General features: G+C 43.7%; 4 protein-coding genes across 6 annotated transcripts; 1 reads left to right on the top strand and 3 right to left on the bottom strand.

Moving 5' to 3' along the window:
- Positions 1–8745: 8745 nt before the first annotated feature.
- GRN (granulin precursor) lies at positions 8746–15569 on the top strand. The gene is made up of 13 exons (XM_087826061.1): positions 8746–8821; positions 11293–11437; positions 11558–11683; positions 11798–11882; positions 12598–12710; positions 12809–12944; positions 13066–13160; positions 13391–13514; positions 13795–13892; positions 13983–14228; positions 14471–14704; positions 14793–15023; positions 15113–15569. Exons 2-13 carry the CDS (start codon positions 11300–11302, stop codon positions 15248–15250), a joined length of 1764 nt encoding a protein of 587 aa, XP_087682187.1. The 5' UTR covers positions 8746–8821; positions 11293–11299; the 3' UTR covers positions 15251–15569.
- A 127-nt stretch (positions 15570–15696) lies between these two features.
- Positions 15697–25842, bottom strand: FAM171A2 (family with sequence similarity 171 member A2). Its single transcript, XM_087826060.1, has 8 exons — positions 25699–25842; positions 22200–22427; positions 21896–21988; positions 18963–19121; positions 18704–18883; positions 18496–18612; positions 18249–18375; positions 15697–17666 (listed from the first exon to the last, which is right to left on the bottom strand). Exons 1-8 carry the CDS (start codon positions 25814–25816, stop codon positions 16202–16204), a joined length of 2487 nt encoding a protein of 828 aa, XP_087682186.1. The 5' UTR covers positions 25817–25842; the 3' UTR covers positions 15697–16201.
- Positions 25843–29055: 3213 nt separating this feature from the next.
- On the bottom strand, positions 29056–43466 carry ITGA2B (integrin subunit alpha 2b). The gene is made up of 30 exons (XM_016202027.2): positions 43215–43466; positions 41548–41669; positions 41360–41457; positions 41083–41248; positions 40348–40397; positions 40226–40271; positions 40014–40142; positions 39668–39715; positions 39468–39511; positions 39258–39314; positions 39064–39116; positions 38675–38886; positions 36097–36279; positions 35802–35847; positions 35625–35729; positions 35487–35542; positions 35242–35393; positions 34988–35113; positions 34547–34614; positions 34245–34392; positions 33114–33206; positions 32755–32834; positions 32380–32460; positions 32161–32257; positions 31906–32058; positions 31661–31786; positions 31077–31190; positions 30700–30801; positions 30374–30490; positions 29056–29401 (listed from the first exon to the last, which is right to left on the bottom strand). The coding sequence occupies exons 1-30, from the start codon at positions 43400–43402 to the stop codon at positions 29348–29350; spliced, it is 3114 nt and encodes a 1037-aa protein (XP_016057513.2). The 5' UTR covers positions 43403–43466; the 3' UTR covers positions 29056–29347.
- Positions 43467–48009: 4543 nt separating this feature from the next.
- GPATCH8 (G-patch domain containing 8) lies at positions 48010–117334 on the bottom strand. Of its 3 annotated transcripts, none has more exons than XM_016202083.2 (8): positions 117231–117334; positions 98085–98159; positions 89237–89309; positions 74259–74326; positions 73498–73584; positions 69726–69869; positions 56479–56609; positions 48010–54149 (listed from the first exon to the last, which is right to left on the bottom strand). In XM_016202083.2, the coding sequence occupies exons 1-8, from the start codon at positions 117273–117275 to the stop codon at positions 50267–50269; spliced, it is 4506 nt and encodes a 1501-aa protein (XP_016057569.2). In that variant the 5' UTR covers positions 117276–117334; the 3' UTR covers positions 48010–50266. The 3 variants fall into 3 exon arrangements, with proteins under 3 accessions (XP_016057569.2, XP_016057570.2, XP_016057572.2); XM_016202084.2 differs by lacking the exon at positions 117231–117334 and adding an exon at positions 97133–97167 and having other exon boundaries at positions 74259–76372; positions 98085–98165; XM_016202086.2 differs by lacking the exon at positions 117231–117334 and adding an exon at positions 92020–92037 and having other exon boundaries at positions 74259–76372; positions 98085–98165.
- Between the last annotated feature and the right edge of the window lie 6231 nt (positions 117335–123565).

Here is a 123565-nt window from a genome sequence, read left to right as displayed (position 1 = left end):
TTTGATGTCTTAAAAAGAATTCCTCCTGTTTTTAAATGCGCCAGTTTACAAGGTCTCTTCACATCTATCCTCCCACTTGAACACCCCATGGCTGGGCAGAGGGCATGTGGGAGTTACTGTATACCCATTTCACAGATGAGGAAACTATATCTCAGAGGAGTTAAGTGACTTGTCCAAGTGCCTTGGAGCAGACATCTCCTGACCCATAGGGGGCCTGCATGGAGAAAGGCCAGGGAAGCTCAAAGTGGGCTGGGAGAGAGGACGGGACCGAGCTGCTGTGAGCAGTCAATGGAGCCTGGGAGCCTGGTGTTGTCGGCAAAAGCTCTGGGGCCTGATTGATTTGGACTCAGTTACAACACCACTGCTTAGTAGCTGGGAGACAAGACCCTCAGCGTCTCCTGCATCTGGGAAATGGAGATAATACTCTGCAGCGTTATAGGACTCAGTGATGTGTACAGAGTAGGCACGCAAAACATCGTCCTGATTCAGCTCATTAACGTCCCAGCTCCAAGGATCAAGTAGTGCCCACTACCCAAGCTGTCCTTCCCTTTCCATGGCCCAACCTGTCTGCTGCTGCCCTTGACAAAAGCTGGGCTCCAACTTCTGTGGTCCACCAGCAATGTAGCAACTGCTTAGGGACATAGCTGCCCTCAGGATTCTCAAGTTCAGAAAAGGACCAGGAGGCATGACACTGGCCATGACACTGACCCACCCCTCCCAAGCCTTCCAGGACCAGTGGCCAACCCTTCCAGGGGAGGGACAGGGTGTCCTTACCTGTGGGCCCAGGGCCTGCACCCTGGAAGAGCTTGGGACGTATCTGTGAGACCTGAGCCCTTGTCATGGGTTTGGCTGAATTTTCTTTTTTACACTCTAGTGGGGTCAGATTTTATATAATCGATTTTGTAAATTTTAATAGAAAAATGAATCCCTTAGTTCTGAGTAAATGCAATTTGGTTGTCAAAATTCTTTCCAATATAGGAGTGATGGAGAAGGTGGTGACAGTTTATCGAGGAAAGATGGTGTCCCTGACGCTACATGGACACGTTAGCACAGCCAGCGTTCCTAAACACCCCGGTAGGTCATTACGGCCACTTCATTTCACAGATGAAGGCATTTAGGGTCAAAGAACAAGCCAAAGTCACCCAGCTGGTAAGAGGCAGAGCTGGAATTTGAGATGAGCAGGCAATGACAGGGTCCAGCTGCTCAGATCCCAGCCCATTGTCCAGGTTTCCAGGAAAGAGCTGACTCCCGTCCCCTGCCATCTGCCACCTGCCACCTGCCTGTCCCGGAGGCCACTCCGGCTTCCTGGAGACTCACTGGGAAGTTCTTCAGATCACCCACTGCTGTCACAATAGGAAACTGAAACTTTAACCCTGCAAAATGCTGTCTCTCTCCTGTAGGGGGCAGATGCTCCCACATCTGGATGGGAGAAATCAGCCAGACCCATCCTACCCCCGTCCCCCCGAACCTGACCCCGTCCCTGAGGGACCCATCCTCCTGCTGCCACCTCGGCCCTTGTCTGGCTAAGGGAGGGGCCTGGTGGTTCCAGTGTGAGGGAGTCTACGCAGGCGTCTGAAATGGACCAGCTGCCAATTGCCCCCGGTGGCCAGAATTCTGGACATCAGGCCAGCAGAGTGGGACCTAGTGCAGCCACATGGGGGACCCAGGTGGGTTTCTGGGAGGAGGGACATGTACGCCAGGGCTAGGGAGGAGAGGGCAAGGTGGGCCGAGGGGCAGGTGGGCAACATCCCAGGTTAAGGGGTGTGTGGGGGGCGTTGCTGGGAAGGCCCAAGGGAAGGAATCACCACAATGGTGGCAGATTTGTTTTTTTGAGCACTGTAGGGGAGCTCAGAGATGCAATATGTCTCCAGCAGCAAAGGCATCTGGGAAATGTTGGACTCTCTGTTTAACCTTCGGTGGCTGTTTAACTCTCTGTAGGTTCAGGTTTGGCTTAGGACGCAGAAAGCCAGAATGCCTCCCAAAGATAAAGGTCAGGCCCTGGGAAGGAGGTCAGTGATGTGTAGTGTGTGGAAAATTGCCTGAGGCTCTCTGTTAATTTAGACATGCATTGTTCTTTCTGGTGGTCTATGTGATTTCCCACCATATGCTTTTACTATTAACCTCCTATAAGAAAGAGCCCCTGGCCCTGGCTGGTGTGGGTCAGTGGTTAGAGCACTGGCCTGTGCCCTGAAGGGTCCCTGGTTCAATTCCTGGTCAAGGGCACATACCTGGGTTGCAGGTTTGATCCCTAGCTCAGTCAGGGCACGTGGGGGAGGCAACCAAATGATGTGTCTCTCTCACACATCGATGTTTCTCTCTCACTCCTGCTCCCACCCTCCTTCCACTCTCTCTAAAAAAAATTAAAATTCAATGGAAAAAATATCCTAGGGTGAAGATTAACAAAACAGAGAGAGAGAGAGGGAGGGAGAGGGAGAGAGAGAGAGGGAGAGAGAGAGAGAGAGACCCTGTCCTGGGGGGGGTGGATTCATTTCCAGCTGGCCACCACTGGGAGCAAGCAGTTGCTTTACCCAGGTATGTAAGTTCCTTCTATTAAAGCTCTTATGAATTTTTAATAAGGCTACATGTCAGTTCTTTGGAACTGGTCCTGAATTTAGACTTTTGGGGCTTTCCCCTAACAAGTGCGTACTTGTCTCAGGTCCTGTGCAAGGGGCTCCCAGGCATTACCTCATTCTGTGGAGGGGAGGGCCTCGCTGTCAGTGTCCCCCGTGTACAGGTCAGGACAGTGAGGCAGGGAGGTAAGTCAAGTCACACAGCTTGTAAGAGGAAGAGGGACCAAGAGGAGTTTCCTCACCAGCACCAGGTTCCTCGTTGCAAACGAAGGGGTTCAGCTAGACTAGGGGCCCTCAGACCTGCACGTCAGATCCCCTGCGCCTACAGATGCTCCCAGGTGGTTCCAGCCAGCACCTGAGGCTGAGAAGCCTGGGCCAGAGGATTCCCTGAAGGCCCCTCCAGCCAGGGCCTCAGCAGAGCCAGGCGAACCCTTCCCCTCCCAGGCTTCTCCAACCTGCCTTCCCCTTCCCCATATACCCTCCCCTTTCCCTCCACTCCCACCCCGCCTTCCAAACCCGCAGCTGGATTTAAAGATACCCGCATCCAGCCTTACTTGACCTGCAGAGGGCCGTGGCCCTGCCCCCAGGGGTAGGTGGAGTGGCCGCGGCTCTCTGTAGACTCTGAATCTCCCCGCTGGCGGGAGCAGGGCAGTGCTCGCTCAGCCTGGATGGACGCACTGAGGCCAAAGCCCAAAGAATTCTCATCCGCACAGAGGTTTAGAGATGCAAGGGGCGCTCACAGAAGAAACTGTTTAAAGGTTAGAAAGTGGATGTCTAGAGTAGGAAATGAGAGAGGACAGGAGTGCTACTTTATGTTATAATTTGCCTAAAATTTATTTGCATGTCATACTTTGGAAAAATAGTAATTGATTCAAAACAAAACAAAACAAAAACAATAACAAAGAAGGTGGCAAAAATAGTAATTGACTCAAAAACAATAACAAAGAAGGTGGCCTGACCAATGGCACTGGAAAATTTCAGTCTCTGCTGGGACAGGAACCCAGGTCTCCCGACTTTATCTACTATCTCTGTTGCCAAATATCCCTCCACAGCCTCAGGCCCAGACACTGGCCTGTTTCCAACTCCCCTCCCACCGGACAGACTGGAGGGCCTACCCAGCCCCACCGACAGCAGTCTGGTGACTGGTGATGAGGGCAGGCGCCTCAGGAACTGGGGCAACAGTTGCTCAGCCCAAGGTGACTCAGGCAGAAAGGGGAAGGAGTAGGTATATGGGAGGGAGAGGCTGTTTCCATGTCCCCGCTCCAACCTTAGTCTCAGGGCTACCAGATTTAGCAAATAAAAATACCAGATGTCCAGTTAAATTTGAATTTGAGATACACAATGAGTAATTTTTAAGTGTAAGTATGTCTCCAATATCGCATGAGGCATTCTTATACTAAAAAAATTTCTATTCTGAAATTCAAATTTAACTGGCCATCCTATGTTTTATCTGACAACTCATGATCTCAGGGGGAAAAGCCCCCATGCTGAGGCAGTTATAACTCATCTATGGGGGCAGAACAGTAACTCTGAATGAAGAAAACTCTGAAGGACGATTGGCAGAAACAGGGGGAGGCTGAGAGAAGTGGGGGGAGGAAGAGAGAGGGGAGCTCCCCAACCCTTTATCCAGACTACCACCTCTGAAAGCAATGCTGGGGCTTCTCTAGAGGAACCTCTTAGCCAGAGGGACACATCCAGGGGCCTCTCCATGCCAGGCTCCTGAGTGGGACCTCCTGTCACTTGTGGTGCCTCGACCAGCACAGGGCTGGCATCTGAGGTCCAGTCCAGCTGGGGCTGCAGCAAGAATAGAAATGGACCGGGAAGAACATATTTGTAAGTTCTTAAATAGGGGTGAGGGAAAGGCAGACGCCACAAAGGAAAATCTTGATTGCTAGATTTCAGATGACATAATAGTAACCCAGCCATTGACTACAAAAGTTGTCATAAACAAAGATAAAAGGCAAATGACATCTGCAACATATACAATATCCAGAATGCGTAATGAGCTCCCACAGTTCAACAAGAAAAAGACAAACTCTGTAGAAAAATGAACACAGGATGATGAGATCGTTTTCTCTGTCAACTTGGAGGATGCTTTTGGATGAGATTAATATCAACGAATTCTGTCTAAAGCAGATTGCCCACCATAATGTGGTGGGCCATCTCCAATTAGCGGAAGGCCAGGATAGAAAAAAAGGCTGGCCTTTCCAAGCAAGAGGGACGTCTTCAGCTACTGCTTTTGGCACTGGAAAAATCTCACAGCCTATGCTGGGACAGGAACCCAGTTCTCCTGACTTTTCTGCATTTATCTGAAATTTGGACTTTATCTGCACCATCTGCTCGCCTGAATCTCCAGCCTGCTGGTTTACCCTGCAGATTTTGGACTTGCTAACTTCCATAATCATGTGAGTCAATTCCTTTGAGTAAGTCTCTTTCTATGTACAGAGCAATTGATTCTGTTTCTCTGGAGAACCCTGACTAATACAGATAAGAACAGGCAATTCATAGAAGAAATACATAAGCAGAATAAATTACGCACAAATACTCAGCTTCCCTAGAGATCAAGGAGATGCAGATAAAACAACTGGGAAATATCTTCTGTCGTAAGACTGGCAAAAAAAAATTAAACTGGCATATCCAATGTTGGTGAGTATATGGGAAATAAGTTCACCCAAATACCATGACTGTAGTGTAAATTGGAAAAGTTTAAAGGCAATTTGTCATTAACATTTCAAATGTGCAGATCCTTTCCCCAGCAATGTTACATTTAAGAATTTAACCTCACAAATATGCATTGCATAATTATTTTTAACTTTTAAAAATTGGAAACACATAAAAGCTCATTGCATGAGACTGGTTAGTAAACCATGTGACATTTATAGCGTGAAATACTTGGCAACTAGTCAAAAGAAAACTAATAAAGAAACAAATAAATGGAAAGACATACTGTGTTCACAGATAGGGAGACTTAATATTGTTAAGATGGCAAAACATCCCAACTTGATCTACAGATTCAGTGCATTCCTATCAAAATCTCAGCTGTCTTCTTTGCAGAGACTGATCCTAAAATTCACATAGAAATGTGAGGGACTCAGAATAATAATAATAAAAAATCTTGAAAAAGAAGTTGGAGGACTCCCACTTCTCCCAATTTCAAAACTTGCTCCGAAGCTATAGTAATCAAGACAGTGTGGGACTGACACAAGGACAGACACATAGTTTAATGGAATAGAATCAAGAGTCAGAAATAAATCCTCACATTTGCAGTCAATTTATTTTGTCAAAATTAAAAATCACAAGGCCTGGTTAAAGGGGGCTGGAAGGGTTCAGGAATAGGGCAACTCTTTTTGTTACTCTGGAAATTTGGCTTTTTTTTGGCTTCCCTGATGGCAAAATGATTCTCCCTCCTTAAAAGCAAAAGGCAGAGGGAGAGAGATTCCTGAATTGGGGGGTGTAAGGACACTGGAGTGTTTCTTGAGGAACAGGGAGAGGTTCTGCAGTCTTTGGAGGACCTGCACTCTCTCCACAGAAGTGGAGGTTCACTGCATCTGTTTTCACAAGCTGTTAAGTAAGTATATTTTACATTTCTCTGCCATAGTAATCAGAGTGGCTGCCTATGATTCCAATTTTTCTGAATGCTCAGGCTCATACCCTGACTACTATTTACTATCCTTTAAGAGTTATGCCCATATGGCCCATCCAGTCATCCAGAACTGTTTGTCCTACATTCAATGTTCCCAGGATGTTGGGCTTCAGTTTGCTTTTTGCAATTATCCCTACCGAATGCTCTTAATCCTTGCTAAACTCAAAGTGACTGCTTCTAGAAACTCCAACACACACATCCCCTGATCTTTCTATAATCTACTGGTGCTGGGAAATCAGATGACATTTATGTAAAATATATGAAATAAGAGAAAAGAGGCCCTGTGTGAGGAAAACTTTGAGCTCTTTCATGGAAAAGTTTATGATCCTTTAGAGAGGGTTTCTCAGTCTCAGCACTACTGACATTTGGGGCAAAATAATCTTTGTTGGGGGGGGGGCTGTCCTGTGCTTTGTAGGATGTTAAGAGGCATCCCTGGCATCTGCCCACTAGATGCCAATGGCACTTCCCCCCATTTGTGACAACCCAGAATGTCTCTACACACTGCCAAATGTCCCTGGTGGGCAAATCACCCCTTTAAGAATTTTGAGGTACAGTCATCCCTCAGTACCAGCTGGGAAATTGGTTCCAGAATCCCCCACAGATACCAAAATCCATGGATGCTCAAGTCCCTTATATAAAAGGGTGTAGTGTTTGCATTTAGCCTATGCACATCCTCCTGTATACTTTATTATTATTATTTTTAAATATATCTTTATTGATTTCAGAGAGAGGAAAGAAGAGGGAGAGAGAGAGACAGAAACATCAATGATGAGAGAGTCATTGATCGAGCCCGCAACCCGGGCATGTGCCCTGACTGGGAATCGAACCCTGATCGCCTGGATCCTAGTTCGATGCTCAACCGCTGAGCCATGCCCGGCCCAGCCCTCCTGTATACTTTAAATCATCTCTGATTACTTCTCATACCTAATACAATGTAAATGCTATGTAAATAGTTGTTATACTGCGCTGTTTAGGGAATAATAAGAGAAAGAATCTGTACCTGTTCAGCACAGATGCCACCATCATAGGTATAACCACATAGTACATACCAGGAACATTTTTTCAAATATTTTTGATCTGCAGTTGGTTGGACCCATGAAATATGGAACCCATAGATACAGAGGGTAGACTTGTTCCAGTCACTCTAGTTTTTCTTTTTTCTTCTGGTTTTGTGTAGTTGTGATTAATAGGTTCATTTACTGATCTCCCTAATATTTTATTAAAATTATGTATGTGCGTGTGCATGCGCATGCTTTGTCAACAGAGGCATAAGCTGTACCCCCTTGCCTCAGGATACACGGGAAGGTAAATATGCACACATGTCACCAGCGTGCAGAACAGTCCCAGTTCTCAGTAGGAGACTTACCCACTGTCTGGACCCTCACGAGCCCCAGGCTGAGCACCACTGCCACGCAATCCCTCAACCCTGCCACTCCTTCCTTACCCAGGCTTGGATTTGCCCCTACCCCTGCCTCACCCTCAGCTCAAGCTCTTCACTTAGCCTACAGGGCTCTCCATCCCTTCTTCCAAGGCTCAGCAACAAGCTTTCCCTGGGCCTCTCTCTCCTGGTGAGTCTCCCATCACCCGTCTCTGTCCGGGCCAGGCCCTTTGGCACTGAGCAGTCTGGCTCCTATTTTTTGCTAATCTGTTTTGTGCAGTACATTTTCCTCTCCTCACCAGCCACGCCGATTCCTGGAAGGCAGTGCCATCTGAAAGGACAAAGCCATTTCCACTACGACCCCATCCCCTTGCCGGGCCTTGTACCAGGCACCCAGCAGCTCCTCAAGCCCCACTATTCTGAATTTGGCACTCAGTCCTTGCCCAAGTCTGCCCTTTCCATCCGGTTTCCTAATGCTCTTTCCAACCCACCCACCCCCAGTCCAGCCACTTCTCCCACCTGCGTTAAAATCTATTCAGCTCAAAAAAAGTGTCCCCAAGGTGGAATTAACTCTCGTCTTCCCGCCTAGAGCTAATCTACTACCTTTTCCCTACACACATCCGTGCACTTGGCACACGACCATGTACCTTACATTAGATAGAATCGGAGTCCGCCTCCCTCCGACACTCATCCCCGCTGTGAGCACCCTGAGGAGGGGCCTGAGGGCTGTTTATTCTTCCCCTCACAACTCCCTTTCCACCCAAAGTTTAATCAGAGTTTGTTGAATACACTGGAAACAGGATGCACAAGGGTCCCAGATCCAGAAGCGGACATCCTACAAACGCCCTTAAACGCTCACTCTAAGGGGCAACTCCTTCGGCTGTCAGGGTCCCCAGACGGGCGCCGCCCCACCTCGCGCAAACTACCGGACGCCCGCACGAGGCCGAGAGCAAGCCAGGACATCCGTCACGTGATTCTCCAGTCACATGATCCCTGGAAAAGGCGGGGGGAGGAGGAGAGAGGCGGGGAGGGAGGAGAGTGAATTGAGTAGAAAAGCAGCGCAGCATTCCAGGCTGGCCCCGCCTCTACGCCGAGGAGTAGCCAACGGGAGCTGGAGAGCCCGGACGCCTGGCCAATGGAAACCGAGGTGGGCGGGCCATCACGCTGCCAGGCCCGGGTCCCTGAGCCGCCCGGCCGCTGCTCCTCCAGCGAGCGCGGAGCGGGACGCAGGTAAGGAGGTCGGCCGCGCAGAGCTCTCGCTTCCCCTTTCCCAAGGCCCCGGCCACGGGGCCGTGGGGGCTTGAGGATCCTCCGGAGTTTCTTTCGGGAGGCAAGAGAAGACTCGCTTAGAGAATCTTCTTTGGGGGTTTGCGATGCACTTGGAGGGAGCTTTATGAAGGGTGGCAATCTAAGCAGAATGGCAGTGATCCTCATTGGAAGGGACGCTCTGCCTCTACCTTCTAGCGTCCCCGGAAGCTGCGGCCCCTTCCCCCAAGCAGGGACCACTCTGTTTTTGAGTCGGCTCCGCCCCCCGCGCCTGGTGGTGGTGGTGGTGGTGGTGGCGGTGGGTAGTCCCCGCGCGGCTGGGAACGGGAGAGGCGCCCGCCCTGGTCCCCGAGCTCAGAGGGCTGGAAGTGGGACTTGAGACCCTGGTCTCCTCAAAGGACTTGGGAGTGGTTGTGTCTGGCTCTCCCTCGCTTCCTTCCTTGCGCCTTGGGACAAGCTAACTTCCGCTTTTCCCGGCCACATTTTTCCCCCCGGCTTAGGCTCCTCGCAGTTGGGTTGGTTCAAATGCTGGGAATCTCTTGCTCCTGACACTCAGAGTTGGGGGGTGCCACCTAGTGGAAGATGACAGAGCTGGGGGCTTGAATAGGCTCCGGTTCTCCCTCTCTGTTTTGGCAGTGTGGATGGGATGGGGTGAGAGAGGCCGCCACTAAACCCTCCAGGGAGGAATTGGGCTCCCCGCTCTCCCATCCCTGGTCCTGAGGGTGTGTGTCTGCCTGTGTGTTCAGTAGACACATACGCTATACTTCCTAACCTCAGGATACCCAAGAAGGACAACAAACATAAATCAGTAGGGTGTTGAATAGTCTGGCATCTGTACAGTCAGGCCTAAGCCAAGAAGTGGGTGGGGCCAGCTGTAGATCTCTTGCCTGGGAGCTGTGGGTGTGGCGCAGAAAGTACAAGGGGCAGGGGTCCAGGACCACCTTCTTCATCCTAACCTGGCCAGGAGATGGCCTCCTGGGAATGGTCTTTGAGCTGGGGAAGGGGCACCGAAACAAGGAGCAACTTTTGAGGCTCTCGCAATCAGTGGTGGCAATTCTAGGACTAGGACCAGTGCTCTATCCTGGCAGCTTCTGCTCTCCCCATTTCTGTCCTGCCTGGGCCACCTGCCCAGGGGATGCTTTTGTCCCACTTCTCTGCTTGGACCCTAGGCCTCTTCCTTCCTAGGGTTTGTGATCCATTCCCAGGCACTGTCCATGGTGCCACATGTGAAATAAATCCAGGTCCAATAGGCTCTGGAGCCATCAAAGCCTGTCATCTCAATGACTTGATATATAACATGGGCATGTTACTTACCATCTCTGAGTCTGTCTCCTCCTTTGAAAAGTAAAGGTAATAATTACTACTTTGGATGGTGGTTGCAAAGAAGAAAGAAAATAATGGAGAGTGTTTAAACTGGCTCCCAAGAGGCTCAACAAACATTGCTCTTTTTACCCCTCTACCCCGTTAAACTAGTGGGGCTGGCTAAGCTTGGGGGAAAGTTGTTTAGGAAGTGAGAGGCTGCACCCCATCCCACAGACAGAGGCTGGTTCCTTCTGCTGACTCCGGAGCAGCAGCTGGGTGGGCTCTTGTGGTCTCTCTTCATGTGCAGCTGAGTTTCGGCTCCAGGATATTGGGAGAGGCCGGGGTAGGGGGGGTGGTATATTTGAGGAGTCTGAAAGGTCCTGGTGGTGTTGAGGGCCCTTAGAACATAGTGTCTCAAAGGCTGACCCAGTCTGTGCATCCCTTTCCCATGGTGAGGAGGGGACAGTCAGTGAGCAGGCGGTGGCTGGCCTCTGGGGAGGGCAGCCCAGCCTCCACTGGCCACTTCACTTCCCTTTTCTCAAGTTTCTCAACCCCGTGGTTTTCCATGTTGTCATGTGACATACCCTCCCCCACCACAGGCCTTAGCAGGGTGCAGGTGTGAACACAGTATCAGGCAAGGAGGCATCCAGAGGGGCTAGCTGGGGAAGTGAAAGCCTGGCTTTTCTTCAGAGGGGGGATCAGTCCTTGCACCCCAGCATGTCCTCCCGTTGGCTACTGATGCCTCCCCCACACCCCAGAGGGGCCCCTATTCCCACAGATCAGACCCACAAAAGCCACAAGTCTTCCTGACTTACATGACCACATCTCTACACATTTACCCACAGAGACTCAGATGTTAGGCCACATGTTGAAGACACAGATTCACACATACTCATGTCAGCCTTCATGCTCATGGGTGTACACGCACTAGTGCATGTGTGACACACACACAGGACACATGTAGGAAGCTGAATCTCAGGCCCCACATCTTGCTTCCTCCTTGGACAAGGAGTTGTGGGGGAGGCTTAGGTAGTCCCGGGCCTGGACCTGGGACTGGGCCTAGGGGAAGATTGCCCCAGAATCAAGTGGCATGGACTTAAGCTAGTTGCTAAATGTCTCTTGGTATTTTGCAGGTGGACCATGTGGACTCTGGTGAGCTTGGTGGCCTTAGTGACAGGACTGGTGTCTGGAACACTGTGCCCAGATGGTCAGCTCTGCCCTGTGGCTTGCTGCTTGGACCCAGGAGGAGCCAGCTACAGCTGCTGCAATCCTGTTCCGGTGAGTGCTTTCAGCCCAGGCAAGAGCTGGCAGGTGGGATTTCCCAAAAGGTCATCTTGGATGGGCCAGAGGAAGGGGCCAGACTCTGGTCCTTTGGTTTATCTTCTCCTCTCTTCCCAGAACAAACGGCCCACAGCACTTAGCAGGCATCTGGGCAGACCCTGCCGTATCGATGCCCATTGCTCTCCTGGCCACTCCTGCCTCCATAGTGTCTTGGGGACCTCCAGCTGCTGCCCATTCCCAGAGGTGAGGGTACCATTAGCTCAATGGAGGGGCTCAGGTCTGTGTTTACACGTTTCCTGAAGTCTTCCACCCCAGGTAAAAGGGCCTAGTCAATGCAGGTGTCTCTGTGTCCCACAGGCCGTGTCATGCGGGGATGGCCGCCACTGCTGCCCAAGGGGCTTCCACTGCAGTGCTGATGGGCAGTCCTGCTTCCGAAGATCAGGTGCAGTAGGGGTGGAGGTGGAGGGCAGGCAGATGGGTGGCATGTAGAGCTGGAGCACCCAGGAGCCCAGCTGGCTGGGTGACCCTGATTTCTGCTCTTCTGTCCTCATTCATTTGGCATCTGTACTAAGCAACCCTCCTGCTCTGGACAGAGGGGCAGCACTGGGGCTAGGAGGGGAAGGAGAGAATGCAAGACCCCAGGCCTGGGGCCAGACATTGCAGGGGTGGGGAAAGGCCAAATTGTGCTGGTTTAATGCCAACCCAGTCAATGGATGCCCCTGCCCTGTTCCATATTGCTGAGCCAAGGCCTGGCTTGTGGGAGAGTGGTTTAAGAGTGCCTGGGGCCCTTGGCTGGGTGGCTCAGTTGGTTGGAGCATTGTCCCAAACACCAAAAGGTTGCAGGTTTGATTCCAGGTCAGGGCACATACCTAGGTTGGGGGTTTGATACTCAGTGGGGCCATGTATGGGAGGCAACCGATCAATGTTTCTCTCTCACATCAGTGTTTCTCTCTCCCTCCTCTTCTTTCTAAAATCAGTAAAACATATCCTCCAGTGAGGATTAAAAAAGAGTACCTAGGAGAATACTGAGTTCTCATGCCAGCTCCCCAATCCCCTGTAGCTGGGTCTGCAGGCCCTGTGCCAGCAGCTTCTTGAGTGATGGGGGTAATGACCTTCACTGACTGGGTTGGTGGAATCCTGGGTCATCTTATCCACAGATATCAACCCCTTGGGTGCCGTCCAGTGCCCCAACAGCCAGTTCGAGTGCCCCAACTCCTCCACATGCTGCACTATGCTTGATGGCTCCTGGGGATGCTGCCCCATGCCCCAGGTACAGGTTTGGGAAGATAGGGGTGGGTGGGGGTGACAGCAGGGGTAGAGTGAGGGGCTGGAGGGGGCAAAGACAGAATCAGGACCATCTCCCCTCAGGCTTCTTGCTGCAAAGACAAGGTGCACTGCTGCCCCCATGGTACCTCCTGTGACCTGGCTCATTCCCGTTGCCTCACAGCCGTGGGCACCCACCCCCTGGCAAAGAAGATCCCCGCACAAAGGACTAATAGAACAGGTGAGGAGATGGGACAGCATCAGGTTGGGGGTTGGAAGTGAGGAGCGACCTTACCTGGCTTCTAGCTGGGGAAAAGTTCCCCTCTACCCTGGCTGCCCCTTACACCTTTTTCCCCTTCTAGGGATCATGTGCCCAGATGGACAGTCCCAGTGCCCTGATGGTTCTACCTGCTGTGAACTTCCTAATGGGAAGTATGGCTGCTGCCCAATGCCTAATGTGAGTGAGGGGCTATAACCAGTTGGCTTATGTGCCCACAGCCACCTAGCCTGGACACCTACCTTTCAGAGGCTCCTGGGGAGTGAGGCTGACAGGTTGCTGGGAGCCTGGCTGCTCAGGACTTATGCCACCCCCTAGTGGGGGATTGGGGCAGTGCCAACTGTCAGCCTGACTTCCTTGTGCTGGGTTAAGACTGGAAGTCACAAAGACCCACCCCTGCCTTCACCTAGGCCATCTGCTGCTCCGACCACCTGCACTGCTGTCCCCAGGACACTGTGTGCGACCTGGCCCGGCTTAAGTGCCTTTCCAAGGAGAACGCTACGCACCTCTTCACCAAGCTGCCAGCACACACAGGTACCAGAAGCAGGCCACAGCCTATTCCACCTCCTCCATGAGGAGGAGCTCTCCACCAGGCTGTTCCAGGAACAGATATGGGGGCAGGGGACTGATGGCTGCATGGAGGGGCCAGGGCAGGTACAGCCCCCTTTTCTCCACATTGGGCCTCACCGTAGGATCTCTGCCAGGGGTGGCCTTCCATGCTCAACATTTGGTTCCAACTATGGAGCCCGCAAAGGGTAGATACCCCAGAGGGTCCCCAGTGCCATTGCTCACCTGTCCTCCTTGCCCAACTCAGTGCAGGAGGTAAAGTGCGACATGGAAGTGAGCTGCCCAGATGACTATACCTGCTGCCGCCTACAATCAGGGGCCTGGGGCTGCTGCCCTTTTGTTCAGGTACCCAGGAGTGGTGGGTGGTCTGGGCTGAGCAGAGGGTGGCAGCCAGCTATGCCCCTGTGCCTACTGTACCCTCTCTATCCATCCTAGGCTGTGTGCTGTGAAGACCACATACACTGCTGCCCGGCTGGGTTTAAGTGTAACACAGAAAAGGGTACCTGTGAACAGGAAGGCCACCAGCTGTCCTGGATGGAGCAGGCCCCAGCCCGCTCCAGCCTACCAGACCCCCAAGCCATGAAGAGGGATGTCCCCTGTGATAATGTCACCAGCTGCCCCCCCTCCAATACCTGCTGTCGACTCATGTCTGGAGAGTGGGGCTGCTGTCCTGTCCCAGAGGTGCATGGCTAGTGGGGTAACATTGGGGGGACAGTGTCTTTGGCTGGGCAGGTGGCTCAACTCCTGTTACCTTGCTCCTCTGCTCTCTGCCTAGCCCACAGTGATACACCAGCTCTCAGATTTCATTCCTAGCTGGAGGAACTGAGCAGGAGAGGCAGAGTGGGGTAGGGGCTCAGTGTTTCATCCCATATAGTATAGATTCCTAGACCACTCTTTCTGCCCCCTCCTCCTGCACCCACCAGGCTGTCTGCTGCTTGGATCACCAGCACTGCTGCCCTCAGGGCTACACGTGCTTGGCTGAGGGGCAGTGTCAGAGGGGCAACAAGATTGTGGCTGGACTGGAGAAGATGCCTGCCCACCAGGCTTCCTTGTCCCAACCCAAAGACGTGGGCTGTGATCAGCACACCAGCTGCCCAGTGGGCCAGACCTGCTGCCCAAGCCTGAATAAGGGCTGGGCCTGTTGCCAGTTGCCCCACGTGAGTACCCACCTGCCTACCACTGGAGTGGGGAGCTGAGTCCTGGGAGTGAGAGGGACAAGAGCATAATGCCAGTCTGTCCCCCTAGGCCGTGTGCTGTGAGGACCACGAGCATTGCTGCCCCACTGGGTACTCCTGCAATGTGAAGGCCCGAACCTGTGAGAAGGAGGTGGATTCTGCCCACCCTGCTGCCCACCTGACCGTTGGCCCTAATGTGGGTGTGGGGGCTGTGGAATGTGGAGGGGGGCACTTCTGCCATGATAACCAGACCTGCTGCCGAGATAGCCGTGGGAACTGGGCCTGCTGTCCCTATCGCCAGGTCAGTGCCACCCCCCTTCCCCGGAGCTGGGTGTGTGCCTGGCTAGGTCCTCTTTTGTCTAACTCTCATACCCTCCTCTGACCGTCCAGGGCATCTGTTGTGCAGACCAGCGTCACTGCTGTCCTGCTGGCTTCCACTGTGGGGCCAAAGGCACCAAGTGTTTACGCCGGGAGACCCTGCGCTGGGACACTCCTTTGAGGGTCCCAGTCCCAAGACAGCTGCTGTGAGGAGGGATTGAGGACCAAAGACACATCATAGCCCTCAGTACCCTGCTCAGAGGGTGCCCACTGCTCAGGCCTCCCCATCACCTCTCCCCCACCAAATTCTCCTGGGTCCCCCATTCTGAGTCCCCCCCATCACTGAGGTGAGGTCTCAGTCTAAGGCCTTCCCTATTAGATGGGGAGCTGTGGCAAAAGCCATTTTACAAGCTGTCATCCCCTCCTCCAATTTCTGTGGACCCTGTGGCCAGGTGCTCTTCCCTATCCACAGGTGTGTGTATGTGTGTGTGTATGTATGTGTTTCAATAAAGTTTGTACACTTTCTTAATAGAGTCTGATTTGGCCACCCTGCCTGCCCTCCACAGCGGACCCTTGAGCAGACGCCCCCATCCAGCACCCACATTCCCTCAACCCCACAGACACACACAGTTAATCTCACCAGTTTTATATTTGCTGTTGCCCACAGTGATCCCATCACATTATCCCCTGTTCCCCAGAGACTCCCCAGCCACTAGCCCTGTGACTTAGTAGCCCAGAGGTGGGCTAGTCAGCAAGCAGCACCCCTCCCTTCCCAGGGGTCCACAGAGAATGCCCCTCCCTTCCCAGCCCTCATAGGAGCAGCTGAGGCCTGGTTGCCCCTCCTGCTTTCCCACAATAGAACTTTCTATATACAGCCACGTTTATACAGGCACTGCTTCCCCCCACCCAGCCCTCCTCCCCAGCACCTCCCAATAGGGGTCTGGACCCCTCCCGCCACCTTCTTGGAGACAGACATAGGGTCCCTCCCAAGACATTACCCAGCATATACTACTGGACAGCTCCGCAGGCCCCTGGGTACTTTTCAAAGCCCAGTGCTAAGAGCAAGTGCCCCTGCAACCCCTGGGGCGCGCACCCTGGGAACGGGCCCAGGCGGACAGGGTGGAGCCCGACCCGGAGGCTGCGCCAGGCCGGGAGGGGGTGCTATTTGACGTTGAACACCATCAGCGGCCGCTCCTCTCGCCGCTGCCAAGGGCTCTTCTTGTCGCCCGCCTCGTCGCCCACCTCCGCCCCCAGCTCGTCTTCCGGACTGGTGAGCGAGTCGCGCCGTAGCTCGCTGGCGCTGCTGCGGGAACTGTCCCCGCGGCTGCGGCCCCGACCCCGGGGTACCGTGGCCGCTCGGCCCTCCGGCGCTGCCACCTCGTCCAGCAGCGGTGTCAGCGAGTTGTCCTCCGGGGAGCAGAGGCCCGTGCGGCTCTCGCTACTGCTGGGCTCCGTGTCCTCGCTGAGCGCCAGGCGCGGGGGTGCGGGTGGGGGCGGTGGGGGTGGGACGGCCGTCGGGGCGCGCTCTCGCTCCTCGCGCAGGGGCCGCCGACGGGCAGGCCGCGCCTCGTGCACGTCGACGCCCGAGTCCAGGCTGGCATCGGTGCTCCGGCCGCCACCCGCCTGCAGGTCGATGTAGGAGTGGCGCACCTGCGAGTTGGAGCGCCCGTCGAGGGACACAAACCAGGCGCGTGGGTGCGGCTTCACGCCCAGTTCGAGGAGCTTCTTCTCGGTCAGCGCCTGCAGCTCCCCGTTGAGCTGTGCCATGGTTGACTCGTTGAACAGCACGGGGATGGTGACCGAGCCGCTGACCGGCGCCGAGCGCCCGCCCCCCCAGCCCTCGCTGCCGCCACCCCCGCTGCCCTCGGCTCCCGCGCCGGAGTGGCCCTGCATCAGCGGGCGCTGGGGGTCGGGCTGGGGAAAAGGGCGCGCTGGGCCGGGGGCCGTGCCCTCGGGAGGGATGGGCTCGTCGCCCGCCCCCGCGGCTCCGCCCTCGCCGCCCAGGCGCACGTAGTGCGCAGGGATCACCAGGGTGGGCATGACGTTGCGGTAGACACTGTCCTTAAGGTGGTCGATGGAGCCGCAGAAGATGAGCTGCCCAGCCTGGCTGAGCGACGGCGGCCGCGCCAGCTGGTCCACCGACTGCGACAGCAGGAAGTCGGGGGTCTTGCTCTCGGCCGCCCCCTTGTGGCCCAGGTAGTGCTCGAAGGGTGGCGGAGGCGAGGGCGGCTCTGGCAGGAAGGCCGTGGCCCCAGAGGGCCCCCGCCGGTACTCCTCTAGGCCTGGCTCCAGCCCGCCAGGACCCTCGATGGAACGGGCGCCCTTCAGCCCGGCGACCTCGGCCCCGCGGGCACCTGCAGGCTCGGCGGCCGGGCGGCAGGCAGAGCGCGGCTTGGCGCGGAAGAAGTCATCCCTGGCGGCCGCCAAGTCGCGGGAGCTGGAAAAGGCGGAGTGGAGGGGGCCTGGAGGTGGAGCCTCGGGGTCCCCCGACGGGGCAGGCTCTAGTGATCCTCCACAGATGAGGTGGAGCTGGGACATCGAGGTGGCCTGGTCTCGCTTGTTGCCGTCAGAGGGCCCGGAGAGCTGCAGCTTGCGGTGCTGTTGCCTAGGCTTCAGGCAGCGCCTCCTGGAGAGAAGGCAGAGGGGGACCCTTAGGAAAGAGTAAGGCCAGAGCAGCTCCCTAACGCCCACAGCTGCAAGATCAGGGGCTGATATAATTGAAGGGGTCGGGACAATGCCTGGGACTAAACAAAGAAACAAAAACTCCCGGGAGAAGTTTGTGGAAAGAGGGGAGAAGTTTGTGGAAAGAGCTTGCATGTCTGTGGGAGGTCCAGGTAGCAGCTGTGCCCATTTGGGTCCCTCCCGGGTAAGTTGCATTTCTGCTCATGAAGGAGGTGCAGTGAGAACCTAGGAGGAGCGCCTAAGCCGGAGGTCCCAGGGAAGTGAGAGCTGGGCTGGTAGGAGCAACGTCAGGTAGTCTCTAGAGGGTCCTGGCCTACAGGTCCTGCCTCCTCTCTCCCACTTCTCTCAAGCCACCAGCCTTTCAGCCTTTGCATATGCATATGCCCTGCTTTCCAGTCAGCGTCTTTGAAGATCAGACTGTGCTTTTATGCATTTGGGGGGCCTGAGCGCCCAACACAAGGGCAGGCCTAGAGCAGGCCTCCTTCTGCATGGGATGAGAGAAGAGGGGGGTCTGGGTGTCACTCACCGGCAATAGTAGATGAGCAGGCACAGCAGAATGAGCACCAGCAGGGCCAGGGCTGCCAGGATGGTGAGCAGGAAGATGGTATGGTAGGTGCCAATGTCCTGGATGCCTGATGTGATGGTGACCAGCCCTGTGCCAGGCAAGGGCTTAGCGTTCCAGGTGTGGATGCCCTTCCTGCCTTTTAAGAGGAGTCCACTCTCCCAGCCTCCCCTTCCCCCACTGCCCCCTGTCCTCCCCACCACACTCTCACCAGCTGTGGGGGAGGCCATGGCAGCGGCCCAGTACCCCAGCTGAGGGGAGACGAAGGTCCAGTAGAGCTGCCGGCCTTCCTTACGAATCACACCGGTGCCATTGCGTACCCACAACCCTGGGAGAGGCAGGGATTGCATCAGACTCAGTGTCCTCCCATCTAAGACTATTCCCAAACTCCAGCTCCGGCAACCCCCTGAAGCACTCACCGCTCTTGGGGTCAAACCTCCAGGCTGGAATGCTGGTGCCCACAGCAAGGGCTCGAGGCTCTGAGGGCACAGGCAGAGACAGGTGAATGGGGCCTGACAGCGGCACTTCTGTCCCATTGCCTGTCAGCAGGTGAACACTCACGGCGGCCAGGGGCAGCAGCTCCAGCCAGGAGCCATTGCCTGGGGGAAGGTAACACAGGGCTGAGGGCTAAACCCTTGAGGTGGGGGACCTCCCTTCCATGCCTGGCACCCAGCATACCTGAGCTGGAGGCCTCAGTGCCCAGGAAGGCAGGGAAAGCCCGCATTTCCTGCTGGGTGCTGGCAGGTGTGAGTGAGGCCCAGAGCTGGCTGTAAGTGGAGCTGACAGGCAGGCGGGCAGCCCGCCGCTGGAACTGCACCCAGGGCTGGGAGCGGGCACCTGGATGGAGAGAGGAGGGGCTGCAGTGGCATGGCCAGGGACAAGACTGCCTAGGGACCAGAGCAGAAAGCAAGTATCTAAGGAGAGGTGGGGCCAGTGGGTCAGGCCACTTGGGAGAGAACTGGGGAGCCATAGAATGTTAATTTGGAAGCCACATGGACCAGAAATCTAGTCCTGGCTGTGTGACCCTGAGCAAGTTACTTGCTCTCTGAAAGTTTCCTTATTAACCTATAAAGTGATGACATTCACCTGGCTGGAGTGGCTCAGTGGTTGAGCTTTGACCTATGATCCAGGAGATCACAGTTCGATTCCCGGTCAGGGCACATGCCTGGGTTGCAGGCTCAATCCCCAGCGGGGGGCGTGCAGGAGGCAGCCAATCAATGAGCCGATCTCTCATCACTGATATTTCTCTCTCTCTCTCTCTCTCTCTCTCTCCTTTGTCTCTCTGAAATCAATAAAAATATATTTTTTTTAAATAAAAAAAGTGATGAGGTTCATATCCTCAGTTAGTCTCCAGTGTGGCAGGCACTGTGTTAGATGCTGGGGATACAAAAATGAGTAAGACGCAAGTCACAGTTCCCTGCCTTCAAGTTCAGTCCAGTGTGGCGAGGTCTGTTAGGGAACCCATAGAACTTTCTGCTCTGATGGATGGAAATGTTCTGTATCTATGGTGCCCATTATAGCACCCACCAGACACACATGGCTAATAAGCACTTGAAAGATGGCTAGTGTACTGTGACTGAGAACTGGATTTATTTCTAATTTTTAAAATTTTAATTTTTTAAAAATTTGTTTAAATTTAAATCGCTACATGTGGCTAGTGGCTACTGCATTAGACAGCTCAGGCTTTGTGTGCACTTTGTGTGTTGTCTGCCTAGCTTGAGGTTGTGAGGATGAAAACAGAATTCTGATGCAACATTGAAATAGCTAACATTTGTTAAGCTTTGATATGCTGGGTAATTTTCTAGGTAGGTTACCTATATTAAAACCCCTGTAATCAGCCTTGACCAGCATGGTTCAGTGGTTAGAGTATTGGCTCATCCACTGAAGGGTCATTGGTTCAATTCCTGGTCAAGGGCACGTACCTGGGTTGCAAGTTCCCCTCCCCGACTGGGGTGCATGTGGGAGGCAACCAATTGGTGTGGCTCTCTCACACAGATGTTTCTCCCCCCTTTCCACTCTCTCTAGAATCAATGGGGAGAAATATCCTCAGGTAAGAATTAACAACAAAAATACCCTGTAATTAGCACAACAGCCCCTGACATAGGTACCTTTATCATCAACCCCATTTTGTAGGTGCAGAAATGGAGACGGGAGATCAATAACTTGCCCAAGATCACAATCCTGGAGCCCGGCTGAAGCCCATGCAGTCTGGGGACAGAACGTGTCCACCATTCCATCCTGCCTCACCATTACACTAGAGGGATGTAGGGTGCAAGGGGAGTTTGGCTCGCCCAGCTCGCGAGGCCCTGTGGCGCCTCGTAGGATAAAACAGCCAGGAAAGAAAGTGGAGAGGGACTTCCAGGAGGACTGCCAGGAGAAAGGCCCAGTGACACTAGGCAGCATGCTGGGCAGGGGCCTCCAGGTGACCAGAGCAGGTGTGTGCGGCAGTGGCAGGTCAGGTCCCAGAGGGCATATGAAGAAGTCTAGGTTTTATACTAAAGTAGTGGGAGCTGTGGAGGCTTTAAGCTAGGGGGCTATGAAGGGTTCCTTTGGCATTTTAGAAACCTCCAAAGAAATTTTAGAAGCTTTTGTTTCAGGATCAGAGACATGATGGTGAGCAAATGAATGATTTGGGATAAGGGCTCGAGCTAAGCATATAAATTGAGGGGGTTCTCCCGCTCCAAAACCCACTGTGGCTCCCTAGTACTAGCTAGATGGAGTTGCCCTTCTTCCAGGCTTCATCAACCAGGCTGTACCAGGCGCCCCTCCTGCATAGCCAGACCGGAGCATCCCGTTCTGCCCCTACCTCTGGAAGATTGCCCCAGGCCTTCCTCTCTAGTGAAGGGACCCTTGCCCCCTCCTCAACTCCCAAGTCCATGCAGTCCCACAGCTCCCTTCACCAAATTCTCTCATCCTGCAACACTCACAGGTTAGGGTTTCCTCAATATTGAATGCAGCTGCCCTCTACTCCACCGCCTCTCCTGCTCTGTAATTATTTCAAGGTTTGCGATGACCTGTTTGTGTGTCTTCCTACTCGCCTGTGAACTCTACAAGGCAGGGAGTGGGTCTGTTCTTCATCACGTTGTTCCCAGCACCAGACACAGTGCCCAGCACAGCCTAGGTGCCGCAGTCAGTCTTAGTTGATTTGAGACTGAAAGCTCGTGGTACCCCAAGGCCACTGCAGGATCGCTCCAGGCCTTGCACTCCATTGGTGTTCAATACCTTGGAATGATGCTCTCATGGTCTTCTAACATGGCCAAGCACCCAGTAGGTGTGCAAAAAGGATGTGGAGGCCCACTGACGATAAAGGGGGCAGGGAGTGGAATTCTAATGGTAGGAGTAGAGGGAGAATAGAAACCACGAGAAGCCCCAATAACAAAAAACATTTATTGACCACTTTCTGTGCTATTTTGCATGCTTGATAATATTTGATCCTTACCTCAATTTGATGACATAGATTCTATCATCATCACATCTTATAGATGAACAAACTGAGGCTCAGAGGGTTAAGTGACTTGCTCAGGTGCACCCAGCTAGTATGAAAGAGCAGAGCTCTCTATATCCAGGTCAGGGCAGGAAGAGGAGCTTGGGGTGGGCAGGGGGAGCCTTACCAGGAGAACCCAAGAGGATGTGCACCAGGTCCTCATAGAGGATGAGGGTGGCCGGCCTCTCGGGGAGCAGGTAGAGGCTGACTGACGCATACACTGCGGGAGGAGTGGCCTGTCAGTCCAGGGGAACCCCCAGGGGGGATTCCCTCTATCAGAATCCTAGTGACTCTACCCCAGCCCCCCAGCCCCCTCTGCATACCCCAGCCCAGGCAGCAGCTGCTGGAAAGCCTCCCCCCCCCAGGACTATTTTGGGAAGGGGTTGAGGGGGTCAGCTGCTGTCCCCCCCTCCACCTGCCCCTGCACTCACAGGGCAGCTTGTCAACACGCCAGGGCACGGAGTTGGTGAGGAAGCCAGGGCGGGCAGCAGTGACCAGCACCCAGGTGCCCAAGCGGTAACTGAGGGGCAGTGTGGCCACACCCTCTGAGTCCGTGGTGCCCGCGGCCAGCAGCATACGGTTCCCAAACACATCCACTGAGGCCTGGGCCAAAGGCACCAGCTCCCCGCTCACATACACCTGAACCTTGATCAGGATCTCTGTGGACAAGATGAGGTGAGGAGAGTAAGGAGGAGAGAGAGGAGGAAGAGAACGCTACGGGGAGGCCAAGATCAGAGGAGGGGGCTGTAGCTTTGGGGCCAAGACTAGACAAGATATAAAAGCCAGCATTTACAGAGCCCTCAATTAAACTTCACATCAGCCTGTGAGGTAGGGGGTACTGCTTCATCAAGTCTAACATGCGCACTTTTACACATTTTAACATTTCTGAACTCAGGCTATTGCCTATGGTTGGTGATGTCATAATTATAATCGGCAGCATTTTTTTCCTTCTCACTGGTACATGAAATAATGGTGTATCTTCCAGTCAATGATGTATTAGACCTGATAAAACATGCTCTTAGCCCATTTTACTGATACACTGAGGCTCAAAGAATTTATATACTTGTACTACAGTTAAGTGGGAGATCTAGGATCCAAACCTGGGAATTGACCTCTAGACCTAAATTCTTAACCACTGGACCCTATGGGGCTGGTGTCAGGGAGAGGAGAGGAAAGGGAGGGTTGAGAAAGAACGAATAAATGGAGAACCAGGGGCTGCAAGTAGAGAGGAGAGAGGCCAGGATTCAGCCATTTGGAAGAAGGATGGGGCGCTGGGTCAGAGTTTGGGTTCTCAGGAAGAAACTAAGAAGGGGACACTAGGGAATTGGTCATTCACATCATTCATCTTCCCAGAACTCTTTGCACAAACCTGTTTCTCTTCAGATTTAGGGACTCATCCCAACCCTGAAACCCAAACAAGTACCTCCTGACCCCTCCTCCTCAGTGTACTGCTGGGGGGACCCCTCCCAGCTGGTCAGCTAAAGTCAGTCACCACAGTAATGCCCTCATTCCTCCCAGAAGATGGGCAGGGAGCTGGGGCCCTGGCAAAGGGAAAGAGACTGGAGGAGGGGAGAGACCCAGGCCCAAGGGAAACTGGTGTGGAGGGGGCTGAGAAGGGGAGTCCAAGTCCTTTGCTTTCCAGCCAACTCTGCCCCTAGCCCATGGATGGTCTGTCTAGCAGGTATCCTGATCTCAAGAGGTGATGGGGGGGCATACCTAGAGTTTTTCTCACGGATTTCCCAGGCAGCCTCTCTGATTCAGAGCAGCATCTACCCCTTTCCACTCAGTGCAGCCACTCCCTCAAGAGCATGTCTCATTCCTACTTTGCTGCTAATAACGGGAGGAAGTGTCATGCTTGGAAAGGTACAGAGACCTAAGTGCAAGCCCCAGGAGGCAGGTGGGGGGTGGGCTGAGTGCAGGACACAAAACTAGGAGAGTCCAGGTACAGAGGGAAGAGCCAGGAGCTGAGGGAGCTGAGCTCTGCAGGGCACGGGAAGGTCAGGATGCCTCAACAGTGACAGGTGTCTTATCTCAGGCTTCCAACCCCAAGGCCAGTGCCACGCCTGCCCCTGGCATCTCATCCAGCTGCTCCTGAACCCACTACTCTGTCCCCTCCCAGGCCAAAGCCCAATTCTGCAGGGTGGGTGCACACACTCGACCCTTTCCTGCTTTTTGGTTCTCCTGGGAACTGGCAGCCTCCCCTCCACCCCGTAGTAGGAATTCTGAGAAGCTAGAGGGGCCTGGCTATTTCCTACCCCCACCCCAGGCTGGGAGCAGCTGGATGGAACAGCTGGGAAGAGGAAACCCAGGAGTATGGACTATGGTCATCTGACGGAATGCCTTGGGTTCAAAACAGGGGTTCCTCAGAAAAGGGGAGAGCTCAGGGAACAAAACACGGGTGTGCAGGTAAGGTCTGAAGGAGGCAAAAGCGCCAAACTAGGGGATGAGGGGGCAGGTGCCTAGTAGATTTCCTTCCCCCTTCCCCTCAACTGGGCTTCCAGCCAGCAGCCTGGGAGAGCCCTGATCCTGGCTCTATTCCAGCCAATTCCCTGGGCCCCCTCCCCTGGAGTGCAGGACTTGAGAAAGGCTTTCTGAGAAACTAGGGCCCATTCCTAGCCACCAAAGCTCCTCTGGTCCCCCCCAGAACGCAGGGAAGACTAAGGCCAGAGGAGAACCTTTCCCATTCCTCAAAGCCTGACGTTCCACACAGCATCCGCTTCTCCTGGCTTCAGCCCTGCCTCATTCCAGGAGGAAATCCGACCGCCTCCCTTCATCCGGACCCCACTTCCCTCATGGAGATTCCCCCACCCTGCTTTTCCTGCCAGCTCCTTAGTGGGGAGGTGAGGAGTGGAGAGCACCAGTTCAGGTTCAGGCAGGGATGGGGCCCAGAGGCAGGAGAGGGGAGAGCAGTAGCTGGGTGGTGGGGCGGGAGGCTAGGAGGGGGGTTCAGGGCTGGAGTGGGTGGAGTACCTTGAGAACCTAAGCTAGTGAGGGAGTCACGGTCTAGCTCTCCCACCAGCTCCCGCTGCAGGAGCCACCCCGCCCCCACCTCACACACCCACCTGGGCCGAGTGAGGCGCTGGGAGGGTCTCCTCCACTGCGATGGAGAGGTGAGATGAGGAGGGGGTGATCTGGGAGCAGACTGGGGACAGGAGTGGCCCGAGGTCTGCTGGACGGGACCCAGGCACCTGCCCTCCCAACTGGCACTGCCCATAGCTAGCCAGCTCAGCATGGCTCCGCCACCACAGCCCTGCCATGCGCTTTGAGCTAGAAATCACAACGTACCCCTTTTTTTCAGAGCCCTCCCAACTGCAGCCCCTTCTCCTTCACGGGATGAGCAGCGTCTCTTTGGTGCACCCCAAAATCTAAACCTGGGGGGGCGGTTGGGGGCTATCAGGCTCCAAGGCGGAGAACCCCATTCGAACAGTCAATCCGCTCGAAGCCTCCCCCACTCCCCTCTCTCCCCTCCCCCAGTCAAACCCGGCTCTAGGCGCCCAGCCCCCGTCCGGGCCCAGGCTGGCAGCAGACGCCTGAGCCCCCACCCAGCCGGGTCTGGAGCAAGGAGCCCGCAGGGGGCTGCGGAGCGGGCGCCCGCCCGAGCCCGCCCCTGGGCGGGTGTCTTCGGTAGACAATGGGTCAGGCAGCGGCGCCTCGCGGACCAGGAGGGAGAAAAACAAGGCAGGAGAGGGCGGCGGCACAGAGCCTGGGGACCCCAGCCCTCCCCATTGTGTCTCCCCGAGACCCCCTCCCCGGAGGTCCTCCTCTCCCCCATAAGCTCCGAACCCAGGTCGCCCATCTACCCCACCCAAATCCAGGGGATAGGATAGCCCCCAATTCACCAGCGCCGCCAAGAGGGGGCTGGCGGGCGGGGGCCCGATAGGGGTGGGGGGCGCAGGCTGGCGATCGCTGCCCCTCCGGGCCGAGACTCACCCTGCGGGCTGGGGGGCTCCGGCGGCGATTTGCCGGGAGCCCGGGAGGCGCCGCCGAGCAGCAGCCCCAGCAGCGGTAGCAGCCGCGCGAGGACGCTGGGGCCACTGGGCGGCGGCATCGCGGGGCTCGGCCCGGCCCTAGCGGCCCATGGCTCCCGCCCGGCCCCGCTCGGCCGGCCCCGCTCAGCCCCAGCTCTGCGCTGCTCGGGCTCCCGCTCTGGCTGCGGCGGCCGCTCAGCGCGATTGTCTCCGCCCGGAGCCGCCGCCAGCGCCCCCTGCAGGCGGCGCCCCATCCCGCGGGTACCGCCCCCTCACCCGCCAGCTCCGCCCGCCGCGCGCCGCAGGGGCCAGAGCTCAGCCCACCCGCAGCCAGCAGCCTGCGCTTCAGACCCAGAGCTGCAGGGGAGTGTAGCGAACGGGGCCCAATCGCCAGGGGGCTTGGAGTTCCAGAGTCCCCGAAATGGGGGGGGGGGATGGCTCTTGCTTGCAACACACTCAAATAGGTGAGTCGTCATGAGCGTCTTCAAAAAGTGTAAGAACTGCCCTGCTTTACCGCTCCCTTTTCTCCGCACAAACATTCGCTCAGCGCTGGGGAGGTAGGGCGCAGGCCCGGGAATCAGTCCCGGTTCTTATCTAGCCTCTCATTAAGCCTCGAGCAAGTTACTTAGCCTACCTTTAAAGTGAGAATAGTAATCTCTACCTCGTGGATGTGTTGTAAAGATTAAATGAGATGATGTAAAAGGTCTAGCACTTGCCTGACCAGGTGCTATTGTTGGCCCAGGTAATAAGATCTATTGATGGGCTATCTTAATGGTTAGGAAGTTCTAGAGGTGGAAACGGCCTGTCTCTCTCACTGAGAATCACGGGTTGGTCTTCCTGGTTCTGGTTCATGAATGACAATCTGAGTCTTTTCCTTCTTCCTCAGAGATTGAACCCCACCATTAAAGATAGCTACTGGACTGTCCTCTAGCCCCAGCCAAGCTCTTTCCTTTCAGTTTCTGGTTGTCATCCTCGCTCAGTTTCTGGGTGGCCAAATCCTCTTCTAATCTGGTATCCCCTTCCTGGTTCTCTCTGGCTTGTGACCTTTTCTTTCTCAAAATGTGGTGCCCTGGAGAGGATTGGATACCTAGGGCAAGGAACCCAGGAATGCAGGCTTCTCTTCTGGTGCTTCTCTGCTGGCTAGACCTTCTGATTAAGGGGACCTTGTTTTGAGATTGTGGACAAAGCCACCAAATTTTCTTTCCCTTCCCTTCCCTTCCCTTCCCTTCCCTTCCCTTCCCTTCCCTTCCCTTCCCTTCCCTTCCCTTCCCTTCCCTTCCCTTCCCTTCCCTTCCCTTCCCTTCCCTTCCCTTCCCTTCCCTTCCCTTCCCTTCCCTCCCCTCCCCTCCCCTCCCCTCCCCTCCCCTCCCCTCCCCTCCCCTCCCCTCCCCTCCCCTCCCCTCCCCTCCCCTCCCCTCCCCTCCCCTCCCCTCCCCTCCCCTCCCCTCCCTCCCCTTCTCCCTCATAAATTTCCATCTAACCAGATTTCCCAGTCCTGTTCTTATGTAACCAAATTTTTGGAAACTCAGCACATGATTTAGCACCCCTCCCTGGTGAATTTCATCTTTGGTTACAACCCAACTTTACAATCTGTCAAGGCTGCCTGAATCTGCTTCAGTCACCCGTTGTATTGGAGCTCCCTCTCAGCCAGCAGCCATCTGCATGGTGAAGGGACTTGTGGCAACACCAAGCAGCCCAGGGCTAGGATGGAGCTTTGGGACATCCCCATAGAGACATCCTTCAGCTTTATCAAAATAGTTTTCAATCCAAGTCTCTATCATCCACCTCACATTTCTGTCTTGTGTATAAGGACAAATGCCAAATGCTTTGTTGGATCAAGATAAATTGTCTGGGGCCATCCAATTGCAATGGCAGAGGGAGTGGAATTTGGCTGGTGTTCAAGGATCACGGCATAATCTTTCCCTGAATATTCACAGTCACCCAACTAGAAACCTGTTCTGGAACTTGCCATGCATGGACATCAGATTGTTCTGTTTTGTTCAGAATTTACCTTTTCCCCTTTGGGTAGCAGCTCTTGTGAGGTAAGCCTGTCCGTTAATGGCTTCCCCAAACACTAGCATCAAGTCCAAAGTTCTCCCCTTGGCCACAGGTGCTGCCTGCCTGCCCCCACTGTTGACCTCATCTCCTGGATTCCTCACTTGCCTCCAGCCCATGGGCCTCCTTGCTTTTACTTGAATACAAGCCTGCTCCCACTTCAGGGCCTTTTCACTGGCTGCTCTTCCTGCCCAGAACACTTTATTTCCCTGCTGCTGCCTGGTTCATTCATTCATTTCTCTGCTCACCTCATCAGAGGGGCCTTCCCTGACCACTCTAAAATGTCAGCCCACTCCCAACACCCACATAATTCTATCACTAGCTCCCTGTCTTTATTTTTATTCCCATCATTAACCACCACTGACTACACATTTATTTTTTTATTTATTTTTTACTCTTTACCCCTGGTTGGACGTAAATTCCATGAGGGCAGGGACTTTTTGTTGTTCATTTTCCTATCCCAGCTCTGGAATGGTGCCAGGCACATAGTAAATGCTCAATAAATATTTATTGAAACATGTGGATCAACAAATCTCTCAGGACTCCAGGTGGACCCCCAACCACTATCTCCTGACTCCAATCTCAGTGAGGGGAGAACTGTCTCCTACTCCTAGCCCTCCTGGGAGCTTCCTGCCTGGTGCCCTCTTTCCTACCTGAAGACCCTTCTCTTTGGTGTGGAAGAAGGGTAGAAGGAACAGTCACACTTTGCTGACACTGCCTTCCTCAGGATGAGGGCTTAGTCAGCCTCCCTCTGCCCCTCCTCACTCTGAACACAGCTCTAAAGGCCTTTTTGCTTTTTTTTAAAACATATCTTTATTGATTTCAGAGAGAGGAAAGGAGGGGGAGAGAGAGATAGAAACATCAATGATGAGAGAGTCATTGATCGGCTGCCTAGTCTTCAACCCGGGCATGTGCCCTGACTAGGAATCGAACCCCGAACTCCTGGATCCTAGGTCGATGCTCAACCGCTGAGCCACACCCGGCCAGGCAAGGCCTTTTTGCTTTTTGTGGGAGTGGGGAGAACATGTTTTTTTCTTGATGTTTAATCTCTTCAAAATCATTTTAAAAATGTTTAAAGTTGTCCACCAGGGACTCTGCCTGCCTGCCTTCTTTGCCATCCTCCTGGCCACCCTCCAAAACCTCCACCCCCTCCAGTCTCACCTGGAGGCTCTGCCACCCTTCCTCCCTTATTTCACCCCCACTTTCTACTCCCTGATGCTCCCCAAAGACAGTAATTTGCAACCTTTTCCCTGGCAGAAATGCTGTCTGCTCACATTTCTACCAGCCTCAGATCCCTACTCCAAATATCATCTCGGTCCCCCTCTCCTCCCCTGACTCCAAGAGGAAGCAGCACATTGGGGGTTGGGGTTCAGCCTCTTTATTTGGCAGCAGGAAAGGGGGTGGTCCAGCTCTGATGGGAGGGGGAGGACATCAGGAGACCTCCATGGAACAGCTCCAACCTGTGGGTGACCAGAGTTGGGGGGCACTCAGGGAAGAAGGGGCAGAGCAGGCATCACATGCAGCCTGCCTGCTAGGACAGAGCACAGACTGCACTGTCACTCCTCCTCGTCTTCTTCCAGGGGTGGCCGATTCCGCCTGAAGAAGCCGACCTGGGGGTGCACAGGGGTCAGGGACAGGTTATAAAGATGACCTTTAGGCTCCAGAGCAGCATTGGAAGAAGTAATTATGCTAGAAACAAACCAGCCATGAGGTCCTCTCCTGGGCCAGCACAAAACATGGACCCCAGTGGAAGGCCTTTCCCCATTTAGTGCTAAGACATGTAACAATTTAAAAAAATGTTTTGCTTTTTCTTCCCTAAATTTTTCTTTTCTTTTGTTTTTTCTAAGCCTCACCCAAGGATATTTTTCCCATTGCTTTTCAGAGAGAGTGGAAAAGAGAGAGAGACACATGGATTGGTTTCCTCCGAATGCAAGCAGGGATCGAGCCTGCAACCGAGGTACGTGCCTTTGACTGGAATCGAACCAGGAACCCTTTAGTCCAAGGATTGAGGCTCTAACCACTGAGCAAAACCAGCTAGGGCTCTGAAATTTTCTTAAATACTGATGATATGTCTCTATATGACTCAAGTGCATGACTATATATATATATAAATTTATTATAAGTCTAATGTGTGGTTTTCCCTAAAACCGCCATGCTTCCCAGGGCTTGGACACCTGAGTGAGTCTGAGACCAGCCCACTTATTCAGGCACAGAGGAGGGAGTGACCCACCAGGGCCTCATGAGGAGCAAGGAGCAGGGTCTGAATCAAGGACAGAGCAGGGAGGAGGTGAATGCTGTCCCCCACAGCAGCCAGGGAGTTCCTGAAGGCAGGCCTCATTCCCTGTGACTCTTCTTCTCAGGGGTGAATGGGTCTAAAGGACTTAGAATTCCAGGTGCCACCTCTCCCAGGGGTCTGTGCCTGGAAGAGGTCCCCTGGAGAATGGCAATCTAATAATGGAGATGGGGATCAGATGGGCTCTGGATCACTCACTTGGGCCACTACCTCTCTCTGCCTCCCTGTGAAGGTCGGCAGGGCCAAGTCTGTGCCCACCATGGGACCCCAGCCTCCCTTCATGCCTCACCTTCCACATGGCCAGGACCAGGAGTGTGAGCAAAAGCAGGCCACCCAACACGCCTACCAGCACCCACCAGATGGGAATGTCCCTCTCCTCCAAGGCCCGGAGCAGCTGCGTCTGTACCTGAGGACAAACCGGCGCGTGTCATCAGTCACCTTGACACCCACCTTTCCCAAAAACTCAAACCTGTGGGGTAGTGACACCTGGCTAAACCATTACCTGTCTCACCCTTCGGACCCCGAGAGGCCCCGCCCCCATCCTGCTGAACAGGACACGGGATGACCAATGGGTCCTGCAGGACTCATCTCCTTGACAGCATTCTTCATACTCACCACAGCTTCCCCACTGGGCAGGCTGAGGGCGGGCACAGCGTAGGGAAGGGAGGAGACATTGAACCAAGCGCGCGACTGAAGCACAAACTGATCCAGTGGCCTCTGGATGGGGTGAGCGGGAAGGCCATTCACACATTCCTGTTGGTTGCAGGAGTCCCAGCCCCAGACTCCCACCTGGAGAGCCCTGCCCCTGGCCTCATCCAGTCCCCTCCAAAGTATCTCCCCCAAATAAACAATTAATTAATTAAAAAAAAAACAAAAAAACACAATAGAAAACAAAGTAAACCTGGCCTTGACTCTCTCCCCAGAGCACACTCAGGCCCCGCCCCCAGAAGGCCCCGCCCCCAGAAGGCCCCGCCCCCAGCGTCAGGTCCCACCTGGTGGAGGCTGGGCAGCCACAGGAAAGCCTGCACGGTGACCATGGCCCGCTGCCCGCGCACCAGCTCCTGCAGCTCGCACTGCACCACAGTACAGGGCACCGAGTCGCAGCTCTGAGGGGACGAGTAATGAGTCCCCAGCCCCTCCTGACCCGTCGCACACGGTCCCCCCAACCCAAGGACCCAACACAGAGGGAGTGCAGGAAGGGGGGGCGCAGCAAGGGAGCTTGGAAGCACCTCAGGAAGGGCGTCAGATCCAAGCTCAAGCTTCACGCAGTCCCAGAGGGGGACAGGGCTGGAAGAAGTGGGCCATCATATAGTATTCAATACCTAGAATTTTTGTAGCCCTGCTCTGGCATTTATTCATTATCTTTAAGGTACTGGGAACCTTAAAAAATGTAAGTGCCCCCCCTCCCCACCCCGCCCCAGACAGAGACCAGCACAATCCTTCATATTCACTTGGACCAAAGTGGCCGACCAGAGGCCCACATCATCTTCCCGCCCCGCTCCCTGCCTCCTATCCCCTCTGCCCCCTCGGCTCCAGGGAGAAGAGACCCCATTTGGAGACCACAGAGCCTGCTCACCACAAGAACTGGATCCTGAAGCCTGGATGGCTGCAGGGACCCTGGCAGGAACGCCTGCCTGCGCTCCCTCTTATGATGGCCGGGGGCAATGGGGGAAGGGCTTGGGCTGGGCAGCCCCCCGTCCAGCTGAGGAAGCAAAGCAGCTGTCAGATCTCAAGCTCTGCCCCTCTCCCTGCCCTCCCAGAGGAGCCCTGGTTGATGGGTGGGGACTCACCCACAGTTCTTTCTTCCACCCAGGCTCTCACCTTGAGGGGGTTGGGAGAGGGCTGTGAGGAGCACTGAAGCCCCCCCTGAAGCTGTATGTTCAGGATGTAGAGCAGGTCCGAGGTCTGGGACTGGCCAGGGAGGTAGAGGCTGAGGTAGAGGCCTCTTACAGTGCCGGGGCCATTGTTGTGGAGCTGGTGGAGGTGGTGGCAGCAGGATATTAGGTGGGTCAGTGCCTAGACTGTAGTTCCTGGGACCCTCCCATCCCAGCCCGGGGCCCGGAGGCTCCTCCTTACCTCATAGGTGTGCTCCACTTTGGGGCCCCAGATGTCTGAGATGTTTTCCCTGTTGCTTTCTTCTGCCGCCATCACCAGGAAAGCTGGAAAGGAGCTCCTGCAGGGGCCCGAGCCCCCAAAGTAACCTTGATCCCCTGACTTGCCTGTGGGAGTTCCCCAGGACCCTTTGAACCTTAGGCCTCTGCCTGCCATCTCCCTTAACCATCCCCAGCCTCTTACCCTCGAAGCTCCACATGGGCCTGAGCCCGAACTGGCACCATCAGCTGCACAGTCTCACTGTTTGGATTCTGGCTGTTCTTGCTGGAGAGGAAGGGGGAGGAGAAACAGGTCAGGGACACCTACCCAGTGAACAGCAGGACTCTCTGGAGGCGGAGCCCCTGCAGTTTCAGAGAGCTCAGAAAGAGCTAACTCCACAAACAGTGTGTCACATAAAACTTTGACCTAGGAAAGAACTTCTTTTTGGGTTCCAAGACTTAGAAACAAGTCTCTGAGGAAGAAAGGGAACAGGAAAGTCTGAAGAGTGGGCACCCCAGAAGATCCTCCTGTATGGAGGACACCTGAGTGTCCCCGCATCGGTGCTCCCCAGTCCAGTACCTCCTGATCTGCAGCTGGAAGGACACATGCTCCCCAGCCTCTTCCAGGTTCTCCACACTCACCAACATGGTGATTCCTATCTGAAAGACCAGGAGGGCCAAAGTCACTGCCCAAGGACCCACTCTGAACATTGAATGTGGCCTCCAGTCCTCATCTTCCAAGGTCACCATTATTATCTCTATTTTACTCAGAAGCCCACTCAGAGAGGGACAGTCACTCATCCAAGAGCACACAGCTAGGGAATGTGAGGACCAGGGTTCCAGCCCAGGGCTGTCTGACTCCAAACCCAGCCACTGAAACCCAGCTGTCTCCGAGGCCCTGGTGGAGGAGACCCAGCACCCAGGACTCAATGGCCTCACCCGGGCATTCCTCTTCATGGGGTTGCCCAGCTCACACAGCACCAACTTGGTCTCATTCTCCTTCTTCTGGGTACAGATAAGCCTCTCAAAGCCCTTTCAGGAGGTGGGTTCAAAAAAGAAGATGGTTACAGAGCAGCCCGTATATATTTAACCTCCTTGGAAAGTCTGGAAAAGACTTCTGTGTCAGGTGGGAGGAGGGTTTCTTGGGGTGGGAACACAAGGGACTGTTACATTCTACTTTGTGTATTACTCTAGCACTTTATGAGTTTTTATGACTTTTTAAAGTAAAAACACAAAACATTACATAGGCTACGATCCCATTGTTATAAAGTACATCAACAACAACAACAAATATGTGGCCCTGGCCGGGTAGCTCAGTTGGTTGGAGCATCATCCCACTATGTCAAGGTTGTGGGTTTGATCCCTGGGCAGGGCACATACAAGAAGCAACCAGTGAATGCATCAATAAGTGGGACACCAAATCTATGCTCTTCTCTCTCTCCCTTTCTCTCTCTCTCTAAAATAAAGAGATGATAGATTAGATAGATAGATGATAGATAGATAGATAGATAGATAGATAGATAGATAGATAGATAGATAGATAATGTTTCTGTCAAGGCTGAGAAAAGACTTTTAGGAAATCCACCAAATGCTAACAGTGGTTCCTGTTAACATTTAGTTCCTGAGCCATTTTTTTAAATCCTCACTAAAGGACATGCTTATTGCTTTTAGAAACGGGGGTGGGAGGGGTGGGGGAGGTAGGGGAGAGAAAGAGAGAGAGGGAGACATCAATTTGTTGTGTTGCCTCTGGTACATGTCCCGACCTGGGACCAAGCCTCAACCTAGGCATGTGCCCTGACCTGGAATTGAACCCACAACCTTTCAGTGTATAGGAGGACGCTCCAACCAGCTGAACTACACTGGCCAGGGCTTCCTGAGCCATTTTTGACTTGGATTTTATAATAAAGTTCTTGAGTTTTGGGCCATTAGCAAGTACTCCTCTTGCAAATTAAAAAAAAATAAAAAATACAGCTCTCACAGCAAAGCATAAGAGAAGTGGGGGTTCTCAGGGTGGGAAAAGGCTCCTACACCTCTCAGGTCCCCAGTAATGCCCCTCCGGGGGGGGCTCACCTCGATGTTGCTGAGGGCCCGCATGTAGTGGGCACCTGGGGGCAGGTGCACTGCCAGTTCAGCCTCATAAGCCCCCTCCCCTTCGTTGGCTGCGTCCATCTTTAGCTCCAGGACATTATCAGCTCCAATTAGGAGCGGGGCGCCCATCCTATGGGGAGAAAAGAGTAAGAGGTCGGGTCCAGGCCCAGAGTCTGGGAGGAAGAGAGGGGTTAAGGGCAGCGTATTTGTGCATGACGCCCCAGGTGGGGAGGAGGTGTCATCGGGGCGAATGGGCCCGGGGAGGGTGCAGTGGGAGGTCTCACACGTCGGCAGTGAGCTGCAGCTGGGGCACACACACACCATCTTCCCCACAGTCCAGGATGATGCGGGTCTACAGGGGGCACATTAGGGTATGGGGGTAAGTTGGGGGCAGGTGACGTTAGGGAATTAGAAGATCTGAGAATGAAAGGAGTGTGGAGATGACATCAGGGCTTTGGGGCTTGCAGCAGGGTTTGGGACAATGTCATGGTTTAGGTGGTAACATCAGGGTGTATGGGTTTATATCAGAGTTTAGAGGTGACATCAACACTTGGGGTTTAGAGGACACTGAGGTTTTGGGGTTTTCATTAGGGTTTAGAGTGACATTAGCGATTAGAGGTGACATCAAGGTTTTGGGGCTCACATTACAACTTGGACACTAATCCTAACCCTGACTTTCTGGCAGGGGCCCTTCCAGGCCCTCCCTTGCCTGCCCTCACCCTCACCTGCTTCTGGACATGGGTGTCTCCATGCAGCACAAGAGCAGGGGCCAGTCCATCGTTCTCAGGCTGCAGGGTCACATTGACGCTGAGCACGATGGGGCTCAGCTTGTCCCGGAATTCGGCCTCATCCTAGGGAGGGGACAAGAATCAGGCTATCTTGCTACCGGGCACCTTACCAGCCCCGGATCCACAGCGCCCAGCCCACACTCCAGGGCTGGATGAACCGGCTTGCACACCCAGCCCCAGCCTAGGCGTACGCGGAGGAAGGCCTTGACAGATGGGCAGATGGGTCTCTTCCCCCCGCTCAGGTCTAGGTCCAGGATGGTGCCCGCCTGTTGAGAATCTAGCAGTAGCACCCTCCGGCCCTGGCGGGGCTTCTGCCGGTCCAGTTGCAGCTCAGCATTTAGGCCTGACAAGGCAAGCAGGGAAGGTCAGGGTCTCCCTGGCCAACCTCCAGGGGAGCTCAGCCCCACCTTCCTCCTGTGCCAATCATGCCACTCACGCAACTTCTGAGGAACATTGTGTCCAGTGGCTCCTACACATATCTGGATGTCAAAGCTGCAAAGATGTGAGTGGGGTTCAGGGGTTAAGGCCCCTGAAGTCCCAGATCCTGCCTGGCCCATGGCCTCCGTCTCCTCACCAGCTCACTGCTTTCTTGGTCTGGGGCAGGACACAATCCATCACAGCAGGATTCAGAGAATCTTGTGCCAGCAGCTGGACCGTGACTATCACCACCGGCTGAGCTCTGGTGGGATTGGGGAGGCTTGCCATTGTGGTCCCTCCTGGCCTCCCCCCCCCCCCCCGAGCCAGTGCTCACCTGTACACAGCCACCTTGTCAGCCCCGTATGCTCCCACCAATAGGTCTGTAGATATTGGGAGGGGGTCAGAATTGGTAATTAGAGAGGGCATGAAGTCTTCATCTTCCCAGAGGTTTCCCAAACCACTTCCCCCACTGGAGGTTTGACCTGGCCCTCCCAGGCATCTCAGCCCCACAGGCAAGTCAGAGCTCTCAGTGGGGCACCAGGTCAGGCATGGGCCCCTGGCCCTGTCTCTCAGTATCTCCGGCTAATGCTCAAGGGCTTTCTTGTTTAGTTGGAGGCAGTCCAGGGCACCTGGGTATCCATTGTCATCGATGTCTGTGGCACCTCGAAGGGAGAAGCCGAAGCCAGAGCCTGTGGGGAAGGGGCTGTCCAGGACCTGGGAGGGGCGTGAGCTAAGCCCCTCACTCTGACCCAGGAACACCTGTACTTGGCCCCGACCACTGGGACCCCCATAGGGGGCAGCCACTGCAACATCTGGAAGGAACAACAGAAAGAGAGTGGCAATTTGTTTTCCAATGTCTCCAAGTGGCCCTATAAAACTTTCAGGAGCTCCTACTCTGGGCAGACCCCAGGGGACCAGGAGACGGAGCAAAGGTCTGGGTCAAGGAGGCAGTTGTCCTGCCTTCCAGGAGTTTACAGTTGGGTAGAGAGAAACCCATTGAGTAAGATTACTATAAAAACAGTAACAGCCCTCACTATCTATTGAGAAAAATATATTGACACGATTTCATTTAATCCTGAAAATCAGGCATCATTAGTCCAATTTTAGATGAGAAAACTGAGTCCCAGAAGATTCAGTAACCAAGACCCATTAAATACTGACCCCCTCTTCCCCAGGGACCTTCACCCCATTCCACTTATGTCATGCATACCCAGAGCCACACCGTGGGTTTGTCATCACTAGTAACTTAAAAAAATTTTTTTAATTGATTTTAGGGAAGGAGGAAGGGAAAGAGAGAGCACGAAACATTAATGTGGTTGCCTCCGTATGCGCCCTGACCAGGCATAGAAACTGTAACCTAGCTATGTGTCCTGATTGGGAATCAAATTGAACTGTGACCTTTGGTGCACAAGACGCTCCAGCCAACTGAGCCACACCGGCCAGGGCATCACTAATAACTTTTAAGATCACTCTTGAAAATTTATTTGTTACTCATCATTATCTTATTAATTTGTAAGTTTTCTGCATGTGATAGGAATCAAGATCTTTGGTCTATATATTGTAACTGTCTTTGTCTTCTGTGCAGTTTTTTTCTTTTAGAAATCTTTATTGATTTTTCTGATCAAGTTACCCAGAATTTACCCAAATCAACCTCTCTGACCACAGTTGTGTCCCCAGGCGCTGGGCGTCCACTCTCTCCTGATCTTTGGCTTCCACATCTCTTCACTTACTTCCTGACCAGTCGATCACCCTTGCCATATCCTCAGCCATCTTCCCCCACTGCCAGTTTTGGGCAAGCCTGGTCAGACGTCCACCAGAGAGGGCATCATGAATTCCTGATCTCCAGCCTTCACTAGGGACTGCCTGGTAGTCTGGTGGAGGTCTGCTCAGCTCCCTCTCCCAGTTTGCTCAGCACCTATTTCAAACATTCTCTATTCTGTCAAGCTCCCAGCTCCCCACTTCCTTCACAGAGAAAAGCAGCCCAATTGTTGGGCACTTTTCCCCCCTTCGCCATCTGACCTTGGAACAGGTGTCCCTCCTTTACCTCGCTCCTGGGCTTAGCATCCCAACCCCCATCCCTCCAGTCACTGAAGGGACCCTCCTCCAGCTCACTCCTCCACCCCCTACTCCCCACAAGATCATTTTCCTTTACATTCAACCTCCTCCATATTCTTTGAAATTAAAATAGCCCGCCCTTGACCTGCACCTCCTTTCAGTAATCATCTTTTCTCTTTCACAAACCGCTTGAAAGGGCTGTCTGCACTGGCTGCCTCCAGTTCTTTTCTTTTTTTTAAATCCTCACCTGAGGATATTTTTTCCATTGCTTTTCAGAGAGAGTGGAGGGGGGTTGGTGAGAGGGAAACATTGATGTGAGAGAGGCACATGAATTGGTTGCCTCCTGCACGTGGTTCCTGCCCCGACTGGGGCCTGGGATCGAGCCTGCAACTGAGGTACGTGCCCTTGGCCAGAATCGAACCCAGGGCCCTTCAGTCTGTGGGCCGGTGCTCTAACCACTGAGCCAAACCAGTCAGGGCTCCTATTCTTCATTTCCATTCCTATCTCTCCCCATGGCATGGGGCTTCTGTCCCTACCCAGCCCGGAATCAGTTCTTGCCTCTGTCACCAATGACCTCCTTGTTAAAGACCATGGATACTTCTCCAGCCCCGTCCAACTGTACCTTTCAGAAACACCTGGAGCCACTGACCTCCTTCCTTCTGCTTCGAGGACTCTCTTCCTTTGAGTTTTGGGCCATCAGATCTCCTGTTTTCTCTCCTACCCCTCTGGACACTCTATCCCCTTTCCAGACTCACTTCCTCTGGGAGTCCCCTAAGTGCTCTTGTTCCCCAGGGCTCTGTCCTGTCCCTCTCCTCACTTCACAGGCTCCCAGGACCTCCCCTACCCTCCCCCAGCCCCTATCTCCCACCAGACCTCTCTGCCTAAGGTGGGAAAGTCCTTCAAGATTCAAACAGGTCCCGAGTTGGACTGCTGACACCCTCCCATATCACCTCCGCACACCTGCTGCCTACCCTGAGTTCCAGGCAGTGAATGGCACCCCCCCCCCCCACCACTCCTTTGCCTGGACTCATGCAAACAGACCCTAATCAGTCTCCTTTAACTCTCTGCTTAAAGCCTCTTCGTGGCTCCTGCGGCCTGCAGGTCAAGTCCACCGTCTGTCGTGAGGCTGTGGACCCTCCGCTCTTCCCTTACCATTGTAGCCATCCCGGTTGAGGTCGCCCAGAGGCGCGATGGCTGAGCCGAACCGCCCATAGAGCTGTGTGCCAGTCAGCAGGAGGCTGGGGGCGCCCAGCGCCTGGGAGCCCCGAGGCTGCAGGAACAAGTACACACGCCCCACCTCGGCCAGCTTGTGGTCGGTGCGGCTCTCCATGTACAGAGGTGCGCCCACCAGCAGGTCGTGCCTCCTGCAGGCCAGAGGCGCGGTTACGTGGGGTTGGCTAAGGGGCGACCGTCGGGCTGGGGCCACATCTCGCCCATCCTCGCCCGCCCGCTCCCCTCGGGGGTCACCGGGAGCGTGGGCAGTTCACGACTCTGGTAACTGGGGGCTCAGCTGGGTAGAGCTGGGGCGCCCCCCTCCTCACCCGTCCCCGTTGACATCAGTGACGGCCACCGAGTGCCCGAAATAGGAAGCCACCTGCGGGAAGACAAGGCGCGCCTTAATCTCAGCGCCCCCAGGCCCACCCCCTCTCTTAGACATCGCCCCCCACACCCCGCGGAATAGTCCAGGGTCTCGATCCCCCAGCCTCGGCCACCCGCATCAGGAACCCGCCGTCACCTGCTCTCCATGCAGCCGGTGCAGACTCTGGTGGAAGTTCGAGTGCAGAATTTCCACCTGTGCAGACAACGCTCATGAGCGCGTCATTCCCGTCCCCCAAGGCAGCCTCCCGCTCCCGGGGAGAAGGGCGGAGGTTTAGGGGGCGTGGTCAGACTTAGGCGCAGGGCCGGGGACTTCGGGATGCCGAATGGCGGGGCAGGTGGCACTCACGGCTCCCAGGGTCCAGCTCCAAGTGGGGGCACCGAAGACATACTCTGGGGAGAGCCGGGCCCAGCCAATGAGGCTCTTTGAACCCACCTGCCTCCCGCCCGCGCACCATTCCGCGCCCAGGGGAGATCTCAGTGCGGGGCTTGGAGGTGCTCCTCCCCGGGCTGGGCTCCCCAACCCCTGCCCTTAAGTGGATTTCTTGCCTGTAGTGTTGGGATTCCCATCGAACTCGCCAACAGCCACGGAATACCCTGAAGACAGCGCGGGTGAGTTTTTCTGCCAGGGCAAGCGGGAGGGGCGGGGGGCGCGGCGCAGGAGGGGGCCCACCCCGCCCGGCTACACCCTGCACTAGGTGCGCGCCAGCCCGGAGGCCGTCGAGAGGCCGGGACGTGCGGGAGAGGCGGGGTGGAGCCTGTGGGAGTCGCGCGGTCTGCGGGGGAACCTGCGGGAGCAGAGGGTGGAGGCGCCCGGGGCGCTCCCGCAGCGGGCGCGATGGGCGGTGTGACACTTAGAGTGCTGGGGAGCCTCGAAGGGAGGTGACAGGGTTACCCTGGTAGCCGTCGAAGAACTCTGGCTTGCTGTGGTCCAAGGTAAGGCGTTGGGTGCTCACGTGCCACAAGAGGGTGCCCGGGCGGTAATTCGAGACGATATCTGCTATTGGAGCCCGGGCCAGGAGACCTGAGGGGCGAGGGGCAGGGGATGTGAACTCTTGGGGCGTCCCCAGGCCGGGAGAGCAGGGAGGTGTACCGATGGGCGCGTACCTACGAAAAAATGGCCGCCAGGGGCCCCAAGCACCAGCTCTCCAGCCTGAAAAGGAAACCCTGGAGATGAGAGGGGGCCCTGTTTGGGAGCCGCCCTCGCGACATGTAGGCTGGCGACTTGCCTGAGTGACCGCGGTGCTGAAGCCCGCCTCGCAGTAGCGCTTGTCTGTCCCTAGAGGAGGCAAGGAGGAGGGTCAGCCAAGGATCCCGAGGCTGCACTGGCCTGAGTGGGGTAGCCCGGCTGCTTAGGGCATTGTTCCCACACGCCGAGGGTTCCGGTTGGATCCCCCCGACGGGGCACACACAAGAATCAACAGATGAATGCATAAATAAGTGGAACAAGTCCATGTTTCTTTCCCTTCTCTCTCTTTAAAATCAATCAATAATAAAATAATAATAATAAAAAGGAAGCGTGCCCCACTGCGTAGCTCTGTGGAATGAGCATCGCCCGGTGCACGAAGAGGTCACCAGTTCGATTCCGATCAGGGCACATGCTCAGCTCCGCTCGATCCCCAGTAGGGGGCGTACAGGAGGCAGCCGGTAAGTGTTTTTCTCTCTCATGGATGTTTCTACCCTCTCTCCATCTCCCTTCCTATCTCTCTAAAAATATCAATAAAAACATATTAAAAATAAAAAAAAAAAGCAGCGTGCACTGAACCTGGGGCGGGGCGGCGCCATGGGGGTAACATAGGGGCGTGGCCTTGAATCAGCAAGAGGGTGGGGCTTGCAAGGAGCTGGGCAGTTGGCTGCGGATGCAAAGCCAGCCTGCGGGCACTGAGTGCGGGGAGCACGTTCAGAATAAGGGCTGGGTTAAGCGGCCGGGAGAGGACGGAGCCAAAATGGAGAGCGGAGCTCACGGAATTCCTGTTCCACGTAAACCCTGCTCATGGTGTTGGCCCGGCAAGGCGAGAACTCCGCGCGGCCGGCGTTCTGGAGCTGAGCCACAAAGCAGCCACCCACGGGCGTCTTCTCAGCCTGGTCCGTCTTTTCTACGACGTTCCAGTGCTGCCAGGGAGCGCAGGCCTGGGGCAGGGCCACAGGAGAATGGGGAAGAAGCGGGACTCCGCTTTCCACCCCTCCCCCAGCATGTCCCTGTCCCCGGCTACTCCCGGTGCCCCGCCCCGAGGTGCCCACCACAATGTTGTTGTTCCAGCTGACGACCGACGCCCCTAGTCCTTGCCGGGACTTGAAGGTTTGGAAAATTTGGGAGCCTACTTCTCGGGTCTCATCATCTGAAGGGCACAAGAAGGCGTTGAGCGTTGAAGCCCGGCTGTCCCCGCTCCCTCTAGCTCCTCCCTTCCCCCTCCTTGCCTGGGACTCACTAAGGTTGAAGGGCAGAGGGGAGCAGTCGCCGCCGTCGGCCCTCCAGGGGCACAGGAACACGCCGCCCGTCTCATCTTGGTCGCGACCCATGGTCCGCGGGGCGCCCACCGCGATGGCCACGCTGCGTAGGAAAGCTGCGTGAGCACGGCGCGGATTCCGGGGCACTCCATGCCCCGGTGCCCGCGCCCCAAGCACTACCCCGAAGGGCGGTGTGCCTTGGGGGACACTGGATCACACTTTCTTAAAGAGACTTACCATTTTCATTTTATGGCCCATGAAATCGACTCCCAGAGAGGGTAAATTACATCCCTCCCCCCCCAACCCAGCGAGTTAAGGGGAAAGCTGGAACTATAACCCTCTGGCTTGATAGAATACTAGGGGTTTGATATCATTGCTGAAAAAGACATCCTACGTTCTGTACCCGTCTACACTCCCCATTCCCTGGCCCCCTCCAAAAAAAGCTAGGGGTTTACATGAGCCCTAGAATCGTAAACAGTTACCAGATACTTTCTTGAGAGCTAGTTTTAATGAAGAATTAGGGAAGCTGGCAGGCACCTCTAAAGTGGGGGTAGGGTGCTGATATTGTTGAGGACCCTAGTAGATTTAGGTTCAAACCACAGCTCTGCCATATGTAAAGGGGACAATACCAACCAATCAATGCTGTCGGGATAAGTAAACGAAGTAAATGTATGAGGAACATTCAGCATGGTACCAGCCGAATAACTCATAACAAGTGCTCAAAAAATGCCAGATATATATATTTAGCATGTGGGATATTAAGTATACTGTGCCCATGAGATCGATATCTGTGGAAAGGAGAGGAAAGAAGCAAGAGTGGCTAGAGGAAGGAGTCAAGTTGAGATTCAAGCCCAGTGACAACCATGGGCCACTCAAACACCTTGGTACTAGGAGGACCTTTCAGAACTCTTCTGAGTGGAGGTGAAAGGGTCAGACCCTTACACCGCTCTCCGCTCTCCATATTCCTCATTGATCAGTCATCAGTTGTAGGTCACAATGGGAAGGGGACTTGACTTTGGGGGAGATGGCTCTCTTCAGTAGAGGAAATTCACCAAGGAGCTGGTGCTTGAATGCTACCATTGCCACTCCCCAAAACTGGGTAGCACAGTGTCCACCACAATAAATAATTAGCTCAGGGTAGTTACTATAAAAAGGAGGAACTAAGACTCTAATATTAGCAATCAGATCTCACAGCCTGATGAATCCTAAGCACTAATGCTCTATTGCTTCTTTTTAAATATCTATAATTTTTATGGGGGTGAGGGGAATGGAATAGAAAAGCAAGGTGGGTAGACAATTTTACAGTTTTGCAAGTCAATTTAAGACATGTGCGCTCCTCTCTGTATTTTGAGGGGATGAGAGTGGAGTGGGTCATACAACTGACCCATGGAGGAAAAAATAAGGCATCAACTTTTTTGCCTTTGTTTTTGGGGTAGTTTCAGTGCCCAACTCCCCATTGGTGCCCCTCTGGATACCCTTAGCAGAGCAGGTTCCTCCCCAGTATTCCTAACAAGAACTCAGCCCAAAGAGACCCTAGAAGTCACTTTGCTCAACCTCTATCACAAATAGGGAACTCGAGGCCCACAGAAGCAGTGATGGTGGGGGAATCCTTCTTTCTCGCAACACCCAAACTTCCCCTATGGCTTACCTGCCGCGGTTGTCCTTGTAGAAGTCCAATGAAAACCCAAAGTAGCTGTCATTGGGGCCCGTGTAGAAGGTGAACTGCACTGGGTCCAGGTTCAAGGCCCAGGCTGGAGGAGCAGCACCGGGTCCCAAGAGCATCTGCACCCACTCCAGAAGCCAGAGGGCATGAAGTGGACACAAAGCTCTGGCCATCTTCCTTCTCCCACAGCCTTCTTGGCAGGAATGGGCTAACTTCTTCCTCTTCCTTTCAGCTTCCACCACAGGAAGTCTTCTCTTATCAAACCTGAATCCACTTACTGAGCAGTAGGTAGAGCAAAAGGCTTTAGGCCCTGGACCCATATGGTTTCTAGGATTGCCAGGAAGGGAAGGGGGTGAGGCCACTCTGGGGGTAGATGCTGATGGCTAAAAGCCAAGACTCCTCCCTTTTCCTGAGAGTAGTTTATCACCAAGTCCCGTTGTTGCTGCCTCTAAACTATGTCCCTTGAATCTTCATGCTATTTCTACTACCACCATGCTAGTCTAAGCCAGGGTTGGGGAACCATTTTTCTGCCAAGGGCCATTTGGATATTTATAACATCATTCACAGGCCATACTAAATTATCAACTTAAAAATTAGCCTGCTGCCCAGCTGGCGTGGCTCAGCAGTTGAGCATTGACCTAGGAGATCGCGGTTAGATTCCCAGTCAGGCCGCATGCCCTGGTTGTGGGCTTGACCCCCAGTAGGGGAGGAGGCAGCCAATGACTTTCTCACCATTGATGTTTCTACCTCTCTCTCCTCTTCTTCCTTCCTCTCTCTGAAATCAATAGACATATTAAAAAAAATTAGCCTGCTATATTTGGGCAAACATTTAATTAACTCACCCCTAATGTGATGGCTGGAACTGCTGCTCTTTGGTGAGGCCTTGGCAGCGCCAGACCAAATGATTTGGCAGGCCGGATGTTCCCCACCCCTGCCTGGTCTAAGCCATCACTGCTTGCTGCTTGGGATAGTAAAACCATGAACTGGTCTGTATACAGCTCTAGCCCACAGTTCTATGGCTCCTCTTCCTCCCACACAGCTGCCTGCAGTACTGTGGCACACTGTGACTTGGTCACGGGTGGGGGAAGGAGTAAGGAAGCTGCTGCCTCCTGATAAGACCTGGGCTGCTGTATCCTTTTGGATAAGGCACCTATCCACTTCCTCCTTTTCGGGCCTTGGGCAGCTTCAGTCAGTCATATGGGTGCAGCAGCTTCCTTACTCTTCCTCCATCTCAGGCCAAGTCTTAATGTGGTCACAGCAGGGCAGCCAGGGCTGGGGAAGGGGTGGTGAATGTATCTTAGTCGAAGGAGAAGGGAAATGGGGTATTGCTGTGTGATTACCAGCTGTTTAGTTGAAGGCAGGCCCCTTCACTCTTTCTGGTGACAAGAGTTCTTGCCCAGTCATCAAGAATTGATTCTAGTGGGGTCATGGCCTCTAGACTCCCCCAGGTCTTCAGGCTGGCACCCCGGGGTTAACACACGGTTTAGTCATGGCCTGCTCACTGGATCGTGTCCATGAAACTCTGGTGAGCAAGGTTCCTTCCTGCAGCCTGGGGCCTAGCCGAGAGCCCAACATATAATAGGTACTGCTGACAGACCGAATGGAAGCGTGCACTGGGCATGTAAGATGCAAACGTGAGAGAGAAGGAACAGTTTTGAGCAGAAAAGAAAGGTCTTCTATGGATGAGAGGAAGAGGAGTGCCAAGTCTTGACAATGCATGTTTTCCCCACGAAGCAGGTTCTCAGGAAGGAAACTAGAGATCTGCTAGGGGAACAGGAACATGGCCACATCCGCAACCACCTTATCCTGCCCAAACCCTGTGCCGTGCTGGAATCCCTTTGGCTCCTCCCTCCCCCTAATTCACTACCTCAGCACACAGCTCAAAATCCTACCCCTTACTAGGTTAGAAGCTCCTTAAACTTCAGTCCAAGCCTTTTTCACAGCTGATTTCCCAGTGCTGGGAAATCATTAGAATGAATACATAACTCAGTCTTATACTTACCTCCCACCTTCCCACTGTCCTCAACTGAGTGGTACTGTAATTACTGGTGTATACTGTGTAGCCCCACTTTGACTCACATTTCACTAAAGTTTTTAACAAGTACTTATTCTGTTCAAGGCACTGAGTAGTAGGGATACAAAGATCCCTTACCAAGGATCTCTAAAGAACTCAATTCAGAAGGAGTTAAGACATGAACACACAACTGCAGCAGAGGAAGAGTAAAGCATGCCTTGAAAAGGGTGGTTATGTCTAGCTGAAATCATTTATATCATGTGCTCTTCATAACCACCTATGAAATAGGTACTATTATGCCCATTTCATAAATGCCAAAACTGTGGCACAGTTTTAGGTAAATTGCCCAAGTTTACATAGCCAATGGGTAGATCCAAACATGTTTGTGCTTAAATTCATGTTCTTAACCATTACACTATGTTGCCTTTTGTCAGAGAATGAAGAGGTTTTTAAGCATTTTTTTAAAAAAAAATATCTTTATTGATTTCAGAGAGAGGCGAAGAGAGGGAGAGAGAGATAGAAACATCAATAAGAGTCATTGATTGGCTGCCTCCTGCACGCCGACTGGGGATCGAGCCCGCAACCCAGGCATGTGCCCTGACCGGGAATCGAACCCCGATTGCCTGGATCCTAGGCCGATGCTCAACCACTGAGCCACACCTGGCTGGGCTAGGCATTCTCTTTAAGCAGAGCGGGAGAACATCGAGGTAAAGTATGGGGGGGGGCAAGTAGTTGACTCAGGATACGGTGGACTGGAAAGCTGGCGTCAAATAACTTGAGGGCCTTGAATGCCTTATAAAGGAATTTGAACTTTAACCTGGAGTAGATGGAGAATCATAAAGATTTTTAAAGTCACAGAATAAGAGATATGTTAATTGTGCTCTGATTTAGACGATTACACTGCCTGCCTGTGGATAGAAGGAACTGGAAAAGTCATGACTTACTGGGAAGATCAGATGGAGAGCAACTATAATCCTCTTGGTTAGAGGCGCTGAGGCTTAACCCAGGGTACAGAGGGCAGGAACAAAAGACAGCAGAGATGAAACAATCAGTAAATGAATGTAGTGGGGAGGTGTCAAGTACCTTGAAGCTTTGGTGCCTTGTTGGCTGGCAGGGCAGTGGTACCAGTAACTGAAATTGAAAACAGGTGGAGCATCAGATTTGGTAAGGGAGGGGAATGTGGCATTCAACAAGGCTTCTGCCTCTCTGGGTGTTCCTTTTGGACCAGAGCTGGGTTAATCTCCTTCTAATAGTACGGAGCAGTGCTGCTGACACACTGCTCCCACTTTTCCATCCCATCAGCCACCTGAGTGCTAGAATCCCTCAATGAATTCAAAGTCCTGTTAAGGCTTCATTAAGTTTCCAATTGAACTTCTATGTGCCTGGCACGGAGCTAGTTGATGTGGATATATAAAAAAAAAATCTTTTATCATCTTTGGTTGGTTTCCTTTCTAAATCCTGATGCATAATCCTCAGTCAACAGTATTTTACTTTGCTCAAATATTGCTTGGACATATAATAAAAATGTTGACTATATAAAAGTGTTCAACTCCTTAAAACACTCTAAGGAATTAAGAAAAAAGGATAAGAATCAGTCCCTGTCCTCTTAGAATTTATAATTTTATAGGGAAGCAGTGAATACAAAAAACTGCACTCAGATTCTGAAAAACCATTAAGCTTATATGGGACAGGGAATTATATACTAAGAGTCAGGGAGGTCAGCTAGGAAATGGGGCAAAAATTCAGAGATGAGTTGATGAGGGGGAAGTGAAGGTGTCTCTGGTAAAGAAGATTGGAAATGCTTGACAAGGCCTGGGTTAGTGAGTCACTGAGGGTGTAGAAGCGGGAGTATATCCATGTTGCAAGCCCAGGTAGCTGAGACAGGCAGCTGCACACACCTGCACAAAGCACACTCTCTACTCTGCTTCTTTTGCTTGCACCTTCCCTGCTCAGAAAATTATTTTCAACATCCTTTCATTCTGGGCAGGAATTTTGCTATTTTACAAAAATAGGCAGATCTGAGCATCCAACCCAAGGTCCAAGTTGAATATTCTCTTCAGTCAAGGGGAGAACACAGCCGTCATGAGAGTAGAAAAGAAACAGATATTGCATTACTCCCTCCTGAAAGGCTAAGAGAAACTAATCTATCACAAATAATCTATGGTTAGCTTTGATGCTAAACTTTCCCTTTTGTGATTTTTTGATAGAGGCTTTTATCAGCTCAGAAACAAGGCCTATTTCCTTCCACCAGGCAGCTCTCAAACACTGTATTGGTATTAAAGGGTTGAGAATATTCTGAGAGTGGTTCTGGTATACAGAACTGCATCGGGAGGGCAAAGGCAGGCAGGCAGATGACTCTTGTCATCCCAATGACCTGAGGTTTATCCAAAATCCTAAAAATCAAAGTCAGAAATTCCAAACCCACTTATTTAGTGAGCACCTACATGCCATACATTCTACTACACACAGATTACGTATCTAAGAGGAGGTAAAGGGAGAAAAAGAAAATTCTTGTGGGGATGAATGGGAAGGAGGTGCACATTCCAAGGTACCTACCTAAGACTGAGAAACTTTACGATACTTCCTCCCACAGTATCATCTTCTCCCTTCACTTGGGCAACCTGAGCTCTGAGAAGCACAATTCCAAACATAAACAACTGGTTCACAAGTCTATTCCTTGATCACTTTAAAACATGTTACTTGTAACCCGTAACTCCATCCCTTCCCAACTTGAATGGATGGGGCAACAACCACAACAGACTCTGCTAAGTTTCCACAAATCATTGGTTTATTAGAAAGTTCCTTTCCCTAATTTTACAGCATATATATCTCTATCATATGTGATAAAGTTAAATACAATCTGTTATGCTTGTAAGGAAGGATAGGCTATTTTGTTGTTCTTTCTTTTTTTTATGTTTTAAAATCACTATTCTGGAAGTTAAAGAAAACTGCCCCCCGGGAAGGTAGAGGCAGCCAGAGTATGGCTCGAACTACAAGCTAATGGGTAATAGCACAAAAATGTTAATACTGTATTATTTAAATTATTTACATGGGCTGAAAGCAAAGAAAAATGAGTCCCCTCACGTCAAAGACATTTCATTTTTCCAGTGCTAGTTATCAAAAAAGTGATGCTTCTGAATCACACGAGGAACACTTAACAGGTATGAGGCTCAGTCAAGAGCCTTGTCTGCTCAGCACTTGCTTCTCATAAACTCAAAATCTTTCTCATTTGAGAATTCTAGATGGCAGAACACAGGTAAGTAGGGTTTGTTTTTCCTGTTAGGTGACCACCCAACCAATTCTAGCCACAGGAATAGGTAGGGAAATGCCAAACAGGGTACTGCTAACTACACCACAGAAGATGAAACCTGCAATATAAACCCCTTTGGGTCAGTGTGTTAATTAGGTCTGAGAGCCTGGGTGAAAGGCAAGAGGAGGAAGAATTGAGGTGGTACTTCCTCTAGTAGGTGTCCTGGTGTCACAGAAGAGAGAAAGGGAATCTTTACTGCTTAAGCAAAACTGGGCTAAAGGCATGGAAATTATGAAGCAAAAGAATTTGCAGTATCTACAAGTGTGCTCATGTCCCAACAAAAGGAGGAAGAAAACTGTCCCAACTCCATCATTCCCCAGTCTACTTCTATTTGTTTCTAGCCAACCCAAAAGGCACATTAAAAAAAAAAATATCAGAGGAGGCTAAGTACTAGGAAGGCAAATGGACTGCCTGGAACAAGGCACCCAGGAAACCCCCAATCACTCTCAACCTATCTCACTGCTTTCAAATAAAGCTCTTGTACTTCTTCCTCCTCTGTGGGGCCCACCTGTTTCTCTGTATAAAACAGCAAAGCACATGAGGGAAACTGTCATAGCTGAGTATTCCTGACACCCCCAGCTGACTGATGTCCATTAGTTCAAAAATCCCGGTGCTGAGGCAACACTTAATGCAAATTACTGAACATTTTGTCTCAGCAAAACTGTTAAACAACGTTCTTTTTTGTTTTAGCATTTTTATAGTACATAACTTCAAAAAATACATGAGTTTGATAAAATATACATGCTTAGTCAATTTTGCATCTAGCAGAAAACAAATACTTTATTTTTTGTTTTCATTTTATAACTTTTAGTTTCTTAATTCAACTAGGGCAAACATATTTACACAAAGCCACCAGAACAAGGATCACTTAAAGAGCTGGATGTAAAAAATATTATTGCAGTATACTACAAATATGGAACCTTTTTTATGAGCTACAAAAAGCAGCATTTACGTTTATAGAGTTCAGTGCAATTTTTTTACATTAAAAAGAAAAATCCTATAAATTAAGAAGGAAACATCAACATGACAGAAGAAAATACACCCTTCAAACATACAAGCTCCTCTCTGGGGAAGCACAGGGGCGACTCTATGTTCCGCATAGCTTGTAATCATGATAGGATCTTCTTTTCTGGGATATTCCGATGTCTCTTCTGGGATGAGGGACACGAGGACAACAGTGCCAAATGTGTGGCTCCTTATGTGGGAAGTGGATCGAAAAACAGCCTGAGTAGCATCTGATTCCAGGTCTGACTCCCTTTCCACCTCACCCAGGACAACACAAGGTCACCAAGGGATGGTCAAAGACAATGGGAAGGCAGGATCAGATGGACAACCCGCCAGCCAGAGAGGAGGAAAGTATTTTAAAATTTATAGAAGGGAAGAGTAGAGGTTAAAAAGTAGAGGGAGGAGGGAAGTATCTAAACTTGCCCATCTGGAGATGTTGCCGCAGAGGGGTGGGTAGCACTTACTGGTGTTCCCTAGCCTAGAAAGACAAGAGAGAGAGGGACAAAAGGAAAGGGGGGAAAATCCCTGATAGTGAACCCAAAGCAAACCCCAAAATCTAAAACCACCCCTGCAAGCCAAAACTCGATTCTTTGGCTATCAGACACTGCCCATCCCAGCTTCTACTTGCTGGTATTAATGGCTCAACAGCCCTAAGGGAAGACTTATAGATCACCTTCCCTGGTCCTACCTGGGCTCTCATCCCTCAACTCATGTGCCATGACCGGGGGGGTGCTGCAGGTCCTGACCTGAGAAGATGGGGTGAAGAAGCGGGTGAAGGTGGAGGGCAGTGGCAGCTGCTGCAGCAGGCCGTGGGGCAAGTAGGGTAGGGTAGAGGGCAGCATGTGGGACAGGGTGGAAGGTGAAGGGTCCAGGATGGATGGCCGAGGCGGGAATGATGTGAATGGGATGGCTAGCGAGAAAGGTGGCAGGATGGCCAGGGATGATTGAGTGAGTGAGGTGGGACAAGGAAATGGGGGTCAAGTGGGGCTGGGGAATATGATGTACTTGGGCGAGTGGCTGGGGATGAGGGTGGGGGTGAATGCCAATGGCAGCAGCAGCTGCTGCGGCATGATGCTGCAAGATGGCATGCTGAACAGTTGTGATGGAGGTGGCAGAGGCTGTGGCCGGCTGCTGAATGTGGATGGGCTGTAGGGCTGGAGTGGCTGGGGCCAGGGCAGCAGAGGCTGGAAAGGCCTTCACTTGCTTGGCTAGAAGCTGCTGCTGGATGTGTTGCTGTGCGGCCTGCTGGAGTTTGCTGTATTTCTCCATCTCCTCGGGTGTGAAGGTGATGGGCTGGCTCTCCAGGGGGGCCAGGGAAGCATCCTCGGCCCCATCGGCTGACTCAATACTAGGCTCCCCACTGGGAGGTGCATAACTGGAGAAGTGCTCAAGTTTTGGCACTAGAGGCAGCAAGTTAGATTCCACAGGGCCTGGCTGACTATCCAATGACTCTAGGGTGTCCCCGTCACTGGGGTCAGGGAGGTAGTTATGGGAGATGGCTGGGTCCCCAGGATAGCAATCAGAGTGCACTGGGGTGCCTAGTGGAGCCACAGGGTGATCAGCAGTAGCTTCTTCAGATTTTGGCTCTTCTGGAGGTGGGTCTGATAAGGGGCCAGCTGTTTCCTCTGAGGGGTACTGATGTCCAAATGGGGCATCACTATTCCCTGGAGGCCCTTCTTCTGTCTCTGACTGTTCTTGCTCTTCCCCCCTTTCTAAGCCAGACTCTTCACATTTCTTGGTGTTGGGCTTTCGGGTAGCTGGCAGCTTCCCTATCAGTGGAAGGACAGGCTTACTGCCAAGAGAGGGGGGGAGTTTGGGCCCAAAGTAACCTTGTGGGGGGTCCTTGAGCTTTAGCCCAGCTTTATTAGGGGTGGCCAGCACCTCCTCACTCACACTGGGTTTCCTCTCCACTTTCCTTGACTGGATCTTCTCCAGGAGCAGTTTGGCAGTGAGAGAGTTCTTATCTTCAGGGCTGCAGTCACCCTCTGATCCCCTTCCTGTGCCAACGATGCTGTTCTGAGAGGGTGGGCCTGTCCCTTTACCATCATCTCCTCTGCCATCTTCCTTCTTCTCATGGCCTTCTCCCCGGCCTGATCGGAAATAATGAGGAGACTGGGAGCGGTAGATTTTAGAGCGAATGAAGTCTCGACGACCAGAACGCCTCTCCTCAGGGCTCTCATGACCCCATGATCCCTTCCTGGAGCCTGATCTCTGGGAAGGGCTTCTGGTGCTACGGCTGCGGTCCCGGCTATAGCTCCGGCTTCGCTGCCAACTGTGGGCTGTGGTACTACGGCTTCTCCGTTTGCTCCGGCTGCGACTGCAACTACTGCTGCGGCTGCGGCCCCGGGATCTTGAGCGCTCCCTGGTATGACTCCGAGACCGGCTTCGGGACTGGCTGCAACTGAGGCTATAGTCATCATCAGAAGATGAGTATTTGTGCCGTTTGGACCGGTGCTTGGAGCTGGTGTAGTCTGAGTCATCAGAATCATGGGAGCGCTTTGAGTGCCTTCGTGATCGGTCGCTATAGTCACTATAGCTGTCATCAGAATAACTGCGCTGTCTACTATAGCAGCTCTGGTCTGAAGAAGCATCTGAGCTACTTGAGTAAGAACGGCGGGAGGAACGGTGTGAGGAATGGCGCCGGCCAGACCGTGAGCGGCTATGGGAATGCTCACTGCCCGAGTCTTCCTCCTCCTCCTCTTCCTCCTCCTCCTCACTGTACTGGGATGGAGACTTCTGGTGCAGCCGGCGTGAGGAAGCATCATCACTATCTTCGTCTCCACTACTGGGCCGACTCCGATGACTGGACCGGCTGCTCCGTTTGGTACTAGCTCTTCGCTGGCAGGACGAAGTTGGAGGTTCACCTTTATGTTTCCTCCCACCATGATCTTGAGAACTGCCACCACTTCCACCTTCATCCTTCTTGCCACTGCTCCCTTCTTCACCGGGGAGGGATCTCCGCTGGGAATCGTCTTGAGCTCGCCGCCGCCGTCTTGGTGGTGCAGGGCTACCACTCCCAGGCGGTTCTGGTTTGGGTCCCCGCTCAGAATCTGCTGGGGCTGACTTATTCTTCTTTCGTTTTCGTTTCTTGCGCTTCTTAGACTTCTCCCCAGACTCAACCTTAGAGCTTCTCTCTTCTGGGTCAGCCTTGTGTTTCCGTTTGTGTTTGCTGGATTTTTTGTGCTTCTTTTTCTTTTTGTGTCGGTGTGACTTCCCAGACCGTTCTTTCTTGCTAGGAAGGCTTCTCCCTGTGTCTTCTGTTTCTGATCCATGGCTGCCACCAGGCTCCTGCTTATTCAAGCTGCTACAGGCAGATCCTGAAGCAGGTGCATCCATTTTGTCTCCTGAGGAATGTTCTACGTTCTCTCCTTCCTTGTTTTTATTTGGCTCACCAGGATCAAGGCCTTGGATATGGTCCTTTGAAGGGCCTCCTATGTCCTTTGGTTTTTCTGTCCCTTTACCTCTGGCATCTTTGTTCCTTGAAAGTTTGAAGTCAAAGTATAAAGGGTTACAACTGTATGAAATGGAGGGTTCTGCCTTGGTGAAAATCAATAGTTCTGATGGCCACTGGAGGGCAGTGCTTTCATCTTTGCTCAAAACTGGAAAGAAGGGACCAGTAGGATGTTTGGGTCCCTCATGGCTTTCTTTCCCTGGTGGGGTGGTCTGAGAAGTTTCTTTAGAAGGGTTAGACTCACACATTTGGATCACTGAAGCCTTCTGACTCTGACTCTCTAAACCCTGCTCACTTATATCCCCTCCTGAGGCCTTCTTTGTTTCAGCTTTGCTTCCAGGTTCTGAGGGCTCAGCCACACCAGTGTCTGTCTGCTGGTCGGAGACTTCACTAACTGTCTTTTCTGCTCCTGGGCCTGCTGCCGCCTTGAAACGTTTAGGCTTGGGAGAATTGCTTTTTTTGCTCTCTAGGGCATTCTTTGGGTGTGTACTATTATCACCTTCCATTTGTTCACTGGCTCTCATAAAGAGCAGGAAGGGAAAATTAGGTTTTACTTTGCAGTGTGCTGGGGGGATGTAGTGGTAATACTCTGGCTCTGTAGCCCCAGCTCCTTCTTCTCGTTTCATTCTTTTTAACTTAGACAATGTTGAGGCAAGAGACCCTCCATCCTGAGGGTCTTCATCCTCTCTTTTACTATCGAGATTACTACCACCATCAGAGTCTCCCACCTTCTGCGGTCCTTGGTCAGAACCTTTCTCATCAGCTTTTATTCCATCCTCAGAGGTCCCTTCCTCTGCGTGGTCCTTGAAAACTGATGCTATTGATTCGAGTTTGACAGGAGCCTTCTTGGCAAAAGAAAATGATACTCCCAATTTCTGCAATGGGGTACCCAGATTATTCTTAATGCCAAAGCTGACCCCTTGGGAGACTAACCCAGGAGCCTGTGCCAGTCCAGTGGTATTAGTGACTTGTACTGCAGTGAAAGGGCCTCCTTTATCTGTAGAGAATTCAGATCCCAGTCCGCAAGTGGCAGGGGCACTTATGCCACTGTTTGTAGCTGATTCATCTTTATCATCATCTCCACCTTCTTCATCTACAGCCACTGTGGTTGGTCTGAACATAGGACCACTTCCAGGTGCACTAGACAATGGTTTAGAAAAATGAAAAGAAGAAAAAGAAAAATTTGGTTTAGGAGTACATTTCCTACTTCTTATAAAACACTTACCTCATGTTCTATCATTCTTCACAGGTAGGTCTGAAAGACACTGAGTGGTGGTCATTCCCTAGCCTTGTGCTAATGAAAGGAACTCTCTCAGTGAGGTCAGGCAAAGTCTCATACTGTTAATTTTCAAAACTAGGCAATTACTACTATTTCTTCCTAAGGTATCTAAAATTAAAATACTTTAACATTACTATCTGGTACAGTCTACCCGTCCCATATCCATGCTCATTTCTTATTGTATCATCCTACCCATCCTTATGCTATCAAATGTATGGGTGAACATCTATTCACAAAGGTTCTATTCAGCTAAAAAAAAATCAACACCCTAATTTTCTGCTTTAAAATTTCATTTAAAAAAAAAAGGTACACATTCTCTGAGTTAAACATAATCAGAGACCTCCACTGTGGTACTCTATGGCAGTCTGTGGCTAGTATATCTATTTTAGAAACTAAGGGTATGTGCCTATCTCCTGGGCACCACACCCAAGCACCTGCTTTGGTTTTCATTCTTTCTGGGCATTCCATACAATGATCATGATACTACTAAGGACTTTCTCAGCTTTGAAAACAGGAACACTGAGGAGCCTCAAAGCCAGCGTTTTAAATTCCTGTATGTCTGCAATTATTAATAGTGTGTGAACTATAAAGGTATCTTTCAAGCTAAACTGAAGAATGAAGAGCATTAGATATCTATTTGGATGAAGTCCTCGTTATCTGAACCCTAGCTACTAGCTGTCCTAAACGCAGGAATCAAATATATTTGGATAATGTGGTATCTCTTGCTATCTGAACTCTTGCTATTGTACAATGGGAACCCAACAGATGTGGATAGCAACAGATACTTACACTGTGTCACAAAACCTACCCCACAGCAAAGAAACCCTCAATTGAATAAAAAGGGGACTGATTTTGATATTTTGCTTAGTCTTTGCCCTGTTACTTCAGTAATACTTACTAAGGGGGTATGCATTACTCCTAGGCAATGAAATACCTGGTGAGGGTTCAAAACCTTCTTTTCTTCTCCCAAGAGATTACTCAATCATCTTTTAGCTGTTTGTTTGTAAAACTGAAAACTAAAAGTCACCTCTGAAGAAAAACATGTATTAAAATGTCTGAACTAGAAAGTGGCCTGTTATATACTTTTTAAGAAGGTATCCTTGCAACACACCCAAGAGGAACGTGTTTTACTATATAAAGAGCTGCCAAAGAAAGAATCTATAGACAGTTTAACTCAACATTAGAGTTGATAGGTTAATTCTGGTCAAAACTTACACTATATGTGTTTTCTCCCTTCCTTCTGTCTCCAAACATTAAGAGAAGTAAATTAAGTAAAAAAGGATCCAAAGACAAAAATAAACCTTGTAAGTCCAGGAACTTGGAAACTCTGGCCCCAACTGAGCTGTAAACTTTTAATAGGCACACTCGGTTTCTCTTTTAACTGTAACCAGTTCCTTCCTTTGGTCCTGGCCAGCCATAAAAAACAAACATGGGGGTGGGGGTGGTGTTGGAGTGGGTGGAGATAGAAGAGGGTATATGGGGGAATAAATGGTGATAGAAAAAAATAACAAAATAATATAAAGGGGAAAAAACCCCAACTCCACAAAACAAACAAACATGGGGAGATCTAGTCCTTCTGACTGAGGCATATACCTCATGAATCCTCACATGCTCAAAGACTGGGTCCCCAAAGTCTAGTTGCTTAGAAATTCAGCCCTAGGTGCAATAATTCTACTTCAGGCAAAATACTAGCGCCAAACTGTTAATCAAGAATGATGAAGGAGCCTGGCTGGTTGGTGTGGATCAGCAGCTGAGATTTCAGAGTGTTTAGTACTAATTTTATAGTATTAAAAGGACGTTACAATACTTGAATCTGTGCCCCAGTACTTTTTTAGCTATAAAATACAATACTGTAAGATATGTGCTTGTCTACATAGGAAGAATGTTGGAGACAGGCACTCTTATAAGCACTTTAATGTAATAACTTAGTCACTCCTCACAACTGTAAGTAGTAGACTGTTCTTACCATCTCCATCTTATAGACAAGGAAACTGAGGCATAGAGAATTTAAGGTAACATAGACTGTAGGACATGGTGTCAGATGAGCATCCTCTTAATCAGTATATTATACTCCATGTGTAGACATGCTTTTAGGTTGAAAGAAGGATCTATTAAAAACTTAAACAACTTAATTCTTAAATCTTAAGGATTATAATTATCCATAGACACTCTAAGAGAAAATATCCTCACCATTCAGCTTGTTTTCTTTGCTCTGCCAATTCATGGAGTCGCCGAAGGGCTTTTTCCTGTTTCTTCTCATCCTTGCGGGATCTTGAAGAAACATTTCGAGCAAACTCTCTCTGCTTGAGATCTTTCAATCTCTGGGGTAACAAAAGAAGGGAACAGAGGGTGGGTGATTTAGAGTAACTTGGGGACCCTGAAAGCAAGGCCTTTAAAATTTACCCTCAATCAATGGTTATAGTGCTAGTGTGTAATACATTGTTATACTCTCTTCTGGTATTTGAAAACACAATGGCTGATTACTTTGGGTAAAACACTTGGAATACCTGCATTTCTAATTAGGATATCATACCATTTGCTTTATTGGGCAAACTTATGATGTCAGAAGCAACAAGTAAATTTTAGAACACTAGGAGGAAAGAAAAGGGACTATTTAGTCACCTGCTCTTCCAGGATGAAAAACTAGACAAATAGAGCACGAGATAAATTGTAATTACACAAGCCAAAGAGAACAGAAAGGGGTTAAGCTAGTACAGAAAACTACCCAGGTGGTGTAAGATCTTAAAAAGCAATGTACAGCTTACATGGGGAGGTTATCTGAATGAGAACTAACAAATAGAAAGCATACTTTTATTTCACCATAAAAGGTGCTATTATTTCTTTTAAGCATTAACAGTTTTCCTGTAACTAACAAACCAACCATCTTCCAATGCTAGCATGTTCAGAGCTCACCAGTCTGACAGCATTTCAACTGGTCAGTCTGCTGAAATTAGACAGTAATATGTGTAGCTTTTCATTGCTTCATGGCCCCAAGAGGAACATCCAGGGGATGAGGAGGGAGGATAGAGATGAGTCAAAGAATTTATTACTTAAAATCCTAATAAAAGAAAGGATCTTTTATTCTCAGAAGCTATAATTTTCCTTAAAACAAAAGAAGAACCAAAAAAGATCAGTGCTATGACACACTGGTGACAGAGTCCAGGGATATCTATCTGCAATGAAGACAGAACTAAAATTATTTTTAACGCACTAGATAATATAAAAAACAAACCAAACCCAAACACATGTATTAGCCTATGCTTTTACAACAGCATTGGGAAAAAGAATTTGACCCAATATAAAGTGGACATTGCTTTGTGGAAAGGTCATGATGTTCAACAGACAGAGGAATTTTCTTATCTAATATTTATGAAATGTGTTTTGAATAGTTTTGAATTGGGAGGGGAAAAGGGTAGAAAGACACACACAAAGAAAGATAGACAACTAAAGACACCAGTAGAAAAACTCACTCTTGTGATCTGGGCTCCCAAATTAGAAGGATTTGCTTTCAATACATCAGCTGAAAATTTCACATCACAAAGAAAAAAAGGTAAAAATAAAACAAGAGTGGAAGAGAGGGGAAAAAAAAAAAAAAAAAAAGCAAGCATTACTACACAAGCTCTCTTAGTGAATCTGCAAACTATTATACTGAACAATCGGGAACAAAGCCATCAACTCTAAAAGGGTTGGGGAGAAGTGAAGCACCTCTACAACATATATATGTGTATGTACATTCACATGGACTGACATAGTAATAATCCCTCCTATATAAATGGAAGTACTGCATTTTTTCAGGAAAAATGGTTATAGAACTTTAGGAAAGACCACGGCTGTCTAAAACCGGTTAGTCTTATTTTCATTTACCTTTATTTTGGGGACGCTCAAGTACTCCACAATGGCAAAATTGTTTTACTGAGGCTTGTTGCCTAGAATTACTATTTTTATAAAAACCGCTTTAAGATGGAGGATCAATTATTTTAAATAAACATGAATTCCAATTTCCTCCTTCTAAAGAAAATGAAGCAGAGAGAGAGAGCTTGTCAGGACTATTATATGATTACTGTGGGACACAAACCTAGTTCTTTTTCCACCACAAACATTTAACAGGCTCTCAAGATTTAAACAAAATGTATGTGTGTTTTTTCACATCTGCTGTTTTCTCTGAGCTACCCAATAAGCCTGGAAAATCTACCTGTGGCTAGTCATTTCCTTTCCTCTTACAAATATTTCATCACATTAGGAGTTACTTCCCAAGCTACAGGACACTGTCTAAAAGAATGAGAATTTTGCTCTGGCCAGGTAGCACAGTTGGTTAGAGTTGTTGTCCCAATATGCCGAAGTTGCAGGTTTGATCCCCAGTCAGGGCGCATATAAGAATCAATCAATAAATGCATAAATAAGAGGAACAACAAATCAATGTTTCCTTCTCTAAAATAAAAATAAATAATGAGTATTTTATCCAAGTTTGCAGTCTCCAGGATAAGTCAGACAGAGATTAAACTTTCCAATCATTCAGCAAGACACTTGGTGCAACCTTGAAGTTGAAGGGGATAAGACTATGTCCACGTCATCCTGAAGACATTCTATTTCAAATTCCTACCACAACATAATTGGAGGCAGGGAGGGAAGAAAATGAGAAGATGTCAGTAAAACAAATCCAAATTGCATCCCTTTCTATGAAAAGCTATCCTGGTACTACATAGGGTGTAGCAAAAACTCGTATCATACTAACTTTATAGTCAAGCCTGGGTTTCAAAAGTAGAATTTGGAAGCCCAGGATTCTAACCCAAACCTGGGAGACAGGGCTTGGCAACTGCCTCAAATCCAAAACATATTTGAGGTTTCTTTCAGATAATGGCATTCTGAGGATAAAAATGAATTCCTAATTCAAAGTTTCTCCTTTCTACTCGAGGTCAAACTAAATCCCCCTCACAAAGTCTCAACTGATCTCTCTTAAGATAGGATTTTTCTTCTTTCTCAATTGTCCTATTGGCACTTTGTGATAGCAACCATCATTACTTGCTCTGACTATACTTATTCATGGGTTCAAATCCACTAATTAATGACTAGTCCAGTGGTTTTACCTCTTTGGACTCCAGTTCCCTCATTAGAAAAAGAGGACTTTCTAGCAGATTTATGAGATTATAAAAATAAATGTAAAGCACTTAGAATATCAAAACTGCTCAATACTGCCTCCCCACCCTTATTTGGGGCAAGGACTTGGCCTGTCTTTATAATCAACTCTGCAAGGCACAGAAAAATAATAAGTCTACAAAAGGTGTAAATGGTTGCTGAATAATTTGGCCTAAACACTGGATCTTCGACTTTTCCCCATATAATTTTTTTATTTTTACTATTTGTAGAAAAATTTGATTATGAAATATTTTCATATCTCTAGTAGGGATAGATTCAAGTTATATAATAAGGTTTTCCTAGTCATTACTCTCATATCATAAAAATTCTCATTCTTTAGAGAATCAAAACATCTAAAATTTTAAGCCCCCTACTTTTGGACAGAATTGGGTAAAATGCCAAAAAAGATCCTGACTAGAAACTTCTCAATTTCCTATCTAAAAAGTAATTTTTATAATTGTAAGACCCTATTTCAGAGTCAGGTTTTCCAAAGACGCCTATTTTATTCCAAAAGGTTACCAAGCCTGGCTCATTTGCCACTGAATGTCCGTATGAAATTCTCTCTGTGACTTGTACTTTCACTTTCCTCAAGTTTTAAAGAGAAACACAACTTCAGATAACTTCTTCAAGGTGAGACTAGAGAAACATGACATCTTTCTATTAGAGAAGAGACAGAGCTCATGTAAGGAGAACAAAATTATAGACGTGTCATTAATTCAAAACTCTTTTTAAAGGCTGAGCAAATTCCATATCATACTCAAAAATTCAAGTTAGATTCCAAACTGGGACACAGTCTAATCTGAATGGTGTAATCAATCATTTACACTAATTCCAAAGCCAACATATGCCCTTATCTCTGAAAATTATAAAGTATGCTTTCTGAAGTTGCTAATAAATTTGCTTATTTGTTGAACTATTAATGATTATTAATAAAAAGTTAAGCCAAAAAACACATTTTTAGCTGGAAAATATTTGATTCAAGAAAAGGAGACTGAACCCCATTGAAATGAAAAGTTTTGAAGATCCTTTTTTTCTGAAAAAACCAATAGCATGTTTCCAAAAAGTATACATTAGTGGCAGAGAACACAGGGAAGAAACATTTCTCACTGATTCTGAATCACATGGTAGCTAGGGTTTCCATTAAATTTCTCAAAAGACCAGTAAAGGGAAGACCTCAACCAACAATCCAGTGCATGAAATACTCATCCACGTAACTATGACTATTTGGGCTAAATACCACTTCAAATTTAAGTGGCATTCCTGTTCTTAAAACAACAGCTAAATAACACTATGTTGGCAGATAAAAATGTCTACTCCAGAAACAAACTCCTGCTCCACTCTCCAACTATAAACAAATTAAATCAGGGAAATGAGGATCTATCTGGTAAATCTTATGAGGTTTTTAATGTGGGTGATAAATTTGCCCACATTATCAATAATGTGGTATGTCAACAGCAAGGAATGGCACTGTGTAAGCTGGGAACAAATGAGATAAAGATACTTCTGTACAGCTTTCCCTAACAAAACATAAAGGTCTGAATCTAATAAAATATTTTTTGTTATCTTTTGGTGCTATTCCTCTCTCCTCTATCAAAACAAAATCTGATGCCAGAAGTTTGCTAAGTATACTTTACTAGGAATAAATCTTTCTCAAGTATTTTATACCTATTATCTCAATTTAAAAAATAAAAACTATTGCCTGGCCGGCATGCCTCAGCAGTTGAGCATCGACCTATGACCCAGGAAATCGCTTCGTGGTTAGATTCCCGGTCAGGGCACATGCCGGGTTGCGGGCTCGATTCCCAGTAAGGGGTGTGCAGGAAGCAGCTGATCAATGACTCTCTCATCATTGATGTTTCTATCTCTCTCCCTTTCTCTCTCTGAATTCAATAAAGGCATATTAAAAAAATCTATTGTTTCCATGTGAAAAAAAATTCAGGCATCAGAAAATAGGCAGAGAGTATTTCCTATTGTCATTAAAAATCCTATGTTCTAATATTTACTCAACTCTAAAGAGAAAACTTGATTTTGTCTCTTTAGGGTCAAAAGATTATCCATGGTTTCTCTCTCTTACTAGATAGCAACCTCACTCTCTCAGAACAGGGACTTCCTTTCTAACTAACCCTGCAATACACCCTCCATTGTCTATGGCACAAGAGTTTGCTCAATAAACATTTATCAAACTGATTTCGGTTTTAAAATGAGTTGCTGGGAGAAGAAACACATACATATACTTTTATGTACTATTTCTTGGTTATGAACAGAGATTAGAAATAGTAAAGAAGGGGTGGTTGTATGCACCTCAATTTCTTTTTTGGCTAAGTAAAATCCAGCCTTTTTTGAACCTCAACTACTCCCTTTCCTCTATGTTAACAATCCTGCATACCCAAATCCATGGCCTCCCCTCCCCACCATTTCCTGCTTCGCTCTTGGAACATAACATGAATGTGGATTTCCTCTCCCAAACTGGAGTAATCATGCTGTAGTTGTTACTTGGCCAAGTTACTCTGATTCAAGTCTGTGTCTGATGCTTCTGGATGAGACCATTCAGAACATCATGTGGTGAGGGAGGGAAAATACCAGGAGAGAACACAAAGTCTCAGCATTAAAGTACTCAGAGAAGGAAGATTATAGTTAAATGATTAAGGAAGTCCAAATTACTAGACAGTAGATGTAAATTATTTCTTTTAGCATATGCATATCAGTAAGTGATGAAAATGAATTTTATTTGGTCTTCTGTGTTACTGAACACTAATGCTGATTAGAAATACTGAAGAAAATCAGAGAAAATCAGAAAAAGAGAATTTACATTCTTTTTGCTGCATAATAGTAGTACCAATTAGTCATTTATGACAATACGTACCTTTTATGCCCAATTATTTTGTTAACACTATGACTATTAATATTTGGTGAACATCAAATTAATTTGTCACGAAACCACTGTATAATGCTTGCTTTGTTATGCTCAGGAATTCAGCAAAAGACCTTAAAAGTATAGTATATTCTTTAATACCAAGTGTGCCTGCTTTAAGGTATTTTACACACACACACACAGTCACCATAACCACCAAAATTTAAGCTGGAAAAATGAGGTTTTAAAAATAATTTCACTGAAATATAATTCACATACCATAAAATTCACCCATTTAAAAGTGTAAAATTTGGTGGGCACAGTACATTCAGAGTTGTGCAATCATCACCACTATATAATTTTAGAACATTTCCATTATCAAAAAAACCTGCCATATTCATTAGCAGTCACTCCCATTGCCCCTTTCCACCCAGTCCCTGGAAACCTAACCTACATTCCATATAGTTTTGCTTATTTCTAGACTTTTCATACAGATTAAATCATACAATATGGGGGTCTCTGTGACTGGCTTCTTTCACTTAGCGTAATATTTTCAAGGTTTGAGCATGGTGTATTTATCAGTAAGTCATTCCTTTTCATTGCTGGATAATATTCCATTGTAGGGATATATAACTGTTTATTCATTCATCAACTGATGGATATGTAGGTTGTTTCTACTTTTGGGCTATTATGAATGCAGCTATGGACAATCTTGTACAAGTTTTTGTGTGGACATATATTTTCATTTCTGCTGGGTATATACTGGTCATATGGTAATTCTATATTTAATATTTTGAGAAACTTCCAAAATGTTTTCCAGAGGGGCTGTCTCATTTTACAACCCCATTAGCAATGTAGGAGAGTTCCAATTTCCCCATATCCTCTCTAACACGTGTTAATGTGTCTTTTCAATTTTAGCCATCCTAGTAGGTGTGAAATGGTATGCCATTGTGTTTTTGTGGATAATGAATTTTAAGTATATCTACATAGCCCTCTAGGTCATTATCTGGAGGCAAAGATTTGCACTCTAAGTAACATTTGAAGGATAATTCCTAAGAGCTGCTTGAGCCCAAAGCAAATGAACAGCAGCATCCCAGTTCAGAGCTCTTTTCAGCACTGTCACTCACAAACTTATTATTCCTTAAGTTGCTTTAACTTTCTGACCACAACAGAACATACAGCCTCAGCCTAGAATCTCCACCACAGTGCAATACTGTGATGAATATAAGTGTACAGCAGGTCCTTGAATAATGTCATTTCATTATAAAGTTGATGAGAGAGAAAAAAAAAATTAATTCCGGGCAGAGGCCACTGTCTGTGTAGTTTGCACACCCTCCCACATCCACATGGGTTTTCCCCACAGGTACTCCAGTCTCCTCCCATGTCTCTATGATGAACTGGCACGTCTACACACTGCTCCAGCCCGAGTGAGAGGGTGTGCACGGGTGCACATGGTGATGGAAGGGCATCCTGTCCAGGTGGGTGCCTGCCTTGGTCCCTGCGCTGTCGGGAGGGGAGACTCTGACCACCTTCAACCCAGGCTGAAAAATAATTATCTTATTTGTTTTCATTAATCTTTCTTAAATATATGTGTAGCTTACACTTATTTTAGTGTTTAATATTAGAAGTGCTCTGGTTCTTTATTTAGAAGTTTGGTGATGTTTTTGTGACCAGAAATATGCTATAGGAACTTAGTTTGTTTATGTTAATCAGCCTATGGTAAAATTGGTTTTGTTATATGTTGTTTTGCTTAAAGTCAAGATTTTCAAGAACCTATTGACAATGTTAAGTGAGGACTTACTGTACAGCGCAGAAAACAGCTTGAGAAGTGTACAACATACGGTAAAATCATTTTTACTCAAATTTGGATTGTGTGCCAAGAAAAAGAACAGAGTTAGAAATACATACTAAGAGAATACAGGGTTTACCAGCAACCTTAGCTCCCAAAAGGTCTGTTTAGAGTTACCTCTGCTCACAAAAGCAGGCAACTTCCCAAACTGACACAGTTTTCCAACGTTAAGTAGGCTGTGATACCTGGGTGTAAGAAGTCTATTTCCAACAAAAGCAGAGATAGTGAGTAGGTAAGATTTAACAGGTGAAAAGCCTTAAAATTAAAACACGCTTGATTTTTAGGAGACTGGCCAAAGGATGTCAATTGTTTTATTAAGTAAAACATTCAAAAAGAAAATGGCATCCACAGTGGTACAAAGTATCAGACAACCTAACTTTCATCTCTTTGCTACAGGTTATTAAAATAAAACTACCACATGCTAAAGTTTTAAGATGTATACCTCTCCTCACAATTGCTTTGCTTTTCAAAGCATCATCTCTTCAGAGGTAAATGGTGCTGTTTAAATCAACATTTATGAAGCTCTGGGATTCATAAGTACTTTACAATTTTCTTAACCTATTTCACATCTTTACAATAATTTATGGTTTTCTAAGGATAAACATTCTATAAAGACCCAAAACATAGAGTACCTATGAAATATCTTCATTGGTACATAATCTTCGTGGTTTCTCTTTTTAGAAGGGTCATTTTCTTTTTATTTTAGCCTTAAAATTATCTTCTCTTGCCTGAGTTAATTAATTTATTTGTGTGCGCCCCTCCCCCCAAATGAATATTAAAGTAGCACTGAAAAAGGAACCCTGTCTGCACTTCTTTAAATCTGTAGTGGCTCGCCAGAGGTCCAGTTGGTTTTGATGTGCTTATTGTTCCTGATGCCGTATGTACCAAACACACAGAGGATCAAATGCAAACATATCTTGAGGGGGGAAAATCCAATCAGAAACAATGAAACTTCAAGTAAAAAGTGACCACTCCAAAGCTGAATGAAATCCATAAGTGATCGTTCCTTCTGTAATCACCATGGAATTTCTCAGAATATATTTAAAGTCAGAACTTACTTCATTTTTGAGTAATGAGAAAAACTGAGAACAGACCCTGGTATTAAATGTGACTTCAGACTTTTCAAAAAATGTAAAGAATTATAGGGGTTTTCACACTGAAGTTATTTTAGCAGAAAGAAAAGGCAGTCTGAAAGCACTTTCCTCTGACCAAGGTATTGATTCCACAAGCTAAAGGAGTTTCTCAAGGCTGCTTTGTACCAATTTTGATAACTGGAGGAGACTACCACAGATGGTTTTGAAATTGAAGGAAGCTGGACTTAACGCTAAGGCAGCTTTTCAATGTGCTACTTCCCCAGTGTTAATTAGAACCTGTGGGGGCCTGTGTTGAGAGAAGGGGAAGATAAAGCTGGGTCACAAACTCAAACGTTTAGAGGAGTTTGGCAGGTAATATGAGTCACACTGGTTGATGGGAGAGAAAAGATGAAGTGGATCAGAGCTAATTGGAGAGTTAGTGCATATGCATGCCTTTCTGAAGAGAGAGCAACTATTCAGCTTTAGCTAACTGTTATGTTGAAATATATAAGTAATGTTCACAGATATTTTAATTTTTTAAGATAAGCCAAAGTGTGAACTATATGAAGTCTCATTTTTAAAAACTGGGAAGGAACTGAAATTAAAGGGGAAAAAACTACCACTACAAAGGCCAGACAAAATACATCTGTGGGACAACTTGTGGTCTCTGGTTTATGTTCTAGAGGCCAGTGAGGAGACTTTTAGTGGCACCAATAAAAGAGAGTAAGATTGAAAAAACCCTGAGTAGGTCCTGAGTGGGTAACAAGGCACCAAGAAAGCAAAACAACAACAAAAATAAGGTACTGACTGTTATTGTGCTGCTATAAATTTACCTTTGGGAAAAAATGTCTTTGGAGTTCAAAATTTAGACCCTCCGAAAAACTAAAGAAAATGGTTCCCACAGCCATATCAATTATCAGCCATGTTTTTTAAAAAGATACGCAAAATAATTAAAGAGGCAGGGAGGAAGAGATGGAAAACTGTTTTGTTTCAAAGTCAACTTTAACATAACTAAGTCAACAAGGTAGAAGATAGCTACTAATGATTAGTGAGCACTCAGGCATATCAGAACCAACTGACACTATAAAAAGGCATCACTGGGTTATCTCTTGAGGAATGGAAAGGCATATCCTTGAAGATTTTAAAGTGTATTGAAATGATTCCTTTAAAAATGAGGGTTAAACTACCAAAAAGAGCCAAAATGTCCAATTAGCTTGTTCATCTTTGAAGATCAAGCTGGGTCTTGATATTTGTGTATTAATGGTTTGCTTCACAAAATATCTTAGAAAATTTGAGGAAAAACTAGTGAATAGTGAGGCAAAACAAAACAAAAAACACCCCAAATGAGGGTGACTCTGTAGCCCCTTTTTGAGAGATTATTTGTGTTTAATGAAGATAAGGACATGTTCAGAATCCTGCCTATACTAAAAATTTTAATGGTGAAAATTTGATGGAGGATGCAAACTAGGGATTACTAACATAGGATTGAATGTACTTACCTATTATCTCAGATTCATAATAATCCTGTGTGCCTTCCTGGAAGACAAGACAGGGTGTCTTTATGATTTTAAAGCATAAATTTGGAAAATGGTAGGTCCATTTGTATGGTAAGTTCATGTCCATCAAAGAGGAATAAAAAATAGGACCTACCTCCTCTTAGAGGTTATTTTGCTGTGTTGGATCATGGTCAATTAAAGGCTCCTTAGAAATTCTAAGTGCAGGGAAGAGTGTAACTACACAAAAATTTAGTGCTGTGCACTTTTCTGTTTATATATTTATAGTATTCTGTTTCAAGATTCTACCATTTCCAGTGAGAGCAGTATAAAGAAAGACAAAAAAGCCTACATTTCAACCAAATTCAAAATATGCCACCGCCCGGCTGGGTGTGGCTCAACCATTGTCAACCTAGGATCCACGTGATTGGGGTTTGATTCCTGGTAGGGGCACATGCCCCGGCTGCGGGCTCAATCCCCAGTCGGGGGTGTGCAGGAGGCAGCCCATCAATGACTCTCTCATCACTGTTTCTGTCTCTCTCTCCCTTTTCTTTCCTCTCTCTGAAATCAATAAAGATATATTAAAAAAAAAAAAAAAGCCACCAAAAATAAACAAAATCACAAAATCATACTACATCTGTTCTTTTTTTAATACCTAAGATGGGCTTTTGATCAAATTGGAAAAATAAGCTAACATGCATTCACATTAATAATACCAGCTAAAGATTTTTGCCCCAGACCAGAGATCATAGGTATATTCTGTATTAATGGATAAGGAAGTCCATTAATACTCTATAAGAAATCCTTAATTTTGCATTTTCATTTTGATGATAATCTAAAAAAGAGTAATACATGAATATTTGAGATGAGCACTTTATAAATGTTGACAACTGGGGAGTTAAAATGATAGTGATTTGTTTGTACCAAGCAAAGGCCAAATGATATCACAATACCATATATATATTTGAATGTTTTAAGTTATCCTAATAGAACAGGGTTTCTCAACCTGTCAACACTACTGACTGACATTTTGGGCCAGGTAATTCTTGGTTGCAAGGAACTTTCTTGTGCATTGTAAGATGTTTAGCAGCATCCTTGGCCTCCACCCACTAGATGTCAGTAGCCCTATCTCCCTAGTTGTGATAATAAAAAATGTCTTCAGACATTGCCAAGTATCCCCTGGGGGACAAAATCTCCCCAGGTGGAAAACCACTGCAATAGGAAAAGTGGTGAGAGAACTGAGTCAAACCAAAGTGCACAGGAGAATAAACATGTCAAATTCAAATGAACCAGAGCTGTAACAATTTCTACTTCTCTCAAGTTGAGAGAAACATCACTAAAACATTATCATCCATCACATTAACGTTGTCAACGTGAATTTTATTAGTTCTATATTTAATTGTGTATCTGTTTTGCTTTGCTAGATTTTCCCCCTTAAAAAGCAAGTACATAGTATTTAAATTTGAAATACACTTTTCCTGGTTTATTCTTTTCTAATTAAAACTTTACTCAAGAGACTTCTAATCAACTAAAAATGTAACTTTTCTAAATGTCCTTTTGGGCCCTAAAGTTTCCTCTGGAGTCTTTTTAATCACAGAGAGTGCTCAATTGAAGAAATTCTTAAGAGCCTCAAAAGGTAAATATGTATTTAGATGTAAAATAGTCTGGATTATATATACACTGAAAAGCTGCAAAAGTTCCTGAATAAGCATTATTCACTGTTGCATTCTTCTTTCTTGGCAGATCATTCTTTGAAGGAGTAAGATAATTGCCAATATGTTGTCCATATACAGGATGGGGCAAAAACAGGTTGACAGCTGTTCGTATGGGAAATAATACAATAATAAATAGTAATATAATAAACTCTGTTCGCACACAATGGTAAACCTACTTTTGCCACACCCTGTTATGCTCTCTCAATTTCTCTTCTTCAAATCAAGGCAGAGCTGACAATATATTAAAATAATGTCCAAAGGTGTATAAAATGTTGAAAATCTGCCTTAAATAAAACTCTATCAGTGAAAGAATCTTAAATTGGTTAGGTGTGGTTAAATGTGGAAGAGATTGTTGCATAAAGTATAATACCACAACCAGCTTGAAAAGTATCCCTGTGGCAGTAACAGTAAAGCTTGGTCAAAGCCTGCCTTTTACCTGTGCTCTGAAATCTTTGGTTGGTTGAAAAATAAAGCAAAGGTTAAAAAAAATGTTGATTTAACAGGTTCAGCTTAAGAGAGCAGTCTAGTAATGCCCATAAATCTTACAAGTTTAACAAATACAACTATGTGCAGCCCCAAAGACAGAAGAAGTTCTGCTAAGTCACCCAAGATCAAATGGCTCAAAATTCTTTAATAAGCCAGAACTGTGCTATAGATATAAAGATTAATTTCCTCCTTCTAAAATCCTTTGGGGAAATTATTGCTGCCTTCTTTATGCCAGTAACTAGCTAGGTACTTTTTTTTCTCCCTAAATCAATTAAAAAAATTGTAAAGAAAGTGTAATTCAATTTTCAGCAAGCTTTTTAATGTGTAGTATCAGAGTTTTTTTTGTTAAAAGTTAAGATAGCATCTAATTTTATTTTCCTTCTCAAGATTTATCTACCTTCCAAGGGTATAATAAAATGACTTACTGATAGGAAAGAGCAACTAATAAAGCAAGAACTCTTCTATACAGAAGAAGAAACGACCAGTCTGGGATAAGTGTTCAAAGTTTAACATGGTCATAAAGGAAAAGGAAGAAAAAGCTCCTAGTGATCCTCAGTTGAATTATCAAATCAAATACAAATTTAGAAACCACTCAAACCAAAAATTTTATGCAAGATTTATGAAGCTCACAATCTTCACTCTACATAAAATGGTGGAAGGGGGAGGTCTATATCAGGACTTCTGTCACTGAAAAAAAAAATCAAGTCAGATGACTTCATATAAAGACCAGCAGATATAAGAAACCATATTCTCCAAGTTTTTTGGATTCACTCAAAATTCAAGTTATAACAACAAATAAAGTAACTTTTTCTTTGTTAGCAAATAACTATTCCTCACCTGCTTGTGTGCATGATCATAGGAATTGATATGGTTGTCAAATTCCTGATGTTTCTGATACTGCTTATCACAGAGTTCACAGTAAAAGTTGGCTCTGAGGTCTTCCAACGCTTTGGCAATTGCCTTCTCTTTGTCAACATAATCCTGTAAGAACCACAAAATACAAACAAAAAATGAACTTGGTAGAATTTTAAATGAATGTTGTAGAGAAGTAGTCTTATCTGAAAAGAGAAAAAAGGGCTTTTCATAAAACTTAGTGGTATAAGTAAAGCTGGATGAAACATAAGTGGCAATTTGGTGGGGTAGTTTGTGCGTTATTGTACTAACAGTTGTCTTCAAATGAACAAACATTCTAAAGAGTTTAATTAATACTTTCCCTTTTAGCACTACGGTGAACTAGATACTGTGGCATCCCCTAATCTTACCCCTGGCTTAAAAAACCCCAACCAATAGGATGTATCAAACATAATTTTTACTGCATTGAAGGAACCATAGAAAGAAAAGTAAATCAACGAGAAGGGCAATGGGAGAAAAAAAAACAAAAAAATCAACTATGACCTGAAACTAAAATCAGAGCTATGACAAGCAAGGGCTCTACTTAGGACATATAGGTGACACTGGAGCTTGGGGGTTTGAGTAAGGTAGGGGAGCTAAACCTGAGAAGCCTCATGTAATGAGGAAAAAGAACCTAAAAGTGGGCTGGAGAGGTCCCAGGATTGCTGAGTCTTCGCAGAGGGAATAAAAAATACTCTCAGAGCCCTGGCCGGTGTGGCTCAGTTGGTTGGAGCATCGTCTTGTACACCAAAAGGTCACAGGTTCAATTCCCAGGTCGGGGTGTATATGGGAGGCAACTGATCGATGTTTCTCACACAGATGTTTCTTCTCTCTCTCCCTCTCCCTTCCTCTCTCTCTAAAACCAGTAAAAACATATCCTCGGGTGAGGATTTAAAAAAGAAGGAAAAAAAACCACCTCTCAGAAAACATCCTCAATTTTGGCCCTAAAAATTTTCCTAGATTAACAAAATATGTTAGAAACAAAGATCACTACACACACAAAAGGAATTAAATCTTTGACAAGCTAGAATCACTGGAAATAAACAATATATTTAGGTCCCCAAGACTCAGATACTGGAATAGTCTGTTATAGAGTATAAAGTAACTGCAGAATATTTAAAATAGAAAAATGAAATTACAAAAACGTGCAAACATAAAATGCTATAAAAAACAGAATGCAGAAAGAACCAAATGAGACTTTTACAACTGCAAACCTAGTTGTAAAAATATATATTAAAAAATTCAGCCCTAGCCAGTTTGGCTCAGTGGTTAAAGCATCCAACTGTGGACTGAAGGGTCCCAGGTTCAATTCCGGTCAAGGGCACATACCTCAATTGCAGGCTCAATCCGATGTGTCTCTCTCACATCAATCTTTCTCTCTCCCCCCTCCCTCACTCTCTCTCAAAAGCAATGGAAGAAATATCTTTGGGTGAGAATATTAAAAAAAAAAAATCATCAACTACTTAGGGGATGGGTTAAAAAGTAGACTAGATACAGCTCAAAAAAAAGTACAGTAGAGTGGTGAAATGTTCTGGAATTGAACTGTAGCAATGGTTGCACAACTTTGTGGAATATACTAAAAACAGTGAACTGTACACATTGAGTGACTTTATGATATGTGAATTACATCTAAATTTTAAAAAGACGTAGTAAACTGGAAGATTGAAATTATTTAGGCTGTAACACAGAGACAAGGAAACAGATAATATAAAAAAGAGATTAGGAGTCATGGAGAATAGAATATTAATACATGTATAACTGTAATCCCAGAAAAAGAGAACAGAAAGCATAGACAAGAGAAAAATATTTGAAGATATAATGACTCAGAATTTTTCCAAACCAATGAAAGGCATGACTCCAAAGATACAGAAAGCATAAAGTTTCCACACAGGCTAAATAAAAACATGTACCTAGATACACTGTAGTGAAACTACAAGGGACTAAAGACAATGAAATAAATAAACTACCCAGAAAAAAAAATTAAAGATCACCCACAATCAGATTGATAGCAGATTCAAAAGTAACAGAAAGTAGAAGAAAGTATGCCTCAGTGTGCTGAGAGAAGATACATTTTTATTTGTATACCAATTGAAAATATTTTTCAGAAGTGATGAAGGCATTTCCACATGAGTTTACCACCAAGAGATTTGTTAAAAAGGAATTCTTTTATTTTGTTAATCCTCACCTGAGGATATTTTTCCATTGATATTTATTTGTTTATTTATTTATTTAATACGTGTTCGTTTATTGATTTCAGAGAGAGGAAGGGAGAGGGAGAGAGAGATAGAAACATCGATGATGAGAGAGTCATTGATCGGCTGCTTCCTGCACATCCCCTACTGGGGATCGAGCCCACAACCTGGGGTGGTGCCCCGACCAGGAATCGAACCACAATCTCCGAGTTCATAGGTCAATGCTCAACCACCGAGCCATGCTGGCCAGGCTCCACTGATTTTGAGAGAGAGGGAGGGAGGGAGGGGAAAGAGGGGGTGGGGTGGGGACTGATTCATGGGTTGCCTCCGGCACATGCCCCTTAAACCTAATTTTACACTTAGTGGCATGAAGTTATTTTTTAGTTCCTGCTGCATCTGAAATAATACCCTTGATATTGGTTTTCTATGCTCTCTTCTTAGTATCAGCACAAGGACCTTAAAGGACTAAGTTTTGTTGTATGTTTGTTTTGTTTTGTTCATTTCTGTTCTTTATTATTTCTCTCTTTTTACATTCTTTAGGTTCATTTTGCTATTCTTTCTACCTTCCTGAGAGGAATGTTTACTTTCTTTATCTCCTATTTTTCATTTTTCCTAATATAAGCATTAAGGATATGTATTTGCTATAAAACATCATATTGCTTCAGCTTATCCTCTAAGTTTTCATGTGGTGTTTTTATCTTTCAGTCTGAAATATTTTCCAATTACCATTGTGATTTATTCTTTTACTAATAGGTTATATAAAAACATGTTTCTTAATTTCCAAACATAGGGATTTTTTCTATTATCTTTTCATTGTGTTGTTTAAATCTTCCAAATATCCCTGCTGATATTTTTTCTCTACTTCTTCTATCAATTACTAAGACAGGTATATTAAAATCTTCCACTACTGTGGTGGCTATAACATTTCTCCTTTTGTTCTATCCGTTTAAGTATCATGACCAAATCAGTTTTTATATGATAATCTTAGCTAAGCCTGTTTCTCATCTACAAACTCACCTATTTTATTATGGTAGAGATTGGGCATACAACATCTTGAAAAACATATTCCCTGGTCAGTCTTTTTGAAAGTTAAATTATAACATGTACTAAGATAGTTTTCTATAATTTAAGCCCCTTAGAAATACTGAATGAAATTCTCAATTTGTTTTCTTTAAACAAATTTGTTTTCTTAAAACACATCACCTATTTTAAAAAAAAGGCTTATCAATAGGTATCAAGCTCTCAAAGGACTCTTTTTTCCCAAAGGACTCTTAAGTTAACAATTTCTACTGCTATTACCCAGCACTGTGTTTTCAAACACAAATGCAATCTTCTCAACAAATGTATGAAGTGGGTATTATTATCTCGAAAGTTTTTACAGAGGCAATAAATAGGAAAGTTCAGAAACTTGAGATCTACTAATGACCACGAAATATCAAACAAATGTTGTTAACGGAGATCCTTTTCACCAAAAATATCTCTTTCAGTGTGAGCACCCCACATGCAAGAAAAGCTTCATTTAATACCTTGTACTTCTGTCTCAATTCTTCTGTGTCTTCTTTTTCTACTTCTAGGACACGGCGCCTTTCGGTAGCATCTTCGGCATAATCGAGCTTAACAAAAATAGATATAATTAGTTTTAATTCCTAAAGTACCCCCAATTAGCTATTTAAAAAGTCATCTGCACAACTATAGTACTGTATGAAAGTAAAAAACACTGTATTTTGCTCAGCAACCCTTTGTTTTATTGTCACCCCACAGAGAAAATAGCATGCAGAAAAGTTCATTAATCCTTTCATGCTGGTGGTTCCCAGCAGGCACATTTTTTTATGATAACAGACTGTAATTCAATGTTCTATGCCAAAGAATTAGGAGTAAATGGAGAAACTATTTTAGGCAATGAATAGAAGATACCACAGATGACAGCTGTACACATCTCTGTAGGGACAAAGCTTCTACCACAGCAAATATTTTACAAGTTAAGCAATACTGCCTACTGAAATGAGTACCAGGGTCTGGGTTTAAGCCTTATCTTGCCTTGTGGCATAACCCTGGGCAGACTACTCAATTTCTTTATGTCTCAATTGAAACAGGGTGGTTATTTGCCACCTACCTGCCTCAAAGGCAGCACTAAATAAAAATGTAAAAAATATTTTTAAATTTCCAAAGAAAAATATTAAAACTACATTCTATCTAATAAATATATTCTTGCACTAGCATATGAATTTGGAATTAGTAACAATTTTAAATATTCCATAAAACAAGTGAGCTAATGAGATCAATTTACCTCCATTTCCATGCGACCCATGCCCATGACATCATATTTGACAACAATCGGAATGGGATCTGTTCTCCCTGTAACAGGAACACATACATAATCAAGGTAAGATGCAAAGCTAAGCCAACAGCTCACTTTACACATTGGGTTTGGGTGGTTAGAGATCTTGCCTTGGAGTGCAGAGACCAGAAAGCTACAGTGAACCAAACACAAGCCATTCTCACAGCTTACAACCAAACCTACCTCTCCCAGTTTAAAAGCCCAACTAACCACCTTGATTGTCCTTCCAGTGAGAACAATTCCAGATTACTATGGCAAAATTAAGTAATGCAAAGAAAACACTTCTAAGCAATGGCACCAGGAGGTTTAAAATAACTTTTCATCAAGAATCACTTCACTCTTACTGTCCACTGACATCCTCCCACACACACTTTTAAAACTGGTAATATTTCAACTGACATGCTTAAATCAAAAAGAACAGTTTCAAACATGATACAGGAAAACTCTGTAACTGCAACTCAGTATGTTTAACATTTTTTTGTTTTCAAAAGATGCTTTACAGGTAAGTGGGGCTATGAAAAATTTAAATAACAAGCAACAGTTAGTTGCCTTTAGAAACAAAGAACAATGTTTCTTTTGAACTGGTGCACTGAGGTCCCATTTTCCAGAGTGGATTTAACACTGGCTGTGGTAATCGGTAAGCTGTGAAAAGGACTAGTTGCGAAGAAAATTGACTTTAAACTAGTCGATCTATGCTGGAGATTTTTTAAAATGTATATTTAATCCACTCATAACCAGCCAAACAAAGCAAAATGGGGCAGACAAGCACTTTACTACCACAGCTGTTTTACATCACAACTTGCGCTGTTTATTGTGATGTAAGCTCACTGATAAAGAGGACTTACCTTATCCGTTGTACACCTTTAGTGAAAAAACACAATGTTTACTTCCCTCATTGTATCACTCAGGCTGGTGTAAACAATTGTTTTTTTATTTTTTGTTTTTGTTATACACACATATATATTATACCTTTGGGCTAAAAGTTAAGTTTTGTCAGCCTAAATCTGAGGTATTACCAAAACCAAATAAAAAAAATAATAACAACAAATGCCATGATCATGACTAGGTTTGGTCTTGGACAAAAAAGAAGAAACTGTTTTCAAAGTGACCAGAAACCACTTGTATCTAGTTGCTCTATATTTGTGGAATTAGTTTTTATCTTTAAAAAATAATGAAAAACAAATTCAGAAGTTTACTTATCACCAATATCCCATTATGTTTTAAACAATAAGGAGATAATTAGGAATAATTATTATAGTGAAAAAAGTGTAAGTAAATAAAGAACATCTCATGCCAGGAAAAAGTTCTAAAATACAGCCTTCTTTTAGATACTATTAAAGACTGCCAGTTAACCAAAATGAAAATGCATTACTACCTTATGCCCAATGGTATAATAAATAAGCAGTGACTGCAATCTTTAGCAAAAGGACCAAATTAAGACAGGTTATAAAAATGACTTCCTAAGTGCAATATCACTTTCATAACGTCTCAATCAGGGATTTACTGGTAAAAACAAATGGTCCAATGAAAGAATTGGGAAAAAAAATGACAAAGGAATTTACTTTTGTTGTTGTTTTGGTATCTTTTTTGGTCTGTCAGAATTTGTTATGCAAGAATCAAGAAAGTTTTGGTACAAATTCATTACCTCTGTAAACCCCTGTTTATAAACTCTGCATTAGTACTTTTGCCTTCTAAGGCAGTCAAAGTTTGTTTTAATTTATTTATAAATTGCAGTAGCAAGTGCTAGTGCCCATTACGTTGTGGGGAAATCAAGTTTTTGACAGTATTAGAATTTAATGTTTTAACTGATTTTTTTTTTTGCGGTTCTAACACAAACAGATACATCCCTTCTTAACATTACCCTTTAATGAACGAGGATCAGACAAGTTGCATAAGGAAAGGAAAGGAAAATGAAAAAGACCAAGCAGAAGGATGAAGGCTACAACAGAGAAAGTAAGCCTAACATATTGGTGCACTGATGACAAAAGGAGTAATTCAGTCTGAAAATAAAAAATTACCACTGCTAAGTTTACCATCACCACAACAAGTCCAGGATCATAATGCTGTAAAAAAGAAACACCATTTGTTAGGCAGAAACCATTAGGGGAGGAAACAGGCCTTCTAGCAGGCAGACAGGATGGGGTAAAGCAACAATTGGGCTTTGTCCCTCCCCCAATTTCAGCTGGGCACAGAGCAAGGGCATTTTGTGCTACAGCAGTTATTTTCATACTGGACCAAGGTATGAGATTTTTGTACTGCTACTTTAGAATATAACCTCCTCTTTAATTGTGCAGGGGGGTTCGAGAGGGCGTTAGTTCAAAGTGAGAGAACTAGCTCTAGCTTCCAATCTCTCATTTAACTACTTATTCTGCTAAATCAGTATTCAGGGTTCAAGGTGGGACTTTTCCTTAAAAATAACACTAAAGACAGATCAGCTGGACAGTGATGAAGTCATTTGCTTCACTAAAAGAACTCTTAAGAGGATTTGAGGGGCAGGGAGGAAAGTCATCAAGACCTTCCTAAAAATATATATAATAAGTAAAAGGTCTAGAAAATAACCTTAGATCTTCAGTGCCTGAAAAACTATCTGCATTTGAGTTCTGCTATTAATGAATAAAACTCTTGAATTAGCTTTCCTTACAACTTTATTGTCTTTTAATGAAGTCTTCTTTCCAGGCCTGCCAACATCTTTCTGCAAACAACAAAGTCAAGCCTTGAACTATACAAGGAACTCCACAGAAAGTGGCATCAGCTAGTCCACTCAGAGATAACAAATAGAAAATAAAAAGTTTGGCTTTAAAAACAATCTGAAAGTGACATTACTGTCCAGGCCAAGTAGTAATTTCTTTCTATTATTAAAGAGGTTCCAAACCAATTAATAACCTCGGGGGGGGGGGGGCGGGGGACGGACACCAAATAATACATACAGAAAGAAATTAAAGCATTAAAAAAAAAATCCCTTCAATTTATTCATTTGTGATCACTGATAAATCCTATCATAAAAACATTGCTATGAAACACATGAATAACAACTTATAGCGATGAATTTCAAAAGATAGGTAGCAACAGAATGTTTGCTAATACGATATTCTCCAGAAAATTCAACTTCCTTTAAAAACAAGTTGAACTCTCTATCCAGGTCCCTATTTCTTGGTTTCTTGTAAAGGGGGCAAATATTTCTTAAAATCCATTAAGAAAATGGATTTCTTATTTTACTCCAAAGAAGGCAACTTCAACCAAAACTAAATACTTCCCTAAAATGAAACTGTCCTCCTCAGCCAAAGATCTATAGATGCTATGACTTTGATCTGGCCAACTAGAGAAGGGAAAGAGGAAAACATACCAAATCTAGAATGTGCCAATAATGAATTCATGTGATGAGGCAAAACCCGACATTTATATTTTAAAAGCAAAACTTTAAATATACACCTATCAAATTATGTTGTACACCTAGAACTCACATAATGTTGTATGTTAATTATATCTCAATAAAAATTTTATGAAGAGAAAAAAACTTTAAATGTTTCATTGACCAACTAGAATTGTACTTTCTGTATTTTAAAAGGCAGTTTTACTTCTACAATGACAAAAGTGCTAAAATAATCATATATACATCTCTGGCTAAAGTGTAAAGGTATTATTATAAGTGGAGAATAGGCCAAAAATAAAAATCCACTGCTTGCCCATAGCCACTCTGTTTCTAAGAACAATACCTTATGAATTAGTTTTGATTTTAAAAGTTAGGGATATACCAATCTACAAAATTGGCCCAAAGACCTGGAATGTAGAGAAATAACGTTTTTTGAGAAATACTATTTTTAAAGAGACAAAATCCAGGAATAGAACAATTGGGAAAAACATATTAAAGGAAACCAAAATCTGGTAATCACCTACACTGAAGGCACATGACTTCCTATACAAATAAATTAGAAATGAAGAAGCTTCTGAAGTGATTAAAAACTGGTTGGATAGTCAACAGATGTAAGAACACAATTTATCTCTACTGCCTTTCCCCTTACTAAGACTCATTCAACAACAACTATTTATTACAAATACTTATTGAATTGTCACTACATATCAGGCACTGTGGAAGGCACTGGGCATATGGCAGTGATCAAAATAAAGTCCTACACTCCATGTATTACCTATAATTAGAAAAAATAATCTTACCACTTTAAACTTCTGGCACGAGGGGGGGAGGACAGAACACTTGTGGAGCCAATGCATACATGGTTCAAAAGCTTAAAAATGTCTGAAGTTGTCCTTTAAAGATGTCTAAAATTGCTTTTAAAGATTAACCCTAATAAAGCAAAAGTAAACATAAAATCCACATAAAAGTAAAAAAATCTTCTTCCAAAAGGCCATTAAACTGATAAACCTGACCTAACATCTTTAAATCTATTTCTTACTTTTCAAGTGACTCAAATATGTATGTGAAAATCAAGAATACAAAATTAGGATGACTATTCTCTGACTTGCAAAACTATCCAAAATAGGTCTCTATAGTGAGCTATGTGTTAGTGCATTTGAATATAATTTCACTTATTAAAATGGTGATTACATACAATTTTGAGAAACACCGAGTAAAAAATGGTACATGTATTTCCAAATCAAAGTTTCACTTTTTTTTAAAAATGTCTTTATTGATTTCAGAGAGAGGGAGAGGGAGAGGGAGAGAGAGAGAGAGAGAGATAGAAACATCAATGATGTGAGAGTCATTGATCGGCTGCCTCCTGCACACCCCCGACTGGGGATCGAGCCCACAACCCGGGCATGTGCCCTGACTGGGAATCTAACCTCAATCTCCTGGATCATAGGTCAATGCTCGACCACTGAACCACGTCACTTGGGCCAAAGTTTCACTTTTGCAAACTTCTGAAACTGATAATCTTCATAGCATAAAAACAATTACTTTAGCATCACTGAGGTATTTTTTCTTAGTAACCATAACATGATATATGCTACCTCTCAGGAAACATTAACTGGAAACATCAAGCGCATTAATTATTCCCTATAGTTTCTACTTAAAAAAAGAAAAAAGACTTCCTACTCAAAACAGAATTCAAATTCTCCAGTACTAAAAAACTAATTATATTCTTGCTATAGCCTGTTTAGTGATCTATACAACAACCAGATTAATTTGATTTTCAAATACAGAGGTTTTCTAAAGACGGAGTTTAACTATGACCTAAAGGACATCCTTCCATTCTTTCCGAAGTATCAGAGCTAGCTTTCTAGGATAAAGTAGCTCAATTTTAATCATATAATCTAATATATTAATAAACAGGGACAGAAAAGAGGCAAAAAGACTTTAGTCAAGTATTATGGAATCAGGATGTTATTAATTAAGCGAGGAAAGGGTATCTCATCCAGGGATGACATGAGATAGTCAAGCCTTAGGAGAGGTAATAAAGGGAATTCAGGAGCACTTTCAATTAAAAAAAAAAAAAAAAAATCACCTAAAGGAAAATTATACTTTTACTCCAGATAAGACTGTTTTGGCAAAAAATTATATCAACTCACTGAAGACTGTCTCACGCTAACCATAATTTTAAAATCAATTTGTTTTTTAAATGGAAAAACCAACTTAATAAATACAATTTCAGGGTAAATAACCCAAAACATGAGACTTAGGGAAGAGGGAAAAACAATGTTAGGCCTTTCATTAAAAAAAAAAAGAAGAAAAAAAAGAAGGGAAACACTTGTACCCTCAGTTTTACTTATGTTTGTATCCTAAATAACTGACACAGTATCTAAGATAGAGTGGCATTTAATTAAAAAGTATTTGTTGACTCAAGAGAATGAATATGTTCACAGTGGGTCTCAAATTCATTCAGGGTGGGGCGAAAGTAGATTTATAGTTGTTCATATGGAAAATAATACAATAATAAATAATAATACAAGAAAAACCTCTGTTTCACGTACTCACAACTGTAAACCAATCTTTGCCCCCCCTCTATTTAGTCATCCTGGCACTTTCTGCTTAATGCCACAAGATACTGATGATTTATAATTGTCTTGTAATTAAAGAATTATTTTATCAAATTGAACATCTGACTGTATTAAACGGGTCTCCGTAACTCAAAAAATATGCAAGCTATTTTAAAGAAATATCTGAGCCCAGCTGGCATGCTCAGAAGTTGAGCATCGACCTAGGATCCAAGAGATCGAGGTTTGATTCCTGGTCAGGATACATGCCCCAGGTTGCAGGCTCGATCCCCAGTAGGGTGCATGCAGGAGGCAGTGGATCAAGGACTCATAATTGATGTTTTTCTCTCTCTCTCTCCCTCTCCCTTCCTCTCTCTGAAATTAATGAAGACATATTAAAAAAAGAAATATTTGAGTCTTGCATTGCTATTCATTAGAGACTTGTTCAATTTGTTTTATCTATCATCACTTATTAGCAGTCAAGGAGAAGCAGGCATCGAATATTTAAGAAGTTAGACTTAATGGTTTCTAAGGTTCACTTTAATTCTTGAGTTTGAAGAGTGAAAAATGTTTGAGTAGAAAATATTTGGGGGAAATCTGTAGATACGTAGTTAGTTCTGTGGTAATGTAATAATCCAACAATCCAATGCCGCCTTAGAGGTGTATTCTCTTAGTGTTAGGTTTTCCATAACAAGAATTTTTTACTATTCCAGGACCACACTATAACTGCCCCCCGCCGCACCAGAAAAAGACTTTCCAGCTTCATTTTTAACTGCTCCTCTTTTACTTTCCACAATAACCCTCTCCCCAGTTCATTTTTATTATTTTCTTTCTATATATTTCTAGGGGGCCCCTTTAAAAAGCTGGGATACAAAATCTTAGTTCTCCAGTAAGAGACACTAAACATTCATCTCTAAACACCTCTTTTTTTTTAATCCTCACCAGAGGATATTTTTTCCATTGATTTTTAGAGAGTGGAAGGGAGGGAGGAGAAGAGAGGGAGGAGGGAGAGAAAGAGAGTGAGAAAGGAGGGAAAGAGAAAGATATCGATTAGTTGTCTCCTGCACTTGCCCGCTAGGGCAGGGGATTGAACCCCACTTCGAAGCTCTGGCTGACGCTCTAACCACTGAGGTACTCTAGCCAGGGGCTAAACACTTGTGTGACTTTTGACAATCAGAGCCAGGTCTGAGCAGCCTCTCCTGGGAAATGGAGGTATTATCCTAATTTTCAGGATTGTCATGCAGATCAAAAGAGATAACACACAGAAAATGCTTGGTAAACCATAAATTACTATATAGGATGTTGTTAAACTCTATCCCAGTCATCTCCTTACGGCTTTAGAAAATTAAAAAAACAATCTGTTTTCCTTTCATTTCCAAATTTGGCATTTTTGAAAATAAATATCTTATAATAAAGATACTCTAAAACAGAAACTGTGATATTTCTAATGTTTTACATAACATTTGGTGATAATGAAACAACCCTATTGATGGAGAAAATTATTATCCAGGATCAATAACCAAAGTACTATCCAAAAATCCTTCCCATATATCACTCCACTAACAAAATGGGTAACTACTGAGTTTGAAAAGCAATGTTATACAAATATTAAGTCCTAGCCAGGAGAATGAACCTAAAAATGCATAATGTTAGCAGGACCTTCTGCAAATTAAACATATACTACAAGTCATCTAAGAAAATAAATTTTGCCTAAGCAAAATAAACATTGTCAAAATGCTTACTATTTTACTGTTATCATCACCTGGAGGAAGATAATAGCATCCATGTATGTAAATAGGAAGTATTAAGTGTGGTATGTCTAATTTGTAATAGATGAAGTCCATATGGAATGTCTCAGTAAATTCAGAAAGTCAAGTACATCGAAATTTCTCAAAAATCCTATTATTTCCTTTGAAGTCTCTGCTAAGAGCTCAGAGACCTTAGGTCACTCCTAGAAATTCTTTTACACTTCTATAGCCTATGATTCTAAAGAGTTTTAAAAGCATTTCTGTCTCCTCTTAGTTCCTATTTATCAAATATTAGTTGATCAGTGAGTTTTTGTATTTTCAACTATTTCCACCTGATTAGACTATTGTACTTACAGAGAAATCACTAACACCATATACTATTTATTGCTCATTTAAAAAGTTTCTTGAGCCCAGCCGGGCATGGCTCAGCTGTTGAGCGTCAGCCTAGGATCCAGGTGATCGGGGTTTGATTCCCGGTCAGGGAACATGCACGGGTTGCGGGCCCGATCCCCAGTCGGGGGCGTGCAGGACGCGGCTGATCAATGACTCTCATCATTGATGTTTCTATCTCTCTCTCCCCCTCTCCCTTCCTCTGTCTGAAATCTATATTTAAAAAAAAAAAAAGTTTCTTGAACACTCCACTTTCTTGCCTAAGAAACAATTTCTACATAAACCAGTTTCATTTTAATCACACAAATTAACCTAGGGCAAGAAGTTCATATGTTAACGAGGTAGGGAACAATGAAAATCAAGCTAAGGATAAGACTATAAAGAAAAACAAACAGTCCTGGTGGGTGTGGCTCAGTTGACTGGAGCATCCTCCTGTACACCAAAATATGGCAGGTTTGATTCCCGGTCAGGGCACATACCTAGGCTGTAGATCCAATCCAGGCATATGTGGGAGATAACTGATTAATGTTTCTCTCCTCCCACCCTCCCACTTCCTCTCTCTAAAAATCAACAAAAAATATTGAAAGAAAAATAAATAGTATTAAACTAATTCAGGCCAAAAATCACTGACACATTTTGGATGAGTAAAAGAACCAACTGTCAACCCTACTTGCTATAATAAAGTAATTTTCTTAGAAGCCTGTTTTATTCATGTGGTCCAAAGCAAATTATGAGGGGAGCTTGCTTAAAATGTGAATTTACTGAATCCCACTCCAGACTTGCCGAGTTGTGCTGGTTGGGAATCTACATTTTTAACAAGTACCAAAGGTAATTCTGCTGCTTCACAAATGGAAAAAGCACTGGAGTAGAGATCAGAAAACTTGTGCTATAAACACAGCTCCTATCCTTAGTTGTTTGATCATGAATAAACACTTAAGTTTCTCAATTTATTAAGCGGCATCATCTCCCCTCTACATACTGAACAGGAAAGTGAGACAGTATACAGATGTAAAACATATATATACCATCATGTTTAATTCCCCCAAACACCCCAGATCTTTTTAGAATATGGGTATACCTGAGGGTATAGCAAGGTCACACTGTTTACTAGTTTCAGAACTCAAATTTAAACCCAAATCAAATTTCAAATGAGGTCACAAAGTGGCAACCAGTGGGTAAAATGTTTTGTTTATCCCAGATTATCTTAAACTTTGATCCAATATTTACCAATCAGGAAATTTCACCCCCCAAAAATCTGATTTCTGGTTTCTTTTTAAAAGTTGAGCAGCTCTGACAACCCTGAGACTATATTTCTACATGGCAACAATGAGCAGGAGCTAGCTCACACTCCTTTCCACTGTGTATGTTACCACATGGCCTCATCAGGTATCTGATTTGCATCTCCTACTCCAAAGTCTATGTTCCTTGCTCCTTCCTTCTGAGCTCCCACTGGGTTTTCTCTAGATTTTGTTTCCAAAATGCTGCTTACAATGCCTTCATACCCTACACAACAAGTACTTCCACACAAATGAGAATTCTGACTCTCAAGGAACTTAAAGCAACTTGTCAATTATTCAGATTGATCACATACTTAATTCTAAGCATGGAAGGGAATACACAAAAGTATGAAACATGGTCTCTAGCCTCAAGAAACCTTCAAAGTTGTACAGTAGTTTAAAAACAAGACTTGCTCTGACCGGTAGCTCAGTTGGTTAGAGCGTCGTCCCCATACACCAAGGTTTTGGGTTCGATCTCCAGACAGGGCCCAAAGAAGAATGAACCAATGAGTGCTTAAAGAAGTGGAATGACAAATCGATGTCTGTTTTTCTGTCTGTCTCTCTCTCCCCACCCTTCTTTCCTCTCTCTAAAATCAATTAGAAAAAAAGCATATCCTAAAAATAAATAAAATAAAAAACAAGACTTGGGGGACTAGAAAGTAATACTGGAGGGCAAGATGTCTTACCTACTCTGTCCAAGGCTTATGACAGTTATAGCTGATGTAGCTAGAATATATTATTAGCCCAATAAATATTTGTTGGTTGTCTTATTGATTGAACCTTACAGACAGGATGAGATGTAAAATAATATCAGACCCCATTCTTACTTTTTAAACTTTTGAAATACTTTAATAAACACTAAGGCAGAACAAAAGCTGAATAAGGGAAATTCAAGTACAAAAATAAACCCACCTTACAAAGTACAATTTTCTACCTTACCACAGATAATTTTGTTCTTGAGTCGCGATGCCCTATTCCCCAATCTACCTAGTGACAAGATATCTGCATTGTAGTCCCAAGAACTGGCACTCTTTGCAAAAACCTTGCATGGGTCAAAATAACTTTAAACATTAACAAAAAAAATCCTGAAGAGATCAGGTTTTAATGTTAAAGACGTTAGAGCCCTAAAACCAAATGAAAAGGAAAACTGAAAGTTAACAGTAAACTAGTAAATACAAAGAACTTACAAAGTCATGAGCCTAGAAATTCTATGCAGTGACTAGTCTATACAAACTATGGCAGCATTATCATTTTCACTAGAGCAACAGGGCTTTCTTCGGTGGTTACTTATAGCAAAGGACTGGTTCAATGAAAAAAAAAATCTGTCATGAGTTATCTCAATATGCCAAAAATGTGGCTATATTCTAGGTCAAATCATGTGGGTATTAGAGAAAGAGTTATGTAAGAGAAACCAGCACAATGTCTGTACACTGTTGAATCTGACACTAGAAAATAGAGCCATTTATAAGACAATTAAACTCGGCCCTTATTGTTGCAACAGAATAAGGGTTCCATTCATTTTGAAGAATGAAGACACTGTACTAGCCATTCAAAACTGACGGGCTTTGCACACAATGTGAATTTAAAAATGGTTAAGATGGCCCTGGCCCATGTGGCTCAGTAGGTTGGGCGTCATCACGTGCACCAGGAGGTTGCCAGTTCTATTCCCAGGTCAAGGGCACATGCCTGGGTTGCCTGCTCATTCCTGGTGGGGGTTGTGCAGGAGGCAACCAATTGATGTTGCTCTCTTTCTCTCCCTCTCCTTTCCCCTCTCTTGAAAAATCAATAAACTGTTCTTTAAAAAAATAAAAATTAAAAAAATGGTCAAGATGGTAATTTTGTTATGTATTTTTACCACAAGTAAAATGAAAATTTATCTTGTATTTTATTATATTTTTATTTTAGAGAGGGGGAGGGACAATGGAAAATTATTATTAATATTTTAAGAATACTTTAGAATTTTGGTTCTCTTGAGCTCCTTGAAAAGAGGAATTAGGTTTTATCCACAGAGGTCATTTCTATTTGCAGTGAGTTCCTGTGCTCCTGGGAAAACAAATTTAATGGTAATCAAACCTTTCTATCTCCCCCACCCCCCAAATAGGTTAATGCTTACTAATAAATATTAATTTGAAATATATTTATTAAACATCTCCTTTGTGTCACCACTGATTAGAATTTGTAGAAGTATAACATAAAAAGCAAAGGTTTTATAGACTGAAACATCCTGCTTCATGCTCTGTCCTCTTGCTCTCTTTCCAAAATGTATAACCTGTTTTTCACATTTTGGTAGCCATTTTAATGAAAATTTTCTGTTTTAGCTTTTTTCTTTAATGAAATATATTTCTTAAAAACATACTTTTTACTTTATGTGCTTCTCACGTTTACACTTGGTCCAGTGCTTCTATATGAAAGAAAGAGGAGGTTCCATATAGTGCAGCTGCTTGCTTTCTCATTCTCACAGTCTGAGGTTTTTCACTTGTTAAGTTGTTCAAGAAATGAACTGAAATTCTACCTGTTCAATCTGCTATGAAGCCCCCACTGTACCTTTAACTTCACAATTATGATGTCATTATACTGCATTACATTTATTTGTTGTATTTGTCTTTCTATTAGACGTGAGCCTCTGGAGGGTAGAGGCTATATATTCATCCTTGAACTCTCAAGACTTAGTATAGATCTGGCACATTTTAAGGATTCAACAAATGTATGCAGAATAAAAAACATATGAAAAGCAACAACGGAGATACATGTAAATACACAGCAATTATTATCATTTAGGAATTTATAGTCTAATGAAGATTACAAGACAGATAAACAGCCGGCTGGCATGGCTCAGCGGCTGAGCATCGACCTATGATCCAGGAGGTAGGGGTTCGATTTCCAGTCAGGGCACATGCCGGGGTTGACAGGTTGATCCCCAGTAGGGGGCGTGCAGGAGGCAACCGATCAACGACTCTCATCACTGATGTTTCTATCTCTCTCTCTGAAATCAATAAAGATATATTTTTTTAAAAAAAGACACATAAACATAAATTATACAAAGTAGAACATTAAAAATGCCACAAGAGAGAAACATAAAGTATAAGAAAAAATAAGGGAGGAAATTACAGTATTTTCTTTTTCCCTGGAGACCAATTATCAACAATCCCTATAAATGAGGCCAAGGTTCTTACCACTCAATCTAGCCTCAATTTTCTAGTGAATACATACAAACCTGTATCAATTATGATTGCTTCAAGTGCCCTAAGGTAAAAATATCACATTGAAAGCTATCTCTAATATTTTGGGACAGAATTAACTACTGTACATGTCAATTCTATAGTACTTGCATTTCTCACCACCATCACATCTTTCTAGGAGACAGAGTTTATATCCATTATGGCATATTAATTATAGCATAGGACTTGGCACCATTATTCTACCCCTTATTTGTTATATGATCTTGGGTAGAGTATTGCTCAGAATGTCAATTTCCTCATCTATAAAATAGGAATGATACCTACCACAAAGAAAACTTAAGTTAGATAATCCATGTGCAAACACTCAGTAAACACTTAATAAATCCTTATTACAAAGGATTAACAATACACCAGGGAACATGCATAAATTGACTGTACACTGTGCTTCATAGTTGCTGTGTTATTATCCTTTATATTTATACCTTCTGTTCCATTTCCACTGCTATTACTCTATCCTAGTCCCTCAACTCAAACCCAAACAACTTTCTAAATGGTTTTCCATCTTCTTCAGACATACTTTGACCAGACGAATATTTAACTTGTACTGCAAATTTCCTGGTTGGTATAATCGAAAGAACAGATCACAAATCAGAGAATTTGGAATAGGTTTCAGCACTATTACTAATATATTTTGGAACCTCAAATCTAAATTTCTTCATCTGTAAAATAAATTTTGATTAGCTTTAATATCTCTTGCTATAAAGTCTATACCTTTCCTCTGATCAAAAAATGCCCTTGGCTTACAAAATAAAGTTCCAAATTGGAGCAACCTTAAAGCCTTCCACATTCAGTGTAGTAAGTAACAGCATGGGTTTTGGAGTCAGAAAGACCAAAATTTGAATTCTGATACTGTCATTTACTGGTTGCTTATTCTTGGGCAACTTACAAAAAACTTCTCTAAACCTCAGTTTCTTCTGCAAAATGGGAATGGCAGTAATTATCTCACAGATTTGTTGTAAGAATTAAATGAGGTATCTGTTACGTGCTTAGCACGTAAATACTTCTTATGGGCTTAGCACATAAATACTCAGTAAGTACTAGATTTGTGCCTATTTGAATGCAATTTCCCATTACTGCCTTCTAGTTATGGTTTCCAAACTACTCCTGGTGACCTAGAACTTTACTTCAGCCAAAATAACTGTGGTTTCCTCTCCTCCCTTTTATATATTAATGTTCAACATTTAAAAAATATTTTGGGAGGTTCTGCTAAAAAAGAAGAAAAAAGAAAAGTATAACATCCACTGCCCTACGGGCATTCTCTGATCCAGCTAGCCATGTCTACTTTTTGCCAAATGTAATCACCTTTATTTGGTAATAACTATTATTCCTCCAGCCTTACTGTGATGTCTTCCCTAGTCATCACTCCTCTGAGCTACACACACACACACACACACACACACACACACACACACACACACACACACACACACACACACACACACACACACACACACACACGAGTTGATTAAGACTTCCCATTCAAATTATGGAAATCCATTTCCAAAATGCAAATAATTAAGTCAACAGTAGCACACCTCTCCCCAAAGACCCTTTTATACAAAGAGACCCTTCAGGAGCAGATGTGGGAGCACAATCATCCCATCTCACATGTGCAAAGAATCAACAACAGCTCTTGAATGTGAGGGAGCAAAAAGGTGAACGAAGTTGGCTGGTTTCCAATTAGCAAAAACTCAGAAGTAGAAATATTAGTACTCTGTTTTTATCCAAATGGTTAGTATAGTTACAAGAAAAAAAAATGTAATGGAAACGTTAAGCCATACATTTTCCACAGCCCAATCTGATTGGAACCTGAAAAATGGCCTCTCTGCTTCCATTTATGTTTCATATAAAATGGGTTAATTTTTCTCTCTACTATTACATAGAGTATGATTGCAGAGAAAAAGAGCCAAGGCAATAAATAGCTTCAGGGAAAATGGGGTGGGGGTAGTATAAAAGTTAAACTCTGCTACTGAATGGTTCTCTTTATAATACTGAAGCCACACTACATCACTAAATGACACAAAGCACACCCTGCTATGTATTTCTTTCATTCCACCCACTGGTTACTCCCACCAAAAAAAATGAAAACAGGTTGAGGTATACACAATATTTTTTACCAGAAAATATTCATGGCATAACAGCTTACTCTTATAAATTATTACCTTAATAGTGACTTAAAATACAGTTATAGGAAAAACAGACTATTCTGGGGGGGGTGGGGGGCTGGGAAACGACGACAACACCCAAACACTTAAAAAAGGACAACGAACATACTCAGGCACAAGATTTGCATCAGAAACATTGTTTTCTTTCTTTCTTTCTTTTTGTATATTTAAAAAACTTACCCTGAAGAGATTTTCCCAATCCCTGGCCCAGCTTCCACCCATGTTTCTGGAGTAAGCGATGTCCAATATTATCCTGACAGACAGAACAGAGAGACAAACCAAAAATATTCCAATAATATATTCTTCCCTTCCTATAGTGACATTTAAACAGGTGATGAGCAAGAGATAAGTCTACATATATGCATGCAAAAAGGTGCTAATAGTAGGGGGCAAATGTGCCCAATAAAGGGACATTAATGTAAAAAGAAATGCTGGCTGGTATTTTATATGAAAAGAATATAGGGAGTAAGGGTCCTTTCTGATGGTGTGCTGGGCAACTTTTGCACATAACATTTTTAAAAGGAGAAAAAGGGGAAGGGGAGAAGAGGGAAGAATACACTTATGAAGTTTAAAACTAACATTAAAAAAGCATAAAATCAAGGTACTTATACAATCATATCCACCACCTAGACAGCACCACTTTAAGATTTTTTTTAAAAGAAAATCTACATTGTGTTTAGTTATTTTGTTTATGTGTCAGGCTTTCATGATACAAAGTAAGTTGTAAGTGTAAGACTGCCCCACCACTAGAAATGAAAACACAATCAGAGCAAAATCCAGGCTAGATTTGATTGGTTTTTATATATATATATAAAATATAAATATTTAACTAGCATGCAGCCAATATTAAACTGAAAAAACAGTGAGGTTAGTAAAACAAGAAATTAAATTGATTAAACAGAAAAATAAAATGAGCTCAAGCACAGACTGAGTGATGCATTTCAACATGTAATCTAACAAAAATGCTAAAATGTTAGAATGAAACAGGCCTAGCAATAAGTTAACAGTAAAGAACCATTAGTGCATGTAGGGGGGAAAAACCAATATACATAATGTCTCATCTTCCTAGGAGCACACCAGGAAAGGTATTTCAATGTAAACTGTATGAAAAGACACCAGAAACAACAATTAAATGTCAGCAAATGTCAGCTTTTGTGTAAGGAGTCAAGATCTTAGAAACCTCTGCATACCTTTGTCCAATTCTTTGCTTTTTACAAATACTGTCCAGTATTAGAGACAAAGCTAAAATAACCATTAACTATGTCAGATAAAATGATGCTACTTGTCCAAATGAAGACATTTAAAAATTATAAACACAAAGTGTTCTATATCTAATAAAATGTAATTTCCATTAATATGGTATCACCACTTGAAAATAATCTCATTTCCTGAAATCAATTTATAAAGCTAACAAAACCATAAATCTCTATGTAAAAGTCAAACATACGAAACTGCTTTTTATCTTTAGCTCCTTATCAATGATAAAATGCTCTTTGGAGTTAGAAAGGAAAGAAAAAATTATTTTACTGTTACCTTCTCTGACAGAAAGTTAGAAGAGGAAGATTAAGCCTCCCCAATGCCTTTTTTTTTTTTTTTAAAGAACAATTTCCTTCTACAAGTTTAGGACAGCATATAAAGTGGAAAACTGGGCCGAGCAGCTGATTACTTCATTGATGGAGGAAAAAGAGATCAGGAGAGTCCTGGCCAGTGTGGCTCAACTGGTTGGGCGTCATCCCGATGCACTGAAAAGTTGCTGGTTTGATTCCAGATCAGGGCACAAGCCCCAGTTGTGGCCTCAATCCCTACTGTGTGTGTGTGGGGGGGGGGGGGCGGTAAAGAAGGCAGCCGACAGATGTTTAGCTATCACATGGATGTTTCTCTCTCTTTCAAAACAATAAAATAAATAGAAAATTTTAATAAAAAATTAAGAGATCAGCCCCAGCCAGTTTGGCTCAGTGGTTAGAGCATCAGCCCTCGGACTGAAGGGTTCCAGGTTTGATTCTGACCAAGGGCCGTACCTTGGTTGCAGGCTCAATCCCTGGCCCCAGTCAGCTCGAGACCGGGAGGCAACCAATCGATGTGTGTCTCTCTTACATTGATGTTTCTAACTCTCTTTCTCCCTCTTCCACTCACTCTGAAAAGCAATGGAAAAATACATCCTCAGATGAGGATTAAAAAAAGAGAGATTACGAGGCTTTAAAAAACAAAAATGAAGCAAAAGATAATGAAAAACTTGTTTCTAAAACAAAAGACACTGCTGTTTTCAAGATATATACATACTCTCACACAAAATCATCATGGTACACAAAAGATGACTGGAAATTTTTTTGCTAGGAACTGAAAGAATTAGAAAATGCTATGGTTATCCCAAGTGATGATGTTCATGTTATTAAACATCACAAATACTTAATCTAACACTGCTGCCTCTTTTTCCCTTCTCTCCTCCCAAATGAATTGTCAGGAAAAGCATCCCCTTAACAAGTACTGAGTACCTAAGTATTTGTAAAAAAAACCTCACTAAAAAAAACAAAAACGAAAGTCTTAGTACAAGCAATGTTAGCCAAAAATGAAAAGGTAAAGAGGCCTTTATTATACTACTATGAAAAGAAACTTACCTGTACATAAAAATCCTTATTTTATATCATAACTCCTACAATAGCTACAGAAAGGACAAGGAAAGCAGAACAACTCTAAGATTATGTAGTTGATTAGATTACTGTTTAATCTTTTAATAGACTAATGTTATAACTGTACTTGGCAAAGAGATTTAGGATATTAAACCATGCTGACAAAAATTGCTGCCCCCTTTTTTTTATTTAAGAAAACTCAATCTTTGGCTAAGTGGAGATGAGACATTATGCTGACTGTGTTATATTATGAATGCACTAAAATAAACAGACAGATGAAGCAGTATGCTATTTCCAAAAGCAGTGCAAGTGGAGTGAAAGCATTTCCATACGAACCTGGCTTTAAAAACTGGGCTGTCAAAAGAACAGTTAAATGTAACACAAAGTAAGAAACTGTCCATTCACTAATGGTCGTTTTTTTTTTTTTTTTTTTGTCTTGTTTTCAATTCACTGCTTGCAATTAATGTATTTACTAAAGAGTGAAAGCATAAGTAAATTCACGAGTCAAGACCAGCTGAGAGGTTCAAGAGCAGCGTGTTGTGGCTGACAACAGTGAAAGGAAAAGCAAATGTTAAAGGGAGAGGGAGAAAAAAGAAAAATTTAGGGTTATACACATTAGCACCACTTTTACAAAACCACTCAAGATGGCTGTCACTTTCTCAAAAAAGCTATTGATACAAAATGGTAGTGGCCTTTCTCCTCTAAAATTTTAGGTGAAAACTGTTCTTTAATTAAATCTACTTTCCCAAGTATGAATAGGGAATGAAATGTCAGGAATTATATTAAAATTATTAACATGCTACTACTCTATGTCCTTGTGATTATAAGAAAGGCAACAGAAAAAACAGATATATACCCAAGAACCTCTTAGATTCACCAACCTCCTAAATTAAGTGAATGACTAATAGAGAAAATCTGGACCCTTCCTTCATTCCAGACTACCTGCTTTTAGAGGAAAATAGGCAGCTCTATGACAATGCAGAAAGGGCTAGTATTCAGTATGGTCCCTTTTCCTACCAAAAAAAAGAAAAAAAGTTTTATAAACACTCGTCAAAAATCCAGTAGGTTTAAGGACGATGGGTAACACAGGAAGGCACACCAAAATAAATACCTTATACAAAGGAGAACAAAGCAGACTTGTCTACCTCTGAAATGATCAAAATGTTCATCGAACTTTCCCTGTAAAAGAACAAGGGGTTCAATTGGCAGACCGTTAATTAATCTACTCTCTCTGTCTAAGGCTGTGATTCTGCCAATTCTTCTCACAGATGTTATTTATAGCCCAAACAGGTAATATAGGCACAACAAAAGCAAGGACCACTAAATTTAGCTTCTAAAACAGTAACTACTACTATTTTAGTTACTACAATAGTGATTAAAATATCTTTCAGTTTTTAATTTTGAAACAGAATATATAATTTGGCCCTGGCTGGTGTGGCCCAGTTGGTTGGGCGTTGTCTCATGCACCACAAGGTTGTCAGCTCGACCCCCAGTAGGCAGAATGCAGGAGACAGCCAATCGATGTTTTGCTCTCACATCCATGTTTCTCTCTCTCTCCCTCTCCCTTCCTCTCTCTAAAATCAATTAAAAATCTTTTAAATATATATATATTTTAAAGAATATATAAAATTTGGGGTTTAATTATAATCTCACAGAACCAAAAATGAATGGAAATTTTTTTCTTTTTTAAACACAGTTGGTTATGACTAACAAAGGGACATGATAGCCTAATTTCAATGCACATGGAAGAAATACAGGGAAATACTAATTTTAAAATAATAAAGCCACTGAATTTTGCCAAAGGGTGGTAGGCAAAAAGCTGGTTTCCACAATCTACTAGTTATTCTCTATGCTCATGACTCCAAAATGGTGGCAGGGTGGAATTTTTTTTTTTTTTTGGTTAGGCATAAAGTTCTTAATTCTGGCTAAACCATGAAGCTGAGCTGAAAACCCAAACTATTTCTACCTAGATTACCTCAGTTAGCTTTTAAAACTTTTTTTTCTAGTTCAAAAGTTAAATGTATAATTAAAATGCTACATTTTTATCCTTTGTTCCCCTCTAAAATATGTGTGAGGATATAATTTTTAAATAAGGTCTTCGAAAAGTGTATTATAAGCAACTACCAATATGCTGAAAACACACCAGCAAAAAACCCCCCAAAACCCAAAAAACACCCATTATTAATTGTTTCAGTCATTCCTCAACATTTCTATTTATTAAATATCAGCTAGAGCCTGGCTGGGTGTGGCTCAGCGGTTGAGTGTCCACCTAGGATCCAGGCGATCGGAGTTTGATTCCCCGTCAGGGCACATGCCCAGGTTGCTGGCTCGATCCCCTGTCACGGGCGTGCAGGAGGCAGCTGATCAATGACTCTCTCACCATTGATGTTTCTATCTCTCTCTCTCCCTCTCCTTTCCTCTCTCTGAAATCAATAAAGATATATATATATATATACACACACACATATATATCAGGTAGAAAACTTTCCCAGGGAACTTTGCTCTGCTCCATAAAGCTGTATGCCATTCAGAATAACAACAATCATTTTGGCAATAGTACCACCAATCCGTATAATGGGTGTCTGCCAAAACACAGATAAAAATTTACTTTTTTGTATGGGGCGCATTTAAAATTTTTATAGAAAGAAATATAGTATTAATCATGTCTCAAGAAACTATACTACAATTATGTCAATGACTGAATATTAATTCCACATTGAATTTTCTTTTAGTTGACAGCCACATTCAATTTATACCATTTAGTCTATATTATACAGTGACAAAAATGGTTAAGTCTCTTGAGTGGATTGTAAGCTTTGCTGATTGTGTATTAAAGATTCTATAAGCAAAAAACAAATGCTACTAAGGTGAACCCATGCAAATAAGTTGTAAAAATTCCCAAAATGAAAAATCTATAGCTCACTACAGATGACACAATGAAGACTAGAGAGAAAAGCCATATAGTAATGCTACACCATTCAGCTCCAAGAAGCACATTATTTATAGTGCAGTCCACATATGGTCACTGCTAAATGTCAAATCAACAGTCTTACAGAGTTACAGTTTGGAACTAGTGGAGTCCACAGATCTAAACAGATATTTAACAGGACAAAACCCAATTACACATAGACTTCTAAATCCCTAGTGAGCAAAGTGAACATCAGCAACTGGAGTTTAAAAACTTACATTAATTTTTAAAACCTGCTTGGTCAACCTGACAACTATAAAGATAGGATTTTAATCAGCCAGGCAGAACAAAGACCAACGAACAGTTGATGGGTAGTTTTATTTCCAACTGCAACAATGACATATTTTAAGTCTATCATGCAGGCAGTTTGCCTTATGAATAGCTTAAAATCACTCTCCCATCTGATTTCTCATCTTTTTTCTTTGGTAAGGGTCATAAAAGGAACATATATCCTAAATCACACCGACCAATTCTTGGAACTATGGTAGAATCCTAGACTGGGCTGTCTATGGTTTTAGATTAAGTTTTATTTGTTTTCTAAATATTTTATCTTTAAGTATGTGCAGGTCATAATTATTAGGCTGGGACCTAAAAATTTCATTAAGCATAACTTAAAATTCAAGTTCTAAAAAGTGTTTGTAATAAGGGTAAAATGTTAATACTTTACACTTTCTAATTCATATAATCAAGTTGTCTACTGATATCTTTCATAATTTTCTTAGAACAATATTTTATTTTTGACCAGAAATTTTACTGAAACATATTTGGTTGGTTGAAATATAACTTTATAACAAAGATTATGAAATGCTTTACAAATGCTAGATTTTTAAGTGTTTTCAACATTTCCTAATTGAAATGAAAATATCTGTGTCATTTCACTAACAAATCTAAGCTTCAGAAGTACACTGAAAGCATAATGCATTATTGCATCTTTATATCTCATTTCCCACCTTGCTGGTTTGCAACAAATTTACCCTATTACAAAACAAAAAGAGCTTAATCCTATACTCACAATAACCTTTCAAACAGGCATATTCTTGGCACAAACCTGTGCAGAGACTTCCACGGTTACCAGCTGCTGCAGATTACCTTTGTTAAATAAAAAAAAATGACTAGACCTTTAGCTCCTGCAATGATCTGTAGACTCCCAAAGCTGCATATTTCCAGCCACTTTTGAGTTGCATGCTGTAGCAAAACAGTCAGCACCTCTCAATAGATATTGCTGCAGAGAAAGATTTTAATTCAGCAGATACTCTTTCTGTGTGTTAGAAACAACCTTTCCCCCTCTAGGAATAAGACAGCTCAATATAGCCAGCCAGTCATAAAACTAATATACATGTGGGAATTCCTTAGGTTATAGGACACTTCTTTTTGGGGCGGTGTGGGGGGACACATGACACTACCTACTTTAAAGTCAATCATTTTGAGTGTCTTTAAAAATTTTAAATTTATCCCCAAATGATTTGATAACAGAAATAAAATTCCCCTTATCTTGTGTGTCCCACCTTTATCTAGCATAATTTAGGCTATGAAGCTCCTCCTCCTCCTATCTAAACTACCACAGCACAAATAATTGATATATTTATGCATTTGGGAGTAAATTTATGTTAGAAGTATAATTTATTAATATAATTCTGTGAACATACACTTGTTTATTAAAAATTAAATATCCAGTCTGAATGCTGTACTGTTTGCTATTTTAAGTGGAGAAGACAATATTATTTAATAAATAAGGCATATATCAATTCCACTGCTACTCACTGACATTATTCAACAATGATTATTCAGACTGTCTTCTGATAGTGTTCTCCCTATGACATGTGCTGGAAAAAATCCTGGACAGTGTGAGAGTGAAAAGGTCGTTAGTCTCACATGCCAAAGGAACGAATGTTCCAAAACCCTTAAAATTAGCCCTAAAAGAAGGCTTTAAAAATGTTATACATCATTTAATTTAGTGCTTTAAAAAAATCTTTGTTGAGTATAGTGATAACAAATACTAGGCTGCAAATTTAGTCTAATTAAATTTCCTGCTACTTTCAGGTCAGAGTACTCACAGAATTGTATTAACCAATCATGTACCTTGGAGAATATGGTACTTGGGCCTTGCTTCTGACAGTTCTCGGTTTTTAAACTTTGACCCGAAGGAACTTTTAAATTAAAATAAAAAACTGACACAAAACAAGGCAAAAACTTCAGTGATTTTTTTTTTTAACTGAGCAAAATGGGCTTGGCATTTTATCCTTAAGTCAAAACACAAGACTGGACTTTCAGTACAACATCAGATGTGAATTCTCCCTCTGCAGCATTATCACATGCGTCATCAATTACTGCCATGCCTAAGTCTAGCATCATGCCAGCACGTTAAGACAGAAGGTACTATATGCAGTGTTCACTGGACCAGAAGAACAGAAATAAGGGGAAGTGGGGGAGAAAGAAACCCTAGAGAAGAAATTAAAAAAAGGCAGACCGTGCAATACAAACCAGATCATGGCTGCTTAGCTAATATGGGCCAACTGCTGTGGAAGAAAAATGTCGAACACCCCAAGTTGTGTAAATTTCTGTAAACATCTAAACACACACACAAACACACAACACCAACCTAATTTAGGAACATAAATATATGTTGATCCTTTACTATGGTACAGTTGTGAAAATAAAAGCTATGGTTAAAATACCTGTGCTTTCTAAATTGCCTTATTTTCCTGAGGGAGGAGAAGCAGCTAGTGTTTCTTAAAGGGAGAGAGGGGATGTCTTGACTATTATAAAGATTAAGATTCCCTCTTTAATCATTTTTCACTCAAGCTAAAATAACTCACTGAAACCTTTATTAAATGTAAATATGTACACTTAAGCACAAATATTAAATACTGACAATACTGACAAGTTTAGACATTTTAACAATGGACTGTAACCTGAAAATAAAGGGCTTCTCAAAATGAAAACAATGCTCAAAAATTAAGATTAAAAAAAAAAAAAAAAAGTCAAAAGAAAGAAATCTCCTTGTTGTATTGCTTTATATCAATATCCAAAACTAAACTGTGTGAAGAGATAGTAACTATTCCTAATGGAACATTATATGATTGTGTTGCCCAGGAAAGGTGAAGCTTTTAAAGGATCAAAATACATTTTACTCCTTTATTCAATTTACAAAAACACTAAACTTTTAACTTGCTATCTTTAATGGAATATCAGTATGGGCCAAATGATATTTTTTCATCAAAATTCTAAATTATTTCTAGATTTCAGACTGATATCCCAACATATTAAATATTAAATTATATCTCAAACTCTCTTTGATTACTGTCAGGCATGCACGAAAACAGCTCTAGACTGTACTATAAGTTAATAAGTTTAACTTCATTCACATCAAGTGTCACACGAACACTACCTAACTAGCTAGCTATGACCCCAAATTAAGCACTGATCATCTTACCGATTCAATAGGCTTGTCAAGTGATGCTTGTTCAATTTCCAAATGTCCTTCTTCATACTGATCAAAGTGATTACCCTGAAAAGATAAGACTACAGTTATTTTTTCAAAAGCAATCGAATGAGGGGTTATTTTTAACTTTTTTTCTTTTGTTGTAGATAACCAAAACTGACACAAATTCAGACTTTTAAAAAATCTGAACCAAAAAAAAAAAAAAAATCTGAACAATTTATCAGGAGTCCAGTAACATGAACTCTTCTTCCTATGACAAGCATCGAAACTGCGAACTAAAACACGCCCAACCATCTGGGATATTGACTTTCTTAGACTGACTGTATTAGGAAGACTACAGAATCTTAAAAACAAAGGACCATATTGTGTTTTAGTTTTCACAAACAACCTTGTACTAAAGAAAATATGTCATAGTAATAGAAGAATGCAAATAAAACCTATAATACTGTTCAATGCTGGTAACACTGCTTTTTACTGAAACTGCTAAAATATTCCATTTTAAATCATTAACACTTAACTCCCAAGATTTGAGGAATACAACAAAATCTGACACAGCATCCCAAATGCAGCTATTCCTCAAATGATTTGCCGAGATAAACATGCTTGTATAATACCATATTTGACCATAATCAGGCAAGCTATCACTGTAATCAGAGTAAATCAAAACAGTTCAATTGAAGATAAAGATAAGTTCCGATAGCTAGAGGTTCACCCTCATCATGGTTTTTTTCCTGAGTCCCCGGCTCCCCTAGAAAGGAAGAACTAGTAATTTGGCTTTAAATCAGAATATCAATTTTCTGCTTTCCTTCTTGTTACAAATTAAAGAGCATAAGGATTTGTGAGTCCTGAACTTATCAAAGTCAAAAGACCAGACTTCAGTCTAGCCTAAATTAATTAATTCAATGTGGAGTGGTATGACAATCTGAATGTTAACCTAACAAAAAGATACTCTGCTTTTCCAAGGTAAACTTTTAGTTGAATAAACTTTAACCATAGAGACCTGTACCATAATTTGCCACAATGTATCATAAATATATGCTTACTTGTTTCTCTCATCAGACCGTGAAGTCTTTTAGGACAAGAACAGTGTCTTGTTTACCTCTTACAATCCCCAAAACTCAACATAATGGGTAAACATTAGAGAACACTTAGGTGCCAAAATTGTATGGCAGTGATGAAAAAGTTCTGGAACTAGATAATGGTGGTGATAATGGCCCTGAAACATTGTCAGTGTATGTAATGCCACTGAACTGTATGCTTTTAAAATAGTTAACATTGTAACTTTTTAAAAAAATATATATATATATTTTAAATATATCTTTATTGATTTCAGAGAGAGGAGAGGAGAGGGAGAGAAAGAGAGAGAGACATCAATGATGAGAGAGTCACTGATTGGCTGCCTCCTGCAGGCCCCTCACTGGGGGATCGAGCCCGCAACCCGGGCAAGTGCCCTGACCGAGAATCGAACCCGGATCGCTTGGATCCTAGGTCAACGCTCAACCGCTGAGCCACGCCCGGCCGGGCTAACATTGTAATTTTTTAAAAAAATATGTCTTTATTAATTTCAGGAAGAAGGGAGAGGGGGAGAGAGAGAGAAACATCAATGATGTGAGAGTCATTGATCAGCTGCCTCCTGCACACCTCCTGCTGGGGATCAAGCCCACAACCCAGGCATATGCCTTAATGGGGAACTGAGCCTCGATCTCCTGGATCCTAGGTCTATGCTCAACCACTGAGCCACGCCTGCCAGGCAACATGGTAAATTTTATGTGTATTTTACCACTATAAATATAATAAAAATAAAATTGTGCATTCTTTCCAAAAAACAAAAGGAGTGCCCGGCCGGACGTGGCTCAGCAGTTGAGCGTCGACCTAGGATCCAGGCGATCGGGGTTCGATTCCTGGTCAGGGCACATGCCCGGGTTGTGGGCTCAATCAATGGCTCTCTCATCATTGATGTTTCTATCTCTCTCTCTCTCCCTCTCCTTTCCTCTCTCTGAAATCAATAAAGATATATTTAAAAAAAAAAAAAAGATAAATCAAAAAACAAAAGGAGTAACAATGGGTTTTTCAAAGACAAAAAAAAAAAAAGTAAATCTTAAAAAATAAAATAGGCCCTTGCTGGGTAGCTCAGTTGGTTAGAACTTCATCCTGATACACCAAAGTTGTGGGTTCTATTCTCAGTCATGGCACATACAAGAATCAACCAATGAATGCATAAATAAGTGGAACAACAAATCAATCTCTCTCTCAAATCAATAAATAAAAATAAATTTAAAAAAATTTTAAAAATAAGGATATAAGAGCAAGTATTCCAATACCGAGGAAAAGCCATCATCAACAAAAACTAAAAAAATTGGGGGGTTATCAATCATGAAAGTCTGTCTTAAATTAATCTCCAATATTTTGTCAAGTGATCTCTTAAAATAAAACCTTCCTCTTGGCATTTTAACTTCTATTGCAACATTTAAAAGAGTAAGTTACTTCAAAGATGTTAATTGCAAAATATTTCTAAATTCCTAAATGATAAACATTCAAATACTTAGATTAACTTAAACCTCACAATATTATAGACCAATGTCTAGCCAAATCTCATAATTCTCTTTTTCACTCTACAGCTTTCAATGATTTAATGATAAAAGAATCTCATCCTACCAACAACTGGGTACTTTTAAAGTAAATAAGCCTCTATAGTATTAAATTTAGGACAACCATGTTTTAAATCAAAAGAGAACTTTCCCAAAATTTATCACTATCGAAGATGACAACCTCTAGCACCAGTTGCTAAAGTATTCTAGAGCTGTCTATGCATGTTTTTTATTTTTATTTTTAAAAGTCTTTTATTTTGATGTACAGATCTATGAATTTTAATATAGGGAGGCACAATGTTCTAAAAAATTAAAGACATTGTTAGCACAAAGTTTCCTCTCCTGTAACACGAGATGACTGGACTAGGTAACATATCTAGGTATAAGATTAAAGTTCTACTTACAAGTTCAATCTAACAAATATCTGGAGAAAAGTATTTTACAAAAACACCCTTAATGGGCATAATTTATGAACAGTGCAAATAACCTTAAAAAGACTGAAAAAAGTAGGGGACAAGAGCAAGGCTGTGAAAGCATTGAGTCTTTACAGTGGTTAACTTAAAAAAAAAATCATCCTGTATGACCAGTCTCTTCTTTTTTTTATTTACATAAAAGGACACGTTAGTCTAACCTAACACATAATATTCATTAATTTTCTGTCATCTACTAGGAACTGTTCTGGCACAGTACATATCATATAGATGAAGAAAGAGTGCCTGGACTTAAGGAATATGCTTCATGGAGGAGACAGGTAAACAGTGATTGCAATCTAAGTGCCATGACAGAGGTGTAAATGAAAAGCTGGGGGAGCACAGACCAGAAGTATCAGGCAGGACTTCAAAGTGGAAGTGAGCTGGATCTTAGCCAGGTGCCAGGGAGGAGTGTGGGTGGAAGGGTACAAGGCTGGCTTTATAAGGCATTGGGTTTATTCTTTGATCTATCATTTACTCTGTGCAGCTAGTAGAGTGGTATATGATTTGTTTTTAAAAACTGTTTAATAGGATTTTTAAAAAAAGTAGTGGGTACTGAATATACAGAAAACAAAGGAGGAAATACATTAAGATAAAAGACAATGGAAATTTGGAGGGAACTGCCTTAAAGATTAGATAGCTCCTTCCTCAAAGAACGATAAGAACGACTATATTTGTTGGCCATTAAAGTGCTCAAAGAAGATATATGAAACTCTGTCGCTTTCTTTAACCAAAAGAATTAAGCATCCTTGGTTTTCCCCAAACCAGATCATTTAAAGCATATCTTTTTTTCTTGTAGGAACAATGTTAAATTTCAGATCCATGCCCCTAATGAAGTCTTTTATATCAAATAAATTATAGTGTACCTGACAGTGTCACAAACATAAATGAGTAAGTCAAAGAGTTTGCTTTAAAAGAGTAAACAAATATACAATAAAAATCAGACACAGGTTCTACTGTGCTATAGAGTATATACAGGTACTTATGGTAAATCAAAATATTTATTAAATTAGATCCAAAATTAATGACAATTATAACTAAAAATTTTGCCCTTTAGAAATTTTTAGAAACTGTCACAGCTAAGAAGATTCTAAAGAGACATGACAAATTTAATGTAGTATCTTGTATGGGATCCTGGAACAGAAAAAGAATATTAGGGGAACACTAAGGCTATCCGAATAAAGGATGGACTTTAAAGAATCATGTATCAATACTGCTGCATGAGTATGGTAACAAATGTGCCATACTAATTTAAGATGTTAACAACAGGGAAAACTGAATACAGAGTATATGAGGTATATGTATATAGGAACTCTGTACTGTCTTAGCAATCTTTCTGTAAATTTAAAACTGTCCTAAAATAACAGATTAAAAAAATAAAAAGTTTTGGGAAGGGTCAATACCACTCCATATACATAGCATGCATAGCTTCCTTTAGCTTTATAAAATACCTTCAGAAACTTTATTCTAACAAGTTTGTGAGATACTCAATACACCAGGTCCTCAACATCATTTCGTTCAGTCATTTCATTACAATGTTAATGAGATGCCGTAAGAAATTAACTCTTGTTCCTATCAATTAGCCTATTATGGCAGCAATTATCAACCCTTTTCATCTCATGGTACACATAAACTAATTACTAAAATGCTTTGGAACACCAAAAAATACAGTATTATGTTTTTTGCTGATCTGACCAAAAAAATAAAAAGGTATAATTCTGATTCATTCACACCGATGGCTACTGTTTTGTTGGCTGCTGTCATTTTACTTGACAATCTAAGGGAAAGAGCTCAGTGCTCCTGAATAAATAGTCAGATACTGCATGTTTTAAAAATTCTTGCAGCACACCAATGTGCCTTTTGTGGCACACTGGTGTGCTGCGGCAGACCTGTTGAAAATCAATAGCCTAAGGTAAAATTGGTTTCTTTGTAGGTTACTTTGTTTAAAGTCCCAGAACCTACAGATGGCATTCAGTGAGGACTCACTGTACAGGATTTGGGGATTTTTTAATCATTACTATTTTACAAATAAGTAATACAGAGATTGTTACCAATTCACAAAAGCTTCTGATTCTTAGTCTCATGTTCCCACCACTGTATTACACTACACAAAACTCAAAGATTAAAAAAAGTAATAGTAGCCTTGTTTCCATAATTCTGAAACAATATTCTCTGTAGAAAGGAGAATTAGTCAAAACCTTCTAGTTATCACCAAAGACACAGAGTGAGGAACTATTACAGATTAGAGACAAAAAATAACTAAATGCAATCAATGTAGAATCTTAGATGGGCTCCTAGAACAGAAAAAGGGCATTAGAGGAAAAATGGTAAAATTCAAGTAAGATCTATGGTTTAATTAATATTACTGTACCAAACTTAATTTCTTTGTTTTGATTAATTTCATTATGGTTACTGTATAGATATTGTAGTAGGGGAAGTTGGGTGAGTAGTATACCAAAACTCTATACTATTTTTGCAGTGATGCTATAAGTCTAAAAGGAGTTTAAAATAAAACGAAAAACAAAAGACTTTTAGTTATAGGATAATCTCTACTCATATTATTAACAGAAAAATCAAAGTGCTGGAAAATGTGTTTGCATGAAAGGTAAAAAATACTTGTATATGTATTATGTATCTCTGAAAGAACAAACATGTAATTAGAAACAGTAGTTGTTTTTGAGAAGGTTGTGTTTTACTTTTCACTTTGAATTTATCCATTTGTCCCTTTTAATGCTGCACTAGGAAAGAAAGGGAAGAAAGGAGGACGAAATATAAAATGTGATTTCAAACTCCTAGGGCACAAAGTGTAGAAGTAGTGGTGGTAGTGGTAAATACTTCATTTCTCGCCTCTCTCCCCTCCTCCCAAATTTTTTCAAGTCATTCTGATGCACTAAGGCTTAATAATAAGATCATTCCTTCCAAAAATAGTCAGTATGGCATCTGATTATCCAAAGGCCTCAAAAGGGATTTGAAGAGAAGTATTTTTTTGTTTTAACCTGCTTTCAAAACCTTATTTAGATCTCTCAACTCCCATTAGAGCTAGGATAATCATATAATGTATCATACAAACCAGGGCACTTTGAGGGTAAAAGGGGGTGTTAATAGTAATTATGCCAGGACAAAAGGCATAAACTGGAACATATGGTCATTCTAGTGAAAATTCAGATTCTTTGTTAGAAGATTCCTAAAATTTAGCTTTAATGATGATTGCTTGGAATACATTTTCCATTGTCTAAATTAACTCTTCCTTTCTAATTACGACCTGCTTTCAGAATTGAAATATAGCTTTTCATTTATGTGATCAGAAATTTAAGATCAAAGGGATCCAAATTCACTTCCCTAAAATATGTGTTAAAGATTTTTTTTCTTTTTAATCCTCACCTAAGGTATTTTTTCCATTGGTTTTCAGAGAGAGTGGAAGGGGGAGAGAGAGAGAGAGAGAGAGAGAAACATCGATGTGAGAAAGACATCAGTTGGTTGCTTCCCACATGTGCCCCAACCAGGGCGGGGGGTTGAGCCTACAACTGAGGTATGTGCCCTTGGCCAGAATTGAACTCAGGACCCTTCAGTCCTTGGTCCAATGCTCTAACCACTGAGCCAAACTGGCTAGGGCTCTGTTAAACATTTTTAAATGCACACACATATACATACACCCAGCTGAATTCCCTTCAACTGCCTCTTCACTCAAAAAAAAAAAAAAAAAAAAAAAAAAGGTTTCAATTCCTAGGAGGTCTAATTACAAATGAATAGAACCTGGCTGACCTGCACATCATTAAAATACACAGTAGCTCTAGTTTCTAGTTTCTTACAGGTCAAGGATTCTGCTTCCAAGCCCAGGACAAATGTGGAAACTTCTGTGTCACAAATTTAGCTGTGTTGATCATTTAAATATAAAGAGACAGAAACTGCCATAAATTTATCCATGTAAGTGTTGATCTCGGAATCCACATAATCCCACAGCTGTACCTTTTCCAGTGATTAACTACACAGTAAATAGGGAAAATTAAAGCTAGAGAAGAGGAAATCATTGGGACAATTCTTTAGAGACTGCAATCAACAGCCCATAACCTCAAATAGCAAAACATAGTATTTAAGACCCTAAAAAAGGTTATACTCTCTTTCATCTTCCTATGACTATTAAAATTTAACACAATTTCTTTAAAAAATTTAATGAAAAATATTACTCAGAGTCAAAGTCAGTGAATTCAAAGTTTCTGATGAACAAATCAATTATTAACACAATGATTATAAAGACTAAAGTTTTAAATCCTGACTTTTCCTTTTTAAATTAGGTATCAGCCAAGTTTAAAATAGTTTTATTTTTGGCAGTACACACACACACACACACACATTTTGTTTTTTTTTGGGGGGGGACGACAACAATTTGTTGTTCCACTTGTTTATGCATTCATTGGTTGTTTCCTGTATGTGCCCTAACCAGGGATCGAATCTGAAACCTTGGTATATTGGGACAATGCTCTGACCAACTGAGTTACCAGGCCAGGGCTCTTAGGCAGTATATTATACTACTCATCCTAGCCCTATTTTTTAGCACCTGGCTCTGTTTATTAAACTTCATATTGCAGACATTCTTGTCTCTCTCTGCTCCAAATCTCTCCAACCAACATTTACCTTGTGTACTGTATTTACCATTATTCCTTTAGAGATGGTCTATTGTCACTAAATGGATCTACTAATTATAGCTCTACCTCAGAACTCAATTAACATACTTGCTTATAATTTGGACTTTCTAAATTCAGAACATATGATGCAATCTCAGCTGGCATGGACCAAAAAAGGTGTATTTAGCAGACAGAGTTATACTGGATAGCTTCAATCTATGAACAAAACCAGTCCTCCCTTGTCACCAAATAAATGAGAGACTTCATCTCAGTCCCTGTCTCCCTTACTCATTCCAAATAAACTAATTGTACTATTATCCTAAACAGCTCAGAAAAATGTCTCTGCAGGAAAAAACCTATCCAAAAAGAAATGCACATTCTTGGGGATTATTGGTGTAATTTTATTTGTATAGTTAAAAAATTTATTTCAATTTAGAAAGTGGAAAGGAACACCACTGTGGTCAATTCCTCAAAAACCCCAATTCTTCACTACTGTTTTCATAATCATATAGTCTGACTTAAAACAACTTCTAGTATATTATTATAAAAACCAAAGATCTCTGAAGCCAGAGACACTAGAAATCATCATTACCATCTGTCAGCTGTATAACCTTGGGCAAATTACCAAACTTCTTTCTAGGCCTAAGCCTGTTTCCCCAGCTGTAAAATCCAGATGATTACACTATAGTTTTACTGCATAGGCTGCAAGGTTTAAAGAGGTACAAAGTAATGGATTATTATCTTAAAACACTGTTGAGGCCAGTCAATAACCCAGAAGAATAAATTCAGTTATTAAATTAAATGTAAATTGGTAGGAAAAATAATTGGCTAGCAATCTCAGCAAATAACTTAAGAACTTGAAAACATATTACATTGGAGCCCTAACCAGGTTGCTCAGTTGGTTAGAGCGTCAATCCCACATACAAGAAGCCCACATACAAGAAGCAACCAATGAATGCATAAATAAGTGGAATAACAAATTGATGTGTCCCCACAACACCATCCTCTCTCTAAAACAAACAAAGAAACAAACAAACAAACCAACCCTGCCCAGTGTGGCTCAGTTGGTTGGGCATCATCCCATGTACTGAAAGGTTGCCCAGGTTGCAGGCTCAATCCCCAGCAGGGGGCGTGCAGAAGGCAGTCCACCAAGGTTTCAATTTTTCTCTCTCTCTAAAAATCAATAAACTATTCTTTAAAAAACAAAAAAAAGAAAAAGAAAACATATTACATTGGGTCATAGGTATGAGTATATCACACACTCATCTAAAAATACATGTACACCTGTTTGACATATCAAATTTTTTGGATAATTTGACAAGAAGAAAGAACTGGTTTCCAAAAAAGCACTATATTAAAAAAGAGTAATTTTTAAAAACCCCACAAGAGAAATCAACCTTTTTCAGAAACGCATGCAAAATACGGCAAACAATTCTTTTTTTAAAAAGTGTTTTTATTGATTTTTCTAGAGAGGAAGAAGAGGGATAGAGAGAGAGAAACATCGACAAGAGAGAAACATCACTGATTGGCTGCCTCCTGCACACCCCCTACTGAGGAGCCCATCTGCAACCCAGTCATGTGCCCTGACTGGGAATCAAACCGTGTCCTAGGTCAACGCTCAACCACTGAGCCACACCAGCAGGGCCAAATAATTCTGAGGCATTCAAAAAAGGTAGGGAGACAACAGTTAAGAATTCCTGCCCGGTCGGGCGTGGCTCACTGGTTAAGCATCGACCTAGGATCCAGGTGATCAGGGTTTGATTCCCGGTCAGGGCACATGCCCGGGTTGCGGGCTGCACCCGATCAATGACTCTCTCATCATTGATGTTTCTATCTCTCTCTCTCCCTCTCCTCTCCTCTCTCTGAAGTCAATAAAGATATATTTAAAAAAAAAAAAAAATTCCTCTGAGACCCATAGTAATGCATATTATTTCTTTTACCACTGGCTAGCATGATAGATCTCTATGCAGACATTTAACAAAACTTCTGCACAAGTCCACAGAAAAACAAGTGTTGCTGTAATTATATGTGATATATAATAAAGTGAGATTATAACTACATATAACACAACCTCCATACCTGAAATATCCCTCAATTGGTTTTACAGGATATCACAGAAACAGTTCAACCTAGATAATCCACAGCGCAGCAGGAAGCTGAGTCTCTAGTCTGGACATTCTTCTCAGTCTTTACTAAGCCTACATACATACTTGCCTTTACTTAACCATTAATTCAAATATCTGAGCAACATCTAGGTGCCAGATCCCGACTCAATGCTGGAAAAAATAAAAAAACAAGAAAGCCTCTCATTCAAGGAGCTTTAAGTCCAGTGAGATGAGATAAATTATAAAAAGAAAGTATACAGTAGGAGGTAAAACAGCACAGTGGTTCAAGGCTGAGACTGGTCCAAACTACCTGAAAGCTATCTCTTCAACTAGCTATGTGAATGGGGTTAAGTTTCTCATTTGTAAAATGGGAATAATAGAACCTACCTTATAGGGGGATTACATGAGATAACAGTGCATAACATAGTTCCTAAAAGAGTAAGCACTCTGTATTGTTAACTAGTAAAAATGCTATTACTAGTAAAAGTGGTATTATTGAAATACGGCCAAAGTGCTGTGGGAGCACAGAAAATGAAAACAATTAACTCTGCCCAAGAAAGATGTCAGCAATAACCTCTGATAAGAACACATGCAAAGGGACAATAATGAAAGAGCCTAGCTGATCCAAATAGCAACAAAAACTGTAGAATGGCAGGACAACGGAAGAGATATACCTGTTACAAGGGATTCAGGATGCTTAAAAGTCTTATAAGCCAAGTTAGTGATTAGTGAGTTTGGATCTTACACTTGAGACAATCAGGAATCACAGGAAAAGTCACATCTTAGGAGAGATCAAAGTTCAAATATGAGTTTACTGTGTCGCCTCAATTTCTCTAAGCCTATTTTCTCATCTACAAAAGGAAGACCAGCTGGTTTAGGTGGTCACTTGTGTTAAGTATCTCCAAAATGCTTTGGAACAGAGCCTGGTATGTAATACATACTCAACAAACAGTAGCTGACATTATCATCACTAGATATCATAGCAGTCAACTTTTGATTCTGATATTGGTCAAGGATAAATTTATAGTACTCTAATTTGACAGTATCCAGAAAGTACCATTCTCCTCTCCTGGCTATTTTTTCACTGGAATAAATGAACAAAATTGACTGATTTTATCCTCTTTTCTTACCCTTTTATGACGCAATGCTAACAAACGGGCACTCGATAATGTTTGGGAAATGGAATGGAGCTGTCTGATAGACCTATACACAGTAAAAAGACCGACAAGAAGCCATAAACAATCAATTGAACTTATAACACTGAGATGTTTCTGGAAAAAATATAATATTTAATGATAAGCATACCTATGTCCTACCAGTTAGGTAACTGGTGAAAAATACTGCCATGTATTAAAAAGAAACAATGCTTTGCATTCTGTAGACAATACCAGCGCTCATCTCCTCAAAAAGAGGCCAATGTATATACCACAGTAGAAAGAACACTACAAAAGAAATCATAGGATTATAGTACAAAACTCAGCTCTATACTAGGCAAAATAATTTATCTGAGCCTCAACTTTATCTATAAAGAGTTACTACCTATTCTATTTACCTCACTGAGTTACTAGAAGAATTAGAAAAGAATGTATATAAGGGCACTTATTAAACCATGACAGTATACAACTACACAATATCACCATTCTAATATCCAGGTTAGATGATTTTACAATATCCTGGTACCTCAGTTCCTTAACTTCCTTTCCTATAATGAAAAATCTTGTTGTCCATTCTATCTCAGCCATTTCACTCTCATGGTCATTACCAATATTCTCAACCCTCCCATAATCTCTATTTCAAACACTGTGCTCTCTCTCCAACCACAACCTATCTATCTTTCCAGGTTGTTTCCTCTAATACCTCCACTCTGATCCTTAAACCCCATCAGTACCTACAATCCATTGACCAAACTTTTCGCTCTGCCCCCTACCCCTCAATCCCAGAAGTCCTCACCTATCTCCCAGTCAAGTCAAGCTTAAAATCAAAGTCCATTATAGTAATCACTAGCTTGTATACACCCTCTCCTTCCTTGCCCCTACTCTGGTTAATGGAAGCTGGTTATCACAGCTTTAATTGTATGTATAACATATCTAACACGATTGTACCTGAATTAATCTTCCCTGAAGAAAAACTGCTTTGAAATCTGTACCATTTAAACACCTTAAGAAGCTAGTACATTCTTGCTTGAAGCCTTAAAATAAAACTTATTTTTGTAGCCCCAGCTTTTACTTTTTCCCTATGCCCAACAGTTTATTCATTGCCCTAAAAAAATCCAATTCGGTTTGTTCCACTTCTATACTTTTGCCCTGGCTATTTTCTCCAACTGAATGCCTCCCATTCTTTTACTTTGCAAGGATATACTCCCATCATCTTTCAAGATCAGCTTAAATGCTAATTTCCTCATAAAGGCATACCCAATCATCCCACTTCAAGGGTTCTCTCCTTTCCTTAGATTTTTGCATTACACTGTTCACCTGACAATCATGTTGGTCTTAACAAACTAAATATTAGTTATTTTTGTTCTCTCTCCATCTAGAAAAGCTCCTTGAAAAACACCACTTCTTAATGAACTTCCCTCACAGACATATTCACACATACTTCTTAGTACTACTATTCAGTTTTAACAATCTTTTCAAAAATTAGTTTATATTCTAGAAAATAATCTCAAGGTAAATATGTCCCTTGTAACTCTTGTGCAGATGATACCCTAAAGTAGTATTAAACCAATTAAATTTTCAACCACTTTTGCCCTTTCTTTTAAGATACCTCATATTACTCATAGCAACAAGGGAAACTGATACTACAGCATATAATCCACAAGCATCAGCCTTAGCTTTTTCTGTAGTCAAGACCTAGAGCATGACATTCATTCCTTGGTTTTTGATCAGTACTGCCTACAAAAAGGGTGAAAAATTGGGCTTGTTTCCTCATCAACTCTGGAAAAATGTTATATGAGATATGAGTAATGACTTTCCTAACAATCATTATTTAAAATGTCAGCCACAAAACACGATCAATGAGCCCAGCTGGCATGGCTCAGCAGCTGAGCATCAACCTATGATCCTGGAGATCTCAGTTCGATTTCCGGTCAGGGCACATGCCCGAGTAGCCAGCTTGATCCCCAGCAGGAGTGTGCAGGAGGCAGCAGATCAATGACTCTCTCATCATTGATGTTTCTACCTCTCTCTGAAATCAATATATATTTAAAAAACAAAAACATTAAATAAAAATAAAAAACATGATCAGTGACTTTTTTCTATTTCAACTTTAAACCCGTAGAGCTCTTTTGTATTTCACTTCTACAAAGCACAGAGATAAATTGAAATTCCTCTTTGAAATCAATGTAACTGCCAGAGTGGCAAGGATGACAATAAATAATTGATACCACATGAGCTGAGGCCAAATGTACTATTATAAAGATAGTTTCTGGTTGCTTGAGTGACACACAATGCAAGGTTTACCTGACCTTAACATTTTCAGTAAAAAAGAAAAAAAAGAAAGAATTAAGACAAATTAACAGGAAACTCATGTTTTGACCCTAATTTTAATTTCTTACTATCTATAGCACTTACTAAAACATTATGTGCTATTAATCTATGTACAATGCCAAAGCAACTTTAGCTACTTTTTCTTCAATACATTCCTAAATTAGGTATAAAATACTGAATGTATTTGTTAAATCCCAAGGAAATCATTTTGTATAAGCAAGACAATACAGCATTTTGTCTTTCAGCCTGAGAATATTTAAATTTTTGCATTGACTAATACAATATGCATTAAGCACATCTGATTAGACTTCCTTAGTTAAATGGACAATTCACTTTTTATAACTGTGAAATCATTACAACATCTTCTGGTATTCACAGCAATATCAAATCAATGACTTCTTTCAGTATTTGTGGTGGTCATTTGTAATTCCTTTGGTAATTACCATGAGTCAGCTTTCACTTAATACTAAATGGCAATGCTAATACGAAAAGAGAATCAATGCCAGACATACAAACAAGCAAAAGTATCAAGTTGTTTCAGGGAAGGAATTTTAATAGAATTCAAGAACTGGATGTCTACCTCAAGCTGGAATCAATTTTCATTAATAAAATATTAGAAACTTATTAAATCACAGTAAGATGAAACCTCTACATGGATTTCAAATCTATAATTTAAGATCTCATGAACTTCTGCTATTCCTTTTCAGAAAATGGTAATTTTGACCACCTCAAGAAAACTGCCATTTTTTTCATTTTATCATGTACCCAAATGGAAAGAAATTATATGGAAATATATCTCAGCCATGAAGCAGAACAATCAGGATAGTTAATTGTATACGTGTTGTTTTTTAAAAAATGTAAGTCATAAATTGTAGTTCTGGTTATGTAACATAAAGACCTAAGAAAATGTGATAAAAGAATCTCTCTGCAGTACTCTTGAGAATTGTGTGACATGTACAGAATAAAAGTAAAGAATACAACATGACACCTATTTTTTCTACAATGTTGATAGCACTAGAACAGCCCTGTAATAATCAACCTAATAGTATATTTGTCTAGATCTGTTCTTCCTGGTATCCCACGTCTACTTTGAAAACAAGCAAGCATACCATCACAAGAAGCCCTATAAGCACAGCCTTCTCCCACCAGTGCAACTTATGTCCTTCTCTATAATGTTATTCCTTGATATATTCCATATTTTTAAATGCCTTTTATCTTAAATATATACCTTTTACCCTCCAAATCACCACCAGCAAGCCTTCCCTTATGCTGATCTTATCTGGTCACTATTGATCCCAAGAATATAGTAATCAGTAATTCTGAATTTTTTAATAATCATGCTGATTCATCATCAGTAGTTTGAAATCTGTTCCAGCTTTGGTTCCAATACTTTCCACCTACCATAGTATGCATGGGAAAGAGAATAGTAATGATTTTGCATGAGTTTCAGTATCTCAAGCAAAGCTGACATTGATTTTCATTGCTAGTGGCATCTCTTCCAGATCATGGGAGACAGACCCAGAAAACAGAGATTAGAACACTTGCCCATATGTCATCTCTAGCATGCCTGCATTAATTAGGATGCCAACTCTATTAGATAGTACCACACAGAAAATATACTGATACACTTCTGTGACCTAAGTATTTTTAAGCTGTAAACATCCTCATTTAATGGTCTCAAATAAGAATTACCTAAAGGTCACATCCTGGTATTATACATGAAACACAAGAAGGAATCCTATAAACGTATTACATAAAAGTAATACATGACTTGCTTATTGCTATTTACCATCACAATTACTTATATAGATTATAAAAAGTTCTTGGGTAATTTTTATATTTTTATTGTGACCTTTAAGGTAATATCTCTCTTATTACTTTGTCACTCACAATTATCATAGCTCCTTTTCATTAAAAATATAGTGCAGAATACATTCAGAGCACAATGGAATGAGAGGCTCCTTTAAATCACCAGTCTGCTGCAAGTACACAAACTTAAGAACATTCCCTCACTAGTATTCAGCTGCATCACCATTAATAGCCATGCAACCACTAAATGCTAAGCTGTGTATTTAACACCTTACTGTTGTACATCACTGTACAAATAAAACTTTCTTTAGTGAACCTATTATTCAAAAGTGTTGAATATACCTATACCCTAAATTTTAGTATGTATTTTCCACTAGTTTGTGTAACATTTCAATCAGTGAACAAATATGCCTTAATCTAATAAATGTAGGCAGAAGTCATGTCTCATTCAGGAACTGAGGACAAATTCTTTAAGTAGCAGTTAAAACTCTTAAAGCATTAAAAAAAAAATACATCAGCCTAGATCAGAAAGATTTCCAAAGATTAAAATACCGCTAAAAAAAGGCTACACAAAAGGATGTCTAAACTACAACAGTTAACAATATATCCTCTATAACAGTGTAACTTATCGCTGTCAGAAGCCTTCCTAGAATCCCTTGGGAGATCAACAAGAAAAAGATCTCAACTAGAACAGGTAAAAACTAATTGTATCACCTCTCTAAAAGCTCATTTTATTCTTTGTGACCTATAAATTTATCCTCTATAGTTGATGACTCAATTAGTTATATAAAACATAACTGCCAGTAGAGATAATGGTCCTGAGCACAAGTTCAAGAGTTAAAAAGCTAGAGTCTGAATCCAGGGTCTTCCATTTACCAGCTCTGTGTACTTGGTCAAGTGATTTAACTCTGTGCCTCAGCTGCCTCATTTGAAAATGTAATAGTAGCTATCTCACAGGGTTATTGTGGAGATTGATATAGTACACATAAAATCTGTAGAATAATATGTTTGTTTGTTTTACCCCCACCAGAGGATATTTTTTCCATTGCTTTTTAGAGAAAGTGGAAGGGGGAGAGAGAGAAAAAGAAACATCGATTGGTTGCCTGCCGCACGCGCCACAATCAGGACCGGGGATCGAGACTACACCACGGTAGGTGCCCTTGGCCAGAATCGAACCCGGGACCCTTCTTCAGTCTATGGGCTGATGCTCTAACCACTGAGCCAAACTGACGAGGGCGATACCTGTTTATTATTATAATAAAGTTATCAAAAACTTTAAAACCTATATAGTCTCATTAACCAATGTCACCCCAATAAGTTTAATAAAGAAAACTTTTAAATGTATGTCCCTGATAATAATTACTGTTTATATTCGTAAGTGCTTCAAGTGGCATACCACAGTTATGCTCTTCACTATACTATACACAACATCTTTGAAACTCTAGGTGTTCACAAAATCTAATAGTGAACCCACATCTGACTCCATACTAAGTTCAAAAGACAACTTGATGTGGTCTTCAAAATTTGTCCTTGATGATAAATTGACAAAGAAATGATAGCCATCTAGAAGTTACCAGAGAAAATGCATGGAAAAATTTCCAGAACTACAAGATCTGTTTAAAGCAACAGGACCTATGTACTGTTTGAAAACCTACTTTGGATTTGTTTTCAAGTGTATTCAGTGGCTTTGCCTTGTTTATCCCTTAAAATCTTAAAAGGAGGCCACCTTTAATTTTAAATAACCTAACCTTGAAAAATGTTTGATATACTATATGCATATACTATATACATTTTCTAATAACTTAAATCAAAGGACATCATTCACGAAAATCAATCTATACTTTTCCCTTTAGTAAAACATGCAGAAAAATACTCCTTTTATTTTTAAATAAATGCTTTTTTGGGAAATGTTAGCACAATAATTTACAAATATTTTAACATCTTATAATTGTCTAAAAGGTTTCATTCCCAATACCCTAGCTACCCACCCATAATACTAGGATATCTGACTTTAAAAAAAACCAACATTTCACCCTGGCCAGTGTGACTCAGTGGTTAGAGCATCGGCCCTTGCACCAAAGGGTCTCAGGTTTGATTCCCAGTCAAGGGCATGTACCTGGGTTTCAGGTTAGAGGCTCATTGGGGAGGCAGCCAATGAATGTGTCTCTCTCACACTGATGTCTCTGTCTCTGTCACTCTCTCTCCTCTCTTTCCCCCTCCACCCCTCCTTTCCACTCTCTCTAAAAAGCAATGGAAAAAATATCCTTGGGTGAGGATTAAAAACAAACAACAAACAACCTTTCCCTGACTGACTCAATACAGGAGGAATTGGTTATTCCAACATAAAAGGAGAAAACGTACTTGAAACATATGTAGTATCTTCAGCATCAAAAAAGAAACTAATCTCACCTGAAAAGGTAGAAGCTTTCTCAAATTTTTCAGGTGACAGCATTCACTCTGCTACCCAGTTTTCAGTATCTTCTTTCAAGACCCTGCAAATCCTGTTTTTGTTTGTTTAAGCCTGCTGAAATTTTGTGGTTGACAGCCATTTTTCCTCAAAACATAATTGTTCATGTTATCTATTTAAAATTTTATTAGGTCACCTTGAAATTCTCTCCTCTGAAAAGCACTTGAGGTTTTGTGTTTTTTATCAACATGTCTCTCTAAAAATTACAGATAAAGCCCACACATCTTGCAGTCTACTTATGTTTCAAGGTGCTCGCTAAAGAATGAACAATCTTTCTCAGGGATCAACTGGCTAATATGAACCGCTTCAAACTCCCCTGGACCTGCATTGTATCCTTAAAACACCTTGAGATCCCGTATTGTGCTGCAGCTAGCTGTAGAGCAGGCGCAGGATCACAAGGCTTTCCAACAGCTCCCAGATCCCTTACTGCTGCAAAACTTCTTTTAAGCGTTCTATGTACTAGACTGTTTGGTGTTGGTTTAACCTGTTTATTTACTAACCCTATCATCTCAGGAAATTCAACCCCTTCCAACTGCCTTCTGAAAGACATCTAGAATATTCCCTTACTACTTTGAGGAAGACCTGCAGTAGGAAAAACACTTGAGTTCAGAGGTTCATCCCCTGACCCAAATTGCTGTTGCCAGGATATGCGGTAGTAATGCAGTGGTTTCTTTGAGACTCTGAGGATGTATTTTATCCTAGAAATAATCAATCTTTTAACTGCTGAGATTTCTGCGGTAACAATGATCAACAGGAAGCTATGAGTTATTCTAATTTGCCTTTCTTTTTCCCTCAATAACGCTAGCCATTACAAGGGCATTTTTCTATAAGATATTTGCAACTGAAGAGAAAAATCAAGCTTTTGGCACTATTTATCACACGCTTGGAGAGTCCATTATCATTCTGCTTCTTACGAATCTTCTTTCGAGGTAAAATTTGGGGCGAAGCTCACGTCGATCATACTCCTATAACTTACTGCTTTTCAGGCCCAACTAACGGCCTAATAATAACAAAACATTTACGCCCGGGAAATCTCAATGTCTGACTAACCAAGGAAGCGTCTAATAACTAAAGCACCCTTTTGCGCGTGAGGAATTGGAAATAGACAATGAAAGGAATTTATTTATTAGAGGACGGTAAGAGGGAGGAGCCCCCCCCCCCCCCCCCGCGAAAGCCGTGCAAGCAAAACCCAGGGATTCGGAAGCCCTGGTCCAGCAATACTCGCCTCAAACCCTCCCGACCCAACCCTCTTTTCCCCGGGGAGCCAGCCCTGCACCTTCACAGGCAGGGGAGAACCGGGGAAGCACAGCCCACCACTAGCGGTCAGGCCGGGGTTCCGAAACCCGAAGCCCAAATAGACCGAAGCCGCAAACCCGGCGGCCTGAGTTTAAGAGGCAAGAGAATACTGGGTGAGAGAAGATGCGGCCTCGCCTCCAGCCCGGAGGCCCCCGGAGGAATCGGAAGCGGAGAAGAGCGAGCCGGTTCGTAAGCCGGAGCAGAACCTGGACGGAAAGAGAGCCGGGAGCAGAGGAGAAGGAGGTTTCGGCTCGGCCAGCGCCTTCCCCGGATCCTCGGCGACGCCCGTGTTTACCTGAAAGTCTCGGTCCTCGTTGAAGCGGGAGAAGCGGTCCGCCATTTTGCCGCCTTCACTGCTCTCAGGACTACGCTCTCCGGTTCGCTCCTTCCCTCCCGCGACACCCGCCCCCTCGCTCCCCTCCCCAGTTCCCCGCCTCCTCCCACGCCCACCCAGCGCGCGCTGGCGAGGGACGGAGGAAGCGAGAAGGCGGGTCCTGGCCAGAGCCCCGGAGGCGCACGCGCCTTTCAGCCCCGGAGGCGGAACCTCCCCGTCTCATTGCCAGCTCCGCGCACCGCCCAGGGCGACCCCGCTAGAGCGCGTGCGCATTCGCGCCCGAGAGCGGCAAGTGCTTCCGGAGAGAAAGGTCACAGGGGCAAGGTACGTTCGCCTCCGGATGTTTTCCACCTGCAGATTTCCCCGAGTATGTTGTTTTTTTATTATCCTCCTGCTTCCCTGCGTTCGCAGAAGCCTCTCCTCTGCTTTCTTCAAATAGCAGCATAATGTAGTGGCCGAAAACGCGGATTTAGGAGCCAGATTGCTTAGTTTCGAATCCCGGTTCTCCTTGAGGATTAGACGGCGAATGAGACAGGAACGATGTCTTCTTTCATAGGGCTTACATTCCAGTAAGGAACATCAGATACATAATAAAATAATTGCATAATTTCAGGTATTAACGAGCGCAACATAAAGTAAAACTGGGTGCAGTGACGAGAGGGACGACCTCTGAAACGACCTTTTCACCTGAGGAGCAGCGAGGGGTCCACGCCTTGGGGCAGAGGAAACATTAAAATTAGGGACCCAATGACTGCTAAGAACTTGGCGTTTTTCAGGCGATCATTTGAGAGGACTTATTCTCAAGTGATCAAAGTTGATCCAAATGAACTAAAGCTGTCTGGGCTTCAGCTTCATTTTTATAAAATAAGGAAATTGAATTTGGTAATCTCCACTGCCCATGCCCAGCACTAATTTTGTATGGGTTATGAGTCACTATTTTTCCATTTTATGACCTTCCTGAGGACCCCACCCAGCCCTCTTGCTCTCTTAGCCAAAATACATAAAACACAGGAGGGGTAGCAGGAATTCCCTGCTTTTGAAAAGAGTAGTTGAGAGAAATCATACAATGAAAAAATGGCCCTTACCTACCCTGAGTGAGTCAAATGAAATGTAATTTTTTGGAGAAAGGGTGTGTATCTTCTTTTGTTATTCTCTGCCTCACCCAACCCCCAGTCCAAGCAGAATACAGTTCTCAGTGGTGAAAAGAGCTTCCTACCTAAGGAGAGGCAGAACACAGAGTTTATACAGTGTAAAGAGACTTGAGAGTATATGTGGCAGATTGACGTGGCTATACATGACACGGTTACCCATTCTCCCTCTACCAACACCACTAAAATGACAGTAAAAGGATGAGAAAGAAATAAAATTCACATAGACAAAGAGACTTGAAGGAACCGTAGCAGACAAGTGATGTCAACATTTTGGAAGCTGAAGAGCACAGATAAATGCAAATGGCTTTAGTAGAACAGAGAAAGCGAAGTTCTGGAGTGGGGAAGCCAGGAAGCAAGTTGATTAACGCTGAGGTGTACTAGAAATGCTCAGGAATTGGATTCATCAGGTACTACTGAAGGTGAGGGTGTAGATGGGGCTAAAGACAGGATTGGTTACAAGGCACTTTAGAGAACAGTTAGAATCTAAATCTCTTTTCCAGCAAACTGGAGGGTTCTCCTTTGGAAAGGCTAAACCAGGGAGACGTTAACATATCTGACACAGCTAAGGAAGGTGATATCATGCTGAAAATGGGAAGATTTGGTAACAGCCAACTTTGTGGTCAAAGAGTAGGGTTTCTCCCAGCAAGAGACCACAGGATCCCTCTTTGGGAAATTGGCTTAGGGGGAAAAAACGTGTACCAAAAAATGGAAGTGAGGGGTGGGTCTCCCCAACATAAAGATCATGTTCCTGCCCAAGTAGCTCGCAGAAGAGTCCATCATTCAAGAAGCCCCATCTACACAGAGCTTCCACTCAGTTATGTAAGAATGGCTAGCCAAAGATTTTCAGACATTTGAAGGAGACCTGTAACTAGAAAGATAAAGACACCCCTGCCCCAAAACAAACAGAAAAAGGAATTCAGAAGAGTCAGAGATAATAGAAGCATCAAAAGAAACCATCAAGAAATTATAATCAGCCCTGGCCAGTGTGGCTTAGTTGGTTGGGTGTCCTCCCTTGCGCTTTGCTTCCATTTCCTGTTCCATTCCATTCCCTGTCAGGGCACATGCCTGGGTTGTAGGCTTGATCCCCGGGAGAGGGCATGCAAGAGGCAGCCAATAGATGTTTTGTTCTCACATGGATGTTTCTTTCCCTCTCCCTCTCTCTAAAGAAAAAAATCTTAAAAAAATTTATAATAAGTATTCACAAAGCTGTAAGATCACATCAGGGAACAAGGGATGCCATAAAAGAAAAAAGAGTAACTTTTGGGCCCTGGCTGGTGTGGCTCAGGTGATTGGAGTATCATCCACTATACCAAAAGGTTGTGGGTTTGATTCCCAGTCAGGGCACATGCCCAGGTTGGGGTTTCAATCCCCGATTGGGGTGCGTGCGGGAGGCAACCGAGCAATGTTTCTCTCTCACATCGATGTTTCTCTCTCCCTCCCTCCTTCTCCCTTCCTCTCTCTCTAAAATCAATAAAAATATCCTCGGGTGAGGACTTAAAAAAAAAAAAAAGTAACTTTTGGAGGGGTGGAGGGATAGAGCAAAAGAAAATAAACTTATGGACACGGACAACAGTGTGGTGGTTGCCCAGGAAGGCGGATGGGCATGGAGGAGGGTATAGGAGGCAGAAATGGTGATCGACCGATAGAGACTTAGCTTGGGGTGGTGAACACACAAAACAGTGTACAGGCGATACGTTGTAGAATTGTGCACCTGAAACCTGTATAATTTTGTTAACCAGTTTCACCCCAGTAAATTCAATAAGAAGGGGGGGAAAAGTAACTTTTGGAAGTTAAAATTTCTCAAGCAGAAATAAAAAATTCAATATGAGAGTTAGAAAATAAAGTTGTGGGAATCTCCCAGAAAACAGTAAAAAGGTGGGCCAAGCCACCTTTACTTTCTCTTTAATTATTGCAGTAGCTACCAAGTGTTCTGCTTCCTCCCTGATCCCCTACACTCAAAGGTTCTATGGTGATCCTCTAAAAATGTCAGTCAGATCACATCAGTCCCCTGCTCCAAACCTCCGGTGGTTTTCCCTATCATTCGTAAAGTCCACCTGCCACTACCTCACCTTTCAGACCTCATTTTTCTCTCTGCCCCCTGCTTCCCACCTCTCTGGATACACTGACCTCCCGGTTTTACCTTCATCCATGGGCCTGTTCCTGCCTCAGCCTGCCCCACGTAGTGGCTTATGTAGCTGCTGCTCCTTCCACTTAGCATTCTTTCCCAGATATCCACATTGTTGCCCCTTCATCATCTGGTCTTTATTCAAATGTCAGTTTCTCAATAAGGTCTTCCCTGACCACCCTACTTTAAACTACAGACTCCTGCATTCTGAACTCCCTAGCTGCTTTCCCTAATTTTGTTTTATCCATAGTACTTATCACTTTCTAAAATGTAATGTAAACTCCGTGGAGCAGGGATTTTTCTCAGTTTTGTTCCCTTCTATATTCCCAGCACCTAGAATAATGAATAGCACATAGTAAATAGCACTAAATAAGGATTTGTTGGATGGATGAGAGGGAAAATGGGAAATAACAGATAAGAAAATGTGAGGATCAATCTAGTATCTGAATAGAATTTCCAGAAAGAATGGGGAAAATGGAAAGAAGAGCATATTCAAGAAATAATGTATAAACATTTTCTAGTACCAAGGGCCTGAGTTTCCAAATTGAGAGGGCTCAGCACAGTGAATTAAAAATAACTTGCTGCCAGGTACAGTGTTGTGAAATATCAGGACACGTGGGTCAAAGAGAAGCTCCTGAAAGTTTCCAAAGAGGAAAAATAGGTCAGGAATAAAGGACTGGGAATTGGAACGATGTGTCCAAAACACCTGGGGGCGGGGGGAGAATAAGGAGTAATGCCCTGAAAATTCTAAAAGGGGATGGTTTCTAACCTACAAATCTATATCCAGTCAAGTATTCATCAACTGTGAAAGAGAAAAATGATATTTTTGACCTGCAAGCACTTAAAAAAAAAAAAAATTTCCCATGTACTCTTTCTCTGGAAGCCACTAGAGGATATACTACAGCAAAACAAAGGAGTAAGATAAGAAAAAGGGAGACTTGAGATCCAGAAAGCCGAGATATAACCTGACAAAAAGTCAAAGAGAATTCCCAGGGTGATGGTGTAGAGACATTGCAGGGTAACAAATGTGCAGCAGGCCTAAAAAAACATCTAGTCCGGATGGGAACAGGAGGACACGGGAGGACAGAGGCCCCATGAAGGCTGTTGGTAAGACAAAAAGAAATCTGATGGAATATCTAATGGGTTTGAAAGAGAAATTTACACTTCTCTAGAACAGGAGGGGAGTGGTGCAGAGGAGTCAGTGGTAAGAATATAGAAAACTAAGCAAATGAAAAAAAAGGCCATTAACTTCATGAGGGAAAACTATACCAAAAAAAAAAGTAATCGTAGTAAGCCTACTATACAACATGGTTTAACTGTGAATAATATTTTTAATCACAATAATATAAAAACTAAATATTGATCTAATGGAAATGTTTGATAAAAGCATATTGTGAGGGTGTGGGAAAGGGAAGATAAGTCAAGAGATCTAAATCTTTCATAACAGGAATTCAATAGGTAATGTCTACATTAAAAAATCAAGAAATATTAGTATGAGCATGTTATTTAGAAATAAGAAATATCTGGAAATAAACCTGATAAAAATAAGGAAGAAAAGAGCTAAAAAAGTTGAAAATTGTTGGGTCCAAATAACACGAATTCGTGGTGAGAAGACCTAAGGAAAGAACATAGAATTGCCACTTTTCTTCCAGACATCCCCACCCCTCACCCTTGCACAAGGTCAGACTCTTGGCAGCCAAATGGCAAGAATGCGACTGACTCTATGACCCTCCAGCGTGCAAAAGTATAGGGTCGGTAAGCATGGATACAGGGCTGTGCAAGACATGAAAAATATATCTTCCCTCTACCCTTTTAAATTCTTGACTGGGACTCCTGTAACAAAGGACAGATTAGCAAGAGAAAAGCATACAAATTTCCTTAATATAAATTTTAAGTGATATGGGAGCGAGCCTTCATAAGGAAATGAAGACCTGAAGAAATGGTTAAACCTGAGTGGATTTATGCCAGGTTGGATAAAGAGTGGGAAGTTGTGGAAAGATATGACAGTATCTCTAGTAAACTGGAGAAAGTTACCAAGATCTGTTCATTTAGATTCTTCTCTGTGTTCCTTAGTTTTCAGAGATAAGGATGTTCCTTTCTTCCTGATATAGGGAAGGCACCTCTCACATGAAAGTTTTATGACCTACTTCAGGGGAAGTTCAGAAAGTACTTCGTGCACATGTGGTTTCTTAAACTCCTTCAGCCTGAAAGATGCAATATGTCATGCTACCATATTTGGAGGCAACATGTTCTGAACCCCATCAGCTGGAACCTGCACATCTCTGTGGCACAAAGGGTAGCTTTTTTTTTTTTTAAACATGGTCAGGGGTGGGGAGGTAACCTATCTGTAAAATCAGATTTTTGTGCCTTTCTCATTATGGAGAGAGGCAGTTTGGATGGTGAAACCAAGAGCTGTCTCTGTCTGGGCTCTCTGGACCTAGCTCTGTCTCCTGGGGAGTCTGGGGTACAATGCAAAGTAGAACAAACAGTCCTCTGGTGACTGCATGCTACATAAGGGGCTGTCCCTGGGCTCCTCCTATGGTCCCCTCCCCATGCTCCATCAGAAAACAGTAAGAACACCTCATATGTGTTCATCTAGAACTTTCTCTGGTAATCCCAAAAATACTGTGAAATAGCTGTCACTGTTATCACCACCATTTTGTGGAAAAAGACAGGGAGTCTCAGGCTGAAAGAGTCACTCGGTCAAGGTCACACAGATAGTAAGTAAAGAGCTGGAAGCAGGACCCTATGTCCTTCCCATCTCATCACTGCCTCTATTAAACGAGTAATAGAGTGGTATTTCTTAAACATTTTAGTACTTACATGCAGTTTGTGGGTGTCATTTTATTTAATCTGAAAATAATCCAAATAGCTGGTAGCATAATTATCCTCATTGAGCAGATGAAGCAGCAAGACTCAGGTTCACAGTCACATAGCTAATAAGGTTCAAACGTGGTCTGTCCATCCTGCTCACCCAGAGGAAAGACAGGAACTGAGGTGCGTGAGTTGGGGTAGAATTA

This window comes from Miniopterus natalensis, chromosome 17 (assembly GCF_054644295.1).
Source record: "Miniopterus natalensis isolate mMinNat1 chromosome 17, mMinNat1.hap1, whole genome shotgun sequence".
Classification (NCBI taxonomy): domain Eukaryota; kingdom Metazoa; phylum Chordata; class Mammalia; order Chiroptera; family Miniopteridae; genus Miniopterus; species Miniopterus natalensis.
The sequence above is the reverse complement of the archived record's forward strand: the minus strand, read 5'-3'. Positions and strand labels throughout refer to the sequence as shown.

Excerpts from the sequence above, each read along its gene's own strand:
- GRN (XM_087826061.1), top strand. The coding sequence starts at position 11,300 with ATGTGGACTCTGGTGAGCTTGGTGGCCTTAGTGACAGGACTGGTGTCT. Across the intron at positions 11,438-11,557 it reads GCTGCTGCAATCCTGTTCCG|AACAAACGGCCCACAGCACT; the intron begins GTGAGTGCTTTC and ends CTCTCTTCCCAG. Across the intron at positions 11,684-11,797 it reads GCTGCTGCCCATTCCCAGAG|GCCGTGTCATGCGGGGATGG; the intron begins GTGAGGGTACCA and ends TGTGTCCCACAG.
- FAM171A2 (XM_087826060.1), bottom strand. The coding sequence starts at position 25,816 with ATGCCGCCGCCCAGTGGCCCCAGCGTCCTCGCGCGGCTGCTACCGCTG. Across the intron at positions 19,122-21,895 it reads CATCCTCTTGGGTTCTCCTG|GTGCCCGCTCCCAGCCCTGG; the intron begins GTAAGGCTCCCC and ends CTCTCCATCCAG. Across the intron at positions 18,613-18,703 it reads GAGGTTTGACCCCAAGAGCG|GGTTGTGGGTACGCAATGGC; the intron begins GTGAGTGCTTCA and ends TGCCTCTCCCAG.
- GPATCH8 (XM_016202083.2), bottom strand. The coding sequence starts at position 117,275 with ATGGCGGACCGCTTCTCCCGCTTCAACGAGGACCGAGACTTTCAG. Across the intron at positions 73,585-74,258 it reads TGGGTCGCATGGAAATGGAG|CTCGATTATGCCGAAGATGC; the intron begins GTAAATTGATCT and ends ATTTTTGTTAAG. Across the intron at positions 69,870-73,497 it reads AATTGAGACAGAAGTACAAG|GATTATGTTGACAAAGAGAA; the intron begins GTATTAAATGAA and ends TGGTTCTTACAG.
- ITGA2B (XM_016202027.2), bottom strand. The coding sequence starts at position 43,402 with ATGGCCAGAGCTTTGTGTCCACTTCATGCCCTCTGGCTTCTGGAGTGG. Across the intron at positions 40,272-40,347 it reads TCAGCACCGCGGTCACTCAG|GCTGGAGAGCTGGTGCTTGG; the intron begins GCAAGTCGCCAG and ends TTTCCTTTTCAG. Across the intron at positions 36,280-38,674 it reads CAACCGGGATGGCTACAATG|ATGTTGCAGTGGCTGCCCCC; the intron begins GTAAGGGAAGAG and ends TGTTCCTTCCAG.